The sequence below is a fragment of the Callorhinus ursinus genome, unplaced genomic scaffold, assembly GCF_003265705.2.
Source record: "Callorhinus ursinus isolate GAN/ISIS: 27379988/994484 unplaced genomic scaffold, GSC_fseal_2.0 scaffold21, whole genome shotgun sequence".
NCBI lineage: Eukaryota > Metazoa > Chordata > Mammalia > Carnivora > Otariidae > Callorhinus > Callorhinus ursinus.
The window spans coordinates 21,677,973-21,822,151 of record NW_027397083.1 but is presented as its reverse complement, the minus strand read 5'-3'; the positions used below and the strand labels follow the sequence as shown (position 1 = coordinate 21,822,151).

At 38.5% G+C, this 144,179-nt stretch overlaps 2 protein-coding genes, 1 long non-coding RNA gene and 1 pseudogene across 4 annotated transcripts; 3 read left to right on the top strand and 1 right to left on the bottom strand.

Moving 5' to 3' along the window:
* Nucleotides 1–15,072: 15,072 nt before the first annotated feature.
* Nucleotides 15,073–42,166, bottom strand: LOC141374735 (uncharacterized). Its single transcript, XR_012381857.1, has 3 exons — nucleotides 42,017–42,166; nucleotides 37,904–37,980; nucleotides 15,073–17,027 (listed from the first exon to the last, which is right to left on the bottom strand). It is a non-coding gene; the product is annotated as an uncharacterized lncRNA (long non-coding RNA).
* On the top strand, nucleotides 31,022–33,228 carry FIBIN (fin bud initiation factor homolog). Its single transcript, XM_025879126.2, has one exon. The coding sequence runs from the start codon at nucleotides 31,582–31,584 to the stop codon at nucleotides 32,215–32,217; it is 636 nt and encodes a 211-aa protein (XP_025734911.1). The 5' UTR covers nucleotides 31,022–31,581; the 3' UTR covers nucleotides 32,218–33,228.
* Nucleotides 42,167–75,099: 32,933 nt separating the features above from the next.
* On the top strand, nucleotides 75,100–134,067 carry BBOX1 (gamma-butyrobetaine hydroxylase 1). 2 transcript variants are annotated; one of them, XM_073904833.1, is made up of 8 exons: nucleotides 75,100–75,378; nucleotides 83,697–83,950; nucleotides 85,441–85,555; nucleotides 101,265–101,463; nucleotides 120,071–120,176; nucleotides 124,733–124,929; nucleotides 131,722–131,888; nucleotides 133,524–134,067. In XM_073904833.1, the coding sequence occupies exons 2-8, from the start codon at nucleotides 83,732–83,734 to the stop codon at nucleotides 133,682–133,684; spliced, it is 1,164 nt and encodes a 387-aa protein (XP_073760934.1). In that variant the 5' UTR covers nucleotides 75,100–75,378; nucleotides 83,697–83,731; the 3' UTR covers nucleotides 133,685–134,067. The 2 variants fall into 2 exon arrangements, with proteins under 2 accessions (XP_073760934.1, XP_073760935.1); XM_073904834.1 differs by having other exon boundaries at nucleotides 83,523–83,950.
* LOC112829823 (U2 spliceosomal RNA) lies at nucleotides 99,336–99,482 on the top strand (annotated as a pseudogene).
* Nucleotides 134,068–144,179: the final 10,112 nt, after the last annotated feature.

Sequence of the window (144,179 nt, the reverse complement as noted above, 5' to 3'; positions counted from 1 at the left end):
TAACTTTAGCCCAGCTGTTTCCCATTTGAAGAAAGGATAAAGGGTAGACACTGAGTCAGTGGGAAAGCATCAAGACAAAAGTGAAAAAGGACATGATATCAAATCACACTGGCCCTAAGTTGACTCAAGTGCATACCATTGGCATGTGGTGAGCAAAGCTTCCCTTCTCTCCACAGTCCTAGGAGCTAGACTTAGTTGCCAAAAAATGTCCCAGTAAAAATATTTATATGAAAACAACACAAAGGCAGTGTTAAGAACACCGCTGACCTCTTACAGTTTGACCTCATCTCTCCACGGCAACAAGAACTTGGAAAATCTCCCTCTCTCTGTGGATGATGCAAGACTGTCGGTTACTCTAGGTGGTTTGAGCACTTCCTCTAGGCTTTGAGCTTTAACAGACTGGGAGGAGTCTGTGGGAAGCACCAGTGGATTATAGGACTCTTTTCTATGGAAGAGGCAGTTCCTGCTGAAGGAGGCTGGGACAAGATTTGGTCTCTAGCTCTCTAACTGGGAAAGGAACCTAGCTAATTTCAATCATTCATCTGATCGAGCAAATGGCAAATATTTATTGAGCACATACCATGTGCAAGGCAATAAATTAAATGCCAGGGAAAGTATGTTGAAAAGGATAGACAGGGTCCCTGCCCTCATAGACCTCACAAGGTAGGGAGAGTAAATGGCATGAAAATAATAAGTCTTGGGCTGCGCATTTTTTTATGCGACTTCCTTAGTCTCACTATCTTTGGTCCTACCTGTGACTATTTTCTGCACTCTTTTCCTCTAGTATCTATTCAACCTCTGACCCACTAGCTCACTCTGTGCCCTTTTGTTCCTATTGATCAAAATTCTTTCTTCATCCTGAGTAATCAATGAGACACCCATCCAAGAGATTAGACAGTGTTGACTTCATTTAAGTAATGGCCAGGCCCAGGCCAAAGCTAGACTCAAACGGGGGTCTTTAAGCATAGGTAGGCCTGAGCCAAAAAATCTTTGGCCAACTTGGCAAGGCTTATGTTTGATAGTGCACACCTCCCCAGGAGGCACTATTTCTTCCTGTTCTAGACTGAACAATGGGAACTGGCTTATCTTGGTATTTTATGCAGCAGAGGTACAGAACTTTGCACATAGGAGGGACTTAATTAGAATATAGGTCTTGGGGAGGGTATGTGCTATGGTGAGCGCTGTGAATTGGGTAAGACTGATGAATCACAGACCTGTACTTCTGAAACAAATAATACATTATATGTTTAAAAAAAAAAAAAAGAAGATAGTAGGAAGGGAAAAATGAAGGGGGCGGAAATCGGAGAGGGAGACAAACCATGAGAGACTGTTGACTCTGAGAAACAAACTGAGGGTTCTAGAGGGGAGGGAGATGGGGGAATGGGTTAGCCTGGTGATGGGTATTAAAGAGGGCACGTGTTGAATGGAGCACTGGGTGTTATCCGCAAACAATGAATCATGGAACACTATATCAAAAACTAATGATGTAATGTACGGTGATTAACATAATATAATATAATAAAATTTTTAAAAAAAGGAATATAGGCCTTCAGGTAGATAGAGGTAGCCCGTTTGTGAATCTTGACACTGCTTTTTGATGAAGAGACATCTCTCAGTTTTCTCATCTCATCAAAAAACTAATAATGATAATAATAGGATTGCTAAGAACAATAAGTGTTATATCAGATGGGAACCCCCAGCCTAGACTCTGGTTCATTCCATAAGAGTTTGTTCACTTTCTTTCTCTCAGTGTGTTTTTATTGAAGTAAAATGAATTGAAATTAAAGAAATTGAAATTGAGAGATATTAAATAGCCCGTATTTTCCCAAAATTTGGCTTTACTTGTTTTCTTGTAATTCCATCGTTTAGAGCAAGGGTCTGCAACTACAGCCCATGGGTTCAATCTGCCCCCAAACCTGCTTTCAAAAATAAAGTTTTATTGGAACACAGCCATGTCCATTCATTTACATACTTGCTATGGTATCTTTTTAATTAGACATGTAGAGTCGAATAGTGGCAATAGCCAATATATGGCCATAGCCAGCAAAGCCTAAAATATTGACCCTCTCTCTGACCCTTTAGGAGAAGTTTGCCAACTCCTTATTTCAAGTTAAGGCTCTCTTTCTTCAGAAAACTCTTGTGAAAATTCCACATACTACCTCCAATAAGTAACACATCAAGCCACTTGTCCTTTCACCATATTATCGTAGATCAAATCACCACATGAGGTTTGGAAGCAGGGAGTGAGAACTGAAAAAAGAACTCTCTGGCAGGGACAAAGAAGGAGAATAATCTGGGCCAAAGGCGTTGACTCGTGAAGCAGAGAAATAAACTTGACTTTCTGAGTAGGAGAGTGGAGAGCTGATAATCAAATTAAATCTGAATGAGAGGAGAGGTAGGGGCAATGATAATAATGTTACCTCTCTGCCAAGTTTCCCCAAAATACAAAAACGAAGACAAAAATTTACATACTAACTCCCCCCAAAGTAATGGGATCACCATCCCTGAAAATGGAAGTGACAGAAAAAGAGGGGTAAGGCAGGGAACAAAGGAGAACAATTTTTATAGCATGTCCCTAACAAGCACTACTGAGTGCTCAATCTCATGGGACATCTTCAGAGAGATGCCTGGAGTTACTCTTTCCAAAACTGGCTGTCAGGGAGTGAAAAGGAGGGATAGCTCTTAGCCCCAATTAGTCAACGTTGCCCCATGGGACATGGACTCCACCACACCTCAGGATTGTCCTTCTTGGCCTGAAGAAGCTGGAAACCAAGACAGGAGTAGAAACACAGCACAAGCCATGGCTTGAGGAGCCAACCTGTTGGTGACTGTCAGCCTCATCCACAGCCTATAACCAGCGGTCTTGCTGGCCTGGCCAAGTGGACCAAAGCCCATGTGTAGGCACCAAGTGATTTTCAGGGAAGCAGGGAAGCTGTAGAACAGAGGTCAGAAGTGAGACTGGGCACTGGCAGGTCATGACTGCCAGTGACACAAGGGGCCCAGAAAAGCCCACACACTGGGTCTGGCATGGCCGGAACCGGGGAGGGCTGCCATGTGCTCAATGAAGACCAAAACCTCCCCCTCTGTGTCCTGTAAGAAAGCAACTGGTGCCAGGCAATCTTCCTCAAGAATCATTAGTCACATAGACAAAAAGTCATAGAATCTGGGGAAACACTTAAACTGGCTTTGGCACACTATGGTTTATCGAGCACCTACTATATGCTGAGCTTTTTTCAAACATGTATGTTTTTAATCCCCAGGAAATCTCCATAAATGTGAAACAACAATCTCCATTTTACATTATCAATGAACCGAGACCCTGAGCGGTTAAGTAACTTGCCCAGTATCTTCACTATTTGGGGACCTATCATAGGGAAAGGGGACTAGACCCTTCCAGGTGGCCCCAGGGAGCCAAACTGAGAACAATGGATAGAAATGCTTAGAAAACAGTACTCAGAACAGGGACTGAGAGTCTGAGCTAGTTCTTCAAGCAGGCAACAAGGTATCATACAAAAGAGTGAGTTGCTCATCTGTAGCAGTAACGAGCACAATATCATGCCTGTAGGAGAGAGAGGCAGCGTCCCCCAGTCTGGTAGAAGCCTGGACTAGATGAAGGGTCAGGTCTTCTAGGGTCTTTTTTAATGAAGAAAGAGTCAATACCAACACAGATATTTTTACAGTTGCTATTTGAATGTCAATTTGGGAGAAGAAAAGATACTTATAAAATAATAATAATATATTAATAAGATCTACCGGTATTTGGCATTTAATATGTACCAATTACTTTTCAAATAGCTTTATACATATCATTTAATCTTTACAACAACTATGGGGTCATCATTACCATTATCCCCACTTTACAGATGAGAAAACTGAAGCTGGCAGACACAAAGCACAGAAACTTGCTTGCCAAGGTCTCCTAGCTTGTGACTGTCAGCAATGGGCGGCTGGCGGCTGAAGCCCCACCCCTACGCGCTCTGCTCTGTTGCCTGGATTATTCTACATTTGCCTACTGCTGTCAACTCAAAATCACTGGAGCCTGAGCTCCTGGGAAGGAACAGTCATGTGTAAGGTCACTTTGGCAGACAACGCTGCATTTTAAACAGCTTGAGTATTTTTTCTGTGCAAATTTCCTGAAAATCCTTTCCTCATGAATCCCTTATTTTTCCGTTGCATTTAAAACCTCCCAGGCTGCCATTTAAAATGTTTTGAAAAGAAGTTTTGCAGGTTTCTCCCAGTGAAAAATCAACCAGATCATCAAAAGACAGACCTTTTACCCCTCCTCAGGATGAAAATGATTTTGGAAAAGAATGAGACAATTGAAATAAGAAAACAAGCCTCCAGAGCGAGATCTTGGGATAATGAAGGGCCTAAGACAGGTAATAAGCGGGTGATTCAGAGGTGGGTGAGGCTGTAGGGAAATAAAGGCAGAAACGGAGAGGAACTCCTGCCTTCTGAAGCCTTTGGCATCAAGAAGCTAGAGATGAGATAGTCCAAAACTGCATCCGCGGAAAATCACAGCTGCAGGAAACCACAGGGTGACAGACTAACATCTCCCACCACCGTGCTTCCTGGCCCCGCCTGAGACAGCGCACATTTATCAGTTGCCTACAGTGCGTCACGGCAAAAAATCCTTAAACACTTAAACCGTATTTTAATTTTGAAAGGACACATCTTGCTACAATTTACTTCTTTGATTTTTCCACCACAGCTGAAATGTTTTGCCTTGACTTATAATCTAACGCTTTCCTCAGTTTCCAGCATAGCCTCTGGAAGTCAGACTATTCCAGTGTCTACTGTTGGTTCCAACACTCGCTAAGGGACGTGAACCTGGGATAGGTACCTAACCTCCCTAAATCTCAGTTTTTTTCATCTATCAAATGGGAATGATCAGAGCTCACTCCTCATACAGTCATTATTTTGAGTTCATGAAATAATGTATGCCCAATGCTTGAAATGGTTCTTGGCAGATAGGAAACCCTCTAAAAAACACCAATTACTATTATTTTTTATCTACGTGAAAGAGAAAGGTAGTGATCTTTCCAAGGAAGTAAAAATCTGAGAGTAGACCACTTATCAAACTGTTGAGGGCCAAGTTTTGAAATAAACTTTTAGAAAAAATAATTACCCACCTGGTCCTACTGTGCCCATTATCTCTTTCAATGAGTCTTCTTGACACTTAGTCCCCTTATGCTGCCTCAGATTCTAGTCTAAGAAATATGTCCTCTAGAAACAACACTCCCTTAGATGCATTCTCCGGAGTTCACTTGGTTTTTACCTCTGGCCTCTGTCTTTCACAATGGAGCACCTTTCCTTGGTCTGCAACTTTTATCTTCTCTTTTCTCCAGAAGATTGTCATTTTCAAGATAAAACAGTTTATAGGATTATTAGAGGACTAAAGGAGATGATACATATACAGTTATTAGAATACTTCCTAAGACAGAATAAAAGGAAGTGTTTGATATGAATGTTGAAATATTAATATTCCTCCTTACCTCTTGGCAAAAAAAGAAAAAAATCCTCCTGCCTGTGTCACCTCATGGTACTTCCGCTCTTTGTTATATCAGTAGGTCACCGTGCCATCCTAGTCTGTTTGGGCTGCTATAACAGAATACCATATGGTTGGTGGCTAAAACTACAAACATGTATTTCTCACAGTTCTGGAGGCAGGCAAGTTTAAGATCAGGGTACCAAAAGACCTGGTGCCTGGTGAGGGCACTCTTCCTGGTCCATATATGGCCATGTTCTCACTGTGTCTTCATGTGGTAGAAAGAAGGCAAGAGAGCTCTGTGGGGTCTCTGTGATAAGACACTATTCCAGCTCCCGAGGGCTCCACCCTCAAGACCCAATCACCTCCCAAAGGCCTCACCTCCTCACACCATCACACTGCAAGGTGGGATTTCCACACATGAATCGGGGTGGGGCTGGGTGGGGGATGCAAACAGTCAGTCCATAACACCTGTCCACACACTGTCTCATTTTACGCACCTCCAGTTCCGAGGCCAAGGAAGAATGAATAATAACTCACGGCAAGCACCTGGAATCTGACGGCCATCATCTCTTGAAAATGCCTATGACCGTTGCCCTGGTTTGTTCCGTGTCCTGGCTTGTGCATCCCCCATCGGAGCTCTGCTTACACCGGATTGCCTTTTCAAGGTACATATCTATCTCCCACTAGATTACGTGCTCCTAGACAGCAAAACTAATCTTATTTATCTGTTTCTCCTTGAACCTCATGCAGAGCCTGGCATAGAGTAAGTACTCAGTTGTTTGTTAGACAATATACTTATTTTCATTTCTAGGTAGAGGAGCCATTGGAACCTAGTTCACATCACAGCACAGACAGAGCTAAGTCCTGAGTCTATATGGGGGCCAGGCCGTACTCCTTACATGTGGCAAATTTGAGCATATTATATACATGTGCCGAATTTAAGCAACTGGATCTACTTCACTTTAAAACTCTGAACTCAAAAGATGCACGACACCCTACAAGAAAACTACTTTGCCTCGAACTGGGTAGAAAATTCAAAAAGACCATAACGGAAGAAGGCTGTGATTGCCTGTGCTATGTGCCTATGGTATTTGGGATCGGCCATCCTCGTCTAGACCTCTCATACCGTCATCCACTTTGGTCGAGGACTTCCTGGCAGGCCTCAAGGTGGGTTGCTTAGTATATTAAGCAATATACTAATGTTTACATATGACATTGTCTATACTTTTTGTTTCTGGCATTAAGTCTTTTGCTTTTCGATTTTTAATAGAAACTAGACATCACGTCATCGATGTGTCATCAAAAGCAGTGCCAGACTTCCTGTTCTCCCTGGGAAGGATTTAATGGCTGGGAAGAATATATGGAGGAGATCACCCTGGGGAATTCAGCTCAAATATATGCAGACCAGAGAAGCACCAGCTTCAAGGGCCCAAGACGTAAAATCAGCTTTGTGCAAAGGGAATAGGCAGCTTCCGAATTAAACTGCTCAAAAGGCTCAGATGTCTGGCGTTGATTCATTCTCTGGACAGACGAGGATTTGCCAGCTATATGCCAGTGTTTGTGCTATGTGCTAGAATCACAGAGATGAAATGTGTGTGTTTATGGTACATTTAAGGAACAAATATAAGAGTGATTTCATCTTCTAAAATAGACAAAAACTATATACTAGAGGTAACTGATGAATTAATGGCATACTGGTTGTTAAGATAAATAGCAGAAAACTGTAGGTATAGTCGAGTGACAGGAAAAAACAGCTCTCTAAGTTCTTCTGGCACAAGCCATGTGTGTGCCAGATATCATTTTGTGTGTGCATATCATAAACACTAATGTCATTGGCCATTGTTGTTACACAAGTTGTGCCAAAGTGAGCTACATATTTTCATGTATGATGTCTGCATATTTGCAGAGAGAAAAATACTTAATGTTTACAAACTGCATAACTGCTTGCTGGTTTTGTCTGCTCACCCTTCCAAATACATCTAGGAAGAGGCTTGTTTCTTTGTTAAGGTCTAACACAGTTGCTTATACAATGTCCACTGTGAGCTAGCATTAGAGATCACAAACCCCCACCCTCTCCAAAGGATTATTTGAAGAGGCAAATGCTAGAGAAAAGGCCAGAAGTCTGCAGAATCTCTGGTACAAAGTCCAGAAATTTCTCTGTGTTTATTCACCCCAAGCACACTCTTACTCTGGGACAAAGGGTACTTGGAAAGAGTAAAGTGTCCCACCTTCCAAAAGCTAAAGCAAGGGCAGTATCTAATAATGCTTGATCGCCGTATTTAATAGGGAAATAAAGAGTATGTGAAATCCTGTAGCTAATTTAGATAACCTGAAATTTTATTCTCGTTGTAAATAAAAACAGCAAAGTGGAAGAAGAAGCGGGGAGAGGGGGAGAAGAAGAAGAAGGGAGGAAAAGAAGGGAAGGAAAGAGAACAGATGAGAAATAAACAGAAGAGAACATCCAAACTGGGATATCTGTTTAGCACAAGCATAACTGGAGTCTCAGAAGAAAAGAGGGCACAAGAAATATATGAAGAGATATGCTGAGAATTTCCAAAAGATAATGAAAGTCAATAATCCACAGATCCAAGAAGCTCAGAGAACTGTTAAGCAGGATAATCACACACACACACACACACACACACACACACACACACACATCCCTCTAGATACATTGGAGTTATACCGTTGAAAAAGAAAGAGAAAGAGAAAATGTTGATGGAAGTTAGAAAAAACATATATTACATAGAGGCAAAGAAAATTCACACATTCATGCAAACAGAAAAATAACATCTTTCAAGTACTCACAAAAAATTTGTCAAGCCAGAATTTTATATCAAGCAGAAATGTCTTTTAGACAAAGAAGAGCTGGACCATTTATTGCCAGCATACCTGCACTTCAAGAAATGTTCAAGAAAATTTGTAAACAGAAGAATTAAGATACCAGATGAATATTTGGATTTACCCAAAGAAATGAAGAGTGCCAAAAGGGTCCAAAAGAGAGTAAATATTAAAACACACTTTTTTTCTTGATTTTAATGGCTTTCAGAGATCATCGATGGCCAAATGAAAAACAGTAAGAATGTATTTTGGATACGTCACATATGTAGAAGTAAAATGTATACCATCAATAATACAAATGGTAAGAAGAAAGAATTTGCAATATATGTGTTAAGGTTCTTTTTCTAAATGTGCAATGGTATAATATTACTTGAAGGTAGATGATTATGAATTAAATATATATATTGAAAACCCTAGAGCAAATACTTAAAGAGAGATATAATGAAAAATTGTGGAAATAAAATTATAAAATATTCAATTTTTTGCGAAAAGAAGAGAAAAAAAACAAAAAGCAAGTGGGATAAAGAATAAATAACTAAATGGTAGGTTTCTGTCCAACTATATCAATAATTTCATAAAATGTAAATGGTCTCAATCATCTCAAAAGGCAAAGATTGTCAGATTGAAAAAAAAGGCTATTTTGAAATTTATTTTACATATAAACAGATAAAAAGTAAATGATAAAATATAGTCAATATTTGTATATAAAAAAAGAAGGAGAACTTAAGGACTGAAGTAAAGTTTTACCTCAAGCAACTTGTGTAGTGATGTTGTTCATAGAGGTGAAGAGGATGGGAGAATAACAGGTTTGGGAAGTACAGACAATAATTCAATTACAGAGAGTGTATTAGCCAAGATCAGAAATTAAACTGTGGACGTTGGACCAAATCCAACTGGCCTCCTGTTTTTGCATGGCCTGTAAGCTAAGAATGGTTTTTATATTCATAAATGGCTGAAAATCAATAGAAAAATATTTGTGACATGGGAAAAATACGTAAAATCCAAATTTCAGTGTTACTAAGAAAGCTTATTGGAACACAGCTGCGCTCATTCATTTACACATTGTCTTTTGCACTGCAGTGACAGGGTTGAACCCTTGTGACAGAAACCATATGTAGCACTAATCACACTTCTCAGTGCACTATAAATCATAGCCACATAGTTACTACTCAGCAGTACTACATGTCACACATATTATCACGATGTGATAGTTTATGTAATTTTTATTACCAGTGAATACCCACCAAATCCAAAAAAAAGGAGAGAAAAGTGGACATCAGATGTTATGCTTTTCAGACACAGTGGAGTGTGGATTATTTTGATATCGAATTAGACAGCAAAGCAGTGTGTTTATTATGCAATGACACCGAAGCTATGGAATATATTATGTGATGATATTACCTTATCAAGCATTCACCACAATATTCCCAATTCATGGGAAAGCAACAGTCGAAAAAATTAGAAAGTTGAAAACTTAATATCTCATCACAGCAGACTCTCTTCACCCAGATATAGATAAAAGTAAGGCTACCACCAAAGTAAAATTTCCAAGTGGCTCATTGGTTAGCTAGCACAACAGGGCAAGTTATCGATGCTGACTTACTTAAATCATGTTTGATTGCAGCAGCCCAAGAAGTGTGTGCAGAGAACACTTGCTTAAGACTATTACCCTTTTTAACTAAAACCACTGCTCAAATAGTTGAGAACATGGGGAACAACATCAGTAGTCAAAAACAAAACAAATGCTTCTACGTTCTTTTCAAGGCTCTTAATGAGTCAGCAGTGGTTACCAGTACTGTTCAGTTGTTGTTTATTCAAGGAGTTAATACTGAGTTTCAAGCAACTGAAGAATTAGCCTGAATGATCTGTGTGGAATAACTACAGGCAGGAATAATTTCAAAGCTAAGAGAACATAATTCAATATAAAATGAAGTGGAATCTGCTAAGATGTGTTACAACTAATCATGTTAAATATATACATGAAGTAGAAAAAGACACAATTGAATAAATTTACAAAGCTCATAAAAAGTACAGTTTCTGTAGCCTACAGTTATTCATCTGATGCATAATGCATCATCACATTATGCATCAGAATATTATTACTTATGTGATATTATACCAGTAGAGGCAACGGTGAGCTCCGTTTGCTCATGACTTTGTCATTTTGGATTTCTTCATTCTCAAACTTGTGTGAGAAAGAGAAGGAATACAGGGAAATTCACAACTGTTTTATCTACCATGGAATGGAAGTGACAAATCCCTTCTGCTTGATTTTAGAGTCATTAGACTATAGATGGTATTTAAAGACATAAGAAGGAATGTGAACATCTGTGAGAAAATAGAATGAGAAGGGGCAAGGAACACGCCCCAAGGCACCTCAACAGATCAGCCCCAGTCAACCAGAGGAAAATATGAGAAGTCCATTGAAAGTGACAGCTGGAAGAGGAAGAAAACCAGGAGAGTTTGATATCACAAAAGCTAAGCAGTCTCAAAATGCAAAGTGAGGAGGCGCCTGGGTAGCTCAGTCAGTTAAGTGACTTGGGCTCAGGTCATGATCTCAGGGTCCTGGGATCGAGCCCCATGTCGAGCCCCACTATGGGCTCCCTCCTCAGTGGGGAGTCTGCTTGTCCCTCTCCTTCTGCCCCTCTCCCAGCTGGTGCTCTCTCTCTCTCTCAAATAAATGAATAAAATCTTTAAAAAAAAATGCAAAGTGAGAGGTCATGTATACCTGTGGCATCAGTTACCAACTGTGACTAAGGCAAGTCACAACTACGTTGAACTGCATTTCCCACACCTGTATATTAATATATTGATGGTACCTACCTCAAAAGATCTATTATGTAGATGAAATGCAAAGTGAATATGAAAGTACTGTGAGCCCTATGCCAACAATGACAGTAATTGCTGTCATGGTAGTTACATGCAGAGACTCCTCTACTTTGTGCCAAATCTGCTTGAAGAGAGAATTCTCCCATGACCTACTTCAGCCATTGCCTCCATCTTACCACATCAGGTTTTAGCAAACTGGTTCGGGTGTGGATAACCACAATCTAATTGAAATTCAGTGATTCCTGATCTAAAACGTTTCTGAGGCAAGACCTACCCAAGGATATGAGTCTCTCTTTCAGTAAAATGGGAGTGGTGTGTTAAATCCTTACAATCTTTCTGGAACAAATTTCCAACTCAAGTTTGCAGCTCCCGAGCCACCACAAGGCCATAGGCAGGCACAGTAAGCTATAGTCTGAATTCTGGTAAATAGTGCCCCAAATTTCAGGGAAATCATAAAAGCAAATGAATGAAAGCTGTGTCTAAAGTGCTCTGGCTGTTAGGCATGATCAACAGTAAAGGTAAAAATAAGCAAATATAAATGTGTCTCTACTTAACTCTGGACCTTTCACTTTACAGATTTTTATTATAACACATTTGCAAAAGTACAAGGGTTAGTTTGTGTTTTCTTTTTCTTTTTTTTTCACAATGATATATTGGAACTGTTCAATTGAAACCATATGTTGGCTCAATAATTCACATTTGCAAAATGTGTACGGTTTTAAGCCCCAGTAAAAACAGGGGGGGGGACTAATGTAGCAGGATAAATACTCTTGGATAGATGGAGATACTGTGTTTCCAATCTGTTGGAAAGGAGGAAAGCCTCCTCTTTGATCAATTACCTACAGAGCAGAAATGTAAGGCAACTGACATAATGGCACTCTGGTGTATTGGAAAACAAAACAGAAGATATAATTCCAGCTTTTCCACCTATGGGCTCTGTGTCCTTTTAAAGCATTTGTAATCTCACTGAGATTCACTTTCATTTCTTATGTCATGAAGATAATAATGCCTACGTTGGATAATTGTTATATGGACTAAATAGACTTTAGATAAAGCATTCATATGCAGAGTCGTGGTTGAACTTAACACCAAATGAAATGGATGTTAAAGTTCATTCTATACTCTTCTTTGTTTTCATTTTGTTTGTTTGTTTCTTTCTTTCTTTCTTTCTGGACCTTAATTATGTAAAACTGAAAGGCTGAAACCGGAAGCTTGAACAGGAATGAAAATGAATCTGATCAGTCCTGAGCAACTTCTGGGTACCCCTTCACCCAGTGAAAGCTTCTTCAAAGCTAATGTGTATCCCAGTGACCCAGGGACCTTGATAAAATGCAGATTCTGACTTAGTTAGCCTAGGGAGGGTTCTGAAATTCTGTTATTTGTAGCAATCTCCAGGTGATAACAATGCTTAAGGGCTAGTAAACAACTTTTTTTTCTTTTGCACAAGGGATAACTTAAGGAAAATAAAAAGGTTTATAAGCTACTTTTTTCTTCAAAATTCAGTAGCTTTATTGAATTTCATGGGGGAAAAATGCTTGTTATTAGACTTTAGGGTATTAACAATAGCCAACATTATTACTGAGAGCTTACCATGTGCTAATTGCAATGCCAAATGCTTTACAAATATTTGTAAAGAGTCCTTATGTACCTATTACTGTGTTATGTATCTCCACAATAAAAAAAAAAAGAGACCCAAAGAACTTAAATGACTTAACCATGTAAATATTACAGCCAGATTTTTTAAAACAAGTCTGTTAGATTACTGAGGCTATGCAACTTTCTGCCTATGGTTTACTAACAAGTAAAACATCAATAAATTGGGCACCATACTTTACAAAAATGTTACTAAAAGAGAAAATTTGATATTGAGGAATATGGAAACTTCTTTCTAATCTCTTTGAATAGAGCTTTAGAGTTCACAGGGTATTTATATGCATTGTCTTATTTCATCTTGGAGACTCAAGTTCAGTATTATAATTTCTAGTTTATTTCCAATGCCTAGAGCAGGACCTGGAATATAACAAGTGTTCAATAAATACTTGCTGCGGTTCCAAAAATTATAAACATCTTTGAATAACAACAACAAAAATTCTTGCTGAAGTAATGAACATACAGATGAATGAATGAATTTATTGGTAGCCCTGCTGAGAAAGATGTAAGGCTAAGATAGAAAGTGTGTTGTGATAGATTTGTGATGTTTGCCATGGTGTGGCACAGCCTGTGTTATATAACTTCCATCTTTGTAGTAGGACATCAGTCCTGGAGGGCAAGATTAATTTATCCTTAAATCCCCTGGCTTAGTAATACAGGCAAGATCTGGGAGAAAATGAGGTTAAAAAACATGTGGGAATTGGTGTAAATAGATTGACCTCTAAGAGTCTAATTCCAAAATAAAGACAATATAGGAGATTAGAGATTGAAATGTGCAAGGGTTGGCTGGTTTACTCGTGGTCACAACCTGTTCAAACACAGAAGAGGTAGAAGATCGAGGGTTTGTCCACAAAGAATATGGAAAAAGGGAGAGTCAGAGTGACGGTTCTTTTTTTTTTTTTAATTTTTTTATTGTTATGTTAATCACCATATATTACATCATTAGTTTTTGATGCAGTGTTCCATGATTCATTGTTTGTTCATAACACCCAGTGCACCATGCAAAACGTGCCCTCCTCAATACCCATCACCAGGCTAACCCATCCCCCCACCCCCCTACCCTCTAGAACCCTCAGTTTTTCAGAGTCCATCATCTCTCATGGTTCGCAGAGTGACGGTTCTTAACAGTGCCAACTAAAGACAATTCAGCAAAGATGGTGCGGTAGTTAAAGGTATGGCTTCTCCAGTCCTCTTTGTGGCAGGTAAATCCCCATCTGGAGATGGATGTCTCAGTTCAATTTCACCTGGTAAAGTTAAACATTCAAAACATTTACAGCTAACTTCTCTTGCACTTGGGGTATGCTAACTGGAGTACGTAGTCTTCTCAGAATACTCTATAATCATTTCACGTTCTCATACAGAGCACTGAACAAAGACAAAGGTTGAGTCAGAAATTGACCTCTCTCAGGTCATTGAGGATAGGCCAGGTTATGGGGTGGTAACAAATAACTGCAAAATTCAGCAGCAAGCAGACCAAAAGTTTATTTGTCACTCATGCTCAGTGTCTAGTTGGCTTGGCAGTGGCTTCTGCTCATTGCAGCACTGGAAGAAACAGGCTGAAAGAGGCTCCACCTTAATACATGCTTCCATAGTCAACTTCAGCAGCTGGAAGGGATGGCTTTCAATGTGAATTTCCAGGACCAAAGGTTTCTTCAAGAATTCTCTTCCAAAGACCAATATATTGCCTCCTCCTAAGGTCACATTCTGTGGGGTTCAGCCCTTGGCCCTTGTCAGGCAAGACCCGGGCACGACACTTCTGACAATTCTATTCTAATACTTGCCGTAGCAAATGGACCAGAAAAGGATGTTATTTATATTCTGCTTTATTTGATGTCCATTAAAGCAAGAAATTTATTCTTTTATCACATATCATTCATACTTTGCTAATACTCTTGAGAAATACCTATACTGAAAGGCTCAATTAAAATAATAGGAAGCAATATTAATTCTAGCTGATAGGCCTCTTTTCTCTATACCAATCAATTCTACCTTTCCACCTGGCCTCCCAGAAATGGATGTTCTCTGACAGGTGAATGTGGATCTCCCTTTCACTCTGCTCTTCTCCTTCACCCAACCCACTCCCTTTTGAGCATGAGAATCTATGCTCAATGCCTTTGGTATAATAGCAAAACAGAAAAAAATATGTACTCAAAAATAAGGATGATCACAAAGCAGTCTATTATTTGTTGACTGTCAAGTAATACCTTTTAAGTGGTATTTAATACATTTTAATATAGCAGTAATGGATAACACTGTTGGGCCCTGGAGAGTTATCCAAACTATCTGGACTTGTACATACATCTTTATGAAAGTAAGTTCCTATTACAAGTCTTTTCTCAACAGTTGTATTTTCCCATAACATAACTTTGGCATATTATGGACATTCAATACTCAGAACAGATTATAACAGCTTTTATTCATTCTACAAATGTATAGCGAATACTTACTCTAAATCATACAATGGAGTTTGCTTGAAGAGCAAGCAAATAGTTTAGAACAAAAATAATGTCAAAGTGATTTTGGAGAGCCATACTAACTTTAAAGCAGCTTTGGACTCCTTCATTCCAGTCCCCAAAGCAAGGATAGCACAGTGGTAAGGAGTTTGGGTGCTCTATCAGGCAGAGTTTTGTTAAAATCTCAGTTCCTCAATTTGCCAGTTTTATGACGAAGGGCAAGTTATATACCTCCATGAGCGTCAATTCTCTCATCTGCAAAATAGATATGAAAAGTGGTAATCCCGATTTGCAATGATTACATAAATTCTATGTAAAGCACTTAGCCAGTGATAAATGCTCAATGTTGCATTTCTTAGTTCCAAAATGCATTTTCCAAGTTTTAACAGCTCTGAAATTAGGAAGTGTCTTACAATAGATGTGTAGTGTAAATGCCTGACCATTAGCTTTTTTTATTGTAATGTCAGTGATTGACATTAAGCTTTGGTTGTCAAGGCATCCATTTCAAAGACATCCATCTCAAATAAACACATTGGCAGCTACACAACCAGATAAAGAGCCAGGCCTCCCCACCCATGAGTTTCCCCTTTAAAAAGCCCTGTCTGAGTAACCCTGCTTTCCCTTCTCCAGGCTTACGTCCCACTCTTATGTTTTAAATTCACCAATTAATAGTGAACCTGGAAAACTCTAGGTCTGTCTCTCTGTCTCTTTCTTTCTCTCTTTCTCTCTCTCTTTCTTACTGCTACCTTATCTGTGGCCCTGGGTGTGCTATGCATCCTCTAGGACTTGTGAGTAAGAAACTTTGTTTCAAAGTTTCCTGATGGTTGTTGCTGAGGTGTGTTCTGCAATCATAGTACGAACCACAAGGTTCAGTCCAGGAAGAGTATTGTCTCCAATCAGGAAATGTCTGTGAGGGCTCAAACTAGTACGGGCACAGGTGAGTGCCCCAGGCATTTCTACCTTACAGCATCATAATCAAGGGGCTCAGAGCAACCCAAAACAAGGGAATAATTTGTAGTCTGTTGACTAGGGAGCATCTGTGAGGTAAAAGTCATTCTTTGTGCTTGTGTGATTTCAACCATGGATGCCCACATTATTGTCACTTCAATTGATGTATGTGCATAGTTGTTTGTATATGTGTCGAGTGTCATTGGCTTTTTCTATGTCTTTTAAAAAGATAGCACTATGATTCCAATTGAAACAAATTTAAAATGTATTCTTGAGGTCACAGAAAATGAATATTGTGCCATTTGATATTAAGGACACAAATATCATTGTTGAAAAATCACAAAATTCCATATTTTCTTGCAAAGCAACAATCAAGACCTAAGAAAGATACCTGACAGGGAGAACAAAGGCAGAAAGAAATGCAGGTAAAATTAAATTTCCTTATAACCTGTAGCCCACCACAAATACTTGAGGCAGGTGGAGTATAACATTCCTTCAGGAAACTCCCAACTGTCTTAATGTTAATACTTTGCTAGAGGGAAAAACAATATTAGCTTGACAATACCTAGGCCTCCAGGATCCTGTGAGTCTTCTTTAGCATTTGAAAATCCTTGTGGAAACTTCCCTTTATCTTTCCTTCCCCCAACTCCAAAATACACAATCAGTTGCTCCTCACAGTCCTAGGGCACCAGTTCTTTCTGCCCATGGGTCCTGACCCCACGCTTCAATAAAACCACCTTTTTCACCAAAGACATCTCAAGAATTCTTTCTTGGCCATCGGCTCTGGACCCCAGAATTCCAAACCACATCGATACCTGCAAGTAAATGAGACTGTTAACATTTTCTTACTTAGGTATCTACAAAAAGATTATCTGTAACACACCAAGCAGTAGAAATGAAGACAGGATAAACTGATATAGGGAAGAGGTAAAAGGAATCTCAAGGAAATGACAAGCTGATATGACCAATTCATATTTTACATAGCACAAGTAATAGGGCATTAAACAAGAATTTGTAAAAAAAAAAAAAAAATTCCTTCCAACTTTGAACTTAAGTTCCAGAGCTATAGGATCATGAAGACAAAAACAAGAGAGAGAGGAAGGAAGGAAGGAAGGAAGGAAGGAAGGAAGGAAGGAAGGAAGGAAGGAAGGAAGGAAAAGAGGGAGGGAGGGAGGAAGGAGGGAGGGATGAAGGAAGGAGGGAAGGAAGGAAGGAGTTAATTTCTCTTGTACTTTCCTTTTAATATACTCCCAAAATGGATAAATGATAAAAGTTTATGTTTAAATAAGTCTAAAAGGGCTTTATCAATAAATTATTTAAAAAATATTCAAGAGGGGCGCCTGGGTGGCTCAGTCGGTTAAGCGTCTTCCTTCTGATAGGTCATGATCCCAGGGTCCTGGGATCGAGCCCCACATCGGGCTCCCTGCTCAGTGGGAAGCCTGCTTCTCCCTCTGACTGCTGCTCCCCCTGCTTGTGCTCTCTCTCTCTGTCAAATAAATAAATAAAATCTTAAAAAAAAAAATACCCATTAAAAAAATAAAAAATACTCTAAGAGCATTCTGCTATAGTTTTATTGACTTTTTTTTCCTTTTGGTACACAAAATGATGGTACATCTTAAAGCTGATAACATCTTAGACCGGATGAAATATGATAAGGGTTAGCTATTGTAATAGCCATATCTCTGCAACATTAGCACAATTTCTCTCAAAAATATTTATCGATAGAAGACAGTGCCACTTTACACTTTTAAATTTGCTCCAGAGGCGCCTGGGTGGCTCAGTTGTTAAGCAACAGCCTTCACTCAGCTTATGATCCCAGGGTGCTGGGATTGAGCCCCGCATCGGGCTCCCTGCTCAGCGAGGAGCCTGCTTCTCCCTCTCCCACTCCCCCTGCTTGTGTTCCCTCTCTCTCTGTCTCTCTCTGTCAAATAAATAAATAAAGTCTTTAAAGTTGTTCCATGACTATCAGGGTCCATTTTACAATATGTATAACAATGACCAGGCAATTAGACAAAATTTAAAAATTCAGTCATTTACCTATTTCTTCCATCTCAAGTAAGGTTTGGTAATCTCCTGTGACTTTTCTCCTGGGGAACTTCTGGTAACACTTCTAGGCTCAGACACATGACTGATTTGCCTGTTTAATCCAAGAAATGATTCAATAGATTTTTCCCCAGTGAACTTCCTGCCAGGGCTGTAAGCTCCCAATCTGAATAATAGTCTATAGACCATAGAAGGCATTAGAGAGCGTTCTTGATATCATAACCAGGGCTAGCCCTCAAGAAATGTTGCCCATCATCTAAATTTGTCTTGAGTGTTAGCCTTTTTCCCCTTAATAACTCATTGTAGGTGTGCACACACATGCATGCACACACAGTACTCTTCTGACTCTCAGCTGGCTATGAAAGAGCAGAATAAAGAAAGCTAAACATAAGCAATGTGCCAGGAGGAAATATTTGCAATTCTAACAGAGTGATAACCTGAGCACATGTGGTATTTTTTTGGTCTCCTACAGTCTATTTGTGAAGGGATGCAGTGAAAGAAATGCAAATAAAAATAAAATAACTCAAATTGAAAGTTTTAAGCTCCCAATAGTTCAGATTCTGGCATAAATAATAGATTTGCAGGAAGCTAAACCATTTCCTACTAGAGAGAGAATACACACAACTTCTATGGGCTGGAGGAAATAGGAAGAAGATTTTCAGAGGAAGTAAAAGAGTTAGACAGAATTTGGTAAGCCGGCATATTTCTGACTCCAAGAATAGAGCCCTGGGGTAGGAGTAAGGGAAAACAATAGAAACCCTAATATAAACTCAAATCCCAAAGTAGAAGACTCATGGGCCTTTTGTCTTGGGTGCAACCCAGAAAAATAAAAAGCACTTTAAAGAACTATCCCACACTTGCCAGGACAGCTGTAGTAGCTGTGGTAGGGGACCCACTGAATCTGGAGGTATTGAAGGACAGCAAGACCCTCATAATCTCCCATGCTACCGGAGCATATAAAAGGGGAGGAAAGATGGCTAGGTAAATGGCCAGTTTCATGCTGACTTTCTAGCGTCCTTACCATGGCTGGCCTCTCACTCTACCAACATCCTACTGCTGGATTTACCGTGTGGTATGTCTGGTGGGTCCAGTGATTTATACCATCATGGCAAGAGTGATCCTCCTTTGAGGCCACATCTTCGCTGGCTTCATTTTTTGAAAGATACTTGTCCTGGATACAGAATTCTTGGTTGACAGTTTTTTGGGGTTGTTGTTTGTTTGTTTTTATTCTTTCAGGAACTTAAAGATTCTCTACTGTCTGCTGGCTTACGTTGTTTACCACGAGAGAAATCTGCTGCCATCTTTGTTCCTCTGTTCACAATTTGTCTTTTTCCTTCAGCTGACTTTTAGGTTTTCTTTTTATCACTAGTTTTAAGTAGCTTGATTCATGTTTATTTTAGAGGGCTTTTTTTTTTAAGCTTTTTGGATCTGTGGCTTTACAGTTTTAATCAAATTTGGAAAAATATTGACTATTGTATCTCCAAATACTTTTTCTCTTTATCCTTCTTTTTCTTCTTCAGGAACTGCAATTACAGACACATAAGGCTGCTTGAGGTCATTCCACAGCTCACTGATAACTGTCTTCATGCTTTTTTAGTCTTTTATGTTTCTGTGTTTCATTTTGGATATTTTTTAAGTCTTTAAGTTCACTAATCTCTTTTTCTGCCATGAGTTATCTCTACCTTTAATCCAATAGGGTTTATTTTACATCTTGGGCATTTTTTCAACTCTATAGTTGAGTTTGTTTCCTTTTTATACTTTCAATGTCTCTACTTAATATCATCAATCTTTCCCCTTGCATCTTGAATAAATGAAAAGCAATTATAATAACTTGAATGTCTTTGTCTAATAATTCAATCATCTGTGTCAATTCTAGTTCAGTTGTGATTGATTGATTTTTCTCCACATCATGGGTTCTGTTTACCTAGATGAGGAATGCCTGGTAATATTTAATTAAATACTAGACATTATTAATTTTAACTTGTGTGTTAGCTATTTTTGTATTCTTATAACTATTCTTCAGTTTTGTTCTGGGATATGGGTACATTACCTGGAAATAATTTGATCTTTATAGGTTTTGTTTATAAGCTTTTTTAGTATGGATCAGAGCAGCATTTAGAATATGGCTAATACTTCCTCACTACTGAGGCAAAATTCTTTAGTGTAATCTACCCAACATTCAGTAAATAATGAAGTTTTCTACTCTGCCTGGTTGGAATTGAACCTCTTTTCAGCCCTGTGTGAGCTCTAGAGATTGTTCCCTCTAATCCTTTCAGTGGTTCTTTCTCCACTTCTGGTAGTTTCCTTTCATGCATGTGCTGGTCACTACTCAGTTGAAGACTTGAGGAAGACCCTCTACAGATTTCTGGAGGTCCTCTCCACTACCCTGCTTTGTGAACTCTGGCCAAACTGGCCTCCCTGTACCTCCAGCCCCATTTCTCCACCTGGTGTACCCTTCCTTATTACCATCTCTGGTTTTCCAACTTTCTGGGGTCATTGTCTTCCTTGCCTGATGCCCAATGTCTTGTAAACTTTTTTTTTAAAGATTTTATTTATTTATTTGAGAGAGAGAGAGCACAAGCAAGGGGAGGGGCAGAGGGAGATAGAGAGGGAGAAGTACACTCCCCGCTGAGCATAGAACCTGACAATGCAGGCCTCAATCTCAGAACCCTGAGATCATGACCTGAGCTGAAGTCAGACACTTAACCAACTGAGCCACCCAGGTGCCCCTTGAAAACTCTTATTTAATGTACCATGTCTGGTGTTTTAGTCATTTCAGGTTGGAGGGTATATTCATCTTCTGTCATCTCATCTTAGCAAGAAGCACAAAATAGTGTAATATTTTTTCTAGTGTCTTAAGTTTACTGGTAATATTTGAGTTCATATATTCTGATGATATTCTGTTTGGGGTGATCTGGGATGGCAGTTTTCAATCAACAGTCTTTCTTCCTCAAATTAAAATATCTGTAAACATCTCCATGTTTAGGAATCTAAAGCTAAGATCCTAATGTAGTAAATATCTAGAGTAAGAGCAAACCATAAAAACATTTTGCTTACACATTGCCAAGTATCTAAAATCTAGAGGTATCCAAGTAGCCTGATGTTTGATTTCATATAGACCTAATATGTGAATGCTTACTTTTTCTCTTTCCTGTCAGCTGTTGGAGCTCGGTATCCATGAGTGCAAACTACATACAATTCACCATTCCAAAGCTAATCCCCTTCTTCTCTTCAAGCAGCTTTGGAATGTAGCCATACCTGAGCCAAGGAGGGTCCAGCAGGTTAAAAATAAGAAATATTTTTCTCTAATTGGAGATTGTAAAAATCATTTTACAAGTGGAAAGTAACTTTTTAATGACAAATCACTTTTTAGTTATTTTTAAACTTGTTTATATTCTTCTTGACAGGAATATTTTTCTTCTCTGGGGATCATTTTGTCCTTTTCCATTTGGCTTCTACGTTTGAGATAAAGCCATTATCAATAAACCATTTGGGAGGAGAAAAAAGGAAGATAGCTTATCCTAGGCAGAAAGCCCCATGCTCATCTTATCCAAACATGCATGGACCCAGTGACACACCCCTCAGGAAAGTGGCAAAGTATACCTAATACTAACTAAAATCTCTAAGACTGAGAGCATTTTTATTTTGTGTTCTCTCTCTATTAAATACTTTCAATCCTATTATATTACTGTGCTGTCACAACAGTGTTATTCTAAGTCACAAGTCTTTCCACTATTCATAAATTATGGGTTGCTGTCAGTTTGTACCAGGCACTGGCCTACTTTGGGGGAAAAAAAAAAAAAGGATTCTCTATTTTTTTAAATACAGTTAAGAGTCTTTCTAAACATCATCAGTTACTTGGTTACTTGACAGACCTCCCCGGTAGCACATGCTCTATTTTTAAACTTTCTTAAAATCCAAACTTCATTTTTATTTTTATACAGCTTAAAAAAAAATACTTCAAAGGATATTTTCATTGAATTTTGTTAAGACCAAGACAAATTTTGTTATTATATTTTATTAAAGCCTGCCCTCTTTATTTTTCATCATTGAGAATGGAAAATTATACTTTTTCTCCCATTTTCCTTATAACATTTGCATGTAGACAACCACACAACTTTCAAAGTTGGTTTAACCATCCCTGAAGGAAAACATCATTTACATTAAAAGAAATGAAAGAGAAAAAATATGGTAAGTATCTGATGATGTAGATTATTTTCATTTTCTCATGTCCATTACAGGATATAATTTAGTCTCTGAAGCTACTTAATAGAAATTCCTTCCATTTAGGTGGTGGTATGAAGCAAAATCTGGGAAGCAGCAGTCTTAATAAATATACAAGGGACCTGGACCCAAGAAAGGAAAAAAATTAAAATCCAGTTGTCTTGAATTATTTGGCTTGACTGTAATTCCTGGATTTCAGGATTTCTGGTGAGAAATCCTACCCAAGTGTAGAGAAGCTTTATCACAAAATAACCCTCTACAACATAGGGATTGCATCCCCCCTCACCTTGCCCTCCAGCCCAACCCTTAATACTAGCAATGAAAATTCTGATCCAAAAAAATCTAGGAATTTAACCTCAGAGTCCACAGTCATAGAATGTGCTTTTATTTTGACAGTGGAATGAATCTACCAGAGGTTCCCAAATCCAAAGGGTTTGGGTATCTGGCTCCAGCGCCAAGTGGTTTAGGAGACTAATGCAAATGAATGTCTGCTGTCTGCAGACCCAGAATCAGGATGTCAGAGAAGCTTTCTGCCTAAAGAATGTAAAGTCAGGAGCTCTGTGAAGCGGGTTCTTTCAGAATGTAGCCCAAGATTTTCTACCTCTTGGTACTATTTTCCTTTCTTTGCTTCTCTTTTTCTCTAAATTTCATACTATATCCTATTATGGAAAATATGAAAAAGGCAGACCAAATTAAAGAATAACATAGTTATTACCCCCATAGAAGTAAGCATGCTACCTTTTGTCATATTACCATCTTGGCTTTGTATTGTTTTTATTGTTTTCCTTAGTAATCATTTTTCATATAGTATTGGATCATAATACTTTCTCATTTTATTAAAAATATCTTCAATTTAATTTTCAGGGGTGCCTGGGTGGCACAGTCAGTTAAGCGTCCTACTCTTGGTTTTGGCTTGTATCATGATCTCACGGTCATGAGACCGAGCCCCACGTTAAGGCTCCACACTCAGCGCAGAGTCTGCTTACGTTTCTCTTTCCCTCTCCCTCTGCCCCGCCCCGCCCCGCCCCCCCGCTCTTTCTTTCTCTAAAATAAATAAATCTTAACAAAAAATTTAATTTTCAAAAGATGTAAAATCTTTCCAATATAAGGATACACTATGTATTTAGTTTAGTTTTTTTTTTTCTCCTTGGGAGATTTTGCTTGGTTCTACCTTTCTATTCTTAAAAACGATGCAGCAGTAGATGTCTTTGTTTATAAATCTTTCTATGTATTTCTATATGTATTTATGTTTCTGGCATCTATTCTAGAAGCAAAATTACCGGGTCCAAGGATATGAAAAATTATAAATCTCTCAATACAAATAACCATACTGCTTTGCAGAAAGGTCAAACCCATTAATATCTCCATCTTTAATATATGAGAACACTCGTCTATGTCATTATAGCATGAAGAAGTATAACTATTTTATACAAAATTAGGACAAATCCTATCTCGTTGTTATTTTCATTTCTGGTTTTTCATTACTCACAAGGTTACATGTTTTATATGTTAAATAGGAATGTAGTTTTCTCTACTGAAAACTGCCTACTTGTGTCACTTGCTCATTTATCTTCTGAGGTTCTAGTGTTTTTCTTCTTGGGTTCATAGAACTCAATATACACTAAGAATATTAAACATTTCTTATCAAAATGTGTTGCAAATATCCCAATTCACAATTGTGACTATAACTATTTTCGCATATGTTTTGTATGTAACCAAATCTACCATACTTTCTTTTTATAGACCTTTACGTTGTTTATTTGCTGTTTGTTCTTTGCAGAGCTGCAATAACAAGCTAAAGACAAGGCAAGCTGTAACCCGGACTCACTCCTGACAAATTAACTTGTTTATTATGAACAAAAATTTTGCCAGAAAAGGTCATCGGCAAATGAGTACATTTCCCCAGTCCAAAGAATCTTTAGTTATGCGATCCGTAGTCTGTTGAAGAATCTTAACCATGCTAATAAATTGTGTCTTAAGTCTGTCCCCATTGAGCCCTCTCGTGTCTGTGGTTCAAAACATATGGTCAGTATTAAATTGATAACCTCACTTACAATCATTGGCTTAATAACTTCCAACAACAAATATTTGCTGAACACCTACTCTGAACTAGGTCAGATTGAAGAGCATCCCAGTTTTAAACAAGAGCACACCCTAAACAGATTCAATACCTAAAGAGCATATTTAAGTAAACTGTTATATCTCAAATGTCTCTATGAGCCTATTCTTCTGCCTCCATCTGTTCGACATTTAGGGTCATCAGTAATAAGGGCCAAATGAGGAGTAGGTAACAGGAGTGAAAAGTTAAGTGTTAGTGTTCATTAGGCAGCATAAACAAAGCTGCACAATGAGAAATGGAGGAAATTGGGTCCAGCCTGGAACGAGGATCTGCGCAGAGGCTCTCTGAAGCATTCAGACTGTTCCTCCCAAAGGCAACACTGACAAGCCCATTTTGACTCGTCTTCAAAAGAGCCCCTATCATCCTCTTCCAACTGCATTTCTTTAGAATTAAAAACCCGATTTGGATTTGAGATTCAAAACATAATCGAGGACTTTTTCACTGCAAGACAATTTTTAACCTCCAAGATCTTGAAAAAAGGCAGCCAAGGACCAAGAAACACAAGCATGGAAGATATTCCTGTTTTCGGACAAAGAAAGTGAAATGCTATTACTAATCTCGCCACATCCCTCCACTCCCCACCTTAACTGATTTCTGAGGGGCATCTGTTTGGCCGTTTTGTGGACTCCTTTATAAGTTTTATTAAGACCAGAACTAGCAGAGTTCCTTGAACAAGGGGACTGACTCAGCCCCATTGTTCCTCAGTAACCTCAGTCAGTGGCTCTTGGCCTAAAAATCTCATGACACTTGTCCTGTTCCCAAGCTCAGATGTGAGCTTTCACTCTGTCAAATCATCACAGTCTTTGCAGGTCCCGCTCAGCTGATCCTTATTGTATACTTCCACCTGCAGACTCTTTGCACTCGAGTCCCCCGTAACCTCAACAGATTACACAGCTCCTTCTGCTCCTCATTTTCCCATGTGGTTGCTGAACAAAGTACCTGCAAGTGTCAAAGTGAAACTGGTATATCCTCTCTTTCTCTATCTCTCTGCCTTTTCTCATTTCTCCCAATTCTATTGGTCTTTATAATTAAAATGATGAGGGAAAATAAAACACTGCTCAGAGAGGGGAAACAAACAAGGTTTGATTCTTCTCTGACCTAGCTGGATTATAACCCAGGACATGAACTTCCAATAGCAGTAGAGTGAAAATCTTCACCAGGCTAATAGCAAAGTACCCTGCAGGGTGGTCTGATGCTTCTGCAGTTTACAAACCAGAACACTCTAGGACCCTATATACAAACTGCTGCACAGTTTACTCAGGACAGGTCAAAAGTGGCCCTTCTGAGCGATACTCCCTTCTGAATGTTCTGAATATTGGAACTCGCAGGACTTTTTCCCTTCTCTACTGCCAGATTAAGTGTGAGACATCACTGGCTGACTGTTGGCCAGACAAAATATGTATTCAAATAGATAGATTATCTGACCATCATTAAATTATAGAATTCCTTAAATTCTACAGCCTAACTATCACAACAACAAATATTTGGCTCTTGCTATATGCTTGGCTCTGTGCTAATCACAGAGAATATACAGGAAAATTTAAAGGTAAATAAAATACACCCCTACCCTTGAGGAATTCACAGTCAAGTGGGGAAGATAGACTAGTTCATAGATAATCCAATGCAATGCAACACACATAATAGAAGAACAAAGAAAAAGTACCACTGAAACACTAACTCCAGTGCAACTGATGAATCACTAAACTCTACCTCTGAAACTACTAATACACACTATATGTTATAAACTCTCTATATAAACCCTACCTCTGAAACTATAACATATACTATATGTTAATTAATTAAATTTAAATTTAAAGAAAAGAAAAGAAAAAAAGAAAGAAGAAAAAGAAAAGAAAGGAAAAGAAAAGGAAAGGAAAGAAGAAAAGAAAGAAAACACTAGTTGCAAAAAACATCTTGCTGAAACACTAATTAGGAAGTGACCAACTTCACCTAGGGTGCTAACATGTACATGTATTCATTAAGCACTTCTTATGACTGTATTAGGCACTCAGGATATAGAAGGGAACACAGCTCCTGTCTTTCTGTAGTGTAAATCAAGCTGGAGAGACAAACTTAGAACAAATAAATACATAAATTAAAGAACAATCATAAACAATAGAAAGTGCCATGAGGGAAGAAACAGAGTGGTATAAAAGGAACTGATAGGGAGAACTAATTAAAATTGGGAAATCAAGGAAGGGCTTTTAGAGGAAATATCATTACAGCTAAGTCATAGAGGAGAGTTACTGAGTCACCCTGACTTGCAGTGGACTTAAATTTAGTGTTAACATGTTGGTGATATTTGTTACCGCAGCATATCACAGCCTATTCTCACTAATGGAGACAGACTGGGAGAACTGATCAGACTCTTCCCACATTACACTTATTTCCTTGTAAGCATTCTCATTAGGTTTTCATGGGTGTGTTGTATTGCCTATATTTCATGGGAACTTTGTGATTGTTCTTGTTAAGAATTGCCCCTAACCAATGTTCTTATAGCAAAGAATAATAACGACTTCACTGAGTTAATGTGACAAATAAATTAGATCATCAAAATTTATTCCGCTCTCTCTTCTTTTCCTCCTTCTGTCTTTTCTTCCTTCTTTACTTGCTACCTTTCTTCCTTACTCATCCATTTCTTTTCTTTTCTCCTTCCCAGCCTCTGTAAACAATGGTTGCTCAACAAATGCTAGTGATTACCTGTTAATTGATAAAATAATACCCAAAGTGCTAAATACTGGGGCTTTCTTATCTTCTTCCCTTTGTCTGCCTTTTCTCTCTTCTCCCACCCCAGAACCCCTACTCTGGTCCAAGCTAACTTCCTTGTTCTTTTTCTTCTCTGACATTGTTTAGGGATTCAGCCTGAATTCAGCCTCCCCCCAGTTTGGGGTAGGGGAGCTGTTGAGAGTGAGAGCTTCCACTTCCCAGAGACACCCTTTGAATTTCTAGACTGCGTAGTGGGACCTCATCTCTTACAAGCCTCTTTGTCTATAAAAATTCCACTATTATCATAATCAGAAACAGTCAGGGGATCACAAAAGTCTTTGGCAGGGGGAAATCATGGAGCTTAAGAAATCTTATAGGTCTTTAGGCTCATGGTGCCAGCCTGATTTCCTATTTCCCTCTCTGAAGTGGTAACTGGACCAAAGGAACAACAAGATTTAAAGTGCACTTAAAAGAAGAAAGGATACACGAGCTGTAAGCTAGCCAACCCTGCTGGCATTGCATGGCAAGGATTGCAAATAAGCAGCTGGTACTGGGTGAGGGTGCTTATCTACTTACATGACTCCAGCCACTGCTGCTGGGGTCCTCCTTTATTCTTAAATTTATCCAGTTCCTGCCCTTTGACTTCATCTCTAGTTTTCAGTCCTAGATTCAACTATTGTCCCTATCAGCGGATCGTACTTCTCAATTTTACTTCTCCAAGTTTTCTGTCCTGTATATCTGGGTTTGGACATTTCCTCTGCCTCCATTTACTTCAGGCCAATCATTAGAAGCCCACCTTAACTCTGACTCTAGTAGATCAGCCAAAGACAGGATTGTGCACATATGAAGACCTTATAAATAAATAACTTTTAAAAATGAACAAGATAAAGTGTTTAGTGCAAAAGACCATGGTGTGCTGGAGCTAACTAGCACTGGCTCGTGAGAATGTTAGGTTTTTAGGAATTTTGCAAGTCAGTTGTTAAACACAGTCATTATTGAAAATTATGTTATTTATACTTGTAGTTAAATAAATTATATTAAAATAAAGGGAATGCATATGTAAAACTCATCACTTTGTAATTACTATTTTCTTTGCTCTTGGGGTTATCTGTATCTAATGTATCTGTATGATGGAAATGCTATATAATGGTATGTGTCATTGCACACATCTTCCTAACTCTGTATTCAGTGATCCAGTCATGGTGAGTGTATTCACACTATGGAAATCAGCAAATGCTACAAAGAGCTTTTTTTCTCCCATAGAGCCAGCTGTTAAATAGTTGACTGCACACAACTACAAGAGTGCTGGTGTCTTTCAGAAATGGTTAATAAAGACAAAAGCATGGGGTAGGGAGAATATTTGTAGTTACTTCCCCGGAATCCATTCTCATACTGCCCCCTTCCTAAATAAGACATTAAATTTTTCATCCATGTAGTTTGCATGGTACCTTGCCTTCAGCTGCAGAACAGGGTCCTTTTTCATTTGTTGCCTCGAGCACAGTGGCCAATCCCAAACCTCTGACTACAGTCAGCCTGGTTCAAGGATGAATTAATGGTCCAAATCAAACCAACATGGCCACTGAGGCTGATTTGAAGGACCTGCCATTCATAACCTTTCATTCCTACTACATAGGAACAAGGACGTTTGTAGCTGCAAAAGACACTTGTAGCTATCCTGGAACCACAAATGAAAAAGACTACCCAAGAATGAATTTAAGCTGAGGAAGTAGAACCAAAAAACGGTGAGAGAGAAACTAGATTCTAGACCAGGTGCAGACTGAAATCTAATTATAGACTTCCTGTCAGTCAGTGAATTCCTTTTTGACTTCAGTGTGATTGAGTTAGACTTTCAGTTACTTGTACCAAAGTGATGCCTTCCTGATACATGACATGGAGTTTATATCTTTAGATGAGATAATTGTAGGAACAAGTAAATACTTTTAGCCGTTCGTATCATGGTTGTTTGTGTGTATATCCCTGACTCTTCACCAGAGAGCAAACTCTTTGTAGGCTGAAACTTCTTACTGCACATCTTTGTATCTACAGCTAACTTAACACTGTGCCCTGCATAAAGTAGGGGGCACGTAGTAATAAGTGCTTAATTTAGGTTTGCTTAATTGAATCGGTTCGTAAGTCAGGGAGGGATTGTGCAAGAAGTGGAGTGAATCCGAGTAAATTCCTCTTCCCTTCTTTGGCCAAGCAGCCAATTTGAATCCATCTGTTGTCATTTGTGAATGTCCCAGGAAAAAAAGAATGAAGTAATATGGCTCTTGAGTCCAACAGTCCAGTCTCTCCATGGAGAAGGTGGTAGTTCTCTGCTGGAATGCAGTGAAAATAAGTCATCATCTTTTTGGTTAGCATAATCGCTAAGAAAACTCCTTTTGTCCGTGTTTTCATGATGTCAAATATCTGGATAAGAATTAAATGTGCAGTCAACATGTCTTGCAAAATCTATGCATGTGGCACCACAGTGACAAAATATCCAGTTATTTAACCAGACTTCTCGTCTAGCCACAAGTCTGGGTTGTTTATGTCAGAAAGTGATGGTAACAAGTATGACAATCCCAGAACTCTATGGCACTGTAGCTCTGAATGACACCAGTCCCTTTTGACTTGGAGAGGAAGATAAGTACAAACACAGGCAGATCACATGAGTATTTCGGCTACACTTCAAGGCCGAAAGGAAATAACTATGAAAACAGGAATTCTGCCTCCACTTTCCCATCCTTTCCCTGTGTTTTCTCCAACCCTCTCACTGTCAACATGCAATGTATCTTCTTCATTTATATTAGTTTAATTTTCTCTCAATTTCCTAGAATGTAAGCTCCAAGAGGGCAAGTATCCATCTCCACTTTTTCCACAGCTCTGGTAGCGGTCTCTAAAATAGACTCTAGCATATAGTAAATGCTCAGTAAACATTTCTTGGACAAATGAGCTGGCCCGATGGATGGCAAGTTGCTAATTAACTCATAGATCAGAAACTAAAAAGGCCTGGTAAAAAAACAAAAAACTTTGTTTTTCTAAATTAAATGAAAAGACCCTGTGCTGGCCCCACCACAGTCTAACTTTGTGATGACAAACAATTTGTTTCTCATCGTGTCCCTTGGTTTCTCCAGATAATAGTCCCAGCCCTACATTCTTCAAAAACTCTTAAGTATCTCAAAAGAGACAATAGCTGCAAAGGTGTCAGGCTAAAGATGCATTGCCGAAGCTTAGCACGGATGGTTTTTCATAGGATTAAACAATTATCTCAGTTGTCCACTTACTTATTAAACTGGCAAAATTCCATTTTCAGCTTTTGTTCCTGTACATACCAGCAACCATGCATTAATCAGTTTTCTATATTGCTATTGCTTTCAATGTATTGTTATTAACATTTTTTAATTAACTAACCATTTCCAAACAAAACTGTCATGTCTTACACTGCAAATTTGCCTTCGAAGTCACAAACTTTTTAATGATAAATTTTTAATGATAAAAATAGACATACTTAAAAAATCCAGTGGAACTTATACTTACTTCAAATGTGAAGTAGTATTTCTCCAGGGTAATCACTCTTCCCTCCAGTATGTTAATAGCAGATCAGCCTTTCTGTTGTGAGCATTCTGTTTACCCTGTTCTTATTTTCTCCTTCAAGCTAAATTCTATTTTGCAAGGTCCCCCTTCCAGTCTTAAAAAAAAAGATCCTGTACCTTTAATAGCAGAGACCTGGTGAGAGGTTTCTTTCCAAACTTGTTCCCTGGCTTCCAAGTGACGAAACCAGCTGTAATTTGAGAGCGGAGAGATCCTCAGGATATCATTAGCCAAAGGAAAAGCTCCACATTCCCACCCAGTCCAGAAGTTGAAATCGTATCAGAGGGCAAGAGCCTCTCTCTCCAGCTACAGGCTCCATCTCTCAGGAGCAAGGGGGAACTCCGACAGTGAGTGGGGCAACCGAACCCTGGAGGAGGGGTTCCCTCTCCTGCCGGTGATCCAGCCGCCGTTGCTGCCGCCGCCGCCGCCGCCGCCGCCGCAGCCGCCAAAGAGCAGGCTGAGTTCCAGCCCGGAGCGCAGGAGCCAGAGCCTGGGTGCATCCTGCGCTGTGTGGCCGTGCTACCCAGGCGCCGGTGACACAGCCACATGAAGCCTGCTGGGGAGGGGGGGCCAGGGTGCAGCAAGCCGGCTGGGACTGAAGCTGTCGCCGTCTTGGGGAGGCACTGACTCCCGGGGGGACCCCCTTCTTCGTGCCTGGGCGAACGGTCTTCTCCAGGGGTCCCCGGTCATCCTGATTCTCCAGGATGGTGTTCCTGAAGTTCCTCTGGATAGGTTTCTTCTGCCGCCTGTGTCAGGGCTACTTCGATGGCCCTCTCTACCCGGAGATGTCCAATGGGACTCTGCATCACTACTTCGTGCCCGACGGGGACTATGAAGAGAATGATGACCCTGAGAAGTGCCAGTTGCTGTTCAGGGTGAGTGACCACCGGCGCTGCTCCCAGGGGGAGGGGAGCCAGGCCAGCAGTCTGCTGAGCCTCACCCTCCGGGAAGAGTTCACCGTGCTGGGCCGCCAAGTGGAGGATGCTGGGCGTGTCCTGGAGGGCATCAGTAAGAGCATCTCCTACGACCTGGACGGGGAAGAGAGCTATGGCAAGTACCTGCGGCGGGAGTCCCACCAGATCGGGGATGCCTACTCCAACTCGGACAAGTCTCTCACTGAGCTGGAAAGCAAGTTTAAGCAGGGCCAGGAACAGGACAGCAGGCAAGAGAGCAGGCTCAACGAGGACTTCTTGGGGATGCTGGTCCACACCAGGTCCCTGTTGAAGGAAACGCTTGACATCTCCGTGGGGCTCAGGGACAAATACGAGCTGCTCGCCCTCACCATCAGGAGCCATGGGACCCGGCTAGGTCGGCTGAAAAATGATTATCTTAAAGTGTAGGGGAAAGGGCACACTGGCAGGGAGAGGGCATCAAGTCAGCCTGGTTGTGGAGGGTGGGGGCAAAAGACAGGGTTAACATTTCCCTTATACTTCTTATTTTTTGTATCTGGATTTGCACTTGGAGAATGGTCTGAAGTGAACTTTAAAGGAAATAAGTGAGAATCGAGTTGTTTCGTTTCTGTACATTATTTATGGGATTGCTATTGATTTGTTACTTGGAAAGAACAACTTATGGCCATGCCTCCTGCCTTCCCTAGAGGACTTTATAACTCTGCAGAGACACCTGTTTCAGCCACGTCTAGAAGGACACAGTTTATGCAGTAGGGAGCGATTACATTTCCCCACCCTGGAGATTATGGGAAAATACTCTGAGAGGATAGTGCAGAGTTCCCTTTCACCTTCAGCCTTGGCTCTTGGGCTCTGAAAGTTGTCAGTTGTCTGTTTTTCAGATGAGGTCCCAGGTGCTGCTCAGCCTGCCTGCCAGCAGATGGAAGTCGCCAGTTTCTTCTTCTCCTTTTCTCTCTTATTTATTAACCATGGTCTCCAAGGTTTTGTTTTTAGTTTTGGGGGTTTTTTGTTTGTTTTTCAGGTTTTGTTGTTTTTTGTGTTTTGTTTTGTTTTTTTTTTTTGTAAGAGTATTGCCTAGAAACTACATGCAAATCGTCCTTTGCAGGGAGATGTCCAAGGTGCCTCTGTGAGTGTAAGTTGAAGTGGCCACATTTAAGAAGTCCAAGCTTTGTGGGGGGTACACACTCATGTTGCTAAGCTGATTTGTTGTGTCTCTCATTGTATGCCCGTGTCCTCAGAGCTGCAGTCCATTACAAAAAAATAGATAGATTGAACACAACCCTGAATGCCGATGATGTAGGTTACCAATGTATTCGTTCTGGGTTTGGGGGTTTTGCTTCTGTTTGCGTATTGGAAACTTGTACTTCAAGTAGGGGGGATTCTAATTTTAATAACTCCTTCACTAAGTTTTATTATTCAGCCAATAAATATGTTCTCGTATAATACTGGCTTATTTTCTAATTGATATCCATAACTTTCATATTGCAAAGAGAAGTAGAGTGCAAGAGGAAAGAGAAGGGTGGGATTTAAGCCAGTTTACTCAGAGTATATAATAAAGAAGGCAGAGGGATGGCTATGTATTTGGCAATCCTCTCTTCCTTGGCCACCCTTATCATCCTCAAAAGAAAAAATCTAGGTCTTGCCAGAAGTTGATCTCTGCTGGTCTGCCTAAAAACTCCATTTTCTCCAGTTTTTCCCATAGAAACAACTGGAAAATCTTATGACAAGGCTTGTTAAGTTATATGCCCTCATAATGCAGACGGAGTGTTCCATTCTAAGTTGTAGGAACTATAATGATGTTTAATAATTTTGAAGCCAGGTCTATGTTATTGACTAATGATTTCAAAAGGTAGAAATGCACTTTATTTCATGTCTTCCCCCAGCCCCTCACTCTCACCTTAAATACATTTTTCTTTCACACACACACACACACACACACACACAGGAAAATAAATAAATGTTCATAATCTATTCTTCAACAGTGAAGCATTTTTTCTCCCCCATGCATGAAGAATCTAGTTTTCTATTCCTATGAGGTGTCCAATATATCCTCCTATTATGTAGGGAAAACTGAGGCACAGAAAGTGGCTGACCCTTGTTGTAACAGCTCCTGGTCTCTTATAGTACAGAACTTTCCCACATTGCCTCTTGCAAGGATGCTGAGGCCCAAACCTTTGCATAAACCTCATTGTTTAAAATATAAAAGAACAACACATGGAATAATACTTAAAATAATTGTTTGTAATTTCTTTGCTGCCTCTATACTGGTGTGTGAGGGGAAGGTAAATGATTGTTGAAAAGGGTTTCCTTCTTTATTCCATGAAAGATGAGGGAAAAACAGCAGAGGCAAAGGAGATGATATTTGGCACTTAAATGATTGTAGTTTGTAGTCAACACTTAATATCTCAAAACTTTCCTATCACTCACTTCACAGGATTCAAGTCTAATCCATGGACATATTAAATGTCACCTCTTCAATTTTCCCATCAGTAATAGGAGAATATTAAGCATATGACACAGTTAGAAAACTGGCTTCCCTGTGCATGCTAATTTCAATCAATCCATAACAGCTGCATACACTATTAGGCTAGGAAGGATTTATAAGGCACCTTTTAAAGATGTAAAGAGGGCTGTCCCCAGTTAGAGATCCTTCCATGGGTGCAGAAAGAGGAGCAGTGGTATATCTGCTACAAATTTGAAAACCCTGAAACAGATTATGTCTGAGGTTTTTTCTAGGGCAAACATGCTATGAGTCCTGCAAAACCAGAACGAAATTATCTGACTTTGAATCATCCATTCAAGACTAGATGTACAGCCAGTAAGCCCACAGAGTCTTATGTAAATGGCCCTAAGAGGGCAAGTGAGAATTTCCAAGCGGGGGTAGTGAGCTGTCCTAGATACCAATGCAGAGGCTAACATCACAAGGCTTTTCCAAATCCTCTTGTGGGGGGAAACAGACTCACTCAGTTCTTTCCTCTCCACTTCCTTGTTATGCTTATTGGGAACTCCTTGCTTGCCAGGTGACAAATTCTTTTCAATAGTGCTTCTTTATTTCTCAGACCATGAAATAATATTTTGAGACTCTGAAGAAAACTACATACTTTCTTCCCTGAGAAATCTGACAAAAATATCCATACATTTTAGGATACACATTATTTTTATTAATACCGATCACTTAACATGCATCTGGTATGGAGTGAGGTTGTGGGTAATTCTGGGATATCACAAAGCTTTGGGACTTAATCTAACTAACAGTTTTAAAAAGCCTCTTGGAGTTTTATTTGAGTAAGAGACATTTTTGTTATTGTTATAATTTTCAGTTAGTTCTTTTTTTTTTAAAGATTTTATTTATTTATTTGAAAGAGAGTGAGAGAGAGAGAGAGAGAGAGAGCAAAGCCAGGGGTGGGGGAAGAAGCAGAAGGAGAAGTAGACTCTCCACTGAACCCAGAGCCCGATGCAGGGCTTGATGCAGGGCTCCATCCCAGGACCCTGGGATCATGACCTGAGCCGAAGGCAGATATTTAACCAACTGAGCCACCCAGGCACCCTAAGTTTCAATTAGTTATAACAGCAAAGCAGCTAACTTTTTTGAGAACTCAGGGCCTGTGCTAAGAACTTTGCCTGAATTACTTTGCCTTAATTCTAGCAACAAACTGTGTGAGGAAAGTATCATAGAAAAGGAATTATTCCATGCCAAGTGCTTCAAACAGTACCTGACACAGAGTGAATTCTCAATAAATGTTAGTTATTATTATGATTAGTTTGGTAACTGAGGCCCAGAAAGCCTAGGGAATTTTCCCAAGGTGAGAACTGTGTGATGTCTTAAATACTTCACTATATTCTCCCTTTTAAAATTGATGGTTATCTAGTGGAGTATAGATCAAATTAAAGAAGACTGTGGCAGGTAGGGGTCCCCTGGGGCCACCAGCTGTCTACTGCAAATATTGTCCCTATAGATCTGTCAACTGACTTCCTACAGCAATTCAGATGTCTGATCTCTGTCCGTCAGAAGCTGAGTGGCTCCTGTGTTTACCGAATTTCTTGCTGAGTCTTTCTCTGTGTGATGCATTGTTAAATACCACTACTCCTCACTCTCCCAATTTGACCGTGTGAAAATTTCCGTATACCTACTTTGAAACATTCCATAGGTATCTGTCTATCTAGAGTCTGTTGATAAAGGACACCAGGCCATGTTAGCCTCTGCAACCACCAAAGCCACACTCCTAGAAGCCGGCAGAAGCCTGCTGGTGTAGGTATGTTATGAAAGGCAGCACGGAGAGGCTGTTCCATAGTTCACATAGTTTTCATTGCCTTTTAAATTCTTGTTTACAACTCTAAGGAAATAGGCTCAAAGCTTTCTGAAAGAAGCTTTGAAACTTAGATTATAAACTATTTTAGCAAGTAATATAAACATCCATGAAAACCACCAAAGATATGAAATCACTCTCAATGGGTTGTATGCTCAAATTTCCTTGGGACATTTTTCAGAGGATCATATTAAAATCTTCTTGATAAGAAACAATAATCGGTTGTGAAATATAAATGCTAACTGTGGTTTATCAGTTTTTCATATAAAATCAGTGTTTTCATAAAAAACAACTGGAGATATAAGTCTTGGTTAGAAATAGAATACAGAAATGCATAACAATAATTCACTGATATAGAGAATGAGATTCTGTGAATCATCTCAGCAATTTTGGAATTGGGGTTATCCTTAGGAATAATATCTCCAGAGTCAAGATCCCAATGGGTATGTCATTCATCCAACATTTTTAAGGACCCCGCATATGAGGTACCCACGATAGAAAATGGCATCTAGACACATGAGAAAAAGGACACCTAGACAAAGAATCAGAGCATCATGTGGGATTGGCAAAGTACAAGCTTCTATGGGAGATTAGCAAGAATCTAAACTAGAATTGTTTGGGAAATGTAAAGCAATATACATAAAATAAGGATTTGGTATAATCACACGTTTAAGAGATGCAAGGGTTTCATCGCTGCTTGTGTTACTGTTGTTCTGCTTTTAAATTTTAACATTTTTTTCCAACTATATAAGCCATAGCTGTTATATTCTAATAACATGTAAACAGCAAAACACAAAGAAAACAAAATCATTCATAGTCTCAAACTCCCCCAGCATACACCTACTATTTGCATTTTAGTGTACTTACTCTTTTAGTATTTTTAATACAAATCTACTATGCAACTATATTTTCCTTTGTGAAAAAAATGATATCCTAGTAATACATTGTTTTGTAGCATCTGTCTATTTTAGGTATTAAATATGTTCAGTAGCATAGATCTTTTAAAAATGCTTAAATCTCCCGACAGTACTCCAGGAGGCAGAGGTTCTGGTTCTAGATCTTGCCCCACCATGTATTAGTTGTGCAGCTTTGAATAAATCCCTTAAGTGTTCTGAAATTCCATCCTTTTGTTTGCAAAATGCAAATAATAGCCGATATTTATTAAACAAGCACCACTCAAAGTATTTTTGGTGCATTATCTGATATAATCCTCCCAGAGTTATAGTCCAGGTAGATGTTATATTTTCTGAACTTTTTGGATAAAGAGACTGAGACACAAAGAGTAAGTTAAGTGACTTACCTAAGGTCTCACAGCCAGACAGAAACGGATTCAAGATTCCAGTGCAGGTGGTCTAGCTCCTCTACCACCGTACTAACCACTAATGATGCTTTTCCTTTCTGAAGGCAGGAGACACAAGATTTCTTAATTCCCTACCTATTCTAAATGGCCTATGAAACGAACATTTCCCTTATATGATTTCTTTAATTGAAAAAAATGCAAACCCAATTTCTCTCAAAGAACTTAATTCTCTGCTTGATTTTACATTGGGTAAAGAATCTCCTTACACATATGTGTGTGGCTCCATGATTCTTTGCCTAAGAGCAACCAGCTTCTTGCTAAATCTTATATTTTCCAAGCACTTTCACTCATACTATCACATTTGACAACACATGATTATCGATGCTGAACTAGCCAGGACAGTTCATGGTATTCAGCATTTGATGATGGGAGCCCAGTGTTCACATCTAGAAAAGTTACTCAGTCAGGACTGAAGCCAGATGGAAAGATTCTTTGTCCAGGCACCACTTACCTTACAGGTCTGCCTTTCATGCATCTATTCATCCATTCAAAACACATTCCCGAGTTCTTGCTTCGACAGCATGTATACTAAAAATGGAACAAAATACAGTCATTGAATGCCTACTAGGTATCAGGCCCTGCTCAGGATACAGCAATCAGACAAAATCCATGCTCTCCTTGATCTTATATTGAAACATGAAAGTTTAATGACTCATTAGGTCTCCTCCAGTGGGGTGATAACAAATAAATGAAAAAATATATATAATGGGATATTAGGCAGTGTTATGTACTATTTTAGTTAAGATGGTTAAGGAAGACCTCACTGGGTAAGTGAGAGATATTAAAACAGAGCCTTAAACATTGAGTAGAAGACCAAGAAAGTAAATGTTAGAGGAAAGAGCATTTCTGGTAAAAGAATAGTAAGTACAAAGTCCTTCAGGCAAAGATAATTTTAAGTTTGAAAAGGCAGTGGGGGGGAGTCGGCGAACAATGGGCCTAGAGCAGAGCAAATCAAAGAAAGAATTAGAGAATTGAAGTCAGAGAGGAGATCCGGGCTAGGTAATATAGGAACTAGATGGCCATCAAAAGAAATTTGGATATAATTCTAATTCTAATGCACTGGAGCTCTAAGGAAAAGATATATTTGGATACTAACCAATATATTTTATATAATATATGTAACCAATATATTTGAGTACTAATGAATAATATTTGGATATTATTCAAATTTCAATGATCTCATTTCCATTTGCATTTCAAACACCAGAGGTCTAAGGAGAGAAGTGATTTGTTCTGATTTACCCAAAAAAATACTCTGGGAAAGATTATCTGTACGGAAGCAAGAATGGAAGCAGGAAGGCCATGTGGTTGGGTGACTACTAGGCCACCTGATGAGAGATGATGGAGGTTTGCTCTAAGGTGGTGGTGGTGAAGGTGACAGAAATGGACTTCAATCTTCCACATGTCCCATTGTTGATTTTTGTCCCAGAAGAATGTGAGTCATTCTTCTTAATCTTCTTATGTATTATTCCAATTCCATATCTCTTGGCTCCATTTCTTCTATTCCTCCAACTTTGGATTTGACAGTACTGCCTCCCTCAGATTCTTGACTACCTTCCCCTCCCCCACCAAGGCTGTTGGATATGTGTGAATTGAATTCAGCTGCTTTCCTGATGACATCAGGAAATACGTGGACCCCAGCTGACCCCTCTGACTCAAAGTCGCACCTGGGGCCCACCAGCCCAAACCTAGTCTAACTTACTTGATGGGCTGGAAAGACACTGCTCTGAAGGTGGAGATTTGCACTCAACCACAGGAATTCCTCACATGGCTGACTAGTACACAAAAAATAACTGTGATTGAACTAAAGCTTAGATATCTATCTTCCCTTTATTAATGATCTCAAGCAGCATCATTGTACTTCTGCATTTTTCTTCACAGGCATTTTAAGTAGATAAGCTATATCTAAAGATAAAACTTTTCTCTTGAGGCTTTCTGATGACTTCAGATTTTGCATTGCCATATATTCAGTAAAGATACAGAGCATCCTATTTTGACTCTAAGAAGCATTTTCTCAGAAGGCTTGTAGATTGCACCATTTCCCATTTTTTGCTATTACACACACACACACACACAAACCCAAAAAACCACCAAAAAATATTTTGTGTGTCAACAGCTTGCTGTTTACAAAGAGGAACCTGACAGTTATGATTAATGAGGTAAAGCCTCCATGCTCCAAGGTTGGCAGTAATGGCGTGCATTTTCCAGTTGTGAAAAGTTTCCTCCTGCAGGCAGTTAAAGAAGTGTGTTTCCTGAACGTCTTCTTTTGCTTTGATCTTTGCCCAGCGTTCATTCCAAGACCAAGCAAATGCGGGCGCTCCACTCAACTTTCAAAGTGTATGCTTTGCTGGCAGTTCCACTGAGTCAACCACTAACATTTGCCACATGATTCTACTACGAATTAAATTATAAAGAGCAGAAAACCTAGTGGGTTTGCTTTGCTCTGAATTATATTTCCACCTACTCCTCAAGTGTCAGTTTTCTCCTGCCCTGGTTTCCGCCCCCCCTCCTTGCCTTAGTCAAGCTCTTTCTCCCCGTTTCCTCCTTTGCTCTCTCTGCCCCTCTTCTTGCTGCTAGGAGCATGGAAAGTAGAGGCAGAAAACTCTGTTCCCCATAATGCCTCTGTAATTTATTAACTGCAGGACCTAAGCAAATTGTGTAATTTCTGAGAGCCTCTGTTCTTTCCGCTATACAGTGGGGATTGTGACACATAGTTTGCATGGTTTCTGTGAGGATTTGATGAGCCCATGTATGAAAAGGAGTTACCATAATCTTGAACAATAGCAAGTGCCACTCGACCCACAACGTTTGACCATGCATAGCTCATTGAAAATCCTCTTTTGGGAAAGGACAATCTTTTGAGAAGGGACAACCTTTTAAGTAGGTTGAAATTCGGGGTGCTTGGGTGGCTCAGTCGTTAAGCGTCTGCCTTCAGCTCAGGTCATGGTCCCAGGGTCCTGGGATCGAGCCCCACATCGGGCTCCCTGCTTGGCAGGAAGCCTGCTTCTCCCTCTCCCACTCTCCCTGCTTGTGTTCCCTCTCTCGCTGTGTCTCTGTCAAATAAATAAAATCTTAAAGAAAAGAAAAAGAAGGTTGAAATTTTTTTAAAAATGTATTTCAAATAAGCCGTGGACCTTCTATGTATGTCCCCCAAACCAGTATTGAGCTTCCTTCCCATTCTAGGCAGGCACCTCAGAAGCCAAAGATGCATCGGTTCCCATTCGTGTAAGAGTTGCTCCGATGCATGTGTTGGCACTGCAAACACTCCTCGCTATTTAGGCCAAGAGAATGAATTCTGCAGCAGGAAATAGGTTAGGAATCTTGCTGACCCTTCCTTTCCAAATGTTAACAGTGCCTTTGCTCTTTGCCTCTAGCATGAGGGGGAGGTACAAGAAACGGAAAGCTCAGCATGTAGGTGGCTACCGTGAGAGAACTCTCAAAACTTGGCAACAGAGCTACCAGGTGAGAAAGAATAAGAATTAATTCCTAATATTTATTGAGCATCACTTACATATTTGGCTCTGGATACCTTGGAAAAGTCCAGTAGTTAGGCCTATAAGACTGAAGGCCAGACCCTATTTGCAGTGATCTCAATATGGAAAGCAGCAGGGTGAAAAACATGAGTCTCTTTATGTAACCCCAGACTCTCTCTGTGTGGTTTGGTGTCCCCAACTGCCTGATAGGCCTCTAGAGTCTCCAGGTCATGAGCTTGCCAGTGCTGATAGAATGGAATGATCCAAGTGGGCTTCACTGGGAGTACTTGGGGCATTTATAGTTTTGCAGACTTTCTGAAGTAAGAAGGCAGCTTTGTAATTCTATAACTCACCTGCTCCTATTCCTGGGCAACCTCTCCCTGGCCTGCAATGGAAGAAACCTTGGCTCAACTGAACATGGACTCAGGATAAATCACGGTGACCCCTGCAGCTCAGGCCCAGAAGAGACTTGAATCTACATCCTCTTCAATATGAAAGCAGACATGTTGACCCAGTGAACACTAATATGTGCATATATTGAGCAATAAATATAGGGGGTGAGTAAGCAGTATTTCTTTTCTAATTAGAGGCATTTTCGTCACTTGGAAAACTTCAGAAGTAGAACAATTTTTCACTGTTTGGCTCAAACAAAAACTCATTCAGGCTTAGAAATTGGCAAAGGGCAGACTAATGATAAATACTTATCCCAAGTCACATTTTCCATAGACCCTCTAATTTCCAAGAGTTTTGCCGTAAAAAGAATCACAGTGAAAAATCTGGACTGACAATTCACAATAACGACATAATATTAACAGGATGTCAGAGTTTACGGAGCTTTCCCATTTCCTCTGTAAAGCCTTACCATTACCAAAACATGCAGCCACCACTTTGCCTTTCAACCATTGTTAAAAAACTATTTTTCAAAGGGGCTATTCAATAATTTTTCTATTCATTCAACAAATATTTTTTGAGTATCTACTATGTGCAATCACTAGACTAGATTCAGAGGGTGATAATTGCAATAATAACGGTAATAACAATAAAACAAGACAATAACAATAAAACCCAGACAATATTTTTACGCTACTTACCATGTGCTCAGCACGCTATTCTGAACATGTCACATATATTTTAACACAGGTAATCCTTGCAACAACCCTTCACAAGTGTTGCTTGCAAACTGCTCAGCTACTTTTCTAGAATGTCACCTGATGCCTAAACCGGCTCTTGTTGTTGTCTCTTCCCCGATCTCCAGCCTTGCTACAGTCCCTTCTCTGACCACCGGTCTCTTCTGGTCCATCCCGTCCTCTAATGGAACCCTAATTCTGGAAGTACCAGGAAGTCTTTAAACCAGGAGTTCAGGAATATTTGGAGAAAGTTCTTCCTCAGTGACCCAGAGAGTTAAAAAAAACAAACTTTGTATTTAACTGAGAACAAAATGAGAGGAAATTAGCAAGAGAGAACCTTGACCCCAGGCTCAAGTTTCCAGGACTGAGGCAGCCAACCTGAGAAAGAAACCCAAGATTTCAACATTATGTTAACCTCTGTCAGGTTAAAAGAGTAATAAAACTGTACTTGTAACTATATCCCTATATATAGTTTTGGCCCTGGGGGCTGAGACCATCAGAGCTAGAAATAACCTTCACACATGGAGAATCTGAAGTCTAAGCAGGTAAAGAAACCTATTCTAGGGGCGCCTGGGTGGCTCAGTCTTTAAGCGTCTGCCTTCGGCTCAGGTCATGATCCCAGGGTCCCCGGATCAAGCCCCGTATCAGGCTCCCTGCTCGGTGGGAAGCCTGCTTCTGCCACTCCCACTCCCCCGGCTTGTGATCCCTCTCTCACTGTGTCTCTCTCTGTTAAATAAATAAATAAAATTAAAAAAAAAAAAAGAAACCTATTCTAGGGGTGCCTGGGTGGCTCAGTTGGTTAAGCGACTGCCTTCGGCTCAGGTCATGATCCTGGAGTCCCAGGATCGAGTCCCGCATCTGGCTCCCTGCTCAGCAGGGAGTCTGCTTCTCCCTCTGACCCACCCCCTTCTTATGTGCTCTCTCTCTCTCTCATTCTCTCTCTCTCAAATAAATAAATAAAATCTTAAAAAAAAAAAAAAAAAGAAACCTATTCTAGGTCAGATAAATTCATGGTATTAAGGCCAGGGTATCACAGAATCACAACTCAGAGGGCCAAGCTCAATATTCACCAGGTCATCAGCTGCCTGAATCTTCCCTATAATACTACAGCCTTGCCAAGTGATTATAGAGCCCATGCTTGCACTCCTAAAATTATGGGGCACTCCCTTCTCTCTGGAGGAGTGCATTCTTCTGTTGGATAGTTCCAACTCTTATGAAGTCGTTCCATATTTTGACCTGAAATCTTTCCCCCTGTGGCTTTCTTCATTCAGGAACCCACAGCCCCCATTTATCCCTTTTCCACATCAAGTTAATCAAAGACCTGACAGCTCTTTTGGCTAGGCTCAATATCCCAAGTTCCTCCAACCTTTCCTTTTGTAATTTAACATAACCAAGTTCTCCCAGCTTTACGGGAAGCAATGATTTATGATGGTGAAAAGCAAAAGCATGAGCTTTGCAAACAGATCAACCTGTGGGTTGAATCTGTTCTATACTTACAACATTAATTTCCAAGGGTAGTTTACTTCTTCTGACCACATGCTGGGTTACTTTTATGTAAATTGGTGATGATGATACATGCTTCAAAGGGCCATTGTGGTGAATAAATGAAAGAAAACTCAGAGCATCAAATCTAGCACTTCATAGGAATTAAAAATCTATTCAAATGGATGAATGAATGAACCCCTGGTTGGGTGCTAATCAGGGAGTTTTATAGAATGAATAGCAAACCTGGAGAAGACCCTGCAGAGGAGAGTGTCAAAGGAAAAATGAAGGAGAAAGACCTAAATGAGAACCCAAAGCGGCCATGGATGACAAGCTTTCTGTGCAGGCCATTCTTTCACAAGTTCATCAACCATCTGATGAGCAGTGTGCTTCATGCTCATGACTCTGCTCAGTAAGGGGAGAGGAGGGAAGAGTCTTTTTAAACTAATTCTGGACTTTCTCATAAAGGTCTGACCACATGCTAATTTGAAAGCCCAAACAAGAAGTGATTTTGGGAATGGGAGAAGAGGTACTTTATATCTTTTTTCCCCCTTTGACAAAACAGCCGAACAGACTTTCCTAACCCTTTCCCAAAAGTTTCATGTTCGGGCTGAGCTCAGCCCTGGAAGGTCTCACTCTCAGGAGGAAGGCCTGAGAAAGTCATTAAAAGCAAATGAAAGCCCTGGAATGGAAATACACAGGGAAGATGGGAATTCAATTAGCTTTTTCTCCAGGTGATCCATCTTGCAATAACAGGGAGATGAAACCAAAGCAAATTATCTCAAGAATAATATCTCCTAAATAATTATAAACGTTAGCATAGCATATAGGAGAGACCGATGGACAGCCTGACTTTCATTGATCATGGCTCATCCTTTTGTTATCAGGGCTATCTGTGGTGAATGACTGAAACTCCCTGGGATTTTGAAGAAGACCAAATAAAAGACTCCACCTTGGTATATGGTCTGGCACGGGTGTTACACCATTTCATGAGGTATAAAGTGACATAGAGCAATCAGTCTTTGTCCTGTTAGTATGATGGGCTTGAAATAATTAGTACCTAGAGTCCGTGCTCTTTCTCCTTTTCCTTGCCTCTTTGGCCTCTCCTCCTCCTCCTATTTCTCCCCTGGCTCTTGGTAGTAAAGAAAATACTGCACTGACACATTATCCACCCCACTTCCCAAAAAAAATTTTATCAAGGTGGAAGAACCACATGCATTGAGGGATAGAGTGTGACACAGGAAACAAAGGGGGGGTAGAGATCAAAGAGGCTGATAAGCATCTTACAGGGCGTAGGACAACCCCCACGACAAAGGATTATCTTGCCCACAATGTCAATAATATCAAGGTTGAGAAACCCTGACTTATAACATGTAAAACCTAAGGATATAGTGGGATCAGGGGGAGGTAGTAGTTAGACTGAGGATCTTGAATATCAGACTAAAATCCTTCCTAAAGGTAGTGGGCGTATTACAGGATTCAAGTCATGAAGAAAACAGAATTTTAGCAAGATGTGTATTACAAAGGTTTATCTATTATATTAGAGCATAGAGATACCAGAGAGTTCCAGGCCTCCTGATGCAAATTCATATATTGTATATATTATTATGGTTATAATGCCCCAACATCTGGCTGAAAAGTGAAAGCATCTATCAACAGGCTAATTTTATCTCCTTGGCTTCCACAGACAAAAATGCTGGACTTCTGTTCTTTCCATTGATTAGGGCTTCCTCTACATGTTGGCAAGACAATTAAAGGGGATGAGAGGTGTTGATTTAGTCTAACTAGTAGTTTGGCATGATGTAGACAAAACATCTGGTCGATTGGCGCTTTCAATCTTCACATGGTGGTTTTGACATGGAAGAATCGTAATCATTGTTGGATACTTGCTAGTCATCATTGTAACCCAGCTGATAACAGGATAGAATCAACTGGTCCTAAAATAAAGCATTGTAGGTATGAATCTTCAACCTGACATACCATTGCTTATAAGAAAGGGGAGCTCTAGAATTGAGAATGAAGGACTCAAGAATAACCTTTATGTTTCCCTGTGATTGCTCCTATCCAAATACCATCTCACAGTTGCCCTATACTTATGGGAAGTTTGTGCAACCCATAAAAACATTAAGTTAAGCTATATTCCCTGGACCAGGAGTATACCTGCCTGAAGAAAGGGGCTCCTTTTTCTTCACACATATGTTCCTTTCTGCTCACAAACCCAAGGGAATGTATCCATCCAGAAGAGGGATATTGTCTTTTTGTTAGTTGGGTGGTTTGTTTTTTTTTTAAATATTTATCTGTTAAGAGGGAACACCTTGTTCTAATTCATCTAAAGGAACACTATTGACCATGGAGGTCTTTTTTCTATCTTTCCAAATCTTACATATCGTTCCAAGCCCAGCTCATTCTACCTCCCTAAAGTCTTCTCTGAGGATCCTGTCAAAAGAGATACACATATAATGCATAAGGACTTTGATTGGTAAAAGCTACCGGAGTCACTGCATCAAAGTCTTATTAAAGTTCAAGGAGAAAAAATTCTGTGATTCATAATGTAGTGCCTTTCATGATTACAAGATGGGGAGGAGGTAACATTAATCAAATATCTGCTTTCCTCATCCTTTCCTGCCATTTATTGACATTGTCATTCATGGGGCACCTGGATGGCTCAGTCGTTAAGCGTCTGCCTTCGGCTCAGGTCGTGATCCCAGGGTCCTTGGATAGAGCCCCGCATTGGGGCTCCTGCTCTGTGGGAGGCCTGCTTCTCCCTCTCCCACTCCCCCTGCTTGTGTTCCTGCTCTCGGTGTCTCTCTCTCTCTCTGTCAAATAAATAAATAAAATCTTTGACATTGTCATTCATTTTTGGTATCAGTGCTAGACACCTGTGTAGCAACAATGAGCAACAATAGATATTATCTCTGTGTTCTTAGAATTTAAAGTCTAGTAAAACAAGTTAATAATCAAATAATCATATACCTTCTGATGAATTAGAAATAGTCCCATTTCTTTACTATGTTATTCCTCAGAAAGTGGCATTTACTTCCCTCCCCTTGAATATGGATGACCTTGTGACTTGCTTTTACCAATAGACTGTATTGAAAGTGACACTGTGCCAGGTCTGGACTCAAACTTTAAAAGGTCTGTCAGCTTCCACCCTTGCTCCTGGAAGCTAGCCATCAAGGAGTGATGAACATTGGCCTAGACCACTAAATAAAGGAGCCCACCTGGAGAGAGACCAGGGAAAGTGAGGGGCCATGATGATCACAGCAGGACCAGCAGATCTCCCCACTGAATGTAGCCACATCTGTAAACACAACTCACAATGTGGAACAGGAAAACTACCCAGCTGACCCCAGTCAACCCAAAGAATTGTGAAAAATTTAAATGGCCATTGGTTTAAACCACAAAGTATGCAGGTCACATGTTACACAGTGATTGCAAAAATACATCATATCTAAGGTAGACCTCTATCACATTCTCTTTCCTTCACATTACCCCTTTTTATTTTCTTTAAAGCTCTAATCACTACCTAAAATTATTTTCTTTACTTTCTGTTGTCTCCCCCAAAAGGAGAAAAACAGTGAGAACAGGGACTTTGCCTGTACTGCTTCTTGCTGTAACCCTTGTGCCTAGAACAATGCCTCACATAGAGCAGAATGCTCAATAAATATTTGTAAATTAAGTGAATAAATGGATAGTTGCAACTAGAACAGATGAGTTAAATGAGAAGCAGATATTGCTGTAACGGTTTCTAAATGAGGGGATTAGAGGGGCATCTGGGTGGCTCAATTGGTTAAGCGTCTGCTTTTGGCTCAGGTCATGATCTCAGGGTCCTGGGATGGAGCCCCATGTAGATCTCTCTGCTCAGTGGGGAGTCTGCTTGTCCCTCTGCCCCTGGCCTTCTGCCTGCTCGTGCATTCTCTCTCTCTCTTTCAAATAAATAAATAAAATCTTTAAAATAAAATTAAATAAGTAAATACATACATACATAAATAAGGGATTAGAACTGGTGAGGGAAGTCAGAGAAGATATTACTTGTTCTGTTTAAATCTTCACATGATTATGTCCCGCAGGAGAGTGGGGATTATTTTCTTTCTAGTTACTGTTCAATTAACTATTCTTTCATAAGTGACATCATCACTTTTAACTTTTTGTGGAGGCAGAATATAGAATATTTTTCGAACTATTTTTAAAGCAACTTTCTAAGGTTCCATCTACTAATTAATTAAGAAGTTAAGGAATCCCCAGAGCTATCAGAAATTCATTTTGCAAAAATTGCTCAGGAAAAGAAGATGTGGAATCTGCTCTATTCCTCTGCTAGAAATTGAAATTAAAGGGAAAATTCTTGCTTAATTTGAAGAAATATTTTTTTCTAAATATGAGGAAAGTTTTTAAAAGAGCGTTTCATGTTTCCTAAGCACAGAGTTCATTTGGGAATTTCTTTACATAGAGAAAGAAAGGTTCTTAAAAAGGGAAGTCAGCAAGAGAGAAACATGGAAATATCTCTTTCCTCCTTCTTCTAGAAAATGTTTCTTTGTTGGCAGAAGAGGTCCAAAGTTGTGTGACCCAAATGCCAGAGTGCTGTGGACACATTGTCTCAGGGCTGTGAGTGAGCTGGTGAGTAAGCAGCCAAGACCTTTCCTTTAAAGCCAAACAATGAAGATAAGAAAATAAAGATCAAAAAGAGAAAAAGAATAAAAGTGAAAAGGAAATAATGCAGCTAATGTAAATTTAGATGTGTGTGCAAAATATATTTTGGGGTGGTGGTAAAATTAAATAAGTCTATTTTCTTCCTCATATTTTTATATATTTTATACTTTTTTAAAGATTTATTTGTTTATTTTAGAGAGAGAGTGTGAATAGGGGGAGGGACAGAGGGAGAGGGAGGGAAATAATCTCAGGCAAACTCCATGCTGAGTGTGGAGCCCGATGCAGGACTCAATCCCACAACCGAGTTCATGACCTGAGCTGAAACCAAGAGTCAGACACTTAACCAACTGAGCCACACAGGCACCCCCTAAATGTTGGTTTTATACACATACACACATACATACAATACACAGATATAAAAATATATATACATGTACATATAAATATATACATACTTATCTATGCACATATATTTATATAAATAAAATACATGTGAACACATATATAAATATACACATGCATATATATGTAAATCTATGAATATATATATATATAAATACATGCATCTTGGGTTTCTATCTGTTTTATAATCTTTCTTTAAATCACCATTTTGATCTTTATTCAAAGCTTAGTTTTGTCTGTCTTAACAGAAGATTAGGTAAATTGTTAGCATAATCGAAATGGATATTCGTGGTTATATAACTCTGAGTTGAGCTTGAGCAAAAAATACTATCACTCGATATACAGAGAGATAAGATTCAGATCAACAAGTAAATACAGACTCTGGATTCATTTGGATTTTTGTTTGAATCTTTGATTCACCACTTGCAATCTCTAGAAACTGGGAACTTTATTTAGCTATTTATCTCTAAAAGACAAGTTCTTTCCATTCAATTCAAGAAATATTATGGAGTACCTTCCTTGCTAGCTTCTGAGACTACAGCTGTGGGCAGGACAGCTAGCCACTGCCCTCATGGAGTTTATAGTTTGTCTGGGGAAAGACACATCTGCAAAGAAGATGATAAGTGAGCTGAGAATCTTCTCAAGAGATTTTCATTTAACAAATTTCCCTTATCAAGTGGTTAAGAGAATTTTACGAAATAATTCATACAATGTCCCTGGCACTGTGTGTAGTCATACACATTCAATAATTTATAGAGTTCCAAGCCCCTCAGCCTCAAAGCAAACAGAAAGTAGACACCCAGTACCTTCCATATTTGAAAGGTTGATGAGGGCAAGTTCTTATCGGTGTATTTCCCATGACAGTTCTTGTGCTTAGACTGGGTTAGTAGATGACTGAATTGATCCCTCTTAAGGCTTAAATACAAAATAAATTTTGTAAGCATGCAGCTTTGTAGCTCCTCCTGCTCTTTGAGGGCCAGAACAGTGTCTCACCCACCTTTTACAATCAGCACAATACTTAAGAAATTACAGGAAGTGTAGACCAAAGGGAAAACAAAATGGTAGAAGAAATAGCTCTCTCTCCACATCACTCACCTGAAAATTATATAATCTCGAAAGGCCAGAATCCTTACTTTCAAGTGAGTTTTGAAATTCTTGCTTCCCTCACAAAATAGTGAAATGAGATAAATAAGTGAAAGTGTTCTGAAAACTTTAAGACACCACAAAAGTATACAAGAGTGTTATTATTAAGATGTTTTCATGGTTTAACCCCCTGAAGTCTGGCTTTACCCAACCATCACTTCTCTGAGACTCCTCTCTTAAAAGTTACTCATAAACTTGGTCTTATCAATTTCTCAGAGTTGATTACATTTGCGATGATGACTTGTGCTGATTTGGATGTAGAACCCGGGGTATATGTTTAAAAAGAGAAATAGACAAACTATTTCTGTTGCATCTTCTTTCCCAGTAGAAAAGTCACATGGAAGCCAATTTATCAGAAGGTATCTAAGTAGGCAAAGAACTGGATCTCTTGTAGTCAACTCTGGTGATTGGAATGTTTAATGACTCCAGTGTGTCTGATTCCAGGATAAGGAGGCATCTGCCTGTGAAAAAATGGATGTTTATACCATCTAAACAGGGCCCTCGTTTCTCTGGCTTGTGTCTGTCTTCTTTCTTTTTGGCCAACATCCCTTCTGAATGACACGTTCTTTCCTTTGATAAGGTAATGCCTTCAATCAGGTTTCAGTCCTGTCTAACTGGCCTGGACAGCAACTGTCTTTTATGTAACCCTGCCTGTCTCTGCCCCATCAAACCTCAAGTGCTCGTTTCATGGTTTAACTCTCCATGGCCATCCTATTTCACTTTCTGTGTATTCTTAGAGGGTCCTTCATTGTTACCTCATTTTTCACCAACAGTAATGGTCTTCTAATTCATCTTTGAATCGATGGCCCCTTATTTGTTCTCATCTTCCTTCTCTATGCAACATGACAATGTCCACCTTGCCTGCAGTAGGCAGTTCCCAACATTATCTCTCTTCTCAGTTGTCCCCCAATTTCTTGTGGGGGAATTACCTTGTCCTCCTTATATTTAAATTTGGTGGAAATATAATTCCTGGCTTGCAAATGCCTACCTCCAACTGTGGACCAGACTCCAGTTCAACCAGTGCCGGACTGTGGCCAAATCTCAATCAATCAGAAGCTTTTGGGATTTTGAGGCACAGTCATTCTTATAACAGGGGAGGACAGAGTAGCAGTCACTACAATAACACAAGCATACAGAATGCTACAGATTGGGTGCCTGGGTGGCTCAGTTGGTTAAGCGACTGCCTTCGGCTCAGGTCATGATCCTGGAGTCCCGGGATTGAGTCCCACATCGGGCTCCCTGCTCAGCGGGGAGTCTGCTTCTCCCTCTGACCCTCTTCCCTCTCGTGCTCTCTATCTCTCATTCTCTCTCTCTCAAATAAATAAATAAAATCTTTAAAAAAAAAAAAAAGAATGCTACAGATTTTTGCCAAATGGCCAAACTGTACTGCATTTTGGGCCTCTGGATTGATGTATGTAGATCGACATTTATATAGACACACATATATATATAATGGGTATTATATAAACACACATATATACTTATATAATAAATGTAAAGTATATAATATATACTATATTATACAATCTCTATATTATGTATTATATCTATTATACTATACATTACATTAGGTTATGTCATATATCATACATTGATTTCTATCATTCCTAAGCCTTGTCTTTCTACTACATTTTAAAAAAATATTGTAAAACACTTTCATTGCATTTGAGGACATTTTCAATAAGTATCTTGAGTTTGAAGCCTTGGCTAGGTAGTCCTTTTGCACTCCATTGCCAGTTATGGGATTTATCAAAACTATAAATTCCAGCATATTGACTATTTCAACACTTTATTCAGTTGTTCCTATCTAACAATCTCATTAACTCTGAAAAACACCAAATATAAATGCTTAATATGCAGTACAAATCAACAGTTTTTTTTCACAGAATAAAAAAACAAAAGACTAATTTTCTACACATGTCCCCTGCTCTCTAGATCTTTAGTAATATTACTCAGGTTATTTCAAAGGTGATAACATTTATATACCATTACTTATGTTTTCTCAAATTTTTTATCTGGCTTCTGAAAGGTATAAACAAGGATGCATATAGTCAAAATTGTTTTTATAAACTTTTAATGTTTATTTTGTCATACATCTTACACGAATAAATATATGGAGAGAAGGACAGATGTACAATGACAAGTGTACGTTTAAGTCATTAGTGGTTATATGAATTTTGTCTATATGGCTACTTGCTCTTATGGACGTTATAAATGACAAGAGAAAATAATTCTGATTTTATGATCTCCTGAAATTCTTCTACTAAATCCATTTGCTTCAAGTAGAGGATTTTTATTGCTTGCTGCCAAGAAGTGTTTAGTCTCCTTATAAAAGCAGCAGAATGGCTTCTCATCACCTCCCCAGCACAGTGCCTTGTATATAATAGGTGCTCAATAAAGTCTGTATAATCAACCTATTGTTTATTAGGTATTCAGCAACTGGAGTTGAAATGAATTGAACAGGCTTTTCTCAGACCCATAGCAACTACAAAACTAGACTATTTCACCACCATTCAGAAAACTGTACTCACAAGATTATATTCTGGAACCTTGAAAATAAGATTTCAGCAACTCTTTATTTAAACACTTCTTAGACAAATTATGTGTTGCACTGTTACTAGGAGTTCTGGCAAGGATCTACAAGCCTGTTGTTCCAAAGCAACTGCGTGTGTTTGTCAGCAGTGTGTCATTGTGAAGTGGCTTTAAGGAACTGCGCTGTTGGTTTGGGCCTCCGGTTTCACCACAGACTCTGACTCAACAGCAACACTGGTTTGCAGAATCAGTTGGAGGAATGTATGCTGAATCAGAATTGCAGATAATAGAGTGGGATGGTTTCTCCCTTCTGAAGCACAGAAAAAAAAAAAGTGTTTTCTTTCTCTGTTATAGGGTTTCTATAGTACCTTCCTTATCCAGCATGATATCAATTCTATTTGGCAGTTGTGCAAAAGTCTGTTAAATAAAAATGAGAGATTGCGGTCGTGTTCCTGGGAAACTTCTTCTTAAGCAACTTATTCAGTAAAATATATTTTAAAAATATTAAGAATAGACTTTTTAAAAAATATATTTTGTTTATTTATTTGAGAGAGAGAGAGAGTGTGTGCCGGGGGTCGGGGGGCGAGGTGCAGAGGGAGAGGGAGAAGCAGGCTCCTGGCTGAGCAGGGAGCCCAACGTGGGGTTCCATTCCATGATACTGAGATCACGACCTCAGCCGAAGGCAGACACTTAGCCCACTGAGCCACCCAGGCACCCAACAATGGACTTTGATTAAAAAAAAAAATGGCCAGTGATCAGAGCACCATATTCAAGGAAGACTTTGAAGGGAAGATGGAGCTAGGTTTGTTGTGGGTAAGGCTAGGGGGGCGCTGCCTTCTTTTGAGTCATCTTTGTGGCCTATTGTCCTTTCACATAATAAATGAAATCTCAGAAAAAAAAATGGCCAGTATTTATGTGACTCAAAGGTTTACCAAAACAAGACTATGTGCTAACTTTGTCAAGGAATATTTTTACTTCTTCCTGACAATGAACCTCTCCTTGAAAAGAACTGCCATAGAAAACCACTAGTTCTTGCTATCCACAGAGATCTGAATTTCATCAATAAGGCCACAGAACTCACTAAACACCACCCCACACTTCTACTGGGCACACAGATGCGGTGGAGACAATACCACCTCAGCAGTTTTTCATTCCCGACCCAGTGTGTCCTTCCCCAACTTTGCAGAACGCTCAAGCCTTGAAGTGTCAAAATGACCCTGGAATGTCATTGATGAAACCTCCATGGAGGGAGATGCGACACTCGAGGCACACATGCTTCATCTTTAGTCACTGATTACGATCAGGGAGGGAGGTTTTGGGGGCAATAATATATGGCCAGATTCCTGGAAAATCACCCTGAAAGAACGTCTTTAAGAGAAATGGCTTAGAGCAAAGCAAATCAAATAATTTCGCCACGAAGAAAAATGCAAGAAAAAAAGTTAAACTGGGTTCTCTAAAGAAAAAACAAAAGCCTTGGTGAGGAGACAAGCTTCCCCCTCTTAGAGTATTGATGGAGACTTTGTCTCAGGGAATAAAGGATGTGTGGTCCATTCTGTGCCATGCATGAGTTTAACCCATAGAATATCAAACCCAAATTCCAGAGATTACCAATGATGTAATAGATAAACCACCACAAACTGGTTATCCATATAGGAAAAAGTAAAATTAGATTTCTGTCAGCCCCACAAAAATCAATTCCAGATGGATTAAAGATTTCAATGTCAAAAGTGAACATTTTAGTGAGAAATATAGGTGAATTTCTTTCTGGCCTTAAGGGAGAGAAGGATTTCTTAAAACACAAAATGTGCCAATGTGGGTGGAAAAAAAAAAATGGATGAATTTAACTATATTAAAATCAAGACTACTTTGTTAATGAGAAGACACATTAAAGAAAAAAGAAAATTCATATTAAACTGGAAGATATTTTTAATATGTATAACCAATACAAGATTAATAACAACATATAAAGAACATTTGGAAGTCATAAGAAAAGCACAAATAACACAATAACAAATGGTCAAATGCACAAGCAAGCACTTGGAGGTAAAGGAAACATATTGCCAATACATATACAAAGAAGGATTTAGTTTCATCAGATATCTGGAAAATACAAATTACAATGTAAGATACCATTTTAGACCATTTTGACTGGCAAAATAATGAAAATGCTAATGCTAATGTTTAGCAATTACCAAGTGCTGAGAAAAATTTAGATGAATAGGATCGAGACGTAAAGATTAACTTTCAAAGACCAATCCACTACAAGCTGATCTCCCAGAAGTGGAGCTGGCCTCCTGCAAAGCACCATGGAAACCAGCATTGGTTAAATACTTAACATGACACTGATTCTAGTTAACCTCAAGGCTTAGACCACAGCACCCTGATTATGCCCCATGATGGACTGGTGATTCTGGAAACATGGACACTCATGTCAGGCAGCAAATTCTGCCATTCACTCACATCATCATACAGCTACAAGTGATAGATTGGGAACTTGACCTCCTGATCACTGCAGGAGAGAGGTTGATGGTACGATCTACTAAGAAGACTCAACCAGCGAGACAGGGCTGGACTAAAAGTTCTGCTATGTCACTTGGCTATTTTACTTTTGATTCTAATCACATTGGAAGAGGAGCTGGAGTATCATTAACTGTACAGATTAAAAGCCCTACAACCCAAGAACCAGGATCTTCTTCTATAGCCTGACATCTACCTATGCTAGATAACTGTGACCTACCCCATATGGAGTGGCCAAAGTGGACTTTGCAAGTAAAATTCTGGTTCTTATATTGAGTGGTGAATCCTTAAGTGGTTGTTGTATTTTTTAAAATAAATAAGTAATTATGAACAAATAAGCAAACAACTAAACAAGTTCATCAGTCAGTGATAAGAGTGCTTCATGGCCAAGGACTATGATTAATCCAATGCTGTGCTCTTAGGTGCAACACAAAAGAAAAAATGACTTTATAAACCTTTAACTTAGGTGGTTTATATACCTCATCTAAAATTCTAATAACAATTTGTGATGTAGCTATTTTTATATCCATATTTTGCACAAAATAACAGGCTCACAGAGGATAAGTCAATAGCCTAATACTAAGTATCTAATAAAAATTAAATATCAGATTTGGATATAACTCTATTTGATTATGTGCTGGTTTGATTACATTGCAGTGACACTAACCTCCAAACTTTTGGTGGCTTAACACAATAGATATTCACATATCCGCTTAAGAGTCCCAGGCGTCACTGGAGTAGCTCTGCTCTATGTGGTCATCCAGTGGCCTAAACACCTTCCACCTGTGGCTCCATAACCCTCTAGATCCTTACCATTGTATGTAGGAAAGAACATGAAAGAACATACTAGGGAGTTGTATAGGCCAGGTTTAGAGTGATATTCATTATTCCTACTCAAGTTGCATTAGAGAAAGTGTCACTTGAGCACACTTAACTGTGGGGGAGCTTGGTAAATGTGGGAAGAGTAAATTTGAGTGGACAGCTGGTGACTTCTACCACAGGTTTCAAATCTCAGGGTCTTCCCAACGTAATATAGGTTGCTTCCTGTAAAGATAAATGCCAAACATCAAAAATGACTTTGGACAATCACTTGATAATGGCAGGCCATGAGGAACAAGTTCTGTGATGCTAGGGCACATGTGTTCCTTGGGTACTGAATTTGCTAAAGTATAAAAAACATAACCCAAGCAAAGCTGTGAGGTGCTTCTTCATTATGCTTGAATCCATGCATTCCCACTAAGCAACTGTATTATACAAAGAGCTAGTCATCCTTGAATTGGTAACTTGTGGAAGAAACTACACTGACTGATGTGGTATGTGTGTGTGCATTGGAATGAACACAGGGAAATAATGAAAAATGGAAACAATCATAACATTGAAAATCAGTATATGTTGATCGTCATCCAAGACCACCTTTCCTGGGAATTGCTTCACCAAATATAGAATTTTTTATTTTCTCTTTTTTAGTTTTGGCCAGATAGTCAATTAGAGTCTAGTGCATTAAAAAATAATCAATATTAATTGTAGGTTCTTAAAAATTAAGACTTGTAAAAAGAGATGGCTTTTCAAACAATTTCTGAAGTCTAAGTTACTAGGAGACAGTAGCAGATATTGTCTAGCCAAGCATGTACATGCCCTACTAACTCAATCAGTTATCTGCTATCTTACTTTTATAAATAATAATAGTAACCATTTGTTAAGCACATACCGTGTGCTAAGAACTTTATATACACTGCACCATTTATCCACAATGATGCCATCTGGTAGTTATTAGGATTCATCATTTTCAGATGCAGACACTGAATTTAGAAAGGTTAACCACCTAAAATCACAGAGCTAGAAAGTAGGGTAGATCAGGGTTATAATGTGGATTTCTTTCATTCCAGCACCCCTTATTCCTCTCCATCATGATAAGCAGCCAAAAGTCTAGCTCAGAGTTAGTAATGTTATTCACAATATAAACAATATCTTTATTTTGATATGAGTTTTTCTACTGGGAAGGCTACAGCTGGTCCTATATATATGGTGAGTATAAGTAATATCCTTGCACTTTGCATCTCAAGATGGTTACAATTATCTACCCAATTCTACCCAAGACACAGGTTGCCTGACAGCTGAATTGAAAATAGAAGAGATTGAGATATTCTCTTGGTTTAGTCCTTATGGAAACAACACTTACCCCTATGCTCCCATCAGTTTAGAATATTAAGAGTGTGTATTTTTTTCACCGTGGGACTTGAACTCACTGACCCTGAGATCCATACCTGAGCTGAGATCAAGAGTCAGACACTCAAATGACTGAGCCACCCAGGAGCCCCTAAGAGTGTGTGTTTTTAACCAATACAGGATCTTTTCGATGGTACCCAAGTTATATCCTGCAGGATGAACAATTTCCCTAGTAGCATGGCTGCTCTTGACTGGAAATCCATTTCACATATACTATGTAATATGAAATTGAATGGAATTTTTCCCGTTTCCTTAGAACTGACTCTTAAGACCCAATGCTGACAATGAAAAAGTGACATTTTTAGAAGAATAAAAAACAAAGTTGAGCCAGACTCTAAGACTTATTTAAAAGCAATAGACCTGGCTCTTCCAAACCCAACCAAGTTTCAGCTACCTGAATTCATCTTCCTTTCCCCATTCCTTCTTACCTCCAGCCTAAATAAAGAGAAAGAGCCAGAGGTGTATGGGAGTAAGGAGTCATTGGGCTGGGGGATGGTGCCCCCTAACTTCACCCCAAACCAAGTCAAGAGGGCACTCGGGGAACCACATTAGAACCTGGGGGTGCCTGCAGTAGTGTGGAATTATCATCTCCTTCCTCAGTTGGACTTTTGCTTAAGCAATACACATGCTAATCTACCTATTTCAACAAGGGAAAGGGACTAAGGAAAGAAGGCAGCAAGCAGACAGGGGCTTCGATGGTGAGACTTCCAGAGGTGTGTGAAAGTATCAAGGTCAAGGGGACATTGCAAAAGGTAGTTGAACAGGAAATATCTTGCTGGTAACACATATGTCCAAGAAGGCTGGGCACTTTGTAAGGTATCAAGAGCATCAAGAAGCTGTGGGATAAACTTCCAGGAGCACAAACTGAATGGTTTCAAGAAAGTTAAATTAGAAAGAATCTCATATTAGAAAACCCTGCAATAAGGAAATCTCAAAGGGAGCTCTCGCATCCCACAATAGAGCCAACACTGAATGTTTGCATCAGCAGCCAGCCAGTCTTAGCCAGAGACTCAGAGACTGCCAAGCGACATGCAGAATTGAGGTGACCTGCTAAGTTAAAGACACTTGCCCTATTCCATCTTCTTCCATACTAGAGACACCGAGAAAAGAAAGAGAGCAAACAGAGAGATCGTTGCCCTGGGTAAATCTGAAGTGGGAGGCACAAGAGCAGGGCAGAAACAATAAACTGACTGTGGCATTGAGGCATGAAATTCAACCAGACTGGATTGAACTTCCTTGTATCTAAAATTTACTGGAAACCTGTCAGATCTGCCTAAAATAGTTTAGATTATTAACATAATAGATGTCATTAGATTATTTGCAAATGGTCACTCCCTCCCCCTTGACCTCCTCCACAGGCTGGAGGAGAATAGCATGAATCCTGCCCATTCACGTAGGCTGTGGCTATGGCACTTGCTTTGGTATATGGGATGTTGGCAGACTTGGTATAAACAAGAACTTAAACAGCATTTATGTGGATTGGCTGGCCCCTCTTCACTCCTGTCTTTCGCCATGAGAAGAACATGCCTCAGTTGGTCACTGGTCCGAAAAGAATGGGAGACACTTGAAGAGGATATGAACCCAACTCAGGAACTACAGCCAAGCCCAGTCTGGAACAGCTGGAGCCCAGCCAATTGGTGCAATGTGAGAAATAAATGGACAGATATGAGTGAATTTAGCCATTCTACAATGTTGATAAGCATTAGGTTTTTATCCTTTCAATTTTTTTTAAACTCAGAATTTGCTTTAATGAACATATCTTTCCATGTATCATTGTGCATATGAGGAATTATTTCTATAAGCTAGATAACTAGCAAAAGAATTTCTGGGCCAAAGGTATGGCACACAAGACTTTGCTATACACTGCCAAAATTACCTGGAAAGCTGTCGGAACTATTCATCTCATCACTATTGACATTCCCTCCCACTGGCTATAAAAGGGCCTATTTGTCCGTGCCCTCCCAAGGACAGGCCTTAATAATCTTTTACAATTTTACCATACTGAGGGGGGAAAAGAATCTCATTGTTTCAATATCATTGGTTGAAAATAGTAAAGCATTACTATGTATGCACACATGGTGGGGTTTCTACAACATAAGTGAAAGATCAAGTTGCAGAACTATATGTAGGGGCGCCTGGGTGGCTCAGTTGTTAAGTGCCTACCTTCGGCTCAGGTCATGATCCCAGGGTCCTGGGATCGAGCCCCGCATCGGGCTCCCTGCTCAGCGGGAAGCCTGCTTCTCCCTCTCCCACTTCCCCTACTTGTGTTCCTGCTCTCGTGCTCTCTCTCTCTCTCTCTCTCTCTCTGTCAAATAAATAAATAAAATCTTAAAAAAAAAGAACTCTATGTAATATGATTGCATTTCTCGTATACACATATGAAATTACACATGCCTTGTGTGCATATGTGTGTGTGGGAGGGCATATCTTTATGTAAGTCTACATAAACATTTAAATCTGGAAAAATATTCTCCAAACTGTTACCATGATTCTCTCTTACAAACTAGTTTGAGGACAAGGAAATAAAAAGAGAATTTTAGCTGTGCACTTTATTAGTTCTGTACTGTTTAAAATTTTATGATCATGTAAGATTTTAGAATAAAAGAAAACTATACAGATAAAAATGTTTATTTGAATATAAAACAAAAATCTTCATTTTCCCAAATTATGCAGCCATAATCTCCATTTAATGATTTCTTTTATTTTTAACCTCACTGAGAAATAAGTTAGCAGAGTCATGTGATATATCACAATTCTTGTGTGCTTGACATTTACATTAATGTTATTTAACTTAGTAACATATCAAATTTGGCAAGTTATAAATAAAAAATATTTAAAAATTGTTTATTGATAAGGCAATCAGTAATAATAATCCTCTTATTAATTACAGAGGAATGAAATTTTAAAAATCTTACTCTAGATATATCTGTGACTGGGCATACGGGAGTAACAAAGTAGTGCTAATGAACTCTAAAACAAATGAGTCCAGGGGCGCCTGGGTGCCTCAGTCAGTTAAGCATCTGCCTTCAGCTCAGGTCATGATCCCAGGGTCCTGGGATCCAGCCCTGAGTTGGGATCCCTGCTCAGCGGGGATCCTGCCTCTCCCTCTCCCTCTGCCCCTATCCCCACTCATGCTCTCTCTCTCCCTCTCTCAAATAAATAAATAAATAAATAAATAAATAAAATCTTTTAAAAAAATTAAAAATGAGTCCAGATTTCCACTTGTATTTCAGGAGGCTGTTAGTCTCAGAGCTCTGGGTTTATCATTTTTTTTAAAAGCCGTTAATAGACCACCCTAATCCTTTAGTTTACTAGAAGAGTAAAACAATTTCTCCATTGAGATGTTTTTATATCTCCAATTTATCTACCTAAAAGCATCCCACAATTGAAATTTACTCCTACATTTGCAAATCAAGTACACATGTCGCATGAAGAATTTTTTTAGTGGCTTTTGATACTCAAGATGACATATTCTCTGAAGTAGGGAAAAAATCAAATATTTTGAGGAATTGATACTTGGCTAGACAAATAATGAACATAGAAATCATTGTTTCTCAAATGCTTTATATAAACAGTGTGTCTTCTTCCCCCATTGTTCCAGTCATGCAGTGAGTAAGGAGTTACACTCCTGTAAGCCAAAAATGCAATCAGAGCCTTGTGAGCTAATTGGAAAATGATCATGAAAGAAAAACAAAGAACCCTATAAAGTTAAGAACAAATAAAACATATTGTAAATACATCTGGATAAGAATATAAGATTTAGGATCTAGTTTCAAGTGCGCAAAAGACATTAATAGGCTTTCGCAAATGCAAGTTTGCCCATGAATTACACACGTTTGGACAATGTTCTTGAAGAGATTTCAATGTAGCTTTTTTTTTCCCAGTCACATTCTAAATTCATCTTCCACATTCTAAATTCATCTTCCACAGCATATTATCAAATCCTAAATCCATTTTCTCAGGCATATGTTGAAGTGTTTTGTTGAGGTATTCAAACAGCCTGGAGAGTACTTCATTTGTTAAACAACAATTCAACAAACAGAATTATTTCTTACTTTGTTGAAGTAATTTTAGAAGAAAACAGTATGGAAACTTTCCTTGGGTCCCATTGGGACTCCTAGAATTTAGCTAAAGAATAAAAGACATGGTCCATTATTGAGATCACTTGAACCTTTGTACTGAGACTCAAAAGAAATCCATTAATTTCAAGGTAGACCAATAGGATTGAGACCAATGTTACCAATGTTACAATATTGGTTTGTGAACCATTTGATAATCTTAGGAAGGCAATAGTTTATCAGTTTATGTACTCAAATCCTCAGGTAACATTCATTTAATCTTATTTCCAGCTTTTTGAGTTAACCTCAGCCACCATCAGTTTGTTACATATCCTTCTAAATGTAAAAATTCTAAGCACTAACTTTCAGAGAGGCGGAAGTATCTGAGGCCCAGCTGTTTGTAAGAATGTTTACTGGAGGTTTGCCTGGGTGACTCAGCCGGTTAAGCATCTGCCTTTGGCTCAGGTCATGATCCTGGGGTCCTGGGATCAGGTCCCACATTGCGGTCCCTGCTTAGCGGGGAGTCTGCTTTTCCCTTCGCCTCTGCCCCTCCCCCCCTACTCATGCTCTCTCTCTCTCTCTCTCTCTCTCAAATAAATAAATAAAATCTTTTAAAAAGAAATTTAAAAAAAAGAATGTTTGCTGGACCCAACTGCGGTCAGTACTATAGACAATCTCCTGTCTTGTGTTCAACAGATGTTTTAAGGAATGCAATGGTTTGCATATGCATATCTAAAACCAAAACTGTGGTATATACCTCTGGGCCTTGGGGGTCAAAAGTTAAGAATTCCTAGGAGCAGGTCTAGCCCCTGAAAAGAAATATATGTATATATATAAACTTCTGTCTTCCAAGACTCTTCACCTTTTCCTCTTGAAACTTTTATTTACATCCAAGAGTAGATGGTTTTCCCCTCTTTTCTGCCTTGAGTCCTGCCCATCTGTCTAACTTTGACTCTTTCGGTTTTCCCTCTATCTGTGCATCTGCAAGGGTCTGTCTGTTCCTCAAGTGCACCACACTGACCTCTATCTCAAACATTTCTGCATTGCTCTTCTCCCTGCGTGGAATGTTCTCACACTGTCTCCTGTATTCCTGTTCTCTCTGCCTGGAATGTTTTTCAACCTTTCCCAAAAGCTGATTCTGTCTCATTATTCAGGTCTCATCTCCAGCATTTTCTCCATAAAATTAAAGGAAAAAAAAAAAGCTACCCTGGACCAGCGCACTAAGAGCCTTTCACTCAAATTTCTCTCCATCTGATTACCCTGTTTAGTATTTTTATATCACTTACCACTAACTGAAATTATCTCATTAACTTATTTGTTCCTCAATGGAATAATAGCTCCTTGAGGAGAATCTTGAAGAGTTCATAGTAGGCTCTTAAACATGCTTATTGAATAAATGAGTAAATGATTATTGCAGTTGCTTTTAGTCTCTACATTGCTACATAGCAATGAGAAGCTCAGGTTTTGAACTCAGAACCACATTCGAATCCTACCCTTGCTAATTACCAGCTTAGTAACTTGGACAAGTTACCAACTTTCTTTGGGCTTCAGTTTACTCATCTGTAAAGTAGGAATAATAGCATTTACTTCACTGAGTTTTGTGAAGATTAAACAAAATAAAGCATAAAACACGGACCAGAGTTTCTGCTCTATAAGAAATGATCGGTAAACATTAGTGACAACGTTGGATTTCTCTCAAAGGACATTTATATTTGAAAAGATCAGGAAGAGACTCAATCTTAACGAGGAAATGCTGTGCTTTGCCGACAGTAGGACAACTCCCACTGCTAGAGTACGCAGTTAGACCTGAGCAGAAGGGAAGAAAGCCAGACGGCAGATAGGAGATTGCCAGGGACTACCCAGTCTCTGCCCAGAGACTACCCGGCCTCCCTTAGACCAACCCCTTTTGCGGTTTAGCACAGCCTGATAAGTAGGAGATACGGGCCGCAGGGACTGGCCCATCTTTTGAGCATGCGCACTTAAGGAAAACCGTGTCTGCTAGTAACCCCAATGCTGTTTTAATATCATTATAATATCGTATACACTGTGGTTTTAGCCACCCCTCCCCTTACCCATGGGTTTTGCTTAGGTGCCCATGGGAAGATGGTGGGATCTTGTGGGAAGATGCTGTACATGAACCTGCGTCAAAGGTTGGAGGGAAGGAAACCCGGGCGGATCCAGAGGGTGGCATGGCCATGACAAGATAGGAAGGAGGAGACCCAATAGACCCCCATAAAAATAACCCAATGTGGAACTCAGCAGGCTACCTACCTCCCTGTCAGGCTGCTCCTACGACTGTGGAGAGTATTTTCACTTTGCTAAATAAAACCTTCACTGCTTTAACTCTCTATCAAGTCTCATCACTGGATTCTTTCTTTGAAGAAGTCAAGGACCGAGGAATTGTACAATTCACTACCTGGTAACACCACAACTGGACTTTCTTTGGGCAAAAATGAGATCATATTAAGAAGGCAAGTTAACTAGCACCTTTCCCATCATACTTTGAAGAGAACATTGCCAATGGAGAAGGCAAGAACTGTCTTTGGGAGACTGAGACAGGAGGTCAGATGCTGCCAGAAGATTACCTGACTAGTGAGTAGAAGGTTGCATCCAGTAGCATTTCCTGAGTGAATTTCCCACAATCAGTTACTAGCCCTGTAGATCCAGAAATGTCAGTCTTCCAGAGTTGATAAGACTCAGTGAGGCTGCCTTGCAATATCCAAACTAAAGCATATAAACTAGAGACCAGCTTGTTGAATTAGAATAAGAACCCTCGGGGCACCTGAGTGCCTCAGTCGGTTGAGCATTCTCTTGATTTAGGCTCAGGTAGTGATCTCAGCGTGGTGGGATCCAACCGATCTTGGGTCTCCTGCTCAGGGTGAAGTCTGCTTGAGATTCTCTCTCCCTCTCTCTCTCTCTCTGCCCCTCCCCCCACTCATGCCCACACGCTCTCTCTCAAATAAATAAATAAAATCTAAAAAAAAAGAAAAAAAGAATAAGAACTCTTAAGTTCAAAATGTCAAATATTCACATTAGCCGAGAAGTCCACTAAGAAAAAAATCCATGAAAATCAAATTTTGATGTAAAAATGGCTTGGTGAGCAAGAAAACTATTTGTGCATGTTAAATGTTATCAGAGATGTGCTACCAGACACTAAGGCACCCATCTGTACTGCTAGATCCTTTGATGGTGTTGGAGAGAAAATATCAGCTTTCCACTTCTAATTTCTGTTGGTTTTTTTTTTTAATGTTCCCTCACCTTTCAACTGATCCCTTCCTTAGATAACTTAACATCAATTTCCTGCAACTGCTTGTCTTACTAATTCAGTGAGGTGAGAGATGGAAGAAACTTTTCAGCCAGTTAGCCGTTAAATTCCATTATAATTTTCTAGAATTAATTTTCGATAGTTGCATTCTCTAAGCATCTTTGGAAAGGTCTTATTATGCTTTAGTATATTCCATGTTTATGGAATGACTGAGTTCACACTTTTGAAAATTGTCAATGACTATAGGAGTAATAAGGATTTGTACACACTGGGGCTGTTCACAAATATTCATTTCCTCCTTCCAATAACATAGCTAGATTGTAGTTCCCTACCTCCTTGAAGGGATACATGACTGTTGATTTGCTTAACTGATGAAATGGGTGGAATTGATATGTGACACCTACAGGTGGGAGACTTTAAATTCTAGGCATGATTAGCCATTCTTCCTTTCCCTCTGCCACAGCATCTGGTGATGTTCCAGGACTTCATCAATCTTGATCCTTGAGCTCATGGAACACATCTCAACTCCCACCCATGATGGGCATGTCATGTGTGTAAGAAATGCCCATCCCTCTAATGTCTTAAGTTACCGAGCTTTTGGAGTTACTTATTTATGCATGATAACCCAACCTATTCTCACTAATAAAGAAGTGAAAATCTCTAGAGTATCCCCTGATGATTATCTGGGTTGTTGGGTTTTCTTTTTTTTTGTTTTGTTTTGTTTTTAGCTTAGAAATGTTTCATATTCACCATCTATAAAATAAGATTATTAGATCAAAAGATGTCTAAGATTCTTCCAAACGGCACATTATACTCTACATTTACTAATTTTCCTGAGCTCTGCCTTTAAGTTGATGCTCATATAGATGAATCTGTGTTTTCATTAACAGCCTTTCAGAAGAGTTTCAACTCTTCTGTGATCTGATCATAGAATACTCCTTTGTGGAGATCTTTTTTTAATAGTGTAAGGGAAGATTCCTAGACAAGATCTTTTCTATGTTTACAAGAGATTTCTTTCCAAAGTTTTGAGTTTATAGAAACAGAGCTCAGCTAAGCAACTTTTTGGTAGGAATTGGTAAGTAAAACAAAAGACTCCTTGTGGCCCTGTAAAGGGAAAAAGATGTCTGTCTAACTGCTAAAAACATGTTGAGGAGGGGGAAAAAATAGCTCATTGAACACATGATAGCAACATTGAAATATTTGGGGAGGAAGAAAACATCCTCAGGAGAAATAAGATACCTGCTATTTAGGAATTACTGAAAAGAAATAATTCTTTTACTAAATGTATCAATTACCAGCCAGTGGAATATGTTTGTGAGTGACAGCTTTCTCAAGAAGTTATCACTCATCATTAAGCTTCATGCAATTAACCAAACAGGTAAGAGGGAAAATGCCACTGCTAAACCCCTTAGGCTTCCAATTTCTCACATATTTGTCTTGAAAACTCAATATATTCCTCGCTGAGAGTAACATATGGAATGACTAAAAAGTATTAATTCAAAGCCATTTTTTTCTCTCCACTATCCCAGGATGCAAAAGACAGCTGAGAACAAAGTCAGAGAATGAAAAAACATAGCCTTTCTCCCCTAGGCTCAGATAACAGATTTGTAGCCAAATGGAAATTTACCAAACTTTCTAAAATGAGTAACATTGTGTGAGCACTGTTCCCTTGGGAACTGTGTAAAAATGAGATGTCTATCTCAAAGGGTTCTCCAAGAAAAATCCTTAAAGAAATGGACATTTGTCTTGACCTAGAGACAACTGCAGAAAATTACAAACACCTAAGAATAGCTTAACGTAAAAAAACTTGAATTTTTACCAAATATGATAATAAAAAAGATATTAAAATTTATTGAATGCCAATTCATTCTTTCAACAACATTTATTGATTGTATATAAGGTGCCAAGAACTATGCCAGATGTTTTCACATGAATTTGGTCAGGAACTCTGTAGAGTACAGATTACTTTATAGATAAATGGCTTATCTGAAGTCACACAGCCAATAGGGCTTTTTATTCAAAGGGCATTTATTAAGGCTCTACTACCAGCACTTTTCGATGCACTGGGGTGTATCATTAACATCTGGAGGGCCAAGGATGAAAGTATAAATTGAAGCCTCTATACCATATGTCTAAGTATTTAAAATTATAAACAGTGTTGTGCTGGATCCAGCTTTTTGCAGTTCAGAAGAGCCAACTGTATTTATCTCTTCTCAAATTCACATTCAGTAATGCTCCATCTGTACCTTGAAATTGGCCATGGCAGGAGCATTTATACACCACAACAAATGGCAAATGCTACAAATTGGGTGGTGATGGGTGTTGTTTTCAGGGAGTGTCTTGTTGAATACTTAGCAGCATACCACTGCTTATAACAATCTAATTGTTAAATAAAATATGTTCTATCCTCCAACCTTGAAAAATATTAAAAAAACTTAGAATTCCCAGATGCCATATTATACTATATGCTAACTAACTAGAATTTAAATAAAAACTTGAAGCAACGACAACAAAAAAATAGAATTCCCAGATGCCTTGTTCCATACCAGAATTTGGGGAGGGAGGGCTAGTCCCTAGACTGTAGTTCCCAGCCTGCAGGCTGAGAGCCACAGACCCCTCCACTTTTCATCCTATCCCAGTTTCATCCTGCACAGGGAGGGAGACTGTGTGGATACTTCAAAATACACATCCACGCTTCATCTAACCATACACCCTACACACATACACCGCTGCCCCTGGATTATCCCATGGGCCTCAGTGTGTATATACTAGGGCTGTAGTACAACCTCAGTGGCCTAGAGAAAGAGAAGAGATCACTCACAGACCCTAGAAGCAGGCACAAGTCTTTGCAGTTCTGAAATTTAAGGGTCTGGGCTTGCAGAGCACAATCTAGGATGGAGGGATGGTGTAGGTTTTGGGTGGGTTCCTTGGTCTCACAGATGGATCACACACGGCACAGATGAAGGAGCGCCAGAGTAGAGCCCCCTAAAACACAGGGCACTATTGCCTGTTCTAAGAATGGTACAAAATACAGAAGTCCCAAAGCCCTCATGGAATTCATATTCCACTAAGAGGAAATATAACAGTTTAATTGTTTAAAACATATTATTTCCAAGGTCAAATTGGCTATATTACCACCCCTTTTTTCAGCCCAAGTGAAAAAAAAATATTAATACTTACTATTATTGACATCTTATTATTATCAGAAATTACTAAATTCTTGGAAAACAACTAAAAACTCAGAGCTTAGCTATTGATTTTATTTTCTAAAAATTTATTTATTTAGATTTTTTTTAATTTTTTAAAACTTAAATTCAATTAGTTAATATAATTGTTGGATCCTATTGGCTGGTATTTTAGCGAAATTTTTTGTTTCCATGTTCATGAGGGATATTGGTCTGTAATTCTTCTTTTTGGTGGGGTCTTTGTCTGGTTTTGGGATCAAGGTTATGCTGTCCTCATAGAATTTGGAAGTTTTCCTTCCATTTCTATTTTTTGAAACAGTTTCAGAAGAATAGGTATTAATTCTTCTTAAATGTTTGGTAGAATCCCCTGGGAATCCATCTGGCCCTGGGCTCTTGTTTGTTGGGAGATTTTTGATTACTGCTGGTTATGGGTCTGTTCAGGTTTTCTATTTCTTCCTGGTTCAGTTTTGGTAGTTTATATGTCTCTACGAATGCATCCATTTCTTCCAGATTGCCTAATTCGTTGGCATATAGTTGCTCATAATATGTTCTAATAATTGTTTGTATTTCTTTAGTGTTGGTTGTGATCTCTCCTCTTTCATTCATGATTTTATTTATTTGGATCCTTTTTTTTTTTCTTTTTGTTAAGTCTGGCCAGGGTTTTATCAATCTTAATTCTTTCAACAAACCAGCTCTTAGTTTCATTGATCTGTTCTACTGTTCTTTTGGTTTCTCTTTCATTGATGTCTGCTCTAATCTTTATTATTTCTCTTCTCCTGCTGGGTTTAGGCTTTATTTGCTGTTCTTTCTCCATCTCCTTTAAGTGTAAGATTAGGTTGCATATTTGAGACCTTTCTTATTTCTTGAGAAAGGCTTGTACTGCTATATACTTTCCTCTTAGGACTGCCTTTGCTGCATCCCCAAAATTTAGAACAGTTGTGTTTTCATTTTCATTTGTTTCCATGAAATTTTTAATTGTTCTTTAATTTCCTGATTGACCCATTCATTTTTTAGTAGGATGCACTTTAGCTTCCATGTATATGAGTCTTTCCAAATTTCCTCTTGTGGTTGAGTTCCAGTTTCAAAGCACTGTGGTCTGAAAATATGCAAGGAATGATCCCAATCTTTTGGTACCAATTGAGATCTGATTTGTGACCCAGTATGTCATCTATTCTGGAGAACATTCCATGTGCACTTGAGAAGAATGTGTATTCTTTTGCTTTAGGATGGAATGTTCTGAATATATCTGTGAAGTCCATCTGGTCCATTGTGTCTGTCACTCAAAGCCCTTATTTCCTTGTTGACCTTCTGCTTAGATGATCTGTCCAGTGCAGTGAGGGGGGTGTTAAAGTACCTTATTATTATTGTATTATTATCTATGTGTTTCTTTAATTTTATTATTATTTGGCTTATATAATTGGCTGCTCCCATGTTAGGGGCATAAATATCTACAATTGTTAGATTTTCTTGTTGGATAGACGCTTTAATTATGATATAGTGTCCTTCCTCATCTCTTATTACAATCTTGGTTTAAAATCTAATTTGTCTGATATACAAATTGACATCCCAGCTTTCTTTTGATGTTCATTAGTATGATAAATGGTTTTCCACCCCCTCACTTTAAATCTGTATGTGTCTTTGGATCTAAAATCAGTCTCTTGTGACAGCATATTGATGGGTCTTGCTTTTTTATCCAATTTGATACCCTGTGTTTTTTGATTGGGGCATTTAGCCCATTTACATTCAGAGTAACTATTGAAAGATAGGAATTTAGTGCTATTGTATTACCTGTAAAGTGACTATTTCTGTATATTGTCTCTGTTCCTTTCTGGTCTATGTTACTTTTGGGCTCTCTCTTTGCTTAGAGGATTCCTTTTAATATTTCTTGTAGGGCTGGTTTGGTGATCATAAATTCTTTTAGTTTCTGTTTGTCCTGGAAGCTTTTTATCACTCCATTTTGAATGACATTCTAGCTGGACAAAGTATTCTTGGCTGCATATTTTTCTCATTTAGCACCCTGAATATATCATGCTAGTCCTTTCTGGACTGCCAGGTCTCTGTGGATAGGTCTGCTGCCAGTCTAATATTTCTACCCTTGTAGGTTACAGACCTCTTGTCCAAAGCTGCTTTCAGGATTTCTTTTTGTCTCTGAGATTATAAGTTTTACTATTATATGTAGGGGTGTTGACCTATTTTTATTGATTTTGAGGAGGGTTCTCTGTGCCTCCTGGACTTTGATGCCTGTTTCCTTCCCCAGATTAGGGAAGTTCTCCAGTATTATTTGTTCCAATATACCTGCTGTCCCCCTTTCTCTTTCCTCTTCTTCTGGGATCCCAATTATTCTAATATTTTTTCATTTTATGGTATCACCTATCTCTCAAATTCTTCCCTTGTGATCCAGTAGTTGTTTATCTCTCTTTTCCTCGGCTTCTTTATTCTCCATCATTTAGTCTTCAAAACACTAATTCTCTCTTCTGCCTCATTTATCCTAGAAGTTAGAGCCTCTATTTTTTATTGCATCTCATTAATAGCCTTTTTGATTTCAATTTCATTAGATTTTAGTTCTTTTATTTCTCCAGAAAGGGATTCTCTAGTGTCTTCTAAGTTTTTTTCAAGTCCAGCTAGTATCTTTATAATCGTTATTTTAAACTCTAGTTCCAACATCTTACTAACGTCCATACTGATTAGGTCCCTTGCAGTCAGTACTACCTCTTGCCCTCTTTTTTGAGGTGAGTTTTTCCATCTTGGCATTCTGTTGAGAGAAGAATAGATAAATGAGAAAACAAAATACTAAAATGGCAACAATGACCCCAGAGAAATATGGACTAAACAAATCAGAAAGGACCCAAAACCAAAAAAAAAAAGAAGAAGAAGAAGAAGAAGAAAGAGAATATAATCAGACAGGTGAACAGAGTAGAGCAACACACTGGATTCTGTGCATATTCTGGTCTGTTTTTTAGAAAACTAGATCCCAAAATTGTAAAGAAAAAAAAAACTTATATATGTACAAAAATAAAATTAAATACAATGAAAGGATAGACTGCAACTGTAAAAAATGTAAATTAAAAGACAAGAAAAAACAAAAGATAAAATAACAACAACAGGGCGCCTGGGTGGCTCAGTTGGTTAAGCGACTGCCTTCGGCTCAGGTCATGATCCTGGAGTCCCGGGATCGAGTCCCACATCGGGCTCCCTGCTCAGCAGAGAGTCTGCTTCTCCTTCTCACCCTCCTCCCTCTCATGCTGTCTCTCATTCTCTCTCTCAAATAAATAAATAAAAAAAATAACAACAACAACAAAAAGGAAGGGATATAAACAGACAGGTTTATATACATTGAGAGTATAGAATGTAACTGTAAAGATGAAAATTAAAAAAGACTAACAGAATGAAAAAAAACAAAGGAAAAAAAAACAAAAAAGAATATGATCAGACAGGTGAATAGAACAGAGTCATACACTAGATTTTGGGTGTATTTTGGTCTGTTAGAAGAAACTGCATCTCAAAATTGTAAAGAAAGAAAAACTTATATACATATACAAAAATAAAAATAAATACAATGAAGGGTTGGAATGTAAATGAACATTTAAAAAGATTTTTAAAAAGAGTTGATAAAATAAAAAGTTGGTTGAAAAAAGGAAAGAGAAAAAATTTAAAAAAATTAAAGTTGAAAGACTAAAGAATCATGGGGGAAAAGCCATGAATTCTATGTGCTGTATTCCCCTAGTGCTGGAGTTTTGCAATTCTCATTGATCGGTAAACTTGGTCTTGGCTGGATGTTCTTGCTGATCTTCTTAGGGAGGGGCCTGTTGCATTGATTCCCAAATGTCTTTGCCCCAGGTGGAATTGCACCATCCTTGCCAGGCTAAGTAATCCCCTCCGGTTTGCTCTACATGGCTTTTGTCCCCTGAAGGCTTTCTGTACAGCTTTAGAGGATGAGAATGAAGATGGTGGCCTCCCAATCTCTGGCCTGGAAGGAGCCAAAAGCTCATGACCCCACTCTTCAGTGCAAGCAGTCAATCACTCCTGTCTCCCTGGTCTCTGTCCACTCTCCATGTTCACCCAGCCTGTGAATGAGAATTTCAATATCTGGCACATGATCCTGTTTCGAGTCTCCAAACCCTGCAGACTCCTGTGGTGTGCTCCTGCACCACTCCTCCCTGGGGAGGAAGGGGAGGGGGGAGGTCTCACTGGTTCTGCCTTGTGTTAGGCCCCTGCTCAGAGAGTCGTCACCCAACTGTGCTGCGGATCACAGTTTATGGTAATCCCGAGCTGAGAGCCCACTCCTGGGCTCACTCTTTGCAGGTGGCTCCCCACTCTGATGCCTGAGAGCTCTGCTGTATTTAGGCACCCCAGGCTTCCTGTGACCCTGAGGATCCTGAGACCACACTGTCCCACCTATGATTCCACCCCCACTTCACCACCTGAGCACCTTTCAGGCAGTGGCATCCTTCACTGGAACAGACGTCTAAAAGTTTCGATTTTGTGCTCTGCTGCTCTATCATTTTCTGGTAACCGGCTTATGGAGGCTCCCTCCCCCTGTGGTTTATCTTCCCATGTATCGCCCTGGATTCACTTCTCCACACGTCCTACCTTGCAGAAAGTGGTCACTTTTCTATTTGTAGAGTTGCAGCTATTCTTTTCTTCAATCTCCAGTTGAGTTTTCAGGTGTTCAGAATGGTTTGATAGCTATTTAGCTGAATTCCTGGGACCAGATGAAACTAAGGTCTCCTACTCCTCCGCCATCTTCTAGCTACTGATTTTAGGTAGCAAAATGATTACTAATATTTATTTAGCATCACAGTATTTGTTATGGGACAGACTCAGGACAGCTTCCCCCTCAATGCAAATGTTCCTTGTAAACTACCCGGCTGAATCCTTTTGCAAATTCCAGACTGGGCTTGCTCCTTACTCATGGGACCTGTCACCATGGGTGATAAAAACACTTTCGTTGTTTACTTAAGGATTAGGACCATGTGGGCACCAAGAACTGGTTGTTCATTGTTTACCAGCACAGCTCTGGATTTCACATTTGTATAGTAAAACTTCAGTATAGGCCAAAAAAAAAAATATATATATATATATATATATGAACAGTAATTATATTTGGGAAAAGGAACCCAAAAGATGGAGAAGAAAGAGGTGCCTGGGTGGCTCAGTTGTTAAGCATCTGCCTTCAGCTCAGGTCATGATCCCAGCATCCTGGGATCGAGCCCCGTGTCAGGCTCCCTGCTCAGCAGGAAGCCTGCTTCTCCCTCTCCTGCTGCCCCTACTTGTGTTCCTGCTCTCACTATCTCTCTTTCTGTCAAATAAATAACAAATAAAATCTTAAAAAAAATAGAGAGAGAGAGAAGAAAGACTTACTTTTCATTTAATCTTTCTATATTTTTCTTAATAATGTGAGGATAATGGGATTATGGGCCATTTTGGTTTCCTTTATATAAATTATATATAAATTAGAGTCTTTTTAAAAAAATATTTTATTTATTTATTGGTGAGCGAGAGAGTGCAGAGCAAGAAAGAGAAAGGACAGAAGTAGGGGGGCTCGGGGGGTAAGGGCAGAGGGAAAGGAAGAAACAGAAGCAGGCTCTCCACTGAGCAGGGACCCCGGGATCATGACCTGAGCTGAAGGCAGACGCTTAACTGACTGAGCCACCCAGGTGCTCCCAGTCTTTTCTGAACTTCTTAAACCTTTTGAAAATGACTAAAATTTAAACAAAAAGAATGCTGCTATATATCAACTGTTTATATGGTAAATATTCTTTGTAAATCCTACTGTTTTTCCTTCTTCAAAATAGGAAATTGTGTAAGCAGCAGAATTTTCCCATAAGTCCTGAATTTCACTGAGGCTAACTAGTCCTGCCATCTATAATAGGTTCTTAAACCCAGGACAACTCCCTGAGCATCACCATACGTTAAATATAATACCATGTACGTGTGCCACTGCTGAAGTCACCCGGCTTCCTCCTCCGGAAACACCACCCACCTTCAAATCTCTTGAGTGGGGTCTTGCTCAATCTCATCGAATCTTTCTGTTAGGGCAACACTGAAGAAGGCTTTCAAAAGAAATCCAGAGCCGCTTTTGTTGGTGCTCGCTCATCATATATTTCTATGTTTCTCCTGTGTAACACACTGACCGTACTTAAGTTCAATTCGCTGCACTTAACATGGACTTAATTTTAAGAATAAACTTTTCTTAAGTCTGAAAAAAAAAAAGAAAGAAAGAAACAGATGGGCAAAGTGTCAACGTTTCTGGCTCTGGACCCAATACTACCTCTTGCACATTTGGTTATCTTCTGTAGTTCATGAACCTCTGCGGTTTCATTTTCTCCATCTAAAATCCAGAATAGTGATATGGTTTGCTACTTCCCGGATAGTACCCTAAACAGCCATATGTGAAAGCAAGCTGAAGACAATGAAAGATTGACACAGATAGGAGAGAGCCCGCAGAGAAATGCTCATTTATTTATTTTTTTTAATCTTAAAGAGGCTTCTCACAGTCAAGGGTATGATTTGTTTGTTTGTTTTTTGTTTTCAGGGTGGGAATTCATTCTTTAAGTGCAGGATTTAAATCTAGAACTATTGACAGGTCTGTTTGTTGTTTTGTTTGATTTACTCTTCTGTTAGAAGTCATGTATGTGCAACACTTTTTTTCAACAACTTTCTTAAAGCTGGAGCCGAATTTACCTAATTTACTCCAGTGATGGTTACAAAAGCACAAAGTGTGAAATAAAAATTAGTTGAATATATTTCTATGATGTCATCTAAATGTTTAGAAAATAATTAACTGATTGCTTCTGGCTCACCTATAGCCTCAGTTACCGTGGGCTTTAAAATGCTGGCAACGTGTATGAGGGCACCTCACATGCACATACCCTCCCTCCTGTCCTTGGGAAACCACACCTGCTGTTATTTTCACTGGACACTGGGTGTCAGTAATTTGACCTGGGGACTTGGGGAAAGGAAGAAGGGAGATGGGGGAGGAGACCACAAATGAAGAGACACCATTTAGATTTTACTGTGAAAGGAGCTGACAGGGCATCATGGGGGGAGGGGACGCTGCAGTTTTGGGAGGGGGAGTTGTCCTGGGCAGGAACCCACAGCAGAGGCCATGGGAGAGTTGGGCTGCATTTTCTCTCTCCAGGGTTAGCTCTTTTGTTCCTGCCTGTCTGTCTCACAGCTGTGAGAGTCCTTCAGGCAAGAAGCAACAAGTTGCAGGCTGGGGCTGCTTCATGAAGTATCTTCTGGGAAGGGTGGTTTTGGGGGAGGGGGGCGGAGGGCTCATGAAGCTCTCTCCTGGACCCCAGTTGCCACCTGCAGACTTTCTTTTAGTGGAATCCCCCACCCTGTTAGGAACTAGGACTTGAGACTTGTCCACCAGCCCTCCCCCTGCACTGGGCACTCTCCATCTGAATGCCTGGCAGCCAGGCTTTGGGTCCCTGGCCCACCGCCCACTCCGGCCTTTCCCTTTTGTTGCCCTCAGGCCTGTGTAATTGTGAGTCAAGTCACTGGGCAACCAGGTGCCTTCAGAAAAGCCCCATGTTCTCTGGCAGCTACTGTTCATTTCAGCCAAAGCTGCCAAGAAAGGAGGGCATCAGGCTGAAGGGGACCCATCCCAACTTCCTCCCAGCCCCAGAAAGAGTCAAGCTCCCTTCAGAAAGGCTCAGATGGAATACTCTATGGGCAAGCAAATACCACCTCTCCTCTGCTGAGGTGGGAGCTGGTGGCTCCTCCCTGTGAACCACGCATCTCAATGTCTTTTCTACAAGTGAGTTTGACAGTAAAAGGACTGTCACTGTGAACAGGTGGGACAGAAGTCTCCTTCACTGGCTTCCGTTGCTGCTGCTGGCTCAGGGTCAGAAGAACAGACAGGTGAGAACTGCTCTTCCTTCCACCAAGAAAGACTAAACTAAGGCAATGCTTTGCACTGAGCCCTGGGGTTTTGGGGCTTCAGGCACTAATATGAGATCAAGTCTCTTCTCTTTCTAACTGCTTCTCCTCCGGGCCATAAAAACTCTTTCCTTTTCCTTTCCCTTCCTTCTGTCCTTTCTTTCTTCCCTATATCTCTCTCCCTCCCCACCACCTCTCTCTCTTTCTTTCTCTTTCTACCTCCAAGCTCCCTTCAGGAGTTGCTACACCTTCAGATTGGGACATCCTTCCTCATTGGCAAACCTCAGCTGTGTCTGGGGGCAGGGCTTCCGTGGAGCTGCCAGGAGCAGAAAGAAAGGCTCCCAAGTAATAAGTGCTACATCACATGTCAGATGTAGGGAAACTGCGGGCAGATCAACTGGGATGTGCCGGTTACCAGAAGGCTCCCTCCCCAAAGGACGTTGAGGATCAAAGCTGACGTTGTCTTTCCTTGGTAAATTTTGCATGGTTTGGCGACTAAAGCATATCTGAGAACAGGTAGGACTGAGCTCAACTTTGCCTTATTTGAAGAGCTTCAGGTCTGTGGATTGGGGGTGGGGGGGACATCTAATTGAAAGTCCAGGCACATGTGTCTCACAGCCATGTGGGCTGTGAAGGGGATGGTCCATCAGGCATTTGGAATAGGCTTGATTTTGGAATGCAGTGGATCTGATTGCTTCTTGGCAGCTTTCCTTTCCCAATTATGCTTGGCTTAGTCTAGTAGTCAAGTTACTTTACAGTCCCTAAGCTGATCCAGAAAGCCTATAGGGAGGACAGAGAGGGTACTGTCTCAAAAGCAGACTGGGTGGTGGGAAAGGGAGGGTTCTGGCTGGATTTGGAAACAGTCACTGAATAATCCACAGCCCAGCCCAAAGACAGAGACTGCGTATTATACCTTGGCCCTTTGTTAAGTCCAAAAACTTAATGGAACATGCTTCTCTAGAATACTGGTCAATTAAGACCGACCTTGTGTGTGCTTTCAGTTGTTCCCCAAATGTAGCTCAAGAAGAGACATGACAGGTATTTTGAATTGATTTTATTATAAAACATAGGATTTCTCATAACAAATATATGTCCTGGTTCAATGATTTAGAAATCTTAAAATCTAGACCCAGTATGCTGCATTACCTGTATAGTATAATGTATTATATATATTATGTATATATAATGTATAGTATAATTACATTATACTTTGATGTAGGAGTTTCGCTCTGAATGTGGTAATTCTACCAGAGTAAAGCTTTTTATAAAAAGTTTTCTTGTTTATAATTTAGGAAGGAAGTGTTTACACAAAATTTGATACTTTAAACAAGGTAGCAGGCAGAATGGTAAACCTACTCAAGAGAATGGAGACTGTTTTTTCTAATGGCTTTATAGAATTCATTATCCACAGGAGTATATTCATGAATTATTAAGTAGCTCAGCCACTTACTAAATCAAGATTAAAAAAATTAAAAACCACAGGCTCTAAGTTGAAGGCCCTTAGGTAGCAGGTGTAATGAGTAGAGTGTGCATGTATTCAAATGATACTAATGTTCGAACACTCAGTCACTCAAATACAGTCTGGTCAACCTTTACCTTACCAAATGGAAATGAGTTGAGTTTTATTATTTAAAGGTTGATATATAAAAGAATAGTAATACTTTCTAAGCCTTTATGGTGTAATGTCTGGAAAACTTCCTGTCCTCTTCTTGCAGTGATGAAATGTCAGATAGTGAAGTCAACTAATGACCAACAAACATGAGATTTGGCCACTATTTTAATAGTACATTTTTGGTAAATTAAAATTATTGCCTGGGAAATTTTTCAGCCACAGGTTCTCCATGATGTAGTTCGGTGTAGTGGTGGGGTTCCTATTTCCTCTGCTTTCAAGTCAGTTACTTCACCTGTCCAAACTCAAGGTCACCTATAAAATAGAAGTGATAGCACTAAACCCAGTGTTTCTGGAAGATTAAATAATTAATAGAATCAAAAGCACTAGCAGAAGGGCCAGAACATAATAAGTGCTAAATAAATGATTTTATACATATACCACACACACACACATTCCCATACAATTTGCATGTTTCTTGCATTGTGATCATTTTCTGATCCTACCACCTAGAAGCAGGAGGACAGACACACTAGAGAATCCTGCTATCTGATCATAGCAGGTCTGATGACTTAACCTGAGGAAGAGAAGATGGAAATTAACAGATACTGACATTCGATAACATGAGTCCACTCTATTCTTTCCTTCTCTTACCAAAAAAAAAAAAAAAAAAAAAGTCAAAAATTATAGCCCTTTTTTTTAGGGGTCAGTAATCTATTAGATGAATCAGCCTTCTCAGATGTATATTATTAATTTCCATTGATTTAAATTTTACGTATAGTAACTGTGGAGCTTCTACATCAACTTCCTGAGAACACTATCTAAAACCCATCATACAAATTAGTACAATTAATTAGTGTTTGAGGAAATTTTGCACTCTCTTTTATTAGAACTAGGAAATGTTTACTTTTTATGTGCACAGTGAACTGGCAAACCTAGGTTTGGAGCAACCTCTCCCACTAGCCAGCATTGCGGGCTTGGACAAATCACACCCAGCATCTCTGAGCTTCCATTATCCTTGCATATCAGATGAGTGCACTGAGCCCATTGATATCATGAGTTGTTTCTTTCAGGCTCTGAGAGTTCTAGTTCTAAGTTCTTTTATTTCCAAGATCAATGCATGAAATAATTTTCAGAGCTATTTTCTTGAGTTTCTAAACAGTGCTAGAGAAAACCAGCTGAAAGAACTTGAGTTTATAAAATTTTTAAAAAGACAAAACCACACCCATTGCTGAAGTGGATAATCTCTAAAACAGACAATTTAGTTGTGCCAAACAGGAGTCCCAAATAAACTTCCATAACTCTGAACGGGAAAAATATGGTGAGTCAGTTAGGAAGGAACACACACACACCACCCCCCTAAGTGATGGGATTAAATTAAAAGAAATCTGTTCTATCAGATTGGAATCCCCTTAATCCAAGATTTGTTTTCCAGGACAAGCAAATCTGCTCCCTCCCACCCAAACCAATCTGATATTTCATAAACCAAATTATAATTGTAAGGAGAAATCAAATAATAATTAAGTCCTAAAATAAACATTTTTGTTTTATAGGTGCCCTTTAATTTAGCAAAGAGGACCCACTGGTAAAATATATATATTCATCTGTATATGAATATATATATTTATATTATATATAAAATTATATATATAATTTTATATATATAAATAAAAATTTATATAAAATATATAAAATATTTATATTATATATAAATATATAATACATAGATATATATATATATATTTTATATATTATATATATATACACATATATGTAGCTAGGAATACTACTTTTTTCTTTTTCTCTTTTTTTCTCTTCTTCAAAGAAACAGTAGTTTATCAAATAGCTACAAGTCTATGATGCTTCATCAGGGCTCAATTTTAACAGGTCATGTGGGCTAAATAGAAAAACGGATTTCAACAAATCACACTTATGTACAAGCCTATAAACTTTTAGAAAGAATTTGCCTTTAAATGCTGATGATCCTTGATCTTCCTTTCTTTTTGAATGTTCATCACATTTGCCCCAATAGAGCTTTAAGTAAAACAAGATGAGTTAAAGAGGGAAACCATATTCCCATTTCTCTCTGTTTTTGTTAGGATTACCAATCACATTTTGTCATAAACTGAGAAAGGGATTGTGAAGAATAGAAATGACCTGACAAGCTCCTTCATAGATACCCAAACAATTTAACTTCAGCAACACCCGAGTCTTTCCAGTTCTTCCACATTCTCCCCGGTGCCTCGGGCAGCTCCCATCAGCCTCTGGTCCCGACAGTGCCTCCTCTCTTGAAATACCCTCCCCAGGATCTCCATTCGGCCAAACAGGCTGCAGGTTTGGGGGGTGGGGGGCAGAGTCAGGTTCCCCTATATCTGGAAGTGTGGTTTTTCCTTTCCAGTTCAAACATGTTGGATAGATAGAACAAAGAAAGAAAAAAAGAAAAGAGAGAGAAATGGAAAGCTTCAGAGGGCAGGTTGGAATGTAATTGATGTTGGTTGGTACAGATATCTGTGAGGCGTGATCACTTTAACAGTAAGTGGGATATGGGCACAGTGCCATCTTTAAGTACAGGGACAATGTATATTATAGTAGAAAAAATGTGTTCACTTAGAATCAATGTATCAAGTTTCAAGTTTTATAAAAATCCTTTCAACCAAAACCTTTTCAAACCCGTTAATGAACCCATTATAGAAAATGAGTGAAGGGGTGCTTGGGTGGCTCAGTCAGTTAAGCGTCTGCCTTCGGCTCAGGTCATGATCCCAGGGTCCTGGGATCGAGCCCCACATCGGGCTCCCTGATCAGCGGAGAGCTTGCTTCTCCCTCTCCCTCTGTCTGCTGCTCTGCCTACTTGTGCTCTTTCTCTCTCTGTCAAATAAATAAATAAAATCTTAAAAAAAAAAAAAAAGAAAATGAGTGGAGTCTGAAATATACACCGACACTCATGGAATTTTAATGATAAAAATAAATGAAAAGAATTTATTTTTTTAATTGTCTTACTCTCTTGGAGAACTTAAGATGGATTCTGCTCCCATCTGTATGCTGATATTCCCTAGCCTCTTTCTTCTGCTGCTTATTCAGGTAATTGCAGTTCATTTTTCATTGGGTTGTGATGAAGATTCATTGAGTTATTGTATGTCAAGCACTTCGCATATGATTGGCATGAAGAAGACATTTGGTAAATGTAAACTTTTACTATTAACTAGTATTGTAATCTTACCAGCAATATAATTAAAACCAATATTCTTATTGTACAACCAAACTAGTTATTTTTTCTTAAGATCCTATAAAGTTACCACTATTCTTCCAAACTCTCAAGGTAAAAAAAAAAATTAAAAATTAAAAAACTTCTTTCCTCAGGAAGATACTAATTACTCTTTTCCTTATACTAGAAATGTTACATCTGTGCTATATTGTATAATTTGAAGTCCCACATTGTGAAGGACATTTAAAACTGGAAAGTAACCATGCATCCTGAAAGGTACAGAATCAAGAGATCACATATAAAAAATAGGCTGAAAAATGGAGTAGATTTAGAGAAGAGAGGGAATGAAGGAGACAGGTGATTTTTAGTTCATTCTATCTGAAGGACTATTACAGTGGGATAAATACATCCTATACCATTTTGAAATCAGATCAGGGCCAATACGTCAAATGTATTTTAAATGGTAGCTATGTTGGGGTGCCTGGGTGACTCAGTGGGTTAAGTGTCCTGACTCTTGATTTTGGCTCAGGTTATGATCTCAGGGTTGTGGGATTGAGCCCCACGTCTGGCTCTGCACTGAGGGTGGAGCCTGCTTGAGATTCTCTCCCTTTCCTTCTCTCTCTGCCCCCCCCCCCGCCCCCCCCCCCGCCACACATAGCTATGTTCTCAATATAAAGAGGGTGAGCTTGAAAGCTACATATGTTTATTTTGTGTGTGTTGATATTTTGAGGTGTCTTTTGCCTTTGATTCTTGGCAAGTAATTTTAGCAAGTGAATAATCCATCAGTTTATAAATAGATCAGGTTAAGTACCAAAACGAATAAATAATGAGAAAAACATATTAGGATACATGCATGTATTTTTTTTCCCCTGTTTCTATTTTGCCTGTGGACTCTCCATTATCCATGTTGATATTTATTTGCTATGAAACCAGAACTTTTTCTGTCTCTCATCTGCTTGCCACCCACTGAAAAAAACATAGCCTTGTACTGAGAAGACTTGTTATAGCTTCATGTCTGGTAAACATATCCACATCTCCACATGGCTATCTATAGGAACAAGGAGTTCATATGCCTTCAGAAGCATTGATCACATCCTGTTAAGACTTCCTCAAATAGACATCCTCTCTAAGCAGGTGTCCTGGAACTTTTCAGACAACTCTCAGTGCTATTTTTCCCAGCCTTATTTTCTTGTTTACTTTCATAATTATCTCACTTTTTTCTTGAACTCTGGAGCTTCATGGTGAAATCTGAACTTTCTGATACAGGATTTCAGACAAAAAGAAGATGCTTAGTATTATTTGAATAGGTTTAACTTTATATATAAGGAGAAATGAAGAGAACTATTTTCCGTATTTAAGTATGATTGTCTACCACTGTAATAAAAGCATGCCTCAAGGACAGCAAATTCTTGCCTGTGGGCTGAGTATGGCCTACAGCCTGCTTTCTCCAGCCTGTGAGGTAAGGCTAGTTTTTACATTCTTAAAAAATTTAAAAAAAATAAAAAAGAATATGTGCTAGGGACTCTAGATAGCCTGGAAAGCCAAAAATATGTACCGTCTGCCCTTCTATAGGAAACATTTGTCAACCCTGACTTAGATAAAGAGTTGCTACACATCTCCTTTTTGCCCTTGTGTACCATGTTATTTAAGGATCTGATTAGATTATTCTATATTTACTGGAATCATCACTATCCTCTGAAATCACACATAGAAAAAACCTGCCAGCTTCCCCTTCTCCCATCAGGGAAATTAAGCACCCTACCCATTCCACATAGAAACGTATGTCTGAACTTTCTGAGGTCCCCTTACTTGAAATCTATGAGGTAAACACCCAAGTTTAAACTAATAATATTTCCGATGATTTTTCTAAGTCATAGTGCTGCCCTGTTTCTATATAAATTATTAAGAAAAAAAATGGATGAGAGTTCCTGAGTAGGCATCACCACGAAGCCCTATGAATTGTGTTTCTCTTTTATCATTAGGTAACTTCAGTGTGGTTGAGCTAACTGGAGAAAGCAATCTTTTCTTGTCTTGGCCCAGCTTCATAACCTGACTAAATAATCCAAGTTAATGATTTGAGGAAGTATATGTAAAACAGTCACCTAAAAGTTGTTTTATTTTAATGTAGTGTAAAGTATTTTTGAAAGTTATGTTAATGGTACATAAAGTCTTCCTATCTGTAAGTTCAAGGAAGACAGGGAGCTGCTTTGTCCTGCTTGTCATTGAACCCTCCAGTGTCTACTGCAGTGCCTAATACAGAGAAGGAATTTGTTTAGCAGTCACTGTGTGTGTGTGTGTGTGTGTGTGTGTGTGTGTGTGTGCGTGCCTCCCCTTCATCCCAAGACAGTGAGGTCTTGTTTCTATCAGCACATGTCACCTTCTGTTAATGAGCTAATCATTATATGGAACAGGTTAAGAAGTTCTACTTCTAAAAAAAAAAAAAAAGAAGAAGTTCTACTTCTTCCATATAAATTCTACATTTTCCAGGTAAGTTTTACTTCTTCCATCTAAGTTTAGAGTCCTGGCAAACTATACATGAAGAAAGTGAGATTTAGAACATTGACACAATTTCAGAAGACCCTCCCCCCATGTAGTCATTAATGGAATCATAATCAACACTGAGGTGCTCAGTCTGTAATACCTTGTGCCTCTCTTTTCACTTGATTTCCTTTCTTATAAATACTTCATGCCCTCAAAATCTGGTGTGTTTCTTAATAAAAAGAATTCATTATTCCTAAGTAAGGTGAAGGTTCATGAAAATACTCAGTGAAGGTTTAGATTAAACGAACCACAATATCGAGGCACACTCTCAATAGATAACTGTTTTCTGTTGTAATAAACAGAAAATCCCAGAGAACAAATCAAGCAAGACAAGAATGGGGAGCTTGCAGAGCCCGGGAACTTTTATACTGCATTTAGAAAATGAATTGTATAAGTAAAAAAGCAAATGACAGAATAGAAATAGCACAATGTACTGGATTATAGTACCTCTTAAAATAAATAAATTGCATTAAAATTTCCCTCAGTAGAACAAGTTACTAATTTAGTGTCATAAAAACATTTTTTTCCAAAAGGCACATGCATGTCAGTTAAAATAGCACAGTTATCATTAGTGATACTTTCAATTTGTGGAGCATTTTTCTCCCTTAAAAAATTTTCAGAGCTTTTATGCCAACATAATTATAAAGTGCCTATGTCATTGGTTCTGAACTCGTTATCTAAAATTTCTGGAAAAAAACAAAGAATTCTTTTATCCGGATCCTGATTCAGCATGTTTATCTTATTTACTTTTAGTCACTGTGTTTCTGTTTACAGCATATGAAATACTCTCACCAGAACAAAGGTCCCAGTGCTGATAGGCAAACCTCAAACTCTGGCAGCCGAGCGAACAGCAGGAGCCAGAGCCCACTTGAATTGTTCACAGGCTTAGAAGTCAAGTTCAGACTTGATCTGCCTGAGATTCCTTTCAACCAGGATTTGTCATAGCAGGTAGCTGACAAGATTTCCCTGCAAGGACCGGCAACATGCACTGTGCCATCCAAAATGCAGCGGTGCTGGATGGGGCTCATTTGATGCAGATCTTCTGGCATGACGGCGCAGAGTCTCTCTACCCAGCTGTATGGCTGAGAGACAATTGCCCGTGCTCCGATTGCTACCTGGATTCTGCAAAAGCGCGGAAACTTCTCATCGAAGCTCTTGATGTGAACATCGGTATTAAAAGCTTGACGTTTGACAGAAAAAAGGTAATCTGCTCTCAATGATCTCTCCTTTCTCTCCCAAGTTCAATGAAGGGGCTAGTCTCCGATAACTTACACAATGAATTACTTTTCATTTGATCGTATGTATAGTGACATCTAGAAACACATGTGCTTAGTGCTTGGTGCAAAGTAAGCATGCTCAGTAAGTGTGAGCTTCTGTTATTGTTACTGCTATTTTTATTACTACTATTTTGAAGAAAAATTGCAGTATTGCTCATTATTCCTTCAGTATGTGGACAGTCTTGAAGACACAGGTGATTTCTATAATAAAAAGAATGCTTCTGGGCCTCAGTTTACTCACCTATAAAATAGGGATACTAACAGAACTTGTTCGTAGAGATGACGTGACGATTCAGTGAGATAATATGAGTAAAATGTTCAACGTGGTGTCTGGCATGTGGTGAGCACTCAGAAACGTGTATTGATTAATGTATTTTTAGTCAAATGCGAGGCTTGTTCTAGGATTCGCAAAAACATAGCTCTCAAAACTACAAACTGGATGCGGCCACCAGCCTGCGTTTCTCTCTTCCAGATTCACTAGGATAGTTATCAGAAGAGCAAGTGTGACCAGCGAGGTCATGGCTCTCCCCCTTTCTTGTCTTCATCTGGACTCAAGGACTTTACTCCCAGGGTTCACGGCTTGCGAGCTGTGTGACCTTAGAATTGTTTACTCTTACGTCCCTCACTTGAAAAATGTGAATACCAGCAGTACCTTCTTTCTAGAATTGTATGAGGACTAGATGAGTTATGTCTGCTGTGCTCGTTACACAGGACGCACTCCAGGTGCTGTTGTCATTGTTACTTATTATGATGATGATCTGTCTCATCATCATCATTCCTAGTTCTGATCCTCTTGGAAGGAATACTAAATCCAGTGGTGCCTGAATTTAAGTCATCACAGAAAGTTTGTAAACAACAGGTTTAGAGGACATAGAGCAAGAAAAGAACTTCCAATCTAGCCAGCTTTTATTTCTTGTGTGATATTTAAGGGACCTCTAAACCACAGATGTATCCCCTTGGCTTTCAGTTTTCTTGTTTTCCAAAAGTGTATTCTATGCCTGTGAGTACATAAGTGAAAATAAGGTAAAACAAAAATAAAAGACTAAGGGCTAATTGGATCCCCTGAATATCTTAGATTGACATTCAAAAACAGAGCAACAGTACGGGCGCCTGGCTGGTTCAGTTGTTTAAGCATCTGCCTTCGGCTCAGGTCATGGTCCCAGGGTCCTGGGATCAAGCCCCACATCCGACTCCCTACTCGGCAGGAGGCCTGCTTCTCCCTCTTCCACTCCCCCTGCTTGTATTCCCTCTCTTGCTGTGTCTGTCTCTATCAAATAAATAAATAAAATCTTAAAAAGACCCCAAAAGCAAAAACCAAAACAAAGAAATAGCAACAATAAACCAAAGTACATAAAAGCATACTATACATATACATAATTTCATATACATATGATATTTGCTTTCTGTGTTACAAGGTTTGTATCACGTGGCCAAATGAGCATTACAGCGAATTTGAAGCTGACTGGCTGAAGAAAAGATGCTTTTCACAGCAGGCCAGAGAAAAACTCCAAAGAGAGTTATTTTTGCCAGGTAACCTTGCCGTGGTCGTCAATGTCTTTTAAAACTTGTACGGTAAGAAATTTGCTCAGAGAAGCAAATTCAAACCCTTGTGCTTTGGTTAAAACATTATTGTAATTTATGCAGGATGTTTAATGATTTACCAACACAGATTGTTTGGGTAGAGATGAAAGGAAATAAAATTATGTGATCCCCGAACCCCATGGGATGGTATACGCGACACTGAGTGAGCACGGGGAGTGTGTGTGTGAGTGCATGTGTGCATGTGTGTGCATAGCAAGTTTGTGTGGGGAGAGATTAATGGGTCTCAAGAAAATCTGTAACCACAAAAATGTTCAGAAAATCTGCAGTAGTTGGATTTGGTGGAAAAAGACTTTATTCTTGAGCTGAGAGACATAATAAAAGAAATACTTAATACGAGTAAAAAGTTAAATATTGACTCTGTGTAAATTAAACATTTGTATCATAAGACTATGTGAGTCAAAGGCAAATTCTAAAAATATCATGATTCTTATGTATTTACCAGAATTTTGACTTCTACACACATACTAACAAGGCAAGTCTCCCTGAACTTTCTTTTCCACTGTTAACCAGATATATTGCACCAGCCTTGTTGAATTCTGTAACACCCCTTCTGAGGATTCTGGGTCACACACCAAGATAGAGATTTCACCTGCTCCTTTCAGATCTGAAATTCTCAAACATGTATAGTAAGTGGTTTTAAATGCTAGTTTCCTGGGTATGGAGAGGTTGCCAATTAATTAGCTTGAATCACACAGCTCCACCTTGTCCTATGGTTATCAACAAATAGGCATGATATTGTCGTCTTCCTGTTTAGGCACAGGCCATGTTGTCAAGAACTAGGTTCCTCTATATCCTTAAGTCTCATCCTTCTGACAACGGACGAGGTTTTGCTTTAGTGCTTTCTGTCTAAACTGCCAGGAATCCACTTTCTTCTTTACCTAGCTAGCTGGTGGAATCCAGATGGGCATCCAGGGAAAGACGTTTATCCTGCCTTTCCCCAGAGAGGGTATTGTTAGATTCTTCAAGGAGTCTCCAGTTACATAACTGAGTAGTGATTATCTGGGTCAAATAGCTGTTTCGCAAATGTATTATTATTTTTTATTTATTTTAGATTTCTTCTGGTACTCAAAATATTTTTCCTTAACTCTGCCCTAATTTTGTAATCCTGTTGGATTTTGCTTTCATTTCCTTCAAGTTCTTCTTTTGATTATTTCAGGGAACAAAAGCCAACTTTTTATTATTACAGCTTAAGCTTTTAAGCATTGTAAAAAGATATAGCCACCCTCCTCCATTAATATTTCTTGACGAATGCAGTTTTATAGCTTACATTTCTCAGTACTATCAGGCAGTAGCAAAATGGAAATGATACTACACTCAGTTAAGTAGTGGAAAAAACCAGTCACACTGACAGGCTGCGGTCATGAATAATATAAGGAGACCTGGCTGCTATTTTGACACTGGAAAATACTTTAATGACTTAAAACAAGATCAGATTTTTAAAATATATTCTCAAGCTGTGCAGTTGGTGGGGTAAAGGAGAAAGCAACAAGCCATTTTTGGAGTATTGCTTCTATGGCTTTTTGCCTGCAGAATTTGACACCTTATCGTCCTCCCATCGCATATTTTCGAACATTTATACTCCAGAACATGCAAACAAACTCAGTTACATTTGTGAAGGGATTTTGTTTTTTGTCCTCAGTGGCCATGTTGCCTTTACTGCTCTTTCCATAGAATGAGGAAAAACTTAAAATCTGGCATCAAGATGCAGACCACTTTTCCTTGATCTTCCCTTGACACTAGCTGTCGAACTCAAAAATGAAAAGACATATGATGATCAGCCAGAAAAAGACTCTTGTCCATGGACAGCCACAGCTGGAAGGAAAGACATGGATAATAGTCATTCCCTCATAAATTTCTATTCAGTTGCACATATATTGGGCATCTATTTTGTGCCGGAAACTCTAAGGAAATACCAAGTTAAAAAAAGACACAGATTCTGTCCTCGAGCATTTATCACGTCTAAGAGGGGGACCCGAGCCATGAAAACAAGTAAGTATAATATTTTATTTTAAGTGCATGAAAGCATGCAGAGAAGGTTAATTATAACAAAGAGAAAGGAATCTGAAAAGACAAGAAAATAATCCTCAGAAACCAGGTGATACTGTGAGCTGGATTTTGAAGAAACAGTTTGTTAGGCAAAGATAGTGAGGAAATTCTCAACAGAGGAAAGGGCATGAAGAAAATCATGGATGTATAAAACAGGAGGGTAGGCTTGGAAACTGCAATTTGTTTAATATTGGTGAAGTTAAAATTGTTAAGGCAACATAGAAGAAGGAAGGGGCCAAACCATGAAGCGACTTCATGCCCTACTAAGGAGCTCAGTGCAAAACCCTGTGACAAGGACATTTTCTCACCAGAGAGCTCAGGTATATTCCCTTCCATTTGTTTTCCATGCTGATTCTCTTCCTATAGGGCCAAAGAAATGAGTTCAATATCTTTATAACTTTAAGAAGTTTGCTTTATTTTCTTGCGAATGCATTTTTCATCTTCAGAGTTATATTGGTCTAATTTTGACCAGATGCATATTATTTCTCAAATGCTTACAAGCTTGTGAATATCTTCTTAGCTTCCTCTTTCTCTGGTTGCATTCTCCCCTGCCCCAGTAGGTCCCTTTGGTTCTTGGTTTGTATTTATTTTCCAAAAGAGATTGGAGTGATCAGATCTGTGTTGGAAATTCTTGGTAATGGTCATCTGTATTGGATGGGCTGACATGGCGAGTGGGACAGGGAAGAGGGTGACCGTAGCATGGCCTAGAAATAGTCCTACAAGAGGCATTGAGAACGTAAGCTAGGGAAGTAGCAGAGATGATGGGGAAGAATTTGAATTCAAAGAAACATATTGGCCTATAGGATACGAGGTTGCTGGCCTTGTTCTCTATTCTCCACCAATTTAAAAGCTGACTGTTGAAGCCTAGCATGTAAATGTTTCCAAACATATGAATGAAAATTGAAAACTTTAATAAAACATTGGAAATATGAAGTATTTTATTAATGTAATTATCTTTTAGCTTCCATGTCAAATTGGAATGATTATACTCTCATTTTTGTACTTAATTTTGAGATGCAAAATTCCCAAAATATAATTGATAGGACTAAAATGGGAAAAACCTATATATAGTTTGATCTTATATATAGGAACCTAAATATTTTGCTCTTTTTATTAACATTCAGTGTCAGAATGAATGCTCGTTTTCCTATCTCTTTGAATTGGTACTACAATATTTGTATACTATTCTCTGACTTTAATAATATTTGTTATTTCAAATTGAGGTGTAGAAGATTGTTATTTGAAGAAAATCTTTTTTCCATGGAAGCAGTCTACACACTTTTCTCAGCAATCCAGAGATTGAGTACATTGCATAGTCAGAAAAGAACATTTCCCCTCAATTCAATATAGCAGAGCAAATCTTCACCTGCCTATTTAATTGGATTACCACCCATCATTTCATAGCTAAAGCCCCTCTTTTGTTTCAAGAGGCACATGCCACAGGAGGGAGTCAAAACTCTCATGTAACTGTCAGGGCCCTCTAAAATTTCTGTGCCTCTCACATAGCCGGGGTGGGGGGGGGTTAGGAGGGAAGCAGAGTTCCCCCTTTCTTGCCATGCATGTCCTTGAAAATGAAAATTTTTATTATGGCACAAAGAACAGGGTTGGTCTGGTGCAGGGGCTATGTTTACAGAAATTTGTCAAAAAAAGCAAAAATCACTATTTTTTTTAATTAGCAAGTAATGAACACAATAAGTATGTCTAACTCCAACTGATAATTCACCCATGTCCCTAAACCTTGCTCCACACTTCACCCATTCTTGAACCCCCAGAGGTAGGAGTCTGCAGTGCAAGTCAGGGGTGGAGTGAGGGTATTTGCTTCATATATTACTTGGTAATTATAAAAAAGTCTAGGAGCTTGTTTTTTTTCAGACTGCCTCAGAGGGCCCCAACTGGATCAGGGCTGCCAGGTCCTTATGGCTTTGGAAAAGCTCTGTGAAAACAGCTGCATCGGGGGAGCCTGGGTGGCTTAGTCAGTTGAGGGTCCAACTCTTGATTTCAGGCTCAGGCCGTGGTCTTGGGGTTGTGGGCCTCCTTGCTCAGTGGGGAGTCTGCTAGAGATTCTCCCTCTGCCCCTTCCCTGGATCATGTGCACTCTCTCTCTGATAAATAAATAAATCTTTAAAAACAAAAACAAAAACAAAACAACCCACTGCCTCAGAACAATCAAGCCACTGTGTCATGTACCCAAATGTATTGCCTTCCCAAGAAAGACCTAGTCAACATCATTTGCCTGCCATTATCCAGGTTCACACTCTGATGCACAGGTGGGAGATTAGCTCCAAGTCTTCGTATGTTTAAGAAGCAAGTCTCTGTTCTGTTTTGCCTATCCTATCTGAAATGGACCTACTGAGTTCCAGAGAAATGTCTTTGGGGTGTTGATGAAATGAATACAGGTATCTTCAAAGTCTGTGAGTTGACAAATGTGTATTTTGCTTAATTTTTCCTCTGTGCCATATTGATGTCTTCCAATGTGCCCTATTTTTTTGTGAATTACCTGTCATTTATTAGCCCACTCAATGTCTGCATTGTACTTGACAAACCTGGGGATAATAGCTAAAGAGTGTAACGTCCCTACATGGGATGGAGCATCCCTTGTCCTGTCAGTGAGCCCAAGGTGGGAGACTCACAGCTTGAGAAGAGCCCTGCAGTGCCTTCTATGCAGCAGATGCCACTGACCTGGAGGTTGTTCCCACAGCCATCTGCCTAGTTTGGAATCACTTCTAACTTTAGGTAAAATCTGCTTCCTTTCATGCTTTCTTATCTCCATCCATACTTCCAGCAAGAAAACACATAACCACATTCTCAGAGATAAATATTAAAGAGAAGTCTCTTTTACAACTGGATACATGACAGAAATGCAGAAAGAAAAAGAAAAAAAAAGCATGTATATTCTTTTATTCCTTTTAAGAATTCCTAGATAAGAAACATTAATTACATTCTTTTTAAGAAATGATTTTTTAATTAAAAAAATGATTTTTTAATAACTTCATAAAACAAAGTATCGTTGCATCATCCAATGTTAATGCTAAACAGGACCTTGAAAAGCTGGTGTCTTTAAAAGTCTTGAAAAAGCCTGAGGATATTTTTGAGAACCTAAAGCAAATGTGTCTTAAGGAAGAATTATTGCAGAATGTTTCTTTTTCATATTTTCTCAGTATATTTACCACATCCAAAATTAAGGAAAATATACTAACGTTTTTTACTCTTGGAAAAGTAATTTTCTGTTATTATGCTAAAGTATATTTCTTTCTTTTCTTTTCTTTTCTTTCCTTTTTTTTCTTTTCTTTTCTTTTCTTTTTTTTTCCCCAAAGAGAATAAAGGTAGAATGGGCTTTCTTCAATGAGTGAAAAGCTTGTTTTTCACAAACTAGTCTTGCTTTTTCTTACAGCCCAGGAATGAATTTTATAGCATAAGGCAGCTGGATTGTAAATTTTGAATTTATAAATTTAGAAAATTCCAAATGGTGGCAATTTCAAGAAGTAAAATTGGGTTGCTTTATATGCTGACTTCATTTTTACCAAATCTACGCATGAGTTACATATTTAAGCATTTTTTAAAGGTTTTATTTATTTATTCATGAGAGACAGAATGAGAGAGAGAGGCAGAGGGAGAAGCTGGCTCCCCAAGGAGCAGGGAGCCTGATGTGGGATTCGATCCCAGGACCCTGGGATCATGACCTGAGCTGAAGGCAGACACTTAACCGACTGAGCCACCCAGGCGCCCGAGTTACATATTTAAGCTGTCATCTTTGCTAGTGCCTACACACCAGGAGATGCACCAGTCAAAAAAAAAAAAAAAAAAAAAAGAGGACGACTGATTTAAAAACTATTACTTCTCACTTCTGATTCCACTTTGCTTCTTCAAGATGGCAGACCATTGAAATACACAACTTTAGTTCCAGGATAATAATATCTTCATTATACTTAAATTTCTTCCTTGAAATTCCAATCCCAAACTTTCAGATGTGCCCATGGAAAAAACTTGATTAATTTTTTTTCAATGTTTCTATCCCTTAGGGGGAAAAAAAGGTTAAAACAAATGATGTTGCTATTTACACATTCTGTTGATTTGCCCAATTTCTAACTTAGTAAATTAAAAAAAATAATTTTAAGCTCTACTCCATTCAGTGGATTCACTAACTTTATTATTTTTCTCAAAATTGTGTATTCTTCTCAATCTGCAACTTTGCTCTTAATCAAAAGAACAATACAGCACTAAAATCAGAGTGCTCTTGACCCTAGGCCTTGTTAGGTCTGCGATTTTGAGCAACTTATTTTTCTATATCCCAAAATCTTTATCTGTATGGTAGAGATAGCACCTAATTACCTTTAAGCAGTGTCAGGTTGGGTGAAAAGCACTGTCGCACTATACGTATAAACTCACTTCATCTTTACACCACTCCCTCGAAAGCACTATAAATAACCAGAGAACAGCCCTGAGCTGTTCTTGAACAGTATATCAGTTTGCAAAAAATAATTAAACTTAAAATTAAAAATGCAGAATTCTATTAGTGAAATTCTTTCTCCTTTACTCCCACTGGCCGTCAGGCTTCTATGCACAGGGCCTGCTTGTCCAAAGACTGATATTCAACAGGTTATAGGGAGAAACAATTGTATGGGTTGTCCCTCTTGCCAACAACTTAGTTGGGGCTTTTTATCGTCTCATATCTAGATTACTGAAATAACATGGCCTCTGTTCCCACCTACCTGGCACAACCCTGCAGGGTAATCTTCCTGATGCCCACCTTGATCTCTCTTCCCCCTCGCTCTGCTGTCTTACTGTGGCATGATAAAGTCCTAAGTCTTCACTGGAGCTTTCCAATCATCCCACAGCCTGGTGCCCCCTCCACGAACATGGAGACTTTGTCCAAACTCTGCCTGTTTCCTGGATCACTTATTCCATTCTTTCTGTCCGGCCAGACTTCACCTATCCATTCAGCAAGGCCCAGCTCACATCCCAGTGAAGCCCTTTGCCAAAAATTCCACCCTATATTTATATTATCCCTAAGCCAAATTACAAACTACAGATAAGAAAGAAAGCTCAGAAAACAGACCTTAGGAGAGAAAGTGAAGTGTGGTATGTCAAGAAAACTCTTCACCTGTGAAACAACATTGTGTTATGGAATGAGAACAGGCTTTGGGATCAGCAGAGCTGGCTTTGGCTCTGCTCTGTGAACTTGACTTAGTTTCATAAATTATCTGAACCTCACCTTTTCCATATGTAAAAAAAGGCAGTGCCTCCCAGTTTTGGAATGTGAAGAGTAAATGATAAAATACTTGCTCCCTTTTTCCTCCAATTTAGACAGCCATGAACATAGATGAACATAAGAGCAGAGGCAGAGCAAAGAGTATTTGGGCAAGGACAGAAGGAGAAATAAGCAACAGTGACATGGCAGTATCTTATGCTTGAGTTCCCCTTACGTGGAGAATAATCATGTTCTATTCCTGACTAAAAACATGGGAGTGGCTTGGAGGTGAATTGTTGCCATGAAAAGGATTTTAATCGCTCAGACACTGGTTTGAAGTCTGGACCAAAATTTCACCCACCTGGCAGATAGTTTCATTTAAATAAATTTAAGGAAGTCAGTGAAAGGGCTGGTCAGCTATGAACCTCATTCCAATCAGGGATGTAGAAATGTTTGCTGAGGCTGGGGTGATCAGCAAACTCTGGGGAAAATGGCTGTGTTATCTATTAGCTAAGGATAGCTACAGATGAGTATACCAACCATCAGCTGACATATTTTTCACATACAAGCTAAATACTTCAATGAAAAAATCCCTGACCCAAAAGAGCTACAAGCTCATGATCACATAAAAGCAGATAATCTCAGTAACAAAGATAAAGGGAAGCTATCGAAAGAGAACAGTGTGCTCATGCATGAAGGAAGTGCAGAATCTCTAAGCTCTAACTTTAATAGAGCATGATAGAAGTTTCTAGCCCAGAATAAATTCATCAAGCCAAATATACAATGGACAACCAGAAGGGGATTTATAAAGTGATTTGTGTGGAGCAATTTTTTTTTAAAAAATGAGGAAACCAGAGGAAAGACAGCCCCCCTGATGGGAACAGATGATTTTGGAGAATCCTGCTCCACTCTTTCTCATCTTAGTTGATGCCATTCCTTCTCTCTGGCAGCAGGATCATCCTTGACCCCTCTTTATCTCTTTTACTACACATCCAGTGTATCAACAAAATCTATTAGCCCTATTATCAAAATAATCTAGAATCCATCCACATCTTATTACCTCCACCACCAATCTCTGTCTGAACTTCCAACATCATTCACACTCTTCTTCTTCCACCTCTTCTCCTAACTCCTTCGCCAATCTCTTCTTCACATTTTAAAATCATTGCTCTACATCAGGCACTGAGCTCAGCACCTAATATTTATTGCTCTATTTAATCCTAGCAACAACCTCATAATAGCATTACATTATAACTATTTTACACATGATAGAAATTAAGTAAGTAGTCCAAAATCAAAGAGACAATACATAGCGAAGCCAAGATTTGACTAAAGAGTATCTGTTCTATTAAATACCATTCTATCACTCTCACCTCTTCTAGGTGGTTGCTGCGATTTGTGTGGGCTTCTGTCTCTGTGTCAATGCAATTATTGCACTGAATGGTCATTGTGTGTTTGTCTTCCCCAGTCTGAGGAATAATTAATATTAGTAAAGGTGTCATTTACTGAGTACCTACCATGCACTATGAATTTATTCAGCAAATATTTAAGTGTCTTCTATGTTCTAGAACAGGCACTCTTCTAGGTGTTGGGGATGCGGTGGTGAACAAAACAGAAAGACTCTATCTATAGGGGGTTTACATTCTATTAGAGAAAGAGATCAATAAATTAAAAATATATACATATATATGCACACACCATGTATAATATATATAAATTTACAAGTACATCTACAGCACATCAAGTGCCATAAGGAAGGACATGGACACAGGCAGGTTGGTGGATGTGGTGGAGGAAATGTATAGAAGTTCCCTTCTGAGTCCTTCTATTTTTCCACGAAATAAGAGGCAAAGCTGTCAGCTGAGTATAAGGAGGAGGAGGAGGAGGTGGAAGGTTTGAGGACAGAGAATGTGAGAAATGGTCAGCTGGTAAAAGAGAATTAAGCAGACATTAGTAGACATGCAATAAGATCAGTCATCATGGTGTGTTTTCCTTCAGTCATGTTCAGCTGCCCTGGTTCATGTGCAGATTTAATCAGGTATGCTGTGTTAAATTGTTTACAGGTAGCATATCCTTTAAATTTCATAACAACCCTGCAAGTCATTTTCATCTTGTATTTTCTGGATGAAGTAACTGAACTGTGAGACTGTATCACTTTCTGACGTTCTTGCAGATGGGAAGTATCAGAATTCAGGTTTGAATCCAGATCTGTCACCCTCAAACCTCGAGTTATTAACTTTGACACAATGTGTGACACAATCAAATTGGACCTGCATCCCCATCTCCACACATGCTTCACACATTCTCAATGAACTACCTTCGGAAATGAAGACATGACTGACAGACAATTTTTACACATTTTCACTGATTGAAAAGTTAATCTGAGTCAACAGAGTTGAGACAGCCAAAAAAGATTAATTAGATTTAGGTTGCATGAACGAAAATGTGGTAGTGAGCCTACCATGCAGGCATGGGCCAGACCACATCTATAGTATTATGTCTGGTTCAAGACATCATTGCTGTTAGAGAGTATCAGCAGACTTGAACACATCATACAATGAAGAGCAGAGAGCCTAGGGCAGGGATTGGAAGCCATAAGACATGAAAAACGTGGGGAATAAAAAGGCTATTTGGACTTAGAAAGAAAAACAGCACAGTTTCTGTTCTTATATGCATCTCCAAGACTGTCATATTCTATGGGATTATGGAGCACAGAATTAGGGCCTAAAAGAAAGGTGACAGAGGTAGATTGTATCTTAGCATAAGGAGGAAGCTTATGAAAACTGGAGCTTTCTGGAACCAATAAGGGCTGCTCCATAGGAAAATGTGTGCAGTGTACATAATTTAAAGTGACCAAGAGGGTTTTCCATAACCTTTACATGGATGTCCTAGGGGACAGTCACAGCAAGAACAGCAGGTAAAACTGAATTTTCTATTTGCCCTGAAACTCTAAGGAAGTCTGAGATAATCATCTCCCTTTCTGACACCTTATGTGATTGTTTTCCTTCAACATATGCTTTTTTTCTGAAAACTGTAATCAAATTACTTGTGTGGTTTCCCAGCTCTGATGAGCACTAGCTGTGTGATTCTACACAAATTATCTAAGATCCTAGGCCTGTCTCCTGATCTATAAAATGGGAACAATACTAGGACCTCTGTTATGTGGTTGTTGTGAGGACTACATGAATTAATCCATATTAGGTGCTCAGAAGGGCGCCTAGAATCCTAAGCAGTCCATAAATGTTAGCTCTCCATTTTCAAGAACTCACCACACCCTGCCTTTTCATGTCCTTGCCTTGTTTTATTGTGTGTTCTTGGATTCTCCAACGAGAAGGTCACTGTTGTCATAGGGCTGAGCATATAAAATATAACAAGTACCTAATAGTCCAAAAATGTATTTCTCTCCTTTCAGGCAACATAAACTTGTGTAGAAGTGTGTTTTATACATCCTCAGGGAGACTTTTTGAGTTTGGTGGGATTATCACCTAGGGAAAAGGTTTTATAGATTTCTCCATCTTTTAAAATACTAAAGAGTGTTCAGACACAATCTCAGCTTTCAGGGGGTGCCTCCAGTCTCTAGTCCCCATTAGAAAATAAGCAAAGATTTGTTTAGGATACAGAACATATTAGTTTTCTGGAAATCTACTGCATGCCAGCCTTGGGCTCTATGCTGGAGGGTGGAGGGAGAAAGGGGGAGTAGAGGTGAGGAATTAAAGATATGTGACATGCTCTCCGTCCCTTGCAAGGAACTTGTAATCTAGTGGAAGGAAGAGAGATGAAGTCCTGCCTGATCGACCCTTGTTTACTTTTCCACTTCATCTGCTACCCTCCTCTTTGCCTGGGTTCTAGCCCTAGAAACTTTGAGTTCCCCCAACAAGATGAGAGATTCTCCCTCTTCCTACTGTCTCTCCGCCAAGACACTCTTCGCCCTGCCCTTTGCATCTTTGCCTTCTCTCACCCACTGGTGTCTGGCTTCAGTAGTGTCTCTTTAGCTAGATAGTTCTTAACTGCCATGTCTAAATATGTTCCCCATCTGGCTCCCAGTAATTGTTTGCAGAGGCACTCCATTTGTTACCTCTGGAGCACTTGATACAATGTTCATTCTTATGTATTTACTTGTTTGCTTCCTTGCTTATTCACTTTTCCCTTCACAAAACAGATGTGTGATCACATCATTTTTATTCACGAATGTGATCTCTTTTGAATAGCAAGGCTTTCCACAAGTATGTGTTGAATAAGTGTAAGATTATTTCAGCACAACGTGGCAAGCGCTGAGGCTGAGGTGTGTTTCAGTGCGGGAGGACCACAGAAGACAGTCATCTAGCTCAGTCTTACAGACCCTAAAGGAGGGCATTGCAGAGGCTGGCCATGCCCCCCCCTCCGCACCCCCAGCCCTGCAGTACTCTTCCCATGCACGCCAGCCACTTTCTAGCACAGACTGCCACTCGGCTGGAGGGGTTTCTCTGCCCTGGTCTCCAGAAGTGCCTAGAGAAGCAGCCAAAGAGGAGTAGGCATGAGTGGCATGTGTACCCCAGCTTCCTTCTCCTGGGTGGGACAACCCTGAAGTATAGTCTACAGTATTGCCATAAGGCCTAGTAGTTCATTTAACCAGTCATTAAAATGATTTCCAGAGGCTTCCTTCCCTGTTTTACTTCCCCACCTCCTAGTAGTTCTTCCAGGGATCCCTCCTTAATACATGGCTTGCATTCAGATCCTCATCTCAGGTCAGCTTCTGGAAGATCTCAGTCTAAGAGAGAACAGTGATCAGATTCTTGAGACACGTCAAATTCACTAGACGAGAAGTAAAAGAGTATCCAGAGAGGCAGGATCTCCTTAGCCCAGGGGAGAGACTGAAAGCCCTATTTACAACTAGGTACGTTTCCTCTACAAGGGTCAGATTTTGGTTTTGGCTGGGCCCTGCTAAGTATTCACTGGAAGAGACAGTAAGTGATTGGCTGATCTGAAACACATTAGACTTGGTATTTCAGAGCCAAGAGCAGTTCAGTGCAGGTGGACGGAAGGTTCTAAACCCAAAATAACACATTGCAACCCAGCATGCTGCACTCAGGAATCTTTAACCAAAGAGCTTCTTTGTGAAGAAGAAATTTTTTTGAAATACAACTTTTTTGAAATACAACTCAAGATCCAGGAATGTGATGCCTAACCCTGAAAAGGAAATCTTGTACAAACAGTTCCTTGAAAGCCAGCATGTAGCGTGTTCATAAATTTTATGATGTGTGAAGCACATGTTCAAGGAAGTATTTATTAGTAGGCCATAAGTTAAATTAGAAAGAGTGGTTCATGCCTTAAATATTCCGTCATTTTCCATACTGTTTATGTATCCAGACCCAAGTGTGAAATTTAAATTTGCTTTTAATGTATTCACCTGACAAATGATTTACTCTAGTCAAACATGTTTTCTCTTGAGTCCATGGTAGTTCTGTTCTGTGATTGGGGGAGACTGGGGAGGTGCTTCTAAATTGCTTTTTCAATGTCAAAGTTTCTGTGCAGATATCATGAAATGATTTTACTGGTGGATTTATTGAAATGTAGTTTATTTCTCCCCACAAATTAGAATATTTTATACTGTGGATGTTATGATGAGTTTAGAAACTGGGTAGTCACAGTGCTATCTCGGAAAGTCACTTATAACATAAGTGAGTGTATGAGTGGCTCATATTAGGACACAGGTTCTATAATGAGCTCCGGCCCTTGGTTGCTGATTTTTGTCAAGTCTTTGCCAGAGCATGCCAGAATGAGAGCTGGAGTTGGAAAATAGTGAACTTTGCAGAACTTAAAAGGCATTGTAACCACCCTCTGATGGTAAAATCCTGTAAATCTGAAATTACTTATAGTGGAGACTACACTGTGTGTAGTACTGAGAGCCTTGCTTTATATTAGAGTCTCATCATGAACATGGTTAATTTTACACATGTAAAGAGTAACAGATTTATTGAAAGAACCTAACTCATTCTGTGTTTTTAGAACAAAAAATAGTGTGTGTGCGAGTGTGTGCATGCACATGCATGTGTATTATATAATGGGAAAATGACTCATGTGGAAACAAAAACTCATTAAAACATGCTATAAATCTATATAGATGTATATGGTGTGTGCCCTAAGGAGACCCTCCTTAAATCCACAAAGTAGTCAAAATATGAACTCGAAGTTTTTTAAAACATTTACATCTTGGAAAATGTTTTTTCAATCTCTGTGTATTCTATTTCCCTGACACATGGTCACTGACACTCTCTGGAAAGTGATAATGGCCCTAAGTTAAAGCAAACCGACTTGGACCCCTGAAATACACTGGCATAAATTAAGAAGAGAAGCTCGCTGATTTTTAAGTCTTGGTTCATTTCACAAAAGGTGGACAGCAATGTCATTGTAAATGAAACCTACTCATCACGTTTTTTCTGCATCTAAAATCCTGACTAGCAGCCAAGGTTTATCTTTAATTTTTTTTTTAATTCCATCGTTTCTTGGCTTTTTGGCTAAGATCAAGTGTAGTAATTTTTTTTTAATTCCAGTATAATTAACACACAGTGTTATATTCAAGATTTATCTTTAAACACCCCTGCTTGAACAAGTTTGGACAAAGTGGTCCTAAGTGTAACTTGCTTTGCTTTCTTTTTTTATCTAGTAGATTTCCTTTGTAAGGGACAGAATAAGCAATGGACATTCAGACATAAGGCATAAAAATACATGTGACAACACTATTTCAAGGCATCATTTGTTCATTTTATGTGTAGTTGTCAAAATTATAGACTTTGGAATCGGTTGCCTGGATTTGACTAACTAGCTCTGCAAATCATTAGCTCTGCATGATTTGGATCTCTCTTCCTCCCTTCTTATAACTTGAGAATGCTGAAAGCATCTATTTTTTATTGTGGACATTAAAAGAAATAACATATGGAAAGCACCTCACACTGTGCCTTACCATCTAGAAAGGACTCAGCAAATATTGGCTATTACTATAGCTGGTCGGAATAGCAGTTGTCTACTATGTGCCAGGCACTATTCTAGGCTCTTTGCATGGCCAACAAATGACCTGCACGGTAAATATAAGTATGGCTATTTTATAAATTAAGAGATGGAGGCTCAGAATAGACACCAAGAAACTAGCTGGTAAGATGCAGGACAATGATTCAAACCCAGGCCCTGTGCCTCCATTCTTTACCCTATTCATATCCTGTTTCATACAGTACTGGCTGCATGTGGCTGATTAGCTGATGGGAGAGCAGGAGGGGGCCTCCTCAACCTGCAGGAACTTTTTCACTTCTAAAGCTATTATCTGACTCCTGAGAAATCCCCATTTCTGCAGAAACAGCCATGATTTCCAGTCTACAACAACTACACAGGAACATTGATCCAGTCCTCATTCTTAAACTATAGGCTTGGGGCTGTTTTCCATAACGTGATATATATTCCCCCGTTTGAGAAATGAGGCATGGATCAGGATGATACTGAGATCATAGGATCTCGTTCCGTCACTTGTTGGGAAGGTTTGCCTTCCTAAGGCAGATTCTTTCTTCCAAAACTGAAGAAATCAAATGGATTAGATCGAATTAGGTCTCTCCTGAATGCAGTTGTTAATATCTGAGTTATTTCCCTTGGCAAAATGACATCTCTGTGTTCTGCCTCCTTTGGGAGAGCCCGGTTTGAAAAGCAAATTATTTTTTCCATTTGATTTCCTTTCTGTTTCTTCAAGTAAACTTTTTTCATAAGCATTTGATCATGAGGAATCAGAAAGCTAATGAAGGCATTTGATTTTATCTACTGTGGTGTTGTCATCAAAGGATCTACGCAAAATGCATCTTTTACGTATCCCAGGACCACACCTTTCATCTTTTCTTCCCCATGGACAGTTTTTGTTGACTCCCAAGAATGATTTGACCTCAGAGGAAGCTTTTTATCAGGTGAAATAAGAGGAAGAAGGAGCTGTACCTACCAAGGCACACACTCCTCCCACCTCTAAGAATGTGCATATGCTGTTCTAAGTCCATCATTCAGATTTTATCATCTATTTGGAGTTGAGCAATGTAACATGGCCATTAAAACACACAGTGTCTCAGTGGAGACGTATCTAAGCAGAGTCCAGGCAAAGAAGCCCTAAGGACATACAGATCAAGAGCTATCCATGAGCTAAACGTTCTCTCAACAAATGAGGTCTAGTTAATACCTGTCATGGGTCAGGCAGTGGTAGGCGGGAGGTATATAGTAGATTGGCATGGCCCCAGGGAAGAAAATATAGTAGCTTGGGCAATTCGAATGTGACTGAAATTTCATAAATCCCATGATAAATCAAAGGTCAACTTCGATGAACTAGTCCTTTCTCAGAGCTTCTCATTTTATATAAAAGCAATGTAATCCCATCTAGTTTCTTCTTTTTCTTATTCACAGAATGTCAGTACTGGGGCGCAGAGCTCCAGCTACCTACACTGGATTTTGAAGATGTTTTAAAAAATGATGAACATGCCTACAAGTGGCTCTCCAGCCTCAAGAAAGTAGGCATAGTACGACTCACAGGAGCATCTGACAAACAAGGACAAGTTTTAAAACTTGGGAAAAGGATTGGTTTCCTTTATCTCACATTTTATGGGTGAGTCACCAAATAGTTTGTATTCTGCCATTATATATAAACTTTGATATATTTCCCAGAAGGGAGACACTTTTGATTGGAGATACAAAATTTCCATAATGCCCTGAGCAGGAGTCAAATGGGAAGACGTGCCTAAAATCCCTAAGTAGGATTTTAAAGGATCCTAAAAGCCCAAGGGGCATCAGATATCAAAGACAGGCTAGTTATAGAGGGTGTGTTAGTTTGCTAGGGCTGCCATAACAGAGTCATAGAGTGGGTGGCTTAAACAACAGAAATTCATTTCCTCAGACTTCTGAAAGCCAGAAGTCCAAGACGAAGGTGGTTGCAGGTTTGGTTTCTGGCGAGAGCTCTCTTCCTGACTTGGAGATGGGTTCTCACATGGACTTTCCTCTCTGCCCCTGCACTGCTGGTGTCTCCTCCTCTTCTTATAAGGACACCAGTCCTGTTGGAGAAGGGCCCTACCCTTACAATTTCATTTAACCTTAATCACCTTCCTAAAGGCTCCATCTCCAAATACAGTCACATTGATGGTAAGGGCTTCGTCCCTTGATTTTGGGGACAGCGCAATTCAGTTCATAGTAGGATGGAAGCCTGTGTTTCTCTAAGACTTTTATAAATGCTGAAGTTCATTAAAGTTTTACCGCCCAAGACTTGGTGCAAAATAAAGTAGGGCCCTGGGGAACTGAAACCAGCCCCCAGATGTGTTAAAAAAGATAAAACTAACATGCAGAAAATTAGGTCTATGCACTTTGGCAAGTAACAGGAAATGTATCTGATTTTAACTTTGGAACAAGAAGCTGTTTGCATAAGAATTGCCTGGGAGGTAACATTCATTATGGATAATGAAACACTAACAGGAAACACTTCCAAATAAGTGTTTCCTGTTGTTTCCTGGGGTATGACTGTATATCTAATCTGTAGGGTGAACCTTTCATGCGGGACGTATACAATGATTCTTGGGCTCATGGACCAGAGGGCATTGGGAGTGAAAATGACCTTTAAAATCCAAAGGTTGCAAAACAGGTAGCACACAGGCTGTATTCAGATATGTTTTGGTTGGCCCACAGGATGTTGAAAGAAAATAGAATTAGTTGTCAACACTTAAAAACTGGGAGATTTTACATTAAATATGGATCTGACTTTTCTTGAAAAATCAAATCTGGCAACAACTGAGACTAAATCCCTGCGTGCCAGGAACCTGCTTGATGTAAGCGGAGGCTGCCCCTTGAAGAGAGCACGTTCTCACACTCCAGTTGCTCACATTGTGCCCCCACCACCCCCCAGACCTGCAAGGGCCCTGCCTGCCCTTGAGTTTGCCACCCCTAATCTAGAGTAAAATCCTGTCTGTAGATAAACAGAGGATCAAAAATAACTAATCTCTTGCCCCCAAGGATTTGATCAAGTTTATTCATGGCAGAAGACTCTATCATGTGTAGGCTTAAATGACCCAGCCCCCACCCCCACCCCAGCAACTTAGACCGCTACCATTAGCACACTGTGTCCTACATAATTTTTATCTCCCCTACATCTGCAAGAATTTAAGCTGTTTGGGGCACCCGGGTGGCTCAGTTGGTCAAGCAGCCGACTCTTGATTTTGACTCAGGTGATGATCTCAGGGTCATGAGTCTGCTTGAGATTCTCTCTGTCCCTCTGCCCCTCCCCCCACTCATGCATGTGCACTCACACATGCCTGTTCTCTCTCTCTCTCTCTAATAAATAAATCTTTAAAAAAATTTAAGCTGTTTTAGAGATTATATCAGTAACAACAGACAAAACAAAGAGTTGGAAAAAGACTTGAAATTATTAAGAGCCTTAATCTATTTGTTCTTTAATGTTCACAGTTTTCGGAAATAGGTAATTTCCCCCAGTTCACTGATAAGGAATCTGAAGTCCAGAGAATTAAACTATAACCCAAGTTTTCACAGGTAGTAGAAAAGGAACCAGAGTTAGAATCCGGGTCTGTTTTATCCACAGGCTTCCTAATCCACATCACTATCAATGATATTAAGGAAGAACATGGGAAGGATGCTTTTAGGCACCAGAAGTAAAGAGAATACTTCAAAATAAATCTCTTCTATATTCTTCTACTTAGTTTTTATTTGCTGACAACAGACTTTTTGTATCTATGCAATAAATGTCATAATTTCACAACAGCAGCCAAATTTGGGGGGCTCTTTGTTACAGTTTCCTAATGCTCACCCCCACCCATCATTTTTAGGGTCAGATTCTTAGTCCTGATTTATGACTTGCATTTTGTTTTGTTTTGTTGTCACAAATCCTAAAATGGCTTGATAATTTGACCACTGATCTAATTGATCTAACCTTGTGAAATTTATTGGAATAAATACTCAAGGTTTGTTGTCAAAAACAAATCAGACCTCCTACTACTGTTGCATTTCCTTTTTCCAAGACCTTTACATCTAACCAGACAGGTTTAACCTACTCAATCTCATCTTCCATGCAAAGGATCACATTTCTTCCTTGAATCTCTCAAACTATACCACATGCCAAGAAAGACCTCTCTGGCCTCCTTACTGCTAATTCCACAACTGATTACCAAGATCTCTATGGGTTTTTTGTTTCAATTTTAGTTTTTAATTTGTTACCTCAAGAACTTACAGAAGAGGACAGTTTTGCTGTTGTTGCTTTGTTTTTGTTTGTTTATGTGTTTTTTGTTAAGAGAATGAGGAAAGTGAATGTTTCCTGAAGTGATTTCCCTTTTCTTCCCCTTTCAGAAAGTGATATTAAAATTTCTGTAACATGAGATTCAAAAGAAAGGATTTTTAGAGCAATAGTTCTCAACTGAGGTTACACATCAGAATAGCCAATTTTAAAAATGCTGACATCTGGGTCCATTCTCCAGAGAGTTTTCAAAACAGGATTTGGATTTGACCTAGGTATCAGGACTTTTAAAAACTCTGCAGGTGATTCTTATGTGTAGCTAAGGTTACAAACCTCTGGTTGAGAGGAGGGTTACTTCAAGAGAAGGCAGGTCTCAGTTGGTGTAGAATTTGGGTGCTTTACATCCTCTCAGCTCTTACAGTTATATACACCAAGTGGCATTTTTCATGTTCTTCTTTGTGCTGTGGTAATGCCTGGACATGACTTATCTTTATAACAGAATCAGCAGCTGCCTGCAACATGGTCCCTTTCTTTCATAGCTTTGTTTCTCCATTGGCAAAGAGCCTTATTCTTGTTTGAAAAATAATTGACAAGTGAGTGAGCGAATGCAATGAATAAATGAAGGCAATAAATAATGGAGAGGAGGGCTTGCCAGAAATAGAAGGATAGAGAAAGGAAAGCGGGAAGACGAAGGCTGAAGGCTAACTGCATTCCATGTAGATTTTTCAAGAAGCCTGGTTTCTACTCTTGCTTAGATGCCAAAAATAATAATAGCATGGTGCCACTTTACACATGCCTCCCTTGGGAAACAAATATCCACCTAGCACTTTTCCATTGAAGTAGAATTACTAGTTTGGAGAATTTGAATGCATGGATCCAAAGTGAGAATTATAATATCTATTTTTGGTTCTTGGCTGTCATCTCAATTGTTAAAGTGTTGGTCGGATAAGTAAAAACAGTGGATTCCAGCATTTTGCACAGTTTTAGCATAGAGTAGGTAAGGAATAAATGTTTGATAATAGATGCACACCTAGATGTTTTCAAAAAACTATAAAGCAGCAGGTGGATGCAAAAATTATCAGAGCATTTCATAATCATAAAATTATGTTAAAATACTAGATCAAAATGGTAATAGCTTTGAGGACAAAAGTATGTATCATTTCCATGTCTACATTTTCTCAGATGCTTGTCATTATTTTGTCAGTGCATCATCTAGACAATATTTTTTTCATGCAACTCTGTGAAATGCTCAGCAACCTTACTGCCTTGATGATGAAAGCTCTCCTGGGAGAAAAGAATAAGACTTGGTCAAGAAGCTCTCATTGTCAATTTTGTCAGATATATATATGTAGAACAGTATGTAATAAGATAACATTTTCAGAAGGATTTAGACCTTACATTTGGATCGATATAGTTTTTACAGAGTGGGGCCAAAAGCCAAAATACGTTTCTGGATAATTTTTTTAATTAATTATTATTTTTTTAAATTTACATTTAATTAATATACAGAGTGATACTCATTTCAGGTGTACAATATAATGATTCATCAGTTCTATACATTACTCAGTGCTCCTCACAATAAGTATACTCTTGATGCCCTTTACCTGCTTCATGCTCTCCCCACCAGCCTCCCCTCTGGCAACCACCAATTCGTTCTCTATATTTAAGAGTCTGTTTCTTTGTCTACTTTTTTCTTTGTTCATTTGGGTTTTTGTCTTAAATTCTACATGTGATATGGTATTTGTCTTTCTCTGACTGCCTTACTTTGCTTAGCATTTTACCCTCTAGATTCATCCATGTTGTGGCAAGTGGCAAGATTTCATTCTTTTTTATGTCCACTGTATATACACCACAACTTCTTTAACCATTCATCTATGGAAGGACACTTGAGCTGCTTCCGTATCTTGGCTATTATAAATAATGCTATAATAAACATAGGGGTGCATGTATCTTTTCAAATTAGTGTTTCTGGTTTTTTGGGGTAAATACCCAGTAGTAGAATTAGTTCTACTTTTAACTTTTTGAGGAACTTCCATACTGTTTTCCACAGTGGCTGCATCAGTTTGCATTCCCACCAACAGTGCATGAGGGTTCCTTTTTCTCCACATCCTCAACAACACTTGTTGTTTCTCATGCTTTTGATTTTAGCCACTCTGACATGTGTGAGGTGATATCTCATTGTGGTTTTGATGATAATTTCTTAATGGAAGAAATTATCTGAATTTATGACACAATCTAACCCAATGGGAAATAGTCTTTGTAAACTAGACTTTTTCCATACACTGCCATCCTCAATGATTATACCAAGTTAGAACATCTTCAAGAATGCTACCAGCAGAATAAATCCGAAAAGAAGTACAGTTGCTGTTGATCACACTGAACGTCTTGATTGGCATTATTATTATTTTACCCATCTGTACACTACACTGTACAAGGCACTGTGTTAGGCATTTTGTTCTGACCTAGATTTGGGTTACTACTTTAAGAAAAAGCCTCTGTAGCTCTAGGAAAGACAACCCTCTTCCAGCCTCTGCTCTGTGAGATCACTACCAGCACCTCATCTCCAAGCCCAGGCAAATAAATAAAACAAAATAAGCATTTTACTCCTCACTCAAATGAGCCCATTTTGCATTCTGAATGACCTAGCCAAAAAGAGAAGTGGAAATTCTCGTCTCTCCTGCATAGTCATAACATCTAGTAAGGCAATTTCTTTTTTTTTTTTTTTAAGATTCTGCTTCTAGCAGAGATGCATGCAGTGTAAGAGAAAATCAACCGCTCTGCTGTAAGATATCCTTACTGTCTGTTTGCTGGGTTGTAGCAATGCTTACTGGTCATGGGCTTTTGAAACCATACTTCTGGTAAGAAAACATTGAGAAAATCAAATGTTCTTCCCTAAAAGGGCAAAATCAGACTCTGAAAATATTCCTTTACCAGTTGGTTGGACAATGAATTAAATTGGCCAGGTCAGGGTTTTGTTATTTAAATAAGTTCCTGTAATGGTGTGTGTGTGTGTGTACATGCATGTGACACGGAGAGAAGGAAGAGAGTCAGTGTCGATTTTTTAAAGTATTTACCATCAGCATTCTGTATTAACTAGCTATTCTGCTTGTAATAGGATAATCTCTGAAAATAAGGCATGCATATCTCATTGCCATCATTGCTGTCATATTGAGCTCCTTGTAGGCTGAAATGGTGGCCTAATCAGAATGATATCTTCAGTACTAGTTCAGTACCTGGTACACGGTGAGCACTCAGGGAATTTTAATAAAAGGGAAGATATTGAGGACTTCATTTGGTCAAGACATCAAAAATTATTTCTTAGCATTGTCGACATTTTTTTTTAAGATTTTATTTATTTACTTGAGAGAGAAAGTGAGAGCTAGAGAGAGGGCACAGAGGGAGAGGGAGAAGCAGACTCCTTGCTGAGTGGAGAGCCCAATGTGGGGCTCAATCCCAGGACCCTAGGATCATGACCTGAGCTAAAGGCAGACACTTAACCCACTGAGCCATCCAGGTGCCCCAGCACTGTAAACCCTTAGTGAGAAAATTAACCTTGTGAGCAACTCTAAGTGACCCTTCTTCGTCAGAAAGTCAAGCAGAAGAAAATACAAATTTCATCCTTAGCTAGCAAGACTGCCTTCTTCCCAGAATACAGTCCAGAAGTTTCAGATTTTCTTCTTTCTAAGAATATGTTTTATTGCTGGCATAAGCAAGTTGCATTACCACATGTAGCACAGATTAGACTAATAAGAATAATGAGGTGAAAATGAAAAATATGTTTTTCTGAAGCACCAACATCAGGAATAAAATAGGCAGCGACAATGAGGAAAAGGGGTAAAAGGAACTTAATGGATCTTGGTAGTAGTCAGATTTTATCTTGTGGGGACAAGCATGGAAGCTATACAATTACTGAATAAAACTTACAAGGTTACAAATGGTAGTGGGAAATTTTAAATAAATGCTTTGGAACACTTCATTCCTAAAAATTGGGGGAAGAGTTGAGAACCCAACGCCCCAGAGAATCTGCATTACATTACTGCCCAGAGAGCTGCCTGTAGGACCAATAGAGAAACACAGTTGAATCATGGCTCCACCACTGGCTATTTGTAGGTGAGAAGGTGATCTAAGCTTTTCATGTAATTTCCTGGAGCTCTATGATTCTCCTCTACTGAGGACTTGCTTCTCTCTTTCTACAGAACTGTTTTAATACCTGGCATGCCCTTTGAAACCTTTAGATGAAAGTTTGCTGGAAAACGTAAGAGGCCACTCCTGCTGCCCAGTTTTGCATCTGCATGAGCGCCTTACATGCAGGCTTCATCAGATGAATAAAATCATGTCAAACCAAAAATGTTTCTAGTGGGCTATTTGTCAAATACACCAGCCAGGCCAGTTAAGAATTAACAATATTGAAATGGCCTCTGGGGAGTACAAGAATATATCCTTTCCAGCATTCACTGGATTTCTGCTAGCATTTTGGTAAGCCAGACCAGCAGCATTTCACACATTTGGTTGTATTAGTGATTGAGGGTATATGAGTGAAAAATATTATTATTCATTGGCTTCTGGCCCCTTAGAATTTGCTCCTACCATTAGCACTACCTCCAAACCTGACTTTGAAACAGCTACTTGTCTGATACACATGTTACCAGAAAACATTTGTGAAGTGTGGAGACTTAACAGGGAAAGGAAAAACAAGTTTATCCATTTTGGTGAAGTTTCTAGCCAAGAAATTGCTTGAGAAAACCACATAGCCCTTCTTGAATAAAAATGGCTCTGAGTTATGAAAAACCAACCTAAAAGCAATTTAGACTTGGGAAGAAAACAAAGAAAACCTGTCTGAATTCTGAATCTAGTTGTAATTCCATCCTACTTTGTAAAAAATTCACACTGGGATTTCTTAATGAGTTGTTTTAGAATTAGTACTGACCCTAGTGTTTGAGTAGGGGTGGGGAGAACCTTTAAAATGTGTATTCTTGTGAGTATTAGGGTTTCCCAAGCAAAGTAACAAGCTGTGTTCTTTCGGCCATTGTGAACCCCAGCTTATGTTATCAGCCAAGAGAAAGTCCCCGGGGTTCCCTTTGTAATACTCAGTTTCGCAGTAATTAAAGTTGCTGCCAGCAAAACCACTTGAGTATGAGATCATCTCATGAATGAAAGGAAAAATAATTTCTGTGTCTCATGCTCCCCTAGAAATCACTTGAGGAAATTTTGAGACCCTAGTAAACCACTTGCTTCTCCACAAGCCCTGACTCCCCCTTACTTCCTCGATTTTCCTCTGAGCATTGGGATGGGACAAAATAATTTTCTGTTAAGCACCTTTTATGTGCCAAGTATTGAACTCAATGTTTTCACAGTCATTATCTTGAATCTTCACAATTCTAATAAGAACCATTATTACCATTTTAGAGATAAGGGTTCTGCTTCATAAGCTGAAGCAGAAGAATCAGGCTTCAAACCCAAGTTTACTTGATTCAGCAGTCTGCAGTCTTTCCTTGGCACTGTACTCACATGGTGGTTTATCTAGCATTCCCCCCATAGTTCCTAATGCCATAAGAATTATTAACTACCAAATGTGGCTTCCACACATATTTATAGCTCAGATGCAAGGGAACACTTTAACAGGATTATATAGAAATTTCTCAAACTAAGTCATAACAACAGCACCAGAATATTCATTCCCATCCCATCTATTAAGTTCAAATTACAGCCAACTGTTCATGCAAAGGGAAAGTGACAATTGACAAGGAATCAAATAACTTGTGACAAGAGAAAATGAGGTTTATATTTTAACCTTGAACATCAAAAATCTAAACCAGCATCTAGCTCCTGTTCTGTTGAAACAAATTAAGCACAATTTGACCTACCACCCTCAAAAAACTAAATATGCTTAATGTAGAATTCTCATAAGCTTTTTTTTTCCTTCTGCAATGCACTGCATTCTTAGTTTTTCATAATGAAACACTTTAGAACTTTGGAGGAAATTGCTATAACTTTTTCGTTATGTTTTTAGAGGTGGTTGCCATCCTTCTATCACTACCTGTCTTTATTTTTATTATTGGGAGTATTATTAACCTTTCAAAATAAATTTTAAAAAAGCACTTCTCATGGTAAAATACAATCCAGACACAGAAAAATCACATAAGACAAATATATAGCTTAATGAATTTTTGTAAGGCACGTGCTCTTGAAACACCATCCACGTCAAGAAATAGAACATTGCCAGTCACTCTGGAACCAATCCACATGCCCTAAGCAATCACAAACCTCTCTTTTCTCCCCAAATGTAATAGCTCTCCTGAATTTTATGGTATTCACTCTCTTGTTTTCCTGAGCATCCCTTAACAGTAGTTTGGTTTCCCAATTTTTTAGATTTTTTATATATTTTTTCTCCCCTATTAGTAGTTCTATGAGTAAATAAAATTTACTACTTAGTACCAGTGCTGTGTGAACGTATCTCTATTCATTTTGGTTGTCTGAATCCTATTCTCTTGTAAATTCCTCGGGAAGGCCCCAAGAGAACAATATTCTCTAAATTCTTGCATGTTGACAGCAATTTAAGATCTTTATACTTGAAAACCAGTTTGGCTAAATATAAAATTCTTGGCTCACATCATCTTTAATAAGTCACTACAGTTTTATTGGTAATCTAATTTTCTTTCCCTTATAAATAATTTTATATTTTTACTTGGATGCCCAAAAGATTTTTCTTTTTAAAGACCAGTAACTTTATAGGATATCTCGGTGTTGGTTTTTCTGGGGTAACTTTTTCAGGGAGTGTTTGATTTGGTCTTTCAATGTTTTAAATCTTTTTTTTAATTTCAAGAATTTTTTTAATTATAGTTCTTAATATTTGTTCTCTTTAATTTGGATTTCTTCTTTTGAGGATTCATATTATGTGTATATTAAATTTGCTAATTAAAATTTATTAAAATTTATTACTTTCTCTCAGATCTTTCTTATCTCTTGTCTTTTTTGATATTTAAGTTTTTCTCCTTTTTATCTTCTCCTTATCCAAAGGTGTTATCTGTTGTGCTTATTCAATATTGCATCCCTTCTAGCTTAGTCTTCATTTTTAATGATTTTTAAAATTTTTCCTTTCTGAGTGATTCACTCCCTGAGTTTCTATCTCTGATGTAAGTTATTCTTTCATATATTGTATCATTTCATTAATGTCTTCTGGACTCAACAGAAGTAGGTATAAATAGAAAAATAGAAGTTAGAAAAACTAGAACATTTTTTATCTTTGGGGGGCCATATCCTTCTGACATATATTATCTATAGGTATGTTATTTTGCTATTCATTCTCTTTTTCTCTTAAAATAACTTTATGAAACTAAACCTTAATCATGTACTATTTCTAATTTTTATGTGAATTTTTTTCTTAATTATTAAAAGGAGATATGATTCAGAAACATTTTGTTATGGTTTTAAGCTGTATTTCAAAACAATGGCTGATAACCTTCTAAGATCTCCTGGTTTCTCTCCTTTACTTTTATCTGGAATTTCTTTTTCCTTTGTCCTTACTGTCCGCAGACTGCTCAGTTTGGCATTGTTTTCTCAGGAGGAAGCTTCATTATGGATGAGAGTTTTGTCTGTTAAGTGTTTCAAGTTCCCAAGGGCCCAGACTAATCCAGTCCCTTACCACAGATCCCTCATAGGCAGCTAAGTGGAATGTGAACATACTTCCCAGGTTGACTGCTATTCTCAAGGTGCCCTCCTGCGGGCGCCAGTACCTGTCATTAGTGATCTGGGAATTTTTTGGATCCATCCAATACCTAGTTGCTTCCCTCTGCTTCCTCCTCTGCACCGTTTCTGATACCACATATTGTGGCTTTGGAAAGTCTGTCTCTATAACCCACTCGTATTTTGGGCTTCATGGATATATCTTGTCACCTAATTTTGGTTTGGATGTTGTCCCTGAGTTTTTGGGTCTGCACACTAGATGTCCTAGGAAGAAAATTCAGAGAGATTAAGAACTATGTCACCATCATCACCCAGGATCCTCCTGTTTGCTTCGTATCTTTACGCTTCATGGAGATTTCCATATGAGTTTAATGGATTGAGTAAGAGCAATGCTAGATATCAGACAGGTTACTTTTGTTCTAGTTTACAGTGGGGATATTAATTCTCACCAAAAATGGTATGGAGTTTTTCATTTTCAGGAATAAATGCAATGTAAAAATGGGTGTCCACAATATAAGTAGAACTGAAAAGATGATGGCTTTTTAAAACACAACTCTAGCTATTTTGCCAAGTATTGTTTACAAACAACTGTAATGCTTCCCCTAGAAATCAGACAACAGGAATGATTGGTGGCCAAATTATTCATAATTTAAATATACCTAAAACATATAGCTTTGGCCAGGACTAAAGTTAATAGCCAGACAATCGGGAACATAACACAATTTACTGTCTTACAGTCCATGCCTTCATTCAACAAATATTTTTGGCAGTGGGTTAAATGCTATGAGATAAAGAGTATGTTTCAATTCAGTTCCTAATGTGATGAGTTTTTTTTTTTTTTTTGTAAGACTTTACAGGACAATAAGGGAAGGAGAAATTTGAAGCAAAGCCAGGAATAACCATAGAGCAAACCATCCCCATTCTGGCCCGTATTTGACTTCTATCACTTCCTGTGAGAGGCTGTGTTCTCTCCCTCCACTGGACCATCTCACATGCTATTTCTTCTGTCCACAATGACCTGTCCCCTTCTAGGTATATCCTACTCAATCTTCAGGTCTCGACCTAATCTTCACTTCTTTATTCTCATAGCACCTTGTACTTCAGCTTTGGAAGGTAAGTCACACTGATTTTTGTTCCCCATAGACAGTATGTTCCATGAGGTGCAAGTACCATGTCTGCTCTGTTCACACCTGCATCCTCAGTTCCTGGCCCATTGTGTGTCTAACAAATGATAATGGAAAAATAAATATCTGAAGCTCAGAAGGGTGACTGCATCTGGGAAGTCATATGTGGATTTGTCCCAACTACAGTTAGAAATGATAGGGGCACCTGGGTAGCTCAGTTGGTTAGGCGTCTGCCTTCAGCTCAGGTTGTGACCCCAGGGTCCTAGGATCAAGCCTCCTATCCGGCTCCCTGCTCAGTGGGTAGTGTGCTTTTCCTTCCCCCTGCTTTTGCGCTCTCTCTCTCTCTCTCCCTCCCTCTCAAATAAATAAATAAAATATTTTTAAAAAATAAAAAAGAAATGATATACAGTGTAATATTCCTTTGGATAATTATAAATGTTTTTGTTTATTTTAGCTAGGAGATAATTTTCTTTTACTAAGATTCATTTATTTATCTGAGAGAGAGAGAGAGAGAGAGAGCATGTGCTCACATGTATACGTGCACGAGAGCAGGGGAGAGGAAAGACAGAGGGAGAGGGAGAGAAAGAATCTCAGACTCTCCACTCAGCATGGAGCCTAACACAGACTCGATCTCACAACCCTGAGAACATGACCTGAGCCAAAATCAGGAGTCTGACATTTAACCAACTGAGCCACCCGGGCACCGCTAGGAGATAATTGTCTATGTTAGAACTTTAAAAATAAAAATAATGTATGAGCATTATGTTTTAGATCCAACAGAACAAATAGCGATAGTCAAAAGAAGGCATTCTTCTGTTAACCTGATGAGAGCAGCTTGCAGCAGGTTGAGATTAGAAATTGTAGCTGTTGGTGATAAGAAATACAGGTTGCAGTTGTAGAACATCTTTTCATGTAAGTCGTACTTCAGAAAAGAAAAAGATTAAAAATAAATCTAACATGGTTTTCCAGGTGTGAGCTGCTAACCAAAAGATTATAAAATCTATCACACCAAGGGTATAGAGAACAAATCTAGCAAAAACAATATTTGAGCATTCCATAAACACTAAAGGGTTCAAATTTGTCACAAAACACTATTAATTTCATGAAATATCATGAATATCTATGACTGGCCATCTAGACTGGAGTGGATCTAGTGAATAAGTATTCAAACCAAGCCCACAAAATAGTCTCTAAAAGTCATGATTTTAATGTACAGGAGCTTTTGACAAAATCCTTAAATGGAAAATACAAAAGAATTTCTTTTTTAAAATTTTAATTCCAGTATAGTTAACATGCAGTACTGTATTAGTTTCAGGTATACAGTATAGTGAGTTAACAATTCTATACATCACTCAGTGTGCATCATGATAAGTGCACTCGTAATCCCCTTACCTATTTCCCCCATCCCCCCACCCACCTCCCCTCTGGTAACCATCAGTTTTTTCTCTATAGTTAAGAGTCTGTGTTTTGGTTTACCCGATTTTGAGAATGACACAAGTAGCTCAGTGGATACCTAGATTTGTTTATAATAGGATCTCTGGCAAAAGCAGGATTATGAGCACAGTTTCAATTGCCTGTCCCAGCATAATACCAGGCAAGTCTATACCAATGGGTTAAGATGCTATGCTGAGCCTGCCTCTTGAGTTTTAGAAAAATCTGGGTCCTGCACCTCTGCTTTGGTCATGACAGTTTCTGACAGTTAACTTGAGCTGCTTTACTTGGAGGAGCATTAGAATCTGCTTCTAATGAAAGATGCTTATAAATACACCCTCATCTCACTAAGGCCCCATGAGTGGGCTTTTAAAAAACAGTTTCTTCACGGGCCAATGGATCACATTTGCATTTATTTCTCCTGTGTTTTCCTTTGGATTTGAGAAGGATACGTGAAAGCTTAGGGTCATAAACAATCAGCAGCAGCCTTCTTGGCATGATTCATTTCTATAAGGAGGTAGAAAGGTAGACCAAATGACATTTCTAGGATTTTTCCAGACTTATGCTATGACAATTATGAGAATGTTTTATGATTGGAATTGGCAAGCCCCTCTCCTGGGATTTACCATTATGTGCGAGCATAGACTTTTAAGCTATGTATCCCACACCGTGCCTAAGACACTTTAGGGCTTAAAAATGTTTATTATTCCCTGCCAGTTAGCACAGAGGGCTGGAGAACTGCTCCAATGATGCCAAGTCACAGGCCCCATCCTGTAGAAGCCGGTTAATGTCAAACAAAGGAAAGATCCGTTCCCTGGCTAAAACATGCACCTTGAATCTCAGCCAGCTCTTGGCTGCACGAAAATTCAGTGAGTTTACCCTTGATCATAGGAGGACCCAGGAAAGGGAATGTAGGTGAATCAATGCAAAACCAACATCACTCTTGAAAAGAAAATCTAAATATAGTCATTTCCTATTCACAATGTCAAAAGCATCGTCTTCTTAGAAGACATTATAGATTCTACAACTTGATGAAATTACTTTTTTTGTATCCTTAAATCCTTTCCTACGTGTTGATTATTGTTGGAATGCTGATGGTGACAACGGGCAGAATCTACATTAGGTTTGGGTCACAGAGTGACATGAGGTTCATAGAGAACATGTATTTCCTGGCTACAGTCAATAGTATAATGGGTTGTCTGACTCTCATATTTGAAATGAGTTGCAGTAAGGCTATATATACTCTTCTTTCATGGAGTCTCTTTCTGGCTTATGGTCACATAGAGATGGTTCTTTAAACTTTGGTGGAAGATTTACCAGGTTTTCCATTTTAAATTTATTTTTTTATTTTTTTAAAGATTTTATTTATTTATTTGAAAGACAGAGAGAGAGAGAGCACAAGCAGGAGGGGAGAAGCGGGAGAGAGAGAAGCAGACTCCCCACTGACCAGGGAGCCTGACTTGGGGCTCGATCCCAGGACCCTGAGACCATGACCTGAGCCGAAAGCAGATGCTTAACTGACTAAGCCACCCCAAGGCCCCTCCATTTTTACATTTAGATGAAATATTAAGACAAAACAAAAAAACAGAGCAAATAGTTTCATCCTCAATCCCAGAGAATGGGGAAGAAACCCTACCTTTCACTTCAGATTCCTCTCCCTAAAATACATCACCCAGAAATCCACATTCTCCTTTTCTTAGAGGTCTTCTGGAGCACTTCCCAAAGCATTATCTCTGCCATGATATTCTCCTGGCCCCCAATCCTTATCTCCTTACCTTGCTTTATTTTCTTTATAGCACTTATCTCTGTTATTACATTTGGTAATTACTTATTTGTCTTTCTTGTTCCCTGCTATATCTCTAATGCTAAAACAATGCCTGGAATAGAACAGGTAATCAATATAGATTTATTGAAAAATGATTTGATTAAAGTGAATATAAATTAATAAGTAGACATTATGACAGCAAGAAAATGACAAGCATATATGGTGACACATTTTTCAAAACAGCTTTGCCTTATTTTAAAAACACAACTTCCTTCCAATTACCCATTGTCTCAATCTGCCGAGGGAAAAGCCTTACAAAATCTGAATATTGGTTTAGTTTCTTGACAGAGTTGCAAGTAATCCCTAGTTCATTTATTAACCTTTTTTTCTTAACTTTTAAGTCAAGTTATTTCTTTTGGTCCTGGAGGTAAAATTGATATAACATAAAATTAACAATTTTAAAGTGTACAGTTTTGTGTCATTTAGTACATTGACAATGTTGTGAAACCATTACCTCTATCTAGTTTTAATGCATTCTCATTAATAAAATTATTTTTTTAAAAACTAATTATTCATCTTGGAGTGGTAGAAAACTAATCCATTACATTATAAAATGGTAAATAAAGGGAAAGAATCAAGTATTTATCTCAGTATCCCTAGGTAGCTACTACATGGGATAACCAAATACTAGATGAAGGAAAGTAGATATTTTTAAAAGTACTGACAAATGAAAATGAAATTAAAAGAAATTATTAATTTCACTATTTGGGACCCCCAATGAATTAGTGAATCTAGCCACTGAGTCTACATATGTACAAATATCACAAAAAGAAAGACATCTTGACATTCTGTGTCTTTAACAGAAGAGTACAATGCCATCTATAGTTTTGCCAAAGAGAGGAAATAGAATTTGTCCAAGCCTCTGCATTTAGTTGCAAGTTTTCTGGAAACAGAGAGAACAGAGAAACATGTTGAACCACATCATGATACACAATCAGCAAAGTCCAGACTGTGAGGAACTCTGTAGGCCCAACTACCTAAATTCTTCAAACAATAAATTGTAGGAAGAACAGGCTGGAGGGGAAACCTGTAGATTAAGAGATTTAAAAGACATAACAATTGTTGCTAATGGGCAATATTAAACAAAGTGTCTAAGGATGCACATTCAAAAAATGCAAAGAAATTATAAATATAGAAGTCATGGTATGGTTACTTTGGAGAAGAGAGAGATGAGACTGGCTGGGACAGGACATATAAACTTAAAGTTATATTTCCTGATCTGAGTAGTAGTCACAAGAGTGTAATTAAAAATTCATTAAGTTCAAATAAAATAAAATAAAATAAATATTCATTAAGTTCCCTCTAGGATCAGGAACAAGATGAGAGTGCTGGTTTTCACCACTGCTATTCAACAATGTACTAGAAGTTCTGTCCAGGGCAGCTGGGAAAGATATAGAAATAAAGGCATCAAACTAGAAAGGAAGCAATAAGTCTATCTTTACTCATAGATAGCATGATCCTATATATAGAAAACTCCACAGAATGCACACAGCTATTAGAGCTAATAAATGAATTCAGCAAAGTTGTAGGATACAAGAGCAGTACACAGAATTGAGTTGCATTTATATACACTCACAATGAACAATCTGAAAAGGAAATTTAAAAAAATTCCATTTACAATAGCATCCAGAAGAATAAAATACCTAGGAATAAATTTAACCAAGGAGGTGAAAAACATAAAATGAAAACTATAAAACATTGTGAAGGAAATTAAAGAAGACCTAATAAACGGAAGGACATCCCACATTCATGGATTGGAAGACATAATATTGTTAAGATGTGATTACTACCCAAAGTAGTTTACAGATCCGATGCAATGCTTCCCAAAATTCCAATGACTTTCTTGTGGAAATGGAAAAGCAATGCTCAAATTCATATGAAATTGCAAGGGGCTCTGAATAGCCAAAACAATAATAAAAAACAAGAACAAAATTGGAGGACGCATATCCTGATTTCAAAGCTTATTACAAATCTATAGTAATCAAAATATTGTGGTGCTGGGATAAAGATAACCAGGCAGACTAATGGAATAGAACTGGGAGTCCAGAAGTAAGCCCATGCATCTATGGCTAACTGATTTTGAACAAGGGTGCTGAAACCTTTCAATGGGAAAAGAACAGTCCTTTCAACAAACAGTGCTGGGACAATTGTACATGCACATGCAAAAAGAATGAAGTTGGGCCCCTTCTCACATATTATACAAAAATTGGCTCAAATGGATGAAGGACCTACATATAAAGCCATAAGAGTCTTTGGAGAAAACATAGGTGTAAATCTTCATGACCTTGGATTGGGCAATGGATTCTCAGATATAACACCAAAAGTACAAACAACAACCAAAATAAATAAATAGAACTTCACCACAATTAAAAATTTTTGAGCATCAAAGATCATCACTAAGAAAATGAAAAGACAACCTACAGAAAGAGTAAGAAATAGGGGCGCCTGGGTGGCTCAGTCATTAAGCGTCTGCCTTCGGCTCAGGTCATGATCCCAGGGTACTGGGATCGAGCCCAGCATCAGGCTCCCTGCTCAGCAGGAGGCCTGCTTCTCCCTCTCCCACTCCCCCTGCTGTGTTCCCTCTCTCACTGTGTCTCTCTGTGTCAAATAAATAAATAAAATCTTAAAAAAAAAAAGAAAGGGTAAGAAATAGTTGCAAATCATATGTCCGTTAAGGGTCTAGTATCTAGGCTATCTAAAGTGCTCATAGAAATTACAAAAGGACAAACCACTCAATTTAAAAATGGGCAAAGGACTTGAATTGACATTTGTCCAAAGTAAATATACAGATGGCCAAAAAGTATGTGAAAAGATGCTCAACATCATTAACCATTGGGAAAATACACATCAAAACTATGAGATACCACCTCACACCTACTAGGATGGTTAAAACCACCAACAGCAACAACAACAAAATGCAGAAAAGAACAAGTGTTGATGAGGATGTGAAGAAATTGGAAGCCTCACATATTGCTAGTGGGACTGTAAAGTGGTCCAACCACTTTGGACCACAGTTTGGAAAACAGTTTGGCACCTCCTCAAACAGTTAAAGATAGAATTATGATATAATTCCATCATTCCACTCCTAGGCATTACCCAAAAGAATTGAAAACAGGCGCTCACATAAGTACGTGCACACATATGCTTATGCCAGCACTAGTCACAACAACCAAGGAGTAGAAATAGTGCAAATGACCATCAGTTGAGTCAATAAACGAACTGTGGCATATCCATACAATAAAATATTATTCAACCATAAAAAGGAATGAAGTAATGATACATGGTCCATCGTGCAGGAATCTCAGAAATATTCTGTTAAGTAGAACAAGCCAGACACAAGAGGTCACACATTGTATGATTCCATTTATATTAAACATCCCAAATAAGTAAATCCTTAGAGAAAGAATGCATATTGGTGTTTGCCAGGGACTGGGAGGAGGGCAGAATGGGAAGAAAATGCTTCATGGGTAAGAGGTTTCCGTGTGGAGTGATGGAAATGTTTTGCACCTAGACAGAGTTGATGCTTACCAACATTGTGAAAGTCCTGAGGGCCACTGAACTGTCCACTAAATGGTTCATTTTATGTTATGTGAATTTCACTTCAATAAATGATTTTAAATGCACTAAGCTGTTAAAAAATATAACCTACAATCCCACACATACTTCGTCATAAACTCTGTGGGATAGACTAATGTGTAAATGTACTTTTCTCTGGAGAAGAAACAAGAAAGGAGGAGGTGCATACTCTCAAATGGTAACTTTGGACAAGGAAAGGTTGGGCTCTCTTCCTGGCTCACATCATTATGGTAATTATTTCATAAAATGAAAAGTTTCCATTTCCCCCATGTATCCAGTTCATTCTAACACATTTCCTCTGGCTTACTGACAGCCCATTTAAACACATGTTTCTTGTATTTTACAGACATACTTGGCAAGTGCAAGACAAAATTGACGCAAACAATGTGGCTTACACAACTGGGAAGCTAAGCTTTCACACTGATTATCCAGCCCTCCATCATCCACCTGGGGTAAGGTGAGCCTCAACATATTTTCCACAAGGCAGGCCAAGGACCAATATCCAAGGACCAATATCCTCCTATATTTTGAGTCTAAAGACTCTATGTTTCACTAGCTAATTTGTCCTACATAGATCCTTCTTCAAGCATAATCCAAACACGAAATCTCTGTTCCTAAAATCCTGAATAGCCTGACATTCCCAAGGGATAGAAGATTTTGGTGTATTTTTTAAAAAATATTTCTTTGTTTCCTTTTGGAAATAACTATTGGCACTTTTTGCTTTGCCTAGACAAATTTTATGATAGCAGTACGTCTTGAGGTCCTTTTGCATATTTACCATTCCCAAGAGAGTTAAAAGAGAAAATGAAACCAGGGAACACAATGTAGGGTTTTCCCATTAAGTCACATGGCCACTAATCTTATCAGTTAGCCATCACTGCATAAAAACCACTTCATAATTTAGTGGCTTAAAAGAATACCATTGGGGTGCCTGGGTGGCTCAATCAGTTAAGCATCTGCCTTCGACTCAGGTCATGTTCCCTGGGTCCTGGGATGGAACCCCATATCTGGTTCCCTGCTCAGCAGGGAGCCTGCTTCTCCCTCTGCTGCTGCCCCTGTTTGTGCTCTCTCTCTCTCTCTCTCTCTCTCTCTCTCTTAAATAAATAAATAAAATCTTTTAAAAAAATAACTAGAATAGCCATTTACTTAGCACATGTTTTTACAGTTTGGGCTGTGTTCAGCTGGGCAGTTCTGCTGTTGGGCTGACTAGGAGCTGATTGACCTGGGTGGAAAACCTAAGGTGGCTTGTCTCTGCTCCACTTGATCTGTCATCCTCCAGCAGTGAATTTTCAGAGAGCAAGCCAAAACGTAAGGGCCTCTTGAGACCTACATTAGTAATCAGCACAATGTCAAATGGACGAAATAAAGTTTAAAAAATTAGACTAGAAGGGATGCCTGGGTGGCTCAGTTGGTTAAGCGTCTGCCTTTGGCTCAGGTCATGATCTCCGGGGTCCTAGGATCAAGTCCCGCGTTGGGCTCCTTGGTCAGTGGGGAGTCTGCTTCTCTCTCAGCCTGCCGCTCCCCCTGCTTCTGCTCTCTCTCTCTGACAAATAAATAAATAAAATCTTTTAAAATAATAGACTAGAAAACTAAAGATTCTAATTTAATATTTTATTTATTTGCTATTTTTTATGAGTTTAGGTTTTGTTTCCAGGTTAAAATTGAAAGCCTAAGGCAAAGTGATTACATGGCTTTGTAAATATTCTTGAAGAACAATATAATGCTTGACATTTTCATAGCATTTTTTACTTTTTCAAAGTATTGCTACATATATATTATGTTGTCTGATCCCTCTTAACATTCCTGTAAGGCAGACGATTGATCATGTGTTTTTATGTTAGATGACAAAATGACACACAGCAACGTTAAATGCTTTTCACTGAGTGACATCGGATAAAAGGACATTTAAAATGGAACCCAGGCCTCTGATTAGTTAAGTTTTTTCACCATACCATGCTGCTCTTGAGCTGGACTTTCTAATTACCATAATTTACATAATGTGATGAGCAGAGACATCATCAGACATTACAAACTCTTTAAATACAGGAACTGAATCTTCCACTTCTATTGCAAGACTTAGCCCAGCACATTTCACATAATAGACTTCAAAGATATGCTATAAAGAGGCAAAGGAACACCACAGAGTTGTACCTGTCTCCATCAGTGAATGAAACATTCAAAGATAAGTGAACTGATAGAAGCTTCTTAAGTGAAAGACGATTCCTAAAATGTCTAGATTGTAGTAGGAGAATAATTAGAATGTAGGCAGCTGTTTGTGCTATTGGTCAAGTTTCCATTTGGAATCATTTAGGGGTCTTTGTATCAAAGTTTGAGCTTTTTTACAACAAATAGAATAAGTCACTTTTCACTGCAGATGAAATGATCTGAATAATGAGTTACCTGTTGAGAGTTGAATTTCATCAATTTGGATCATGTGGGGCAGGGATAAGGTGACACATCTTTTTTTTTTTTTAAGATTTTATTTATTTATTTGACAGAAAGAGACAGAGCGAGAGAGGGAACACAAGCAGGGGGAGTGGGAGAGGGAGAAGCAGGCTTCCTGCGGAGCAGGGAGCCCGACGCGGGGCTTGATCCCAGGGTCCTGGGATCATGACCTGAGCCGAAGGCAGACACTTAATGACTGAGCCACCCAGGTGCCCCGAGGTGACACGTCTTTAAAGAAACACAGATGTTCCTTTGCTCACTGTCTTTGGCCCAAAAGTCCCATGCTGCTATAAAGTAACATCTAGAAAGAAAATATTTTTGGTTCTGAACGAATTATGTGAAATAGAATTTGATTTTATACACATCAGGTGTATACGTACTGTTTGAATTAGGTGACAGAAGTGTTGTCTGGCACCATCATATTTTTTCTTTCATAAGATTGCATTAAAATATAAATATATAAAAGAAGATTATTACTTGGCCGTGTCATATATGTAAAAGACATCAATTGATCTTTTTTTTAAAGATTTATATTTGAAATATTCTGTGACTTCATTATGGCAAAATCTAAGAGGATTTAAAGAACCCTGATTCTCTCAAAGACAGAGTTGTGCCATTGTTTTGCCTTCTTGGAGTTTGGTAGACTTGAGGCTGATGTTTCCATTTTATCCTCTTGTTGATCATGCTGCTTCACCCTTTATTGCCCTGCTGATGAGATGGTTTTCTACAGCGACTGGTCAGCTTATGCACATATTTTTTCAAGCTTAAAAAACTAGCATCAGTTTAAGGTTGGAACAAGATTATTAATGTAGATCAGTTCTCTCCTAACATCAGAAAATAAGGCATAATCAACCTGAAATGGGAATTTAAATTTACAAAGCACATACATACATATACCACACAGTACTAAACTATTGAGTCCCATAAAAGAATTTCCCCCTTTTATAGGTAAAGAACTTGCTGTACGACGATTTTGAGGCAAATAGACAAAGGTTTGAATGTCAATTTTGCCATGTGTAGCTGAGTTCTTACTAGCTGGCCAACTTTTTCACTTCTCGGTCTCAGGTTCTTCAATCATAAAATGGAGAGGAAAGTATGAAATTCTAAGGACTGTTGTGAGAAATTGATAAATGTACAATCATAATTTGAGAACAAGTATGTATAAGATTTAAAATATTGAGAAAATGTGTGCATTTGGGGGAAGAAGGTAGGATTTGTGTTCTAGATCTGCATTACCCGATATAGTAGTCACTAGCCATATATGATCATTTAAATTTTAATTTAAATTAATTATGTTTAAATGAAATTTAAAATGCAGTTCTTCAGTCACATTGACCACATTTTAAGTGCAACAATAGCCATGTGGGACTAGTGTCTACGTATTGGGCAATATAGAAGAACATTTCTGTCACTGCAGAAAGTTCGAATGGACAGCACTGTTCTAGACCATTTATGGAAATAACCAAGTGGTATTTTCCCCTCTCATATTCCCCCTATTCTGGATGTTTGATCATATTTGCTTCTTTCTTATTTTTGTTTAACTCAGAATAAAGTTTTCACAGCTGAACAGTGTTCATTTCTTTAAGCAGAAAATCTGGTTCTAAACTTAGGTAATCAAAATCACTCACTCACGCTAACTAAAGGAGTCATAGAAACTCCATCCAAAAAATATATTTCTAACATTTTACTATTTTTTGCTTTTCAAAATGAAATAATGTTGAACATTTCCCCCTAAATCTTAGTAAAAATAAATATCCTTTCTGTTTCTTATTCCCAGTGTTTCTTGGGTTTATCCATCCCCATAGCCCCACCCAACCTCCATTCCCTTCTTATCCTTATACCTGAACTGTCTCTTTAAAATCTCAAGTAGTCACTGTCTCACTAATTCCCCCCTTAAAAAAAAAAATGTATCCTATGTAACACCACTGGACTGATATTCTTCAACACAGTCTTGGCTACATTACATCTATAATGTAAAACTCTTTAACAATTCCTCTCTGTGCACAAGAGAATGTTCAATATTCTTCATCTGACATTCAAGACTCCATGACGAAGGCTTCAATGACCTTTTCAACTGGATTTATTCTTTTTAGTCGCGAACCTCTATTGCAACCAAACGTTTTGATACCTAGTGAGGCATGCATTTTTGCACATCTGTTATCACTGCACTTGATTTGCTTTCTGCATTCTGCTCTGCGTATCCAAAATCTTATCCATCCTCCTTTGCCCAGTTGAAATCCCACCTCCCCTGTAAAACCAACATGAAGCGAGTAAATACTCCAACATGAAGTGTTCGCTCCCTGCAGCTATTATGATCTGTGCCTTTTGTTTACTAATGAACATTATTATGCCTATGTTCATGTCTCACACTGAAACAATGTTTGAACTATAGAATATTGGTTAAAAGCAACTTTTTTCTCTCCAATCCCTTTCCCTGCTGACACAAAAGAGATTTAAGAGGTTTGTTGACTTTAGTGCATTCATAACTTTCTGAATCTTTAACAGTGTTAAAAAATGTAAATGTTTACCATTTTAAAATGCATTTCTCTATTTCTTTTTACAGGTTCAGTTTCTGCACTGCATAAAGCAAACAGTCACTGGGGGTGATTCAGAAATTGTAGATGGGTTTAACGTATGCCGAAAGCTCAAGGAAAAAAATCCTCGCGCATTCCAGATTTTGTCCTCCACTTTTGTGGACTTTACAGACATTGGAGTGGATTACTGTGATTTCTCTGTACAATCCAAACACAAGATTATAGAGTAAGTACTATTTATACATTTCTCATAGCAATTAAATAGCTGACTGCAAAAGCTTCATTACCCTAAATCTAAAACTTAAAACAGAAGAAAGCTTCAATTAACTCCAGAGCTTATTTTTTATTAACAGTTTAATCCAATTTTAGAGGGAAAAAGAAAAAACAGAATATTTTCACCATAAAAAAATCATTATCAAATTCCATGAACTCTCTTCCTAATTATTATGAGAGAAATAACTAAGACTTTATGTACATTTGACTTTTTTCACATACAAGTTCTACAGAAGTATAATCAGTACGATTGTAGTAGTCAGAATCCTTCAGCCAGAAAGGAAAAGAATCTAACTCGAATTAGGTATAGCTGTTAGATAAATAACGTCATCTGATATTGATCTCTTTTTTCTTCATCTCTTAGCTTTGCCATCCTCTGTGTTGGTTTCCTTTGCAAAGATGTCAGTAGAAGCTCTGCATTTTCATTGTCCTCAGAGCTGGTAATCACATACACAGAAAGCCCTTGTTTCCCAATAGTTACAACAAAACTAGATGACTCACTGCCAGATTTGTATTTAAGTCCATCCTTGAAACACTCACCATGGCCAGGAAGTCAGAGAATTCAACTGGCCATTCCCGGATTACATGTTCATCTCCAGAGCAAAGTCAGTCTCATTTGTGAGAATGAAACAGGAATGTCTGCCTAAATTGATGCCAACAAAAATCATATTTCCCTGCATATGACATTTTATCATTTTTTCATTTAACATTATTTTAACATAATTTTTCTAAGTATCTACAAAGGCCACAGATTTATCCTTTTATTCGAGAATTATCTTACCTTGTGCTTTCTTGGAATTGATTTATTTAATCAGACCTCAGTTCATGAATTTTGGGGTGTTTCCAATTTTTATTTTATCTTATTTATTTATTTATTTTACTTAGTTAACATACAGCACAATATTGGTTCCTGGAGTAGAATTCATCACTTACATACAACACCCAGTGCTCATCACAAAAAGTGCCCTCCTTAATACCCCACCCATCTAGCCCATCCCCCATCTACCTCCCTCCAGCAACCCTTGGTTTATTCTCTATCTTTAAGAGTCTCTTATGGCTTATTTCCCTCTCTCCTTTATCCCCACCCCTTCCCATATGTTCATCTTTTTTCTTTCTTAAATTCCACATATGAGTGAGATCGTATGGTATTTGTCTTTTTCAGCCTGACTTACTTCACTCAGCATAATACTCTCTAGCTCTATCCATGGCATTGCAAATGGCAAGATTTCATTCTTTTTGATGGTTGAGCAATATTCCAATGTGTACATATACTACATCTTCTTTATTCATTCATCAGTCGACAGACATTTGGGCTCTCTCTATAGTTTGGCTATTGTGGATAATGCTGCTATAAACATCGGGGTACATGTATGCCTTTAAATCTGTATTTTTGTATCCTTTGGGTAAATACCTAGTAGTACAGTTACTGGGTCATAGGGGTGTTTCCAACTTTAGAGTTGCGTTTGTATTCTTCTTTTAGTAGAAGCCAAATCATATGAAAATTAACTCATTTAACGAATAATGAAATCCCCAATATACAAACTCATCTTTCTTATATAAACATATGGCCTTCATTTATTCATTCAACAAGTTTTTATTGAAAGCAGCTACTCTTCTTAGTGGTTGGGATACATCCATGGACAAAACAAAGATTCCTGCCCTCATGTAGCTTAAAGCCTAATGGGGGAAAAGGAAATTCGAGATTTTAAAACAAATGAGTAAATTACAGTGACCATTAAAACATTTTTTAAGTATTTAAGAAAAAAGGAAAAGTAGGGAAGAATAAGGGGAATCCGTAGAACCAGAGACTTAGGGAAGATGGAACTTGCATTATTCATGTGTGGTGAGGAAAAGATTTCCTGAGTAGGTGATATTTGAGCATATCTTAAAATTTAATCTTTAAAAACTTAAAGGACTGAAGGAGTTTGTCCAGAAGAGGAAGAGTTTCCAGAACTAGCTAGAGCAAGTGTCCTAAGAAGGCTCTAAGAACACATCTGGTGTGTTCAATGGACAGAAAGGAGGCTGGTGTGGAGCAGAGTTTTAAGAGAGGAGGTCAGACGGGAGTAAGTTCATGTCAAGCCTTGTTATCCATTGTTTAGAAACATACTGCCTTACACTCCTAGTGAAATAGGGAGCTGCTGCGAGATTTCGAGCAGAAGAGAGACATTTATATTTATATAAACTTATTTACATTTTAAATGGGTCACCCTGGCTGTTCTGCAGAATATGGTGAAGAAGAGCAAGGGCAGGAACAGGAAGACCAGTCAGGAAGCCACTGCAGGACGGTAGGCTACGGGTAGGGTAACTTGAACGTGAGTAGCCCGTGTGGTGGTAGAGGCAGTGTGAAGTGTTTAAGGATGTGTTATGGCAAACAGCATATTTTCCTGACAGATGGGATGAAAGGTGTGAGAGAAAGATAGCCATCAGAAATAAATTCTAGTTCAGAATACTCTTCTCTGAGAGGTCAGTCACCAAGGTGGAAAAGAGAAGAAATAACTCTTGGACTCCTAGTTTTAACATGACAGTTTTAACTATTCAAAAATTACCTTAAAAATCCACAACAGATTGCATAATTTTGTTGTGGCAGAATATAATTGCAGATTCTGCAAGGCTAGTGAATGAAGGCAAAACAAATAAACAAACCCTTAGTTATTGAGTGAGATTAATTGAATGCTCCTCATCTGAATCATAATTTGTCTTTGTTATTTTTTGTAGTAGAATTCCAGAATTTGGTCATTGTCAAATGTTAAGGTCTCAGGGGATATCCCTAGAGAATATCAAGTGGTTATTGTTAATCCACTCAAAATGTATTTTTAACAACAGGGGGTGAAACAAATAGGGTTTTCAATTAATTGAGGGACTTGGTTGCCTGTGTGTTTGGGTTAATTTAATATTCCTCATGGTTAAATGTTTAACTCCTTTGAGATGTTTATGTCCTATCTAGTATAAAAAGATCTTGGAGGCTGCTGGCAGAGTTAGGGTACAATGAAGTATAATGAAAAATAAACAGATAAAGAAACTAGGAAAAATAATAATGGTGAGACTAAGCTACAGCAGTGCATCCTCATGCTTACAAATTCAATCCCATGAATACCGTTCCTACTCCTTGCCTCGTTAGTGGTGCCAATCATGGTCTAATGACTCAAACTTGCTAAGCTACAGTCATAATATTAATGCCTACCACATACAACCAAAGTGGGAATTATAGAGACAATAGATAGACTCCCCTACTGCCTGGCTCTGAAAGAGCAGAATAAATTTTTTAGCTAGCTAAAATTCTATAAAGTCCAACACAACTACTAGTGATAGATTTCAGTTTCAGCTCTGAGTTTCTACAAACCAAAGCAAGGAGGGAACATAATCTATTTGCAAGATTCAAGACACTTCTAAAGTGTGAAATAAATTTTTCCTGCAGATCCCAGTAAAATGTGATGTGGTGGGCAAACCCACAGTGACATACCCACAACAAAATCAAGTAGTCCCATCAAATATCACAACTTTCAATGAGACAGACTATTGTAACTAACAAGGAGTATCCATGGCACCAAATTTGATTGCAGGAAATGATTCTACAATCCTTTCACTGGGTTCCTTTGTTGGCATCACTGATGACATTTTGCTTTTGCTGATTTGCAGTCAGCAGGCTGCTCGTTTACATTTAAATGTGTGCCCCTTATGTATTGCTAGAATGTAACCACTTACTCTTCGTCTTTGGAGGCTTTTTACCCTTCCTGAGCATGTAGCCCTGCTGCATTGGGACCTCCCTTTCATTCTTTGGCTGCACACAGAACACTTACCAGGACTCAAGTTTGCGTTTTAGGTTGATCTTCAAGATGTCAACCAATCATCTCCTCTAACATTGTTCAATCCTTAGAATAATGTATTCTCTAGACCTCAAAACTAAATTTTCTTTCTTTTCCCCTCATGTCATTGCTGAAAATGCTAAATAATTAATTTGTGTCTTGTTTTCTCAGATAGAAAGTAAACACCAGGCGAAAGGAGACAGAGACTGTTTCTCTCTCGATCTCTCTCTCTCCCAGAGAGAGATCGAGAGAGAAAATATTATTATTATCTACATATGTGAACTCTTTGGAAAAGAAGAGTGTAATACAATGGTCCATGGGGCACACAATTCTGATTTTCCTTAAATTGATGAGTCACAAAATTCTTTTCATGATATATGAGGATACACACACAGACTCTAAAAGAGAGAGCTCATTACTAGCATAACAATTTCCATCAAGGAATTATGGTGTTAATGAAAAAAAATAAACAGATCACCAGAGTGCTTGTGTAGAAGACCTCCAAGAGGTTTCAAAGTCATGACAACTTTGTCGGTAACACAGAGGATGGTACAAAGGGTGTCATTATATGTACAGAAAATAGGATTGGGGAAAAGGGAGAGAGAAGGGAAATTGAGTCAGGAGCCATAAGGCTAGAATCTTAAGATTAAAAGACAAAATGGCCTCAAACTGAAAGGGTCTGAAACCCGCAGTGTAAACTCTAACATGGCAATTGAAAGGTCAGGTACTGCCCTTTGTGCCACTCAAACCTGGAGGCCCACAGTCTCTTCTGCTGACTGATGTTTTCCTTGATTCTTTGTTCATAAAGCCACAACCTGCAGGCCACAGACTATTCTTTATCTATGTGGAGAGGACGTGGGGAGGAGGGAGGGCACTCCTTGCTTATTCAGTCATATTTGCTTTTTAGTCAATATATGTAAATTCTGGTTTTAAGAGTCCAAGAGCCTTATTGAAAACCTGTTCCTTTCTTTCACTTTCTTTCCCCAGGATGGGTTCAAGAGGTAATTTTCCATCACTACCAAAATGCAAAGCGTTGGGGCTAAAGACCAGTTCTTAGAGTTTACCATTATAACTGCCTTTGGCTCAGAGGATTGAATATTAATCTGAGTCACAAATCACAGGGACCCAGAGAGCCACAATTTATATAGCACAGGCAATCACATTTTCCTCCTATACCCTGCTTGTTGATAATGGTTTACTCTGTGTGATTGGTCAGCTAAGTGTGATCTAGACCCCAAATCAATGTCACCAAGCCCTTGCGTACATGCAACCGTCTCTTTGGTTTGACCCACCAGGTCTGGATCCCCGAGAGCTGTAGGATCATACTACCACCTCCTGGGCTGGCCCAGGAACAACTCTAGGCACTTTGCCACCATCCTTGCCCACCTTCAGTTTTTATCCATCCTTCCGTTTTTCTATCTAAGGTAGATGCTTTAGGACTGGCTGAAAGTTTACCTTCCCAATAAGTTTAAAAATATATCTTCCTTTTGCTTCCATGTATAGACAGTGCTCATGCTGTGCTATTGATAATGAGCATAGCTTAAATTAAAAAATAATGGTATTTTTTTTACATCAAAAGTAATATTACCTTACATTGTCATGATCATGATGCATATTCTAAGGAAAGATAGAGAGATCACAATATACTATCTCAAAAGTACTAAAAAGACTTTGGTATTCTCCCAAGGTACTGAAAAAAGCATAGAGAATCACATATGCAATGAATATTTACTAACTGCCTACTATGTGCAGGCTCTATGTTAAATGCTGAGAATACAACATTAAATGAGATAGAGTATTGGTGTTTTAGAAGCCTATATACCAAGATACATAGTATAGATAGAGTCTTAAGTGTGAAATAAATTTTCACATATCCCCCAAAAACATATCCCAGGCTAGATTCTTCTTTTCTCTGTGTCTTGGTTTCCCTACCTGTAAACTAGGGATTGAATTAGAAGAGTGAATTTCAAACTTTTAGAAAATAGATTTTTCTTCCCAATCATGCTTCAGAAAAATTATACTTAAAACCCTAATAAAGTGGTTGACCCATGAACTTGTAACATTAAAAATACTTTAATACATAAAAGCTACTATTTTAAAAAATGAAGAATGAATTCATTTCCCGAAATATATAAAAAAAATTTTAACTGGAATCTTTCAGTAACTTTTATTTTAAATTGATTTGAATCATTCTGGCATTTATGTAGTGGTAAGTCTTCAAAAAATACCTGCTAAATGGATGGCCAACATGAAAAGATACTCAACATCATTAATCATCAGGGAAATGCAAATCAACACCACAATGAGCTATCACCTCACACTTGTCAGAATGGCTAAAATCAAACACATAAGAAACAGCAAGTGTTGATGAGGATGTGGAGAAAAAGGAACCCTCGTGCACTGTTGGTGGGAATGCAAACTGGTGCAGCCACTGTGGAAAACAGTACAAAGATTCCTCAAAAAGTTAAAAATAGAATTACCCCACAATGCAGTAATTACACTATGTAGAATTTAAGAAACAAGACAAAGGGAAAAAAAGAGACAAACCAAGAAACAGACTCTTAGCTACAGAGAACAAATTGATGGTTGCCAGAGGGGAGGGGATCAGGGAAATAGGCAAAATAGGTAAAGGGGATTAAGAGCACACTTATCTTGATGAGCACTGGATGATGCACAGAATTGCCATATCCCTATATTATACACATAAAGCTTAATATAACACTGTATGTTAACTATAATGAATTTAAAATCCTTTAAAAACTGCTAAATGAATGAATAAAGAACAAATGAATACATCATACCACAGATAGCCATAATACTTTTGTACATGTTTTTGGATTCTTTAATACTATATTTCAGACATATCTTCCGAGATAAATTGACCCTCAGAAATGTAAATAAATACTTCATGGCTTTTTAACTTTTTTCTCTTTGAAAAACAGATTAGATGATAAAGGTCAAGTGGTTCGCATCAACTTCAATAATGCAACCAGAGATACAGTATTTGATGTACCTGTTGAAAGAGTTCAGCCTTTTTATGCTGCTCTGAAGGAGTTTGTTGACCTCATGAACTGTAAAGAATCCAAGTTTACTTTCAAGATGAATCCAGGTCAGTGAGCACATTTTCTTAAGCAACTGAAAACATGGATGTTCTTCAACCTTAACCATGTAGAGCATTATCTAGAGCAGTTTTTCTCAAATGTGGCATGTGAAACACTTAGAATCTTTGTGAGCAGCCCCCATCCCTGCTCTGTTGCCTCTCCAGACTTAAAAATACTCATTCTTTACAAATTCTTAGGGAATCTTTAAGCACACTGAAATTTAATAACCTCCAACCTAAAGAAGAAATATGTGAAAGACAAGCTACAAGCCAAATGAAATCTCATGTCTGAGGTCAAGACTGATGACTTTTATTTTCTGTCCTGATAGTCAATATGAACTGAGGTTTCAGTTTGATTCTTCTATCCCAGTAAACAAATAAAATTATCCCCATGATTCTCACTCATGAAGTACATGAGTCACTTTTACTCATTTAACTTACCTGATCTGACAGAGATAGTGCCACCTAAAATAAAGCAGTATTGGAAGTAGTCCAGCTATGTGAAATAAAGGAACAGAAAGCATTGTATTTGTTCTGGACCATCTCTACTCAGTGAAGTGACCTCAAACTTGAGGCTTTCCATATCTATTAGTAAAAAGCAGGATTTCTCTCTACTGTTGATTTGGCCAAGTGGGAGATACTTTTAACTTTTGATTATTTTTTGAATTGATCTTTGGCATGATAAAGTAATACTAGAAATCTCTATAAATCCACTGATCTGCAGTCACCACAGGCTGATTTTAAGAGCAATAACATATGAAATTGAAATACCAGGAGAGAAAAATACCAAAAAAATAGAAGTTGGAATCCAAACTCCACTATTTAATGGTAGTGTTGCTTCAGGCAAATTCCTCAACTTCCTGGAGCCTCAGTTTCCTCAAACGAAAAGATGAGCTAATACTCTTTTCAGGATTTTTAGGAGGCTTAGAAATAATGTACACAAAATACTGGGAACATAGAAGACAAACCAAGTCACTATCCTTAAAATTATTTGAAGCTGTTAAACTGGAAATAAACATTTCTAAGTAAGAGCTAAATAACAACAAGGAAGAACAATTCAAAGTTTTACACCAAGATAGTATTTTAAATAGACATTATAAAAGTGTCTACAGATGCCTGTACTTTAAATGTCAAAAGGTCTAAAGCAGTTTGTGTCCAATGGCCTGATTTCTGTGAAAAATAAATGTACAGTTTTCAGTCAGAGAAAGACAAATAACGTATGATTTTACTCATCTGTGGAATTTAAGAAACAAAGATGAATATAGGGGGGAATACAGAGAGGGAAGCAAATCATAAAACAGACTCTTAACTATAGAGAACAACTGAGGGTTGCTGGAGCAGAGGTGGATGGGGGGATGGGCCAAACGGGTGATGGGTGTTAAGGGGGACACTTGTTGTGATGAGCACCTAGTGCTGTATGAGAGTAATGAATCACTAAATTCTACTCCTGCAACTAATATTACACTATATGTTAACTAACTAGAATTTAGATAAAAACTTGAAACAAAAAACCCAGACAAACAAATAAACATAACTGTTTCTTGATGCGAACAAAGTAGCAATGTTATTTTGCATTTTATATTTTCTAGCTCTGCAAATCATTTAAACTCATGATTATTCATGTTGAAAAAATCTTTTGTCTAGGTGATGTGATTACTTTTGATAACTGGCGCTTACTTCATGGCCGACGTAGCTATGAAGCAGGAACTGAGATATCCCGCCATCTAGAAGGAGCTTATGCCGACTGGGATGTAGTGATGTCAAGGCTTCGTATCTTAAGGCAGAGTATCCAGAACAGAAGCTGAATCTCCTGTCTATAATTTCAGTAAGATTCCAATTATAAGATATGGCAAGGTTGTCTTCACAGACCAGGATCCATGTCATTTACATATTAATTTCTTTCACATTGAACATGTCACCTTTCTTGGGCGGGTTTTCTTTTCTTCATAATCATATATAATGCCAATTTCTTAGATGTTTTAGCAGTGTTCTTTTCAAATAAAGCATCTCTTCTGCTCTATTGCATGTATGATCTAATTTCTTTTGCCTGTATATGAGAGTCTCCAGAATGCCTACAAATAGTTTTGTATCAAATAAAACTTTTTCAAATAAAGCCTTTTTTAAATAAAGCTTTTATTTCAAATAAAGGTTGTGTTTCAAATAAAACTTGTCTCAAATAAAACATGTTTCTGCTCTGTTGCCTGTAGAGTCTCAGTTTTCATGACTGCATGTGACTGTCCCTAGCATGATTGGAAGAAGGCTTCATATTTTCAAAGATCCGTTTTATTCACTTTTATTATAGATTTCTATTATCCAAATTTTCAGACCTCAACACCATGTGATCTCAACATTTTCTTTAACAGCTGAATTATGACACCAAACTCAAACATGTCAAATTAAGAAAAAAAACCTAGTCTCCCTAAGTTTTTCTTGCCCTAAGTAAACATTCCTAAGGATTTCCAGAATAGCTTACACCTGTCTGTGAATCAGTTCTCATTCCTTGCCTTCAATTAATAACTAGGAAAGTTACAACCAAGGTGCACGCAACTCTCCAAACACAGACACGATATCTGCTAACTTCAGGACAGCTTCACCTGCTGATCTTGCCTTCCTCTATGGCCACTCCTTGTCCCCAGTGGTGGAACACAGATGTCACTGCCAGCCATGAAAGTCCCGTTCCTGTTAAGCCCAGTCCCTTCCCTACCCCTGCTGAAAGCAAATTACCATTTGCTGAAATCATGGTAATACATAGATTTTTAGTTGATACTTGTGGGGACCTAACCAGCCCTCTTATTTTTAAAGTATTAATGACTGTCACCACTGTGGAGCTCTACCTGTTGCCTTAAGACCAAATGAAAACTCTACTTCCATCCATGTGTTACTTCTACTTTGCACTCACTGGGTGTCCATGGCACTGGGAGGCTAGATCATAGGTGTTGTGAGCCCACATCAGCACACCCCTCTGATTCTCTAAACTCAGTGAGTCCACATCACCAGCCCAGACTCCCCTTTCCCTGGCAACACTGTCTTTTTCTGGGCCTTTGTTGTCCTTTCCTATCATCTGGTCTTGATCGAGGTTATGGTAATATATCATGTATGATTAGTGTCTTTGAACTAAAAGAAATGGGTTGGGTTCTCAACCCCATCTCTTGTAAAGCACTCCTATTGAACAGGTGAGTTCAATAGAGGCACGGCCTGATTCTAACAGGCAGCATTCAATAGCTAAAAATAATTTTCTGTAGTGACCCTAGCTTCATCCATTTACAGCATCTAAACCCTAGGCACTTGCCAGGCTAAAGTGACTTATTATACTTTTATTCTTTCAGCAGATATTTATCATATAGCTGGTATACGACATGCACTCTGCAAGACTAAGGACAGAGAAGGACTCGAGACTTGCCTGATTATAGTCTGGTAGGGGAACAGATAAGAATATAGATGATGATATGTTATATTAACAGAATAGTTCATAGGAAGGCAACCAAGCCAGACTGAGAAGATTGATCAAAGCTTCAGACTGAGTTGAACGGGTGTCAATTGTAGTTTTTCAGGCAAAGAAGGGAACATAACAGTCCAAGTCGAAGGACAGAAGAGGCACAGAGAACTGAGAGTGAACAGAGTGCATGTGTTGACTTAAAGTGAAAAATCGTGGACCAGCAGTGGTGTAAATTCTGGGACTGGATGCCTAGGTTCAAACTATAATGATGACAGTTAACTGTGTATTTGAGCATATAACATCTTCCCTGAAGCTTCAGTTTTTCTATCTATAAGTGAGACTAGTAACAGTTCTGATCTCATTAAACTTTTACGAGGATTAAATGAACGTTCATGTAAAGCAATGTTTTCCCAGACTTCTCAAATGATGAGTCACACGTTGATTTGTGTGTGTGTTGTTTTTAAGTTTTTTAAGTTTATGTGTGTGTGTGCATGCATATATATACACACACACATACATCTTTTTTTGTTTTTTTAAGTTTTTATTTTAATTCCAGTTAACATACCATCAGTTTGTTCTCTGTAATTAAGAGTCTGTTTCTTGATTTGTCCCCCTCTCTTTTTTCTTTGCTCATTTGTTTTCTTAGATTCCACATATGAGTGAAATCATATGGTATTTGTCTTTCTCTGACTGACTTACTTCACTTAGCATAATACACTCTAGCTCTATCCATGTCATTGCAAATGGCAAGATTTCACTTTATATGGCTGAATAATATTCATTGTGTGTGTGTGTATATATATATATATATATATATACACACACACACACACCACATCTTCTTTGTATACCTGGACTGCTTCCATATCTTGGCTATTGTAAATAATGCTTCTATAAACACAGGGGTGCATGTATCCCTTTAAATTAGTGTTTTTGTATTCTGTGGGTAAATACCCACTAGTACAATTGCTAGATCATAGGGTAATTCTAATTTAACTGTTTGAGGAACCTCCATACTGTTTTCCACATTGGCTGTACCACTTTACATTCCCACCAACAGTGCAATGAGGGCTCCTTTTTCTCCACATCCTTGCCAACACCTGTTATTTCTTGTGTCACTAATTTTAGCCATTCTGACAGATGTGAGGCGATATCTCATTGTGGTGTTGATTTGCATTCCCCTGATGATGAGTGATGTTGAGCATCTTTTCATGTGTCTGTTGGCCATCTGGATGTCTTTAGAAAAATGTCTACTCATGTCTTCTGCCCATCTTTTAATTGGATTATTTGTTTTTTGGGTGTTGAGTTTTAGAACATCTTCATAGATTCTGGATACTAGCTCTTTATCAGGTATGTCATTTGCAAATATCTTCTCCCATTCCTTAGGTTGTTTTTAGTTTTGTTGATTGTTTCCTTCTCTGTCCAGAAGCTTTTTATTTTGATGAAGTCCCAATAATTTATTTTTGCTTTTGTTTCTCTTGCCTCAGGAGATATATCTAGAAAGAAATTGCTATGGCTGATGTCAAAAAGTTACTGCCTGTGTTCTCTTCTAGGATTTTTATGGTTCCAGGTCTCATATTTAGATCTTTAATCCATTCTGAATTTATTTTTGTGTATGGTGTAAGAAAGTGACCCAGTTTCTTTTTATCTTTTTTTTTTATTGTTGCTGACCAGTTTTCCCAACTCCATTTGTTGAAGAGACTTTTTCCCATTGCATATTCTTTCTTGCTTTGTCAAAGATTAATTGACCATATATTTATGGGTTTATATCTGGCCTTTCTATTCTGTTCCATTGATCTGTCTATTTTTATGCCAGTACCATACTGTTTTGATTACTACAGTTTTGTAATATAACTTGAAATCTGGAATTGTTTTGCTTTTCTTTTTCAAGATTGCTTTGGCTCTTCAGGGTCTTTTGTGATTCCATACAAATTTTAGAATTTGTTCTAGTTCTATGAATGCGTGTATTTTAATACAACTTCCTAGATTCATTCCCTAAAGATTATAATTCAGTGGGTCAGGTACTATATTTTTATCAAAGATCCCAGGTGATATGCCTCATCAGAAAAGTTTGAAAAATATTGATGTAAAGCATTTAGTACAGTTTCTAGCTGAAAGTAAGTACTCAACAGATGTTATCTATTATTAGTTATAATAACACAGGTTGTAGAGGAAGAGGGTAGATTAGGGTAAAAAGAGATATATGAAGCTGGAGACAGAGATGGGGCCAAGTCATGAAATGTCGAAATGTATGTTGCACTAAAGAGCTGATATTTTTATCTTGAAAGCAATGAGGAGTCATTTAAAAGTTTTTAAGCACTCGGGGCGCCTGGGTGGCTCAGTCGTGAAGCGTCTGCCTTCGGCTCAGGTCATGATCCCAGGGTCGTGGGATCGAGCCCCACATCGGGCTCCCTGCTCCCACTACCCCTGCTTGTGTTCCCTCTCTCGCTGTGTCTCTCTCTGTGTCAAATAAATAAATAAAATCTTTAAAAAAAAATAAAAAAAATAAAAGTTTTTAAGCACTAAAGAGCCTTGATCCGATATTCATTATTTAAAGATGCATTTGGCTACATTGTGGATGGAATTGTAAATGAGCAAGACCATAAATTCACTTACGAGGTTGTGAATCTATTTACTGCAAGCAGTCGGATGAGAAATTAGGAAGGATTGAATGAGAGTGCTTGGGAGAGGGACAAGGAGAGGAGAGATACTTAGAAGCCAAATCTAGAGGACCTGAGGACCCATAGTACATAAAGAAGGAGGAAGATGTTTAAGACGTCTCCTGGGTTTCTACTTGGGAAGGATACATTAACATTGGTTCCAAGTACAAGGAGAGAAACCACAACAGCAGAAACAAGATTGTGGGCAAGAAAACAAATCCACTTTTGAGCAGACTGAATTTGAATTGCCCCCGAGTTAGTCCACTTGGCAGCAGGATGTATATGCACACACACAGCTTGGGACAGACACCTGGAATGGACAGCTCCATTTGGAAAGTATATAGATGGCAGATGAAATCATCACTTATTTTCCTGGACACATTTAGTGATTGTGACCAAGGTCACAAGCCTCATGGTAAGATGATAAGCTAGTGATACTGGCCTAGTTTGTGGAATCAGTTACACTTTAAACATAAAGAATTTGCAGTGGCTTATATTCAAACTCAGCTAGACCTCTTACATATCATATTTTGTTGCTAGAAGACAGCATTCCAAGCCAGCACCCCATGGCCTGGCTGTTTCCTTCTCTGTCAGAAATTATTTCTGCCCTGGAAAGGAGGGACAGAAGTATTGGATGCAGTTGCAACAATTTCTGAAGTGTTATAAAGGACATGACATATTATGGGCTACGGCAGCTGGTGCCGACTAAAGATGATTGGGTTTCCTGGATATAATGGTCTAAAGATTTGACTTTCCCCCAAACTCATAATAGATCTGAGGTAACTTGGACTGGAATTTACCCATATTTGGCAGCGGGGATTCTTACTGTCTGTTCCATTGCTCTGATTTGACTTGGAGAATATTAGCTGCTTGGCTGGAGTAATCGGAATAACTCCACAGGTCACGAGAATGACATGTCACAAAGTATCTTCACTGGTCTCTATTTCTCCCTCCAGCCAACCACTAAAAGGTGAGCAAGTGAATATTGGTACAGGGAATTTATGCGAAAGAGGGAATTTCATGGAGGAACTGAGTGACACTGAGGGTAATTTCACTGTTCAGGAATTGAAACTAGGAAACAGGAAACATTTTATAAACAAAAATACCCCTTTATGTTAAATATGATTTTGAGGACACATTTGAACTGAAATCTCTTGCAGCTGTCTCTGCAATATTCTTCCCTACTGTCTTTTAAGCCTAGAAAATTCTTCCTCCTCCTTCAAAATTTAGGTTAAATTTCACCTCCACTGTGAGACCTTTCCTTATTCTTCTAGTGTGGCTTAAGTGTGGCCTTTCTTCTGGCTTCCACTGAGCCTTACATACAGGTTTGTATATTTCTCCAATCATTCTAGAAATATTCATGAGCATGTGCTATGTACCAGACACTATTTAGTGCACTAGTAATACAGTGATGAGCGAGACAGACATAAGGGCTCTCTTAGAGTTAATGGTCTAGTGGGAATATCAGGTATTGATCAAAAAATCACAGAAATAAGTAATCTGAATTATGGCAAATGCTATAGGTGGAAAGTCCAAAAAGCTACAGGAGCATAAAATAAGAGGATAGGACTAAGAAAGTGGGGGCTCAGGGAAGGCTTCCCTGAGGAAGCAGCTTTTGAGCTGTTTGATGAAGAATGATATACAATGATGGATGATACTCTGGCCTCAACAGAAACTCTAAATCTAACAATAAGGAAAATTTTTAAAAGATTTTATTTTATTTATTTATATATTTAGAGAGAGAGAGAGAGAGCAAGCAGGGGGAGGGACAGACGGAGAGAATATCAAGCAGACTCCCCACTGAGCATGGAGCTCAACACGGGGCTCAATCTCACGACCCTGAGGTCCTGACCTGAGCCAAAATCAAGAGTCAGGTGCTTCACCGACTGAGCCACACAGGCACCCCAATAAGGAAACTTTTTATCTCACAAAACATCAAGTCCAGGAGCTTCCCCATACTGTATATCCCCATTCCCACCTCTGCGGAGATATTCTGGCTCTGTCTTCCTTCACATGTGTGCTTCATCCTCTGGTAAAGCTGGTAAAATGGCTACCAAAGTTCCAGGTCTCACATTCGACATGACTGCAGAAAGAGAAAGAAACGGATTTTTCTTACCTCTCCTTCTTAGAGGCATAGAAACCCCTCCCAGAACTCCTCTGCAAGGCTTCTCCTCATGCCTTCTCAACCAGAATTAGGTCAAATACATGGAAATGGGATTTCCATGACAAACTTAAGCCAGGACCTGCCCTTGTGCTGAGGAGGTAGTTTCTATCTCTGGTGCACATGATCATGTGGAGAAGGAGTGAATAACTAAAAAGTTGGAATGAACATGAAGGTTAGATGGCATGTGGGCAACCATCAGTGTCTGTGCTAGATAGGAGAGACTTGTCAAAGGGAAGGGGGAAGCAGGCAGGGAGAGCATGCCAGTGAGAGCAAATAGAGTAAGACTCTGACATGGAAGGCAGCATGGTGCCCTTGAAGAAATAAAGGAAGGCCATGAGTCTAGAAGCCAGGTAGGCAACCAACAGTGTCTAATATATTGTGAACTCTTTAGGCAGAGATACATTCATTTGTCTCTCCAGTGCCTAAATGTTTGTGGAATAAGTGGGGGGAACTAGGGTGGTGGAGTACTCTATTTCACGTCCTCAATGAAATCAGGTCCCATCCTCGGGATCTCAGTCATCCAAAAAAGTCTCAATTTTTTGTGTCAGGCAGGACCTCATTTTTTCTCCTCCTCTACTGGGTAACATATTTTATCTATGCAATACCAAATTTTAGCCTCAAAAGCTTTCCCGCTTTTTCCCACTCTTTCCAAGAATCAGTCCATTCACCAATTTAAAACACTCTGATAAGGAACTTCCAGTTTCCAGTCCTCGCTCCATCCTCACAGCAAGTAAAAAAGCTGAACACGCTGAAAAATCATCAACTCTTCTTAGATCTGTCAGACAAATGAGGCTACAGGGGAAATCGCTGCCCTGAAAATTATACAAACAGAAAGCAAATACAGAGAATCACAACGTACCAGAGTAGAAACTTCCACAGGTACCAGTGCCAGGGTAAGGAGACCTGAATTATAATTGGCAAACTACTGAAGGCACAATATGGACAAGTCTAAGAGAAAAAAAACATATCAGACTATATCAGAGCTTAACCTACCTGGAAGATATAAAATACACAACTCTAGACTCCTTCAGCCATCCTGAGCCACCTAAAGAAGGGAACAAATTGAGAAGCACTGAAGTTCATAGTTGACGAGCACAGGCACCAAAATACTGAGACCTAATCATAGGATTACAGAGCACTTCCCCTCTCCACTTACATTTTATCACTACCTTATTAAAGGACTATTTACCACCAATCCTTTTACCTTATATATCATGTCCACCTTTCAACAAAAAATTACAAGGCTTACTAAAAGATAAAAAAACAGTCTGAAGAGACTGAACAATCTCAGAACCAGAGTCAGATATGATAGGAATGTTGGAAGTATCAGACCAGTAATTCTAAAAACAAACAAACAAACAAACAAAAAACTATGATTAATATACTAAGATCTTTAATAGAAAAGTAGACAACACATAATAACTGATGGCTAGTATAAGCAGAGAGGTGGAAATTCTAAGAAATAATCAAAAAGAAATGCTAGAGATCAAAAACACTATAACAGAAATGAAGAATATCTTTGATGGGCTCATAAGTGGAGTAGAACCAGCTAAGGAAAGAATATCTGAGCTTGAGGATATGAAAGTATAAATTTCCAAAATTGAAAAGCAAAAAGCAAAAAAAAAAAACAACAACAACAACAAAAAACTGAAAAGAATTAGAACAGAATATCCAAGGACTATGGGACAGCTACAACTTGAATATAATTGATTTGATTTTCTATCTGGATGACATAGCCACTGCTAGAAGTAGGGTACTGAAGTCCCCTACTATTATTGTAGTATTGTCTCTTTCTTGTTTCAGAGCTTTTAGTATCTGCTTAAGGATTTAGATACTCTGATTCATATAAGGGGTTCATATCTACAAAATATAAAGAAGTCATACAACTCAATAACCACCACCAACTATCCAGTTGAAAAATGAGCAGAGGAGCTAAATAGACATTTTTCCACAGAAGACATAAAAAATGGTTGACAGGTACATGAAAAGATGCTCATCATTAATTATCAGGGAAATGCAATCAAACCACAATGAGATATAACCTCACATCTTAGAATAGCTATCATCCAAAAGACAAGAGATAAGTATTGGCAAGGACATGGAGAAAAGGGAACCCTTGTGTACTGCTGGTGGGAATGCAAACTGGTACAGCCACTATGGAAAACAGTGTGGAGGTTCCTCAAAAAATTAAAAATAGAGGGGCGCCTGGGTGGCTCAGTTAGTTAAGCAACTGCTTTTGGCTCAGGTCAAGTCCCACATCAGGCTCCCTGCTCAGCGGGGAGTTTGCTTCTCCCTCTGATCCTCCCCCCTCTCATGTTCTCTCTCTCTCTCTCTCTCTCTCAAATAAATAAATAAAATCTTTTAAAAAAAAGTAAAAATAGAAATACCATATGATTCAATAATTCCACTTCTGGGTATATATGCAAAGAAAATAAAAGCAGGATATCAAAGATACATCTGCACTCCCATGTTCATTGCAGCATTATTTATAATAGCCAAATTATGGAAACAACATAAGTGTCCATTAATGGATGAACAGATAAAGATGATATATATATATTAACACGTATATTATATAATAATGTATAAAAGCTATAATATATACAATATTCCATTTATATAATATATATGTATATACATATATGTGCATATGTTATATATATGTATCTGTATTATTTGTACATATACAACAGAATATTATTTAGCCATAAGAAAGAAGGAAATACTGCTATTTGCAACAGCATGAGTGGAACTTGAGGGCATTATGCTAAGTAAAATAAGTCAGAAAAGAAAGACAAACACTGTATGTTATAGATAATAATACTGTACTATATACATGAAATTTTCTAGGAGATTATATCTTAAATATTCTCACCACAGAAAGAAATGGCAATTATGTGACATTACAGAAGGGTTAACACTATGGTAGTAATCATATTACAATATATAAATGCATCAAATCAAAACATTATATATCTTAAATTTACACAATGTTATATGTCAATTATATATCAATAAAGCTGATAAAAAATGATGTACAATAAGTATACTGTGAACAGATTTGGAATTTCATTTCTGCTAAAAGTATTTTTTGTAATTCCATTCTAGTTTTAATGATTTGAAAAAAGATGTAGCAGATGTAATATTTTTGCTTAAATACTGTGTATTTGATATAGTCATTTAATTAAATATTTGAGTAACATTAAGTGCCATTTCTTTTGAGGAAAAAAGATCATTTTTTCTCAGCTTCTATTATAGAATTTTCCCCTGATAATCGCCGATGGTTGGTTTTTAGGAAATTGCTTTATAAATTTGGACTTCTTTTCTTCCAGGAATGATGAAATAACCATTTGCATGAGATTCTAATAAACACTTAGATTTTTAAAGCAGAAACTAGTCTTAAATAGTATTTAATTCATTGTTTACCAAAGCATCATGACAATATCATTAATAGTAAGTACAATTGTTTTAGAACTTCAGGGATAGACTTTTTAAAATTTTTTAATTGTTATATATTTTATAGTTATGACTTTCTAATTTATGGTAAGTGATGATTGGTTTCCATTTATGGTAATGGTATAAAGCTTTTTAAAAAATGAAACTTAAGTAACCATTAAAAGAAAAATATTTCTAATACTGTAGGTGGTATTATTTTGAAGGTGGTAGCACACTGACCAAAGTTTGGAAAGTGCTGATCATTTTATGAACAAGCAAACAGAATGGAGAGGAGAAATTTCTTTCGATGACCATATATAGTAACATGTATTATTCTTCATATATTGTTATATGAACAATTCAAACACAAGTTTGGATTTCTGGTTCAGTTCTCTTTCCACTTTTCTACACTATGAGTATTTCAATTTCAGGTGGAATTAGGCTGGCTACTTGCTATTTCAAATGTCTGACCCTGTGAAGTAATCCCAGAAATGATTCAGAGACAAAAGTGAAAGGGTACAAAGGTCATTTGAGGATTTAATGAACATGAGAATCTAAATCAGTACAAAAGTGCTCAAATTATGGAGTGCAGAAAAAGAACGTTG

Coding starts and splice junctions, on each gene's coding strand:
- FIBIN (XM_025879126.2), top strand. CDS start 31,582: ATGGTGTTCCTGAAGTTCCTCTGGATAGGTTTCTTCTGCCGCCTGTGT.
- BBOX1 (XM_073904833.1), top strand. CDS start 83,732: ATGCACTGTGCCATCCAAAATGCAGCGGTGCTGGATGGGGCTCATTTG. Junction 101,464..120,070: donor CTTTATCTCACATTTTATGG/GTGAGTCACCAA, acceptor TGTATTTTACAG/ACATACTTGGCAAGTGCAAG. Junction 124,930..131,721: donor TCCAAACACAAGATTATAGA/GTAAGTACTATT, acceptor TTTGAAAAACAG/ATTAGATGATAAAGGTCAAG.